The 120,986-nt window shown below is 54.0% G+C and overlaps 2 protein-coding genes across 4 annotated transcripts; one reads left to right on the top strand and one right to left on the bottom strand.

Moving 5' to 3' along the window:
* The first annotated feature begins 2,879 nt into the window (after positions 1 to 2,879).
* Positions 2,880 to 93,398, top strand: LOC101436851 (piezo-type mechanosensitive ion channel component 2-like). Its single transcript, XM_071211829.1, has 43 exons — positions 2,880 to 2,916; positions 3,468 to 3,662; positions 5,296 to 5,391; positions 6,281 to 6,382; positions 8,437 to 8,479; positions 9,320 to 9,684; positions 10,181 to 10,394; positions 11,214 to 11,376; positions 12,353 to 12,454; positions 15,920 to 16,046; positions 16,763 to 16,878; positions 18,093 to 18,356; positions 18,778 to 18,922; positions 19,565 to 19,746; positions 20,715 to 20,863; positions 21,692 to 21,865; positions 24,400 to 24,515; positions 25,712 to 25,875; positions 26,086 to 26,262; positions 27,803 to 27,937; positions 30,414 to 30,614; positions 33,435 to 33,639; positions 36,234 to 36,399; positions 38,913 to 39,156; positions 40,404 to 40,500; positions 41,770 to 41,932; positions 43,031 to 43,120; positions 44,191 to 44,321; positions 51,055 to 51,221; positions 51,774 to 51,940; positions 55,081 to 55,339; positions 66,355 to 66,543; positions 67,577 to 67,778; positions 68,244 to 68,355; positions 69,462 to 69,609; positions 70,666 to 70,877; positions 71,871 to 72,029; positions 72,246 to 72,393; positions 72,890 to 73,078; positions 73,440 to 73,532; positions 73,673 to 73,842; positions 92,154 to 92,675; positions 93,018 to 93,398. Exons 1-43 carry the CDS (start codon positions 2,880 to 2,882, stop codon positions 93,343 to 93,345), a joined length of 7,428 nt encoding a protein of 2,475 aa, XP_071067930.1. The 3' UTR covers positions 93,346 to 93,398.
* Positions 93,399 to 94,396: 998 nt separating this feature from the next.
* Positions 94,397 to 118,688, bottom strand: NPEPL1 (aminopeptidase like 1). 3 transcript variants are annotated; one of them, XM_058287265.2, is made up of 12 exons: positions 118,481 to 118,686; positions 117,524 to 117,709; positions 116,884 to 117,054; positions 114,648 to 114,737; positions 114,215 to 114,296; positions 112,429 to 112,571; positions 106,072 to 106,149; positions 100,965 to 101,065; positions 96,643 to 96,766; positions 96,092 to 96,268; positions 95,601 to 95,711; positions 94,397 to 95,037 (listed from the first exon to the last, which is right to left on the bottom strand). In XM_058287265.2, the coding sequence occupies exons 1-12, from the start codon at positions 118,628 to 118,630 to the stop codon at positions 94,879 to 94,881; spliced, it is 1,572 nt and encodes a 523-aa protein (XP_058143248.1). In that variant the 5' UTR covers positions 118,631 to 118,686; the 3' UTR covers positions 94,397 to 94,878. The 3 variants fall into 3 exon arrangements, with proteins under 3 accessions (XP_058143248.1, XP_058143249.1, XP_058143250.1); XM_058287266.2 differs by having other exon boundaries at positions 94,834 to 95,037; positions 95,601 to 95,767; positions 118,481 to 118,688; XM_058287267.2 differs by having other exon boundaries at positions 94,897 to 95,037; positions 95,601 to 95,727; positions 118,481 to 118,687.
* Positions 118,689 to 120,986: the final 2,298 nt, after the last annotated feature.

Raw genomic sequence — 120,986 nt, 5'->3', positions numbered from 1 at the left:
CCCATTTGTGGCAAGTGATACAGATTTTCCCATTCACTATGGTAAAATTTCTTTTACAAATCATTTGTTTAAACAAAGAAAGAGCAAAACAGTATTAAGGAAATAATAGTGCTCACTGAGCCCACAGATGTGCAAAAATCTCAGAGGGGCCCCCCTGGGGCTGAAGCCTGGGGTGCACAGCTTCCTGCGGCCCCCTCCCCTCTCCCCGCACACGCAATGTGCTCAAGAAAAGAGGAAAAGCCAGGTGTTGGCAGCGAGCTGTCAATTGCTCTGCCGCGCAGTGAGTCCAGGCGTCCTGTTCCAGGCAATCACGTGGGTGGGGAGACGGGCTCTCCAAAGTACGCCGTGCCCCTTTGGCTGATCTGTCCACCTCTGTGCAGCCAGCATGACCTTTGTTTTCCATTCCATTTTAGAACTCATTTTCCGTTCCATTTTAGAAGTATTGTCCATCCTGTGATGTCGATTATGCCTTAAGTGCTACCAATCCTGAGCTAGCAAAGGAGGCCTTAATGAGCTCAAGGTTTGGCTGGATCACCACTTGCCTGCAGCCCATTCTCAGGGCTATTCAGACAGCTAGTTCCCGAGAAGGATCCCAGGATGAGGCACCCCGTCAGAAGATCAAAGTTCTAAGAGCTGGTGAGCAGACCAGCTGGTGACGCTGTGTTTCAAGCACTTGTGGTGATGCAAGTGCTGTGCGACTTCAGTTGTGGAAATACACCGGGGGGAAGGGCCTTCTGGTGGAGAAGAGCATAATGCTTTCTCCTAACTGGGACAAAGAGAATTCCTACCGCACTGGCTGAGCGTGAGCTGGGTGGCCACTGCTGCAGAGAGATAGCCTCTCCCATTCCCTCCCAAACCTCCAAAGCACCTGTTGGTTGGAAGCTGGTTTCAGCAGGCTCTTTACCACCACCACTTTCGCTCCTTTTTTCCTGCTAGGAAGCCCAGTTCACCCTCCCTTCCAACTTCCCTTGAGGCTGTGGACCTCGAACCTGAGAAAGGCAAGCTCCTGGGGACTAGAGTCTCCAGCTGGTCTGGGGAGAAGTTTCTGGAAGACCAAGAGTCTGCCATCTTCTCGAGGCTTGGGGACAATCCTGAAAATGGTGCTGGAGACCACTAGAGGTAGAACAGACTTTGCTACAGCTTTCCTACGGACAATAAAAAACAGCCCAAATGGATTAACATGGCTTGCCTGCTGACTTCACTGAGACTGAGCAGCTATCATCTCCCTTGATCTTAGGAGGAAAGCGCTGGTGGGATCCCTATTGCAGGTAGTCAAGCGGAGGCCCCGAGAAGTTGGGTGACTCACCCAAGGTCCCATAGGCAGAGAGCATTAGGGGTGGGATTAAAATTCAGGCCGGGTGCCCCCATAGGGGCGTGATGGGGAGAGGGCCCAAACCAACGCAGGGACAGGAAACCACAGGGGAGGCACCCACAGTGTCCGCAGAACCCCAAACCGGCACATACCGCTCAGCCCAACGAGAGCATCTGCGGGGCAGGCTCATCTACTTTTTTTTTTTTTTTTAAGAAACTTTATTGTGGTAACACATCTATACCATAAAGTTTATTATTTTAAATATTTTTAAGTGTGCAGTGCAGTGGCATTAATTCCATTCACTGTGTCGTGCAACCACCACCATCATCCACTACCAGAATTTTTTCATCACCCCAAACAGAAACTCCGGAGCCTTTAAACAAGAACTCCCAATTTTCCCTGCCCCCATCCCCGGTAACCTGCAATCTATCTATTAATTTGCTTATTCCAGATATTTCTATAAGCAAGATTGTAAAATGTTTGCCTTTCTGTGGCTGGCTCATTTCACTGACCAGGAAGTCTTTCCAGGTTGTAGCGTGCATCAGCACTTCACTGCCTTCATGTCTGAACGATAGTCCATGGTACGTATGGGCCACGTTTTGTTTATCCATTTGTCTGTTGGACGCTTGGGTTGTTTCCATCTCTAGGCCTGGCGAATAACGCTGCTGCAGACACTGGCTCGCAAGTGTCTGTTCAAGTCCTTGTTTTCAGTTCTTGTGAGTATATACCTAGGAGGAGAATTGCCAGGTCAAATAGTAAATCTATGTTTAATTTTTTGAGGAAACGCCAAATGGTTTTCCTTAGTTTTTCACCATTTCACATTCCCACCAGCAACACACAAGGGTTCCAATTTCTTTACATCTGCACCAACACTTATTTTTTGTTTTTATAATTGTGGTCATCCTGATGGATGTCAAATGGTAGCTCATGGTGGTTTTGATTTGCATTTCCCTAATGGCTAATGATGTTGACCATCTTTTCATGGGCTTTTTGGCCATTTATATATCCTCTTTGGAGAAATGTCTAGTCAAGTCCTCTGCCCAATTTTTAACTGAGTCTTTTGCCTTTTTGTTATTGAGTTCTTTATATATTATGGATATTAGACTCTTATCAATACCTGATTTGTAACTACCTTTGGTGTTGTTGCTTTAGCATCCTCACTTTTGAGTCAGTAGCACCTCCCGTGCCACATCTGGCATCGCGGATCTGGTTGGAAAATGGTGGGTGCCTACTTCCACTCTGCTCCAGACAGGTCCACTACTCACCCTCTCATAGTAGAGTCAGCTATTGGGAATTTCATGTCTTTTCACCCTGCAGGTTCTATGGGGATGGGGCTTTCTTTTGTTCCCTGCTGAAGTCAAATAACTAGCATGGTGCCTGGCACACAGTAGGTGCTCGGTAAATGTGGACTGAATGGATAAACATAGCCACATCAGAGCCCAGCATACCAGCTCCCCAGGCCACCCCAGAGGAGCTAAACTGGGCTCATGACCTGGCAGACTCGACGGGTCCCGGTGCCTCCCGGGGCCTCGGGAACCCTCTCATGCATGTTTCCTCACACAAGACGATGGCCATGCTGACCCAGGCCCAAGTGCTGCTGCCTGGTGACTCTGAGGCCGTGGGGAGGGGCTGAAGGGAGGGGTCAGAGGCCAGCCTCCCCAGGCCCCTCCTGCATGTGCCCCGAAGACGAGGCCGGTGTCCGCGAGGCTGTGGCCCCGACGGTCCAGCGTGGGACGATGCCGTTCCCTACACTCGTCTTTAACGAAGGTTGCAGGTGAATGCAACTAATTAGAAAGTAATTATCCAGGCTCCCGATGCTGAGAGTTCTGTGCTAACCAACATGTGGCAAAGGGGAGGGGTGGCCGGAAGAAGTGGCCACTCTGGAGCTTTCCTGAACTTGGTCTTTCTGGTTCCAGAAAGTTCTCCGGTGCGGGCGATTCGAAGCCCGGCGCAGGACCTGCATCTCAGCCTGTCTTGGAAACTGCCCACACCCCACCCCTCCTTGAACCCTAAATGGAGACAGAGTGGAAAGAAGTGAACCCGGGATCAATGCTGGAGCCTCCGGGCTGAATTAGAGCAGGGCGATCTGGAAGGGATCGATTCTTTCCACCCATCAAGCACTTTAGGGTAAGGCTTGGATCCCCCCTTCTCCCAGAATCCCCTCCTGTGGCTGTTGAAAAGGGCTTGGTGGGGGAGGCCGTGAAGAGAAAGGGCAGGCAGGCGCCGCTGCGCAGCCCAGGGCCCGCCCCGCGCCGCCCGCGGGCTGTCGGGCTGGAGGACGGGGCCATGGCCGTGGAGGGCGCCGCCGGGACCCTCGTCTGGGTTCTGCTGCCGTGTGGCTTGCTCTCAGGTGAGGTCACCCCATTGTTTTCGGGAGAAGGGTCATCCTACCAGCCGACAGGGGCCCACCCAAGGCTTTCAACAGCCGCAACCCTTGAGTCGCCTTCTATTGTTTGCTGCGAACCGTGGTGGGTTTTGATAAGGCTGCAAGGGGAGATAAAGCCCATGTCTTGATAGGCTGTCATCGGTCCCTCCCGGGTCCCGGCCACCGCCCGGTTTCCTGGAGCCAGGACAGCCGTGGACCCCAAGAACCATCCGCCCCTGGTGGCCGCGCTCCCCCCGTCTCCAGGGACTGGGGGAGCAGCGAGATTGCAGGCGCAGGTTGTCTGACAGACCCCGTGTCCATTGCTCGTGCATCTAATTTGCGACTGAGCCTTTGCTGCGCAAGAGGAGGATCCATCTTCTCGTTGCTCACACTTAATTCCGGCCTTCGGGTTCAGCCCCGGGTCTACGAATTGCCCTTGGAAAGCAGCAGCAAAGTTGACTTGCCTACGTGAGGCTTTTCCTCTCACTGCGGCCAGGGCAGCAGGGGGCCTGGTCTGGGGGCCTGGCCTTGGGCGAAGCTCTGTTACAGGAGCCTGTACGAATGCAGGTTCCCAGGGGCTGCCCCAGACCTGCCCCAGGTTCTGAGGGGGCCAGGCATCTGTATTTTATTAACGCCTCTCCCCCCACCCCTCCAGCCAGCCTTGGAGACGCTGGTCTAGGGATAATTCCAAGTGGAATGATTCGGGCGAGTTGAGGTTGAGTGAGAGCAACAACCCGATTTGCATGGCGGGGAGAGGCGGCGGGGGAGGCTCACGCTAAGGTTCCCACTACCTTGAGACTGGTTCTCAAACAACTTGAGGCTGTAATTATACATGCAAAATGAAGCTAAAATTTCAGAGAATTATCTGGAGAATTCAAGTCAGAAAAAGCACGTTCCTCTGAAATACCTAGATAATTAAAGAAAAAAATATATTCATTGCATAAATTGCTCATTAATTCACTCCTCTGTGGGGGCGCAGAGCTTAAAAGCAGGCGGTTTGATTAATCCAAGCAATATTAAAGCCTCAAGATGCTTTTTTTTTTTTTTGCTCTGTGCCTGGAACTCTATATTTCCTTCCTCTAAAAAATCATAAATAAAGTTGTCCTTTTGCGAAAATGCATTGCAGATTTGACTTGGCAAAATGAGCCCTATAGTTGGTAGAATCAATTTGGGTGCGCTTTGCCTCTTTTAAGTACACATTTTGAAATCAGATGCATTCTTTCCAGTTCACTCGAAATACTAATTTTTCCCCCTCCACATCTCAAAGGTACATTGTGTGTGGCTGAACGAGTAACGCCAGCACAATAGCCCTTCAGGAAGACGGAGGAGGGACGGGATCCCAATCAGGGGCAAAGCCAGGGACATGGTTAATATCAAAGATGGGCAGATGATTGGGGAAAAGAATCTATAGAATTATTTATTTCCTTAAAAAAAAAACAACCTGAAAATTCAAAAACCGCTTGGAAAGAACAAGAGTCTAATCCTGCCAGGGTGATTTCCCGAGACCCCCTTGCTGACCTCGGGGCACACGGCCTTCCCCCCACTTCTGCTCCTTCCTTCATCCCCACTGTGGGTGCCCACCTGACCTTTGCCCAGCTCCCTTCTTTCCCTCCTTCAGCTGTTTTACTCAGGTACAGTGTGTTGTCAGCCGTCTACCTCGCCCTCCTGCTTCTCACTCCGCTCTTCTGCAGCCCTGCGGCCCGTTCCGTGGCAGGTAGGCAAGCCCACATGGGACGCCTCTTTCGGGTGGCCTGGGGCAGTGGGCAGAGGCAGGCCCCGGACTTGCCTTCTTACATCTGCTGGCTGGAACCGGAGAGCGTTTGCTTGGTATCTTCCCTGGGATGGCGATTAAACCCCTTCCAACGCCTTGTTTTACAAAGCCCGTGCGTGAGCATTAACATGCTGCTACACTGTTCTTACCCACTCATTTAAGGTCAAGTGTCCAGATTTGGGATTTTATAGACGAGTTAAAAAAAAAAGCTAGTGGGGGAGATGACCACTTTTTATTTCAGCAAGAAAGGTCATACAGAAAGCAGCCACCTTCTAAGTCCACATCTCTTTAAAGGAAATCTGGGAGCTCCCTGAGAGCAGCAGCGATAAGGCCCGAATTCCAGGGCGGAGCCCGGGGGGCGTGTCCTCCTGAGGGTTTGTCGGGTGCCTCCCCTGCCGCAGCCCACCTTCCAGGCACCGAGGGGGGAGCGAGCTCCGGGCCCCCGCCTCGAGGACCACCTGGTGGAGAGCTCCCTCTGCCGCCCCCACCGGACTCACCGCGGGGGGAGTGGGGCGGCTCCGTCAGCCGGTCTGGGCAAGCGAGGGGGCCCCGGCCACCAGGAGGTCTTGCTCTGCTTGGCCCCCCAGCTGAGAAGGCGCACGCGTTCCCCAGGCCACCACCGGCCACGCCATCGGGGCAGCCAGGCGTGGTTCTCCCGGAAGCAGACCGCTTGGGGACACATGCTGGAGGAAGCACAGCAGGTGGCCTGCTTCACCTCTCCCCCTGAAGACCCCCAGAGAGCCACCGGCCCCAGTGGTGACGCATCAGCCAGGACCGCGCGGGGGCCGAGGGCATGGAGCCTCTGATCATCCCCCCCGCACCTCTCTTCCAGGAAGCACCAGGCACTTCCTGCGAGTCGTGGGGTACACCGGGGTGCTCTTCCTCCTTCTGCAAGGGGCGCTTCAGCTCGCCTTCGGCTCCGTGCCGCCCGACGGTAAAGCCGGCTCCCCATGCGGGCCTCGGGTGGCCGAGGGCTGGCAGGTGGAGGACTGTGCCCGGGCAGCCCCCGTTCTCTGCACGGCGCTGCTGTCTTAGAGCCCTGGAGGCGCCCAGGCCTCCTGCGGATGCCACGGGCCACCCCTTCTCTTTAAAAGGATCGCCTGGGCTGTGGCGCTGATGGAGAGCGGGGAGCGCAGGGCAGTCATGGGGAGAGCCAGTGGGTGCCACCACCTTTCCCGGTGGCCGAGGCTTTGTAAAATGCTTGTGGACCAGGGCGGGAGCCCACGGCCCACGGCCGAGCCCGGCCTGCCAGCTAAGAAGAGAATTCACGTTTTTAAATGTTTGGGGAAAAATAATCGAAATGAGAACAATGCCTTTCTTCACACACGAAAATTATTTCGAAAAACTGAAATTTGAACTCCCCACAACGTCTTATTGGAACACAGTCGCACCCATTTATTTATGAATTACCTGTGGCTGCATTCATGCTACAGTGGCAGAGTTGAGTAGCTGTGACAGGGTCTGTGTGGCCACCAATATTTACTGTCCAGGGCTTTACAGGAACAGTGTTCTGATCCCTGGTCTAAACCCATGATGGGTTTTCAGAAAGTTCCGTGACTTCCTTGGAATTGTTTGCAAAATGGACACTGTGTCCTTTTTTTGCAGGGAGGTCTGCGGTTTCCTTCAGGTTCTCAGGGATACCCAGGTCCCCAGATCATAGGGCTGCCAGATTTAGGCAAATACAAAACACCCATTTGAACTTCAAATAGACAGCTAATAACTTTTTAGTGTAAGTATATCCCAAATATTTCACAGGACCCACTTACACTAAAAAAAAATCCATGGTTTATCTGAAATTTGAAGGTAGCCAGGTGTCCTGTATTTTATCCTCAATCTGATCACAAAAGTATGAACAACTGGCTCCTCAGTGTCTTCTTCTCGTGGCCCCCACCCACACCCCCCGAGCAGCCCTCGAAAGGGGCATGGCCCCCTCTCCCGCCCCCCAGTGTTTATTTCCCCACATGGGGCTCTAGCAAGGAGCACGAGGGACATGTGCTTGTCTTTACCTAAATTAATTTTAATTATTTTATGGCAGGGGCTCTTTTCTGACTACAGTGAAAACTCCTGTCATTATAAAGTATTAAATCCTGAGCCGATGCCTCTCTCTCTCTAACCGGATAATGTATGAAGAGGAGGTACTCTGTGATGCAGATCTGGCTGGGGGTACCGCAGGCTCCCCTGAGCCGCCTGCGATGGATTTGCCCAGTGTCCCTCCCCACCCAGGCCTCTGCTAACAAGTGATGTCATTCTAAGTACATTTGCTTTGCTCCTTTTTCCGTGAAATGATAGATGGTGGGCATCTTTCCACATCATACATTTAGCCTTCCCCCGTTCTTTTTAACTGCTGTCTGCTCTGCACTTGATGGATGAGCCGTCCTTAGGTATTGCCCGCGGTGGCCCTGACCGTAAGCCGGCGTGGCAGTCCCTTTCTCTGGACTCCCTCTGGTGAGATGAATGGAGGAAAGCTGATATTGTTTTAATTCCTTTTCTTTTTATCAACGTAATTCACGTGCATGTTTTGAAATGCCGAAGAGTTCTGAAAGTCCACGTTGAAAAGTGCCTGAGTCCCTCTCACCAGAGGCCCTGCCCTCCGCGCGTTCACCTGCGTGCTTCTACGGCTATTTCTTGGCCCATCCATTTTGGACCTTGGCCACCGAACCCCTTCCTGGTGACGATGATTTGGGCCCAGGTGCCCACTCCTCGCCGGGAGGCTCTTTGCCCCGTGTCCTCAGGGTCCCTTGGCACCCTTCTCTGTGGGCTCTGGCCCTGGCACCCAGCACAGTGCTGGCCCTGGGTGATCCCTTGGGGAAGCGGGCCAGGCAGAGGACGGGTGCTGGGGAGGCCTGGGAGGGGCAGGGGGCGGAGGGGGCTCCTTGCCCCACAGCTAACATCTCCCACCCCCCCTGCTCGCCCTCTACCACCTGCCCACTCCGCACTCGCGCCAGTAACCCCACGAGGGGCCCAGCTGAGCCACGGTCTCCCCCGCAGGTGCGGCCTGGGAGCAGGTGCTCGAGCATTTTGGGATCGTCAGGTAAGGGTGGCTCGGGGAGCCAGCTGTGCCGTGGACAGCGCGACCCTCGGTGGGTGGCCATGGGCTGAACTCAGACCTGTCGGTTCCTGCTCTGGGGAAGCTTCCGTGTGCCCAGACCCGAGCTGGGTGCTGCGGGGGCACGCAGCAGGACAAGACGGGATCCTCCCCGGTGGGGAGCTGATGCTGGCTAGGAAGCGGGCCCACACCTGCGGGGCACAGGGGACCAAGACAGCGGCTCAGCCCAGGGAGGCGTGGACTTGCCAGGTGGGCTCAGGAGAGGGGCTCACCTTGGGGACATGAATCAAGCAGCCGCTCTGCGCCCTCGCGGCCTCCACCCCCAACGCCCCACCTCCATCCCTCGGCCAGTCTCATCACAGCCTTCGAGACGAGGGAGAAGGATGGAGGAGACAGCTGTTAGCGGAGAGCCAGGGTTTCACCCCCCCGGCGCACCCCAGAAGCCACACTCTTAAGAGCGGGCTGTCGTTTCACTAGTTAGTGGAAAATGCTGGCTGTTGGTCATGCTGGTTTACCCGTGTCACCCCGCACACTGGAGGAGGGAGGCTCTCTCTTATCCCCACTTTACAGACGGGGAAACCGAGGCTCAGGGACAGCAGGTGGTGAGTGAATGCCTCCGTGCAGGTGTGACAGCAGGTGGGCCTTCTGGGAGATGGCGAGGACAGTGGAACGCAAAGGCAGCTGTTTTTGCACCAGAGCTGGACAGGGCGAACCAGTTTCCGGGAGGACACCCCAAACACGTGGGCAGCTGCTAGTTGCAGCGCGGGGGAGCGAGGGCTGGCCTCCTCCAGGAAGCCCACTGGCATTGCGTTGCCCTCCCCTCAGGTTCAGTCGGGTGGACGCTGGGAACATTGTGCGCCTGCTGGCTCCAGATGTTGGGGTGGCCCTTGTGGCCCTTGTCATCGCCAGGCGGAGTGACAGGCTGCTGCGGTCTCCTGGGACCGCAGCATCATCTTCTTCCAACATCGCAAGCCATGAGGAGCAGGAGGCGGATGGAGAGTGGGACTCTGAGGACTACATCCCCAGCTCCTGCTGGGAGGACAGTGCTGAGAAGGGCGAGGCGCCCAAGGGCCTGTTCCAGGACTTTGTTCTAAAAGCCACGGCCTTGGCTTGCGGCTGGAAAACCTCCCTGGAGCCTTTCTTCTCCAGCGCAGGGAAGGTTCTGGTGACGCTGCTCCTGGGCTTGGCAGGTACCGTGACGGGCCCGGTGGGGGGCCCAGGGGGCAGACAGACACGGCGCCAGGCTGGGGATCCTCAAGGGACAGAGGCTGGTGGCGGGGGGCGGCAGGGGGAGCCGGGGTTCCTGCTGAGGACGGGGCGGGGCACTCCCTGGAGCAGAAGCGCTGCGCTGGCTCGTGCAGAGGACTCTCCTGCTCCAGGGACAGAGCCCGGACGCCCTTTTCCACCAGATGGAAATTCGCTCTGTTGCTATCTGGAGGGAGGGGCCAGGAGCTCCTGGACAGGGCTGGGGTCACCCCAAGGAAAGCCACGTCCGCAGGGCCGCCCTGGCCCGGGTCCCAGGGCACGCTGCCTCCCTTGGGATACGGCTGTGCCCGGGGATCCGGGCCCCGGCGCAGTCCGCGCAGGCCACCTGCAGAGCCCGCTTTCGGGGGCTGGTCTCGGAGGGCACGGTCGTGGGGCCCGGGGCAGGCGGGGCCAGTGACGTGGACAGGGCCCTCTCCGCAGGGATGCTCTCCCCCTCTGTGACCTCGGCCGTGTACTTCGGGGCCTTCCTGGGCCTGGGCTCCTGGTGGGCGTGCCGACGGGCTCTCAGCGCCCTGGCCTTCAGCGCGCTCTGCGTCTTCATGGCCATCTTCACCGCCGGCCACCTGGGGAGCCTCTACCTCTACCAGCTTCCTTTCTTCCAGGACCTCGTGCCCCCCGACGACCTCTACGCCAGGTAACGGCCTCCACCACCTGTCCCCCCCACCCACGGACAGAAAGGAGGGCTCGGCCTCGCCTGGTGGGGACCTGCCCTTGCGGAGGCGGGTCTGCGTTACCCTCTCCCCAGAGAAGACTGGGTCAGGCCCGCAAGGCCGGCTCCTGCCCATGTCTGCTTTGACCGCCGGAGCGAGTTGGGGAGCTCCAGTCCTCCCCCAAACCGAGAGTCAGCCCAGGGCCAGCTCAGGAGGGGCCAGGGGTGGGCGGGAAGTGCAGCCCCCAAGTCTAGGGACTGTGCCTGTAACCACAGGCCCCTGCTTCTGTTTTTGACTACCTGCTTTCATTCATTCCTTCCTTCCTTCATTCATTCATTCACTCAGCAAACTCAGTAAATCCTCTCTGTGGCAGGCCCTGGCCCAGGACCGACCCAGCCTGGGACCTTGTTGGGGTTTTCCCCATACACATGGGCCCCTCAGAAGGGAAAGTGGGCACCAGTCGGGGCTTTGTTGTGTGCCGGGCCCTGGGGACACGACCATCCCCCAGCAAGAGGGGCTCGCGGTCAGATGGGGAGATGGCCAAGGAACTGGCCACGTGCCGAGAGCCTTAACAAGGGCAGCGCCCCGAGGCAGCCTGGGGGCGAGTTAGGGAAGCAGGGGGTGGCATGGGGGTGGGGAGCCCCCGGCGCGTCTGTGCCCTGTCCCCCGTAAGTCTAGCCATCCTCCTCCAGTCAAAGGGCTGGCTGGGGGCAGAGAAGGCTAAGGCGAAGCGCTGCCTGGAAGGGGCCTGGCCGCGGGCACCCGCACAGCGCCTGGTGACTCCCGGCCGGCCCTGCCCGCAGGCTGCTGGGGATGTCGGCGCTCGTCAGGACCACCCGCACGGAGCCCGGCAAGCTTCACCTGCACCCAGGCCTCAGCTGGCCCGAGATCGCCAGCCCTCTGGTTCTGCTCCTGTCCTACTACACGCTGGTCTTCCTGCTGCGCCAGGGGGCCCGGGAGCCTGCGGTAAGCTTTCCCCTGAGAACTGGCACTGCTTGTCCACCTGCCCCGTCTCCCCCAAGGAGGAAAGCAAGTTGATGGACAACTTCTCACTAAAGTGTGAGTGACTGATAGTTACTTGCTAGGTTTCTCCTCCCACGGTACTACACGGACTGGGTGTGCTGGGTTAGAGTGGGAGAGGAGGACATTAAGGAGATGTGATTGTCCCTTAGAATGACCGAAAGGTTGTAATGTGGTTGAGGGAGCCAACTTCTCTCCACTCAGTTCCAGGGAAGGAAGCCGGAAGGTGTAAGTTATTAACACAAAGAGGTGTGTTTCAGCTTAACGTGAGAAAGAACTCCAGAAAAACTACAGCTGCCATGATGGAGGCTGAGGTGACTGAGCACTCACCCCACGCCCAGCCCTGCGCACGCAGCACTCTAGTTTGTTACCCTGTGACATCTTCCCAAAAACGCGGCGGGGCTTTGCCAGCTCTGATTCACTGCGGGGCAGAAGCCCTGGGGCCAGGTGGGGCTGCCGGGCAGGCTGCTTGAAATGATATGAAATCTCCATCCAGATCAAGTATTTGCCTTGAAAATTTAGTGTCCAAATCGAGATACGCCACAGGCGCAGACAGAAGCCAGACTTTGAAGACTTGCCATGTAAAGGATGACAGTGATTTTAAAATATTGATTACATGATGAAAGAGTACTATTCTGGATGCTTTAAATACTCACACGTGGCTCATAGCTTGCCCCGATGATGGCGAATAGCCCCTCTCGGAAGGACCGAGCAGAGCTGTGATTTGGTGGAAGGAAGTCTACTCGATGGCCCAGCGACCTGGATTTTGAGGGCCAGGCGGCCTCCACTGAAAACATCCTGTGCTGTACTCCTTATAAATTAGTTCCTGACAGAAGGCGTCTTTGCTATCAAGCAGTCTCGTGGGCGGGGAGGGGGGGTCTCAGCAGAATGCTGAGGATTTGAAATCTGTGTTCTCCCCCAGAAATGGGAAGTGACGGAGGAGCTCCCTGGAAGGTTGCCAAGCAGAGGTGAAGAGCTGGAGCTGTGCTCTGTGCCTTGGGCCTCGGGCAGCGAGGAGGACCAAGTAAGAACCCCACCCGTGGGCGTGCGTGTCCACGGGGCACGGCAACCCACCCACTTCCTTTTAAAAATGACTCCACAGTAATAGCAACAAGAAGTATGTTTATCAAGAATTTTCTGTGTTAGCTCCAACGTTAAAGGCTTTACATTATCATCATCTTCATTTTATAGCTGAGGAAACTGAGGCAGGAGGGGAAGTCATCTGCTCAAGTTATACCAGTATCAAGTGGCGGGGGGGATTTTGGACCCAGGTGGTATGACATCAGAGCTTCTGCTCTTGGCAGCATCGTCTGGTGTCTCCTGCAAGCGGAAGGTGCAAAGGCCAAGGGGCCTGCTGTAAAAAGGTGTCCCAAAGTTGAGCTAAGACAAACCCCCGAGAAAATTCCAAGCTTGGCTAGGCGAGATGGCACCGGCGGGCAGCACACCCGGAGATCTGCACATGCCCAGCCTGCGCCTGCCCTCAGCCAGCCCTCAGAAACGTTTGCCTAATGAATGAGGCTTTCCCTGGGGAGCTGAGCCAGGAGCCAGCTTCTTGGCAGGGCAAAGTTGACACCGCGCATCATTCATTGTCTTGCCTAGCCAACGTCTGCTGGAATAGCGAAGTGGCAGGCATGGGGCCAGCTCACAAATGCACCCAAAGGACCAGCCAGTGGGCGTTACTCACTCTGCAGATGAGGGCTTGGGGTGCCGAGAAGCAACCAACTTGCCCAAGGTCACAAACTCAGCATGCCCGAGTTCCGGTCCATCTTGGAAAAAACAGTCTGTAAGAGGAACTGCCCAAACCACCGGCCCCAGGGTCATTACCACCAGCTGGACTTGGTCATGAAGCCCAGCCTCTGTGTTGAGTCTGCGTCTGTGCATAGCCCCATGGCAACCCCGAGTGTCCTGGTCCAAAGGAACCTGGGACGAATTTGTAATAAGTGAAAAAGGGATTCTAAACAGCCAGCTGTGTTCCCTAAGCGAGAGCAAGCTGCAAGCCCACCGCTTCTCGACACCGCCTTCCAGAGTTCATCTGCTCAGTCCACTGCCACGGACCTATCCGTGTGTGTCTCTGTAATAAGTTCTGAGCCACCCTGCAATCGTGGGCAAATACCTGGCATGCCGGCTTCCTCAATTCTTTAATCTCTCCCCACCATGTCCTGTCACGGTGCTCTGGACACAGGACGTACTGAGTACCCACTTGTTAACAGCTTGTTCAGTTTTTAATTGTGCAGATAGCTCTAGGAGGAGAGGAAACAGAAGGATGTAATTAATATACCGTAGATGAACTCTACTAATTTCTTCCCCCACGAGGCCTGGAGAGGATACAACTGCCTTAAACCTGTCTCGTAGTGCCGCCCAAGAACGAAAAAGTTCAAAAATAGAATCTGCTGGATTAGTTTACCAAAAAAAAAAAAGAGATACGCCTGGCTGTCCATGACTCGAATCCTCCTCCCAGATGTTTTCTTTCGGCATAGACGCCCCCTTACTTTCAAGGGTATCCAAGAGGACACGGACCAGGGCCCCTCCCCCGCACGATGGCCATCCTCCCCCAGCTGTGAGGCCTTTCGCATTTCATCCAGATAGGAGCCTTACTGTGTGATCCTCAGATGAGCCGTGCACCCTGCTTTCCTGTCCAGCTGGTTTAGGAGCCCCCTTCCGGCAGAGCCCCGAGGGTGATACATGGCCACACTTTATTTACCGGCAGGCAGGCAGGGCCCCTTGTTCCTCAGCCTGGTAACAACCCAGGTCGTTCATCACTGGCTCGCTCCTTTTTGAAATTCACTGAGCAGCAGGCGTCTCTTTAAACTCCTGCACGTAATGCATTTTAAAGAGCGTTCTCTGCACAGTTCCATTTGCCCGACCTCGGCTCCGAGCGCGAGATGGAATGGAGTTTCGACTTGCACCCCCGCAGCCTGTTTGGAATGTGACTGTGCACCAAGGGGGGCTGGGAAAGGAGGCTGTCATTCAACTCCGGGGTTGAGTGACGGTTCAGTGCAGCCTGTGAGCAGAGGCCGTGGAGGCTACAGGCAGGGTTCACGTCCTCCAGAAGGTCCCATCCGGGCACGGCGCTAAGACCTGTGTGGCAACAAGCAGAGGGCAGGGCAGTGAGAGGCAGAGCTGGACCCACTTGGTCTCAGAAGGTGGTCGCTGGGTGTCTCTGGGACCCCCTCTGCTGTTTCAATTAGAGCTGGCAGGCTTCTTGGAGGATGGGGCATTGGCATTTGGCTTGAAGGATGGGTTGGGACTCTGTAAGTGGAGGTGATGGTAGAAGGTGCTGCCCTGGCTGGGGAAATTGCCTGGGGAAAGTATACACTTGGTGTGACATAAATGGCTCTCGGCTTAGAAGGAGCACGGGGGGACCTGGGGGAATGAGCCTGGGTGTCCAGGGGCCCCTCACACCTCATGTGCCCCCAGCAGGTGAGTGGTCTCTGCCTCCACGAATGGCTTCTCCATCCACCCGAGTTTTGCCAGCAAGTGCTCTCCTTCCCCATCCGTCCATATCCAATTTCCCATAAGCACCTTTTGTGTTGTCAGCATCTCCGGAATCTTTGCTCCCGGCTGCCACCCGAGCGCTTGCTGTCCCCTCTCCCCTGGGACCTCTGCATTGCCCCCCACTGTCTGCCCAGGTACCCTTGTTTGCTTTGGTCTCTTCTCTCCAGAGCAGCTAGAGACAAGCTTTCCAGTAAATGGAACTGGTCCCTCTTCTGCCTTAAGCCTTCCATGGCTCCCCACTGCTCTTCCAGACCCCAGCCGGCCTCTCCCGTCGACCACCTGGTCATGCTGCTCCTTGACCTCCAGCCCCTCTGGCCTCCTTCCTCGAACCTTTCCTCTCAGGGCATCAACCTCACGGCCGACCTGTGCCCAGGCCCTTTCTTCCCCTCCTCTCTCAGTTGCGTTCGCCCCCATTTCCTCCCTTCAGCCCAGGCCTCTCTCCCCGCTGGAAGCCCCCCAGGTCGGCTGCCCCTTCCAGGCGCAGCGGGCGCCAAGCCCCTCTGTCACGGCTCGGGTCACAGCCGCCACGGCACACTTGGCTCTGCTCCCAGGCTCTGCAGAGCAGCGCCGGGGTCGCGTGCTCAGACCTGGTCTTGAAGGGGGGGCGCGCAAGACCTCGGGGTGGCCCGGGATTCCCAACACGGCCGCTGGGACGGAGGAGAAGCCCCGGGTGCAGCTGAGGGTGGGGTCGGTGGTGGTGGGGAAGGGACGGCAGGAGGCAGACATCCTCCACGATGCTTCTGGAACCACAGTGAAGAACCGGGGAGGCAGGGGTCCACAGAGTGGTCACCACGCCGTCGCTGCCAAGATCAAGTTCAAGGGGCACAGGCAGCCGAGGTCTGAAGCAGGCGTTTTCTGAACCACAACTCCGACAAAAGCCAGACCCCCACGTCCCTCAAAGCTTCAGGCGGCTTTCATATGGGTCGTCTCCAGGGGAGAGCAGGCGCCTGGGAAGGCGGCGAGGCCTGCTGAGCAGCCCCCCTTTCTTTGCCAGGGGACGCCCTTCTCAAGCGGGAGCTGGCAAGAGCTGCCCCTTCTGCACCGCCAGGAGCACCGGGGGCAGTGCTCAGGCGTGGACTCGCCTGCCTTTCCTGTGCCAGGAAAAAGAGAGACAGTCCCAGGTAAGAGCCCCGAGAGAGGGGCTGGCCCAGAGGAGTGACGGCAGCCCCCTTTCCCATCTCCCCATCCCCGGGCTGGGAATGAGGGGAGATTCCGTGCGGCAGGGACACACGCTCTCCCACGCTGCCTTATTTGGTGCGACAGCAGTTTCTGTGTATCGTCTCTCTCCGCTACATTCTAAGTTCTCAGAGGACCGAGCTCGCGCTCCATGTCTCTAACGGTCCTGCCATGCTGGGCATACAGAAGGCGCCTAATAATGGCTTCCAAAATGACTGCATTTCAGTGGACCGCTTAGAGGGAATTCCTAAACTTGCACTGTGCCCTTCAGCTGGGACTTCTGTCTTAGTTGTTTATTCTGGAAATATCTACTGAGAACCTACCAATTGCCAGCCCCTGTGCACGGCCCTAGACCATAGCCCCTCGCAGCCACCATAGCAGACAAATGCACCGGGGGGCCCAAACTAGACCCTCGGGCGAGACTCAGGGATACAAGTTTTGTTCCAAAGGTGAGGGTGAGGGGTGGCAGAGCTGAGTCTGGGTGAGGTTTCTCTTGTCAAGCCACGGCACGGTCTGCAGCTGCACTTGGGGAGCTGGCCCCTCCAAGTGCCCAGGACAGAGCCTTCTCGAGGTGCCAAGATGCCCATTTTCCTGCTGCAGTTGCCTGGGCGGGAGGAGCTGCGTGCTGGAGCTGCAATCTGACTGTGCACTTGGCTTGCAGGACCGGCCACCAGCCCCCCGGACTCAGGGGCCAACGGCTCGACGCCCAGCAGCGTCTCGGCCCTGGGCCACCTGGCCATGCGGCACAGCTACGTCCCGGCGCTGATTGCCATGATGGTGAGCCTCCTTCCCGGGCAGGTGCGGGGAGGGAGGACGTCCTCCTCAGAGGCCGGGCCGTGGGGAAGGGCTTCCCAGGAGAGGCCGGCTGTCGTGGAGGCAGGGGCATGGGGGGGCTCTAAGGGAGGCGGACTGGGAGGCTGGGGTGTCCCGGCACCTCAGAGCTCAGAGTCAGGGAAACCCCGCACGGCCTCGTTCGTCACCCACTGCCCCTCAGGCAGACGCTGAGCCCCGGGTGGCCTGGGCGGCCTCCCTGGCCTGCAGGGAAGGGCAGAGGCCCTTCCATTATGTGCCCGACTCGGGCCGAACTTGGGGTTCATCTTTTAAGGGGGGAGGAAGGAAGTTCTGGGGGGCAGCCTTGCTCAGACTCAAGCTTATTGAGGCTGCGAACGACAATAACAAAAAAGCAAGCAAGTTCGTGTTTATTGTACCAACTCCCAACTTCTCCCCTTCAGAGTGGACACCAGCCACTTTGAGGAGGGGGCTTGGGGCACAGCCTGCCTGGACCTTAGTCCCATGGCCCCGGGGAGCCCCCGGGCCTCTCGCGTAAGGAGCGAGTGCATTTTGGGCCCCACCACTCGGCAGGATGACCTTGAGGGGCGGGAGGCCTGCAGCCCTCTGATGGAAAGAACCCGCAGCTCCCCCTGCTTTCACGTCCGTCCGTCAGGGAGGGCCTGGCAGGGGCAGAGGGGAGGAGGGCCGGGCCAGAAGCCTGCGTGCCATCTTCCAAGAGGGCGTGCTCCGGAGCCAGCTGTGCCTTCTGCTCGTCTCGGCCGCTTTCATCTCCACAAGGGAGAAAAGGGCCCTTCGAGGGAGCGGGCCACTGGCCAGGTGACTCCGCAGGTGGTTGGGTCTTGGTGCCTGGGCTGTCACGTGCTGGGCCGTGACTCCTCACGTTGGCCTTTGAGATCGGGGAGAGGGGCCGGGACCCTCGGCTGCAAGGGCCACAAGCCGGAGCCCACCGGTGACCCTGCCCAGGGTGGCGACGTGGAGACCAAATGCTGTGCCCCCGAGCCCTTGACCCCCAAGTGGGTGGGGGTGGCCAGGCGGGTGTGGATGGTGCCCTGGCTGCCCTAGTTTCGGGGCCAGGGCTCCTGGGGGGGGCAGTGGCTGGGGGAAGTCAGCCAGGAGGCCAAACCGGAAATGCAGCCCTGGAGGGCCCCGGAGCGCCTGGTGCCCGGGTGGAGTGGGAGCCGGTGTGCTCTGTGCCGCAGGCCTGGAGTGTCACCCACGCCAGCTGGCTGAGCTTCGTGCTGCTGCTCTGGGCCTGTGTCGTCTGGATGGCCCGGGACTGCCGCCGCCTGGCCCTGCTCGGCGCGCCCTGCCTGGTCCTCTACGCCAACCTCCTGCTCCTGCTCGCCTTCGCCGCGGGGCTGCGCGCGTCCCGGGAGGAGCTGTTTCCGGGTGTCCCCGGCTGGCTCCTGGCCGACCTGGACCTCCGGCCCTACGCCCAGCCTTCTCTCCACCTGGGCGCCAAGGTGGGCCACGTCCGCCCGCGTTCTGAGCTGGGGTGGGCCCCGGAGGAGGGGGTGTCGGAAGGGAGGGGCCGGGGGCCAAGCGGGCGGGCGGAGGGGGGTTGTCCGTTCCAGCAAAGACACCGACGCGGGCTAGGGACGGGGGTGGAGCGCGGGAGCACGCCTTCGCTCAGGGCTCTCGTCCTCCTCTGCAAGACAGAGGGGTGGGGGGCCACTCCAACATCCGGGAAGGGTGTGAGGAGCAGGCCACCGGCGACACCCCTACCCGTGGAGCAGCCGGGCCTCATGCGCCAGACACTGGGGTCCTCTAAAGGAAACAAGCAGGCGCGCCACTTCCAGCCGCAGTGACAAGACGGAAACCGTGATTTATATCCCACCGGGGCTGCGGATAAGCAATAAAGTCATCGTTTGCTTTCCACTGCAGAGTTTTTATGCATTTTTCTTCTGGCTGCTGCTGCGGCAGCAGGTCACGGAGAGGCAGATGTCGGCAGAGGCGAAGGAAGAGGCTTGGGGAGGAGAAACGGGGGAGGCCAGCGACGAGGCCCCTGCTCTACCTGCCTCCAGTCCTGGTAGCCTCGTTGGCCCCTACGTTTCTGTTCTCTAGTTCACTCTTTGTCCCGGGAACCCCAGAATCTCAGAACGAGGTTCAGGAAGTGCCCCTGCGCCCAGGCCCCTGGCCTGCCTTCAGCTGAGCCCTCTGGTAGTTCTCAGAGGACGGGAAGCTCGGGCAGGGCCCCAGGACAGCCCCTCGCCCCGTGAGGTGCCCAGGGTGGAAGCAGGGACTCGCCTGGCCCGTGAGCCTGGCGTTCCCTGGCAAAGGGCAGGGTCTGCGCTGAAAGGAGAGCGGCCGGAGCCCAGGCGGCAGGGCTGTGGCAGGGGTCGTTGGAGGAGGCCTCCTGGCACCCCTCGGCTTTCGTCCACCTGCTCACTCACACGTTTCCTCCTAAATCCAATGTCCCTCCAGGGACCGCTCCTGGCCATTGGGTGGGGCCAAGAGGCGGCATTGAAAGAGGACGTCCCGGAGCCGCCACCTGGCTCCTCCAGTCTCCCTCGCTGTGGCTCCCGTCGGCTCCCCGGTGGCAGGGGAGCCCCTCCTAGCTGTCCCGCTCCCACCTGCGGGGCCTCGGCCCCTTTAGGAGCTAGAGAGGAGGTGGGGGGCACCAAGACCCGTCTGCGGGCAGCGAGCCGCGCTGACTCTCCTGTCCCCACAGGGCAGGCGAGGCCCGCTAGCGTCCTGGTGGACATCCTGGGCCCCTTCCTCAAGGGACTCCTGGTCAAGTACTGGATCTTCGTCTGTGGGGCCATGTTTTTTGTGGTCGCCTTCCATGGCAAGGTGGTGGTGTACAAGATCATCTACATCTTTCTCTTCCTGACCTGGGTGGCTTTGTACAAGGTACATCTCCTGCTGGCTGACCCCGCCCCTCCTGCTGGCTGGCCCCGCCCCTCCTGCTGGTTGGCCCCGCCCCTCCTGCTGGCTGGCCCCGCCCCTCCTGCTGATTGGCCCCGCCCCTCCTGCTGGCTGGCCCCACCCCACCGCCTGCACCTGGCCCCGCCCCCACCCCCGCAGGTGAGCCTCTGGCCCTGCCCCTGGCCTGGTGCTGGAGGAGGCCAGGTCGTCCCCGCCTGGAGGGGACCCGGCTCCTCACACGTACCGCTGCTCCGCTGAGCATCCGACCCCAAGTCAGGCAGAAGCCACGGGACCACGTCGGGCCCAGGGCACCCTTTGCTGACCACAGCCACCGAGCAAGGGTGGGGAAGGAGCATGCAGCTACAGCCCCCGGGCTGGGTCTTGATTTAACTCCCTGCAACCTTGGGCCCTCCGCCCGACCCACCCACTGTGATCAGACTGCCAGCCCCCCGTGTACATGCTTGGGAAAAGAGAGGAGTCCCCCGGATCTTGCTTTTCTGGCTAGCAGGGGAGCGGGCACCCAGGGACCCCAGCAGGAGTCCAGATAACCCAAAGCTGGCCCGCTGGGCTAGAGCAAATGGGGTGTGTGGGAACAGAGGGCAGATGGATTTCCGGGGTCCCTGGGATTGCTGGATGCACACACTTGGCCAGAGCCCGGCCATTTGTTGGCGTCCACCTGCTATGCTTCCCCAAGTAGCTTTTTGCAGACAACTTAGCTGAAGGCAAGGACCCCCGACCCATTCCAGTGTCTCATAAACACTGGCTTAGACTGCGGTTCAAACACAACCTCAGAGCTCCAGCTGACAAAGATTTCTATCAGAAAATAAGATTTTGCACCCGGGCGGTCTTACCTCTGAACTCTCAGTCGACCACTCTGAGTCATGCCAGCTTGGCCCTGGGCATTTCTTTCCTAAGCCAAGAACCAGTCATCAGGGGCCATGTCTGAATTGCAGCTACACTACACCGCGTGGAGAAGGACCCTGCGGTGTTTTTGGGTGGCCGTGGTCTTCTACTCCATGGTGGTTCTTACGGCTGTCTACACTTACCAGTTTCACACCATATCTGGATTTTTCAACCAAACGCTGGGACTGTCTAAAGAGGGGTAAGAACTTGTGGGTGTTAGCCGCTGTAGTTGAATTTTCTGTGAGAATTCATGGGCTGAAGCTGCACCAGGGCCGTGCATCCTGGGGGAAAGCTCGTAGAGGAAATCAAGCAGCCACTCACTGGGGCCTGGGTTTGCTGAAGGAGAACCTTACGTCTGCCCTGTATAACCTGGGGACCAGGAAGGCCCGTCTTCTTAGGCCAGGGGCGAGTGTGCTGGGAAGGGGCTCTTCTAGACGGTTCTGCCCACTTTCTGGGAGCCTCTGCCAAGTTTCCTGCTCTTCAAGGTCCACGGAAATGCCTCTTCCAGATACCACTGGTTTCAAGGTCAGAGCTGTAAAGTTCAAGGAAAGGGAAGTATGTCACGGGGACCTATCGAGACTTTGTTACGTATTGCCATTGCTCTGTTGGGGTCCCCGGAGCCCAGGGACCTCACACCCCACAGTGTTCTCACTCCCCACCCTGCCTTTGTCCTCCTCTCCCCCTGCCCCTCCAGCCCCCCATTTCAGCTGCAAGTCTGGAGTTTATACTGAAAGCGTACGTCTTAGGCGGCTACTCTCAATGGGAGGAACGGGTTCTTTGGGAATTCTGGGCTTTCTCAGGCCAGATGGGAACTCTGGGCCCAAAGGAGCTCTGTCTGAACCCATGGGATTTGCCTGTGGACCCGGCACCAGTGTCTCTTATGGTCTAGAGGCAGGAGCTCAGAGACCATTTGGTTAACTAGAGAAAGGATGATGGGGCCCCTTGGGGCAGGTGTCTTTGACAGGCGGGACCCAGGTGGGGGTCTGTTTCTCCACCTGAAAAGCTCTCTCTCCTTTCTCTGCTGAAGGTTACATGATATGGGCCTGGAGCAGTTTGATACGACAGAGTTGTTTGCTAAGGTTCTGCTGCCCGCCGCCTTTCTGCTGGCATGCATCCTTCAACTTCATTACTTTAATGAAGACTTTCTGAAGACCACCAGCCTGCATAATATTCCCATTAAACAGAAAGGCACAGCTGACAGGTACTGTCGTCCCCGGGGTGGCATTTGGAGATTCTGCTAATAGACTCCGAGATGGGCTCAGCTCAGGAGATTGGAATTAGATTTACTTTCCATTTGCTGAGTCATCCATTTGTTGGTGTTCTTTGGAAGTTGGTGGGGAAAGTTAGAGCTGTGCGCGTCTCTGCAGGGTTAGCGGATAGGAGAGGGACTTTTATTTCCTACCAGGTGCCTCCCTTTACAGAAATGTGTGCATGCTCTGTTGAGCTGGCACTTTGTTTTTGCTGGGAGTCTGTTTAATGATTGTCTCAAACGCAGAGCACTCATTTATTGGATGTCCTCTATGCCTAAGGATTTGTTTGATTTTAGCTTTTACCATTCTGTACTTTAACTAAATTAAGGAGCTGGCTGTGAAACTTGGCTTTTAAAGGTTTTTTAATTTTCAGACTGAGTCACTAATACGTTAGAGTATTTCGCAGAATTCTTATTTTAAAAGGTGATATTTTGCCAGAGCAATTCATTTTCTTACTAAGAAAAATTAAGCAGAAGGCGGCAGTCTCCTTAAAGCCCAAATCTGTTTTTCTGATCAAACTGTACAACCCTCTAAGCACTTGGCATGAAAAAGTACACAAAATACCACAGTTTGATTCTTTTTCTCCCTGGGGGCTGTAAGATACTCTTTCTTTCTTTTTCTTCTTTTTTTTCGGTCAGCATGGTGTGGGTTTGTGTTTGGATTTTACCCTGCCTTGTTTCTATCCAAGGGGAGGATACAAGTGTTCTTTTCTTTCGAATTTTTATTTAGTTCTTTTCTTTTCTTTTTTTGAATGTTCTTAAGAGAAGGGAGAAGGGCAGTGATGAGATCTGGGTCTCTGGGCGGTTGGGAAGCCACGCTGACGAGCGGGCGGTCTGAAATGACGTGCGCGGAAGCATCTAATGCAAGATGGGTCCCTGCTGTAGAGGAAGGAGAGAACTTGGGAGAAACATTCTCTTCTGAGCCACTGGGCCCTTGTGGGTCAACTTGGGTGGAGGGAACCGGTGATGGTTTTCGGAGGCACACCCCTGATCTTGACGGTGCCCAGTTGCCGCTGTGGCCTTAGGTGGACACCAGCGCCGGCTGTCTTTCCAGCGTAAATGCTCTGTGAACGTACCTCTGGGCAGCACGAGGCTGGAGACCTCTAGGCCTCTTCTGTCAGGCGGGGGGCCTCTCCCCGTCTTTAAGGTGCCTTCTGCAAGGAGGGTTTGCCTCCGGATGCCTCAGCCTGTGTTCCGTGTACAGAGTTGGCCTCCCCTGCTTGGGTACCGTGTCCCTGTGCATTCAGGAGTGCTAATCTCATTCTTTCCCACGCTCCGGCAAGAATGAATGGCCATTGCCACAAAGGATGGCGTGTCTCAGCAGCGTAATGCTATGTCACCGTTAAAAAGGGTGAGGCAGCTGGACATACACCAGTATGAATGAGCACTGAGCTAAATGGCCAAGTGAAAAAATAAAGAGGCAGAACACGTGGCCAGAATGGGCTACCATTTGTTTAAGAAAAAGGATATAGATGCATATAGGTACAAAGCATATCTCTGGATGACTGTGGAAGAAACCCGTACTGTACGGGAGACAGAGGTGGGAGCTGGGGAGGAGAGACACGTTTCACTGAGCACCCTTTTCTTCCTTTTGAATTATTTTTTCACTATGTGCAGGCATTATCTAGTCAATATGATAAATGAATAAAACATTTAAATATCTATTAAGGAGTTTGTTATTTAAAATAAATCTAATGGAAAATGAATACTTTATTAACAGAAGAGTTTCTTTTTTTCTCAGGCTTGAGGTTACACTTTGGAAACTTCGCAAGAGGTAAGAGCTAAATAGTGAAGAAAAATGCATTTTTCTGGTTGGATTTCTGGAGTCCATTGTGCCCTGAGAATACAAGAAAACTTAAGCAAAATTCCCAACACTGCTGATGGCCCAGATCACACTGTTTTTGTTTTTGTTTTTCTTTCTTTTTTTTTTTTTTTGTTTAAGATTTATTTATTTCTCTCCCCTCCTCCCCCAGTTGTCTGGACTCTGTGTCCATTCACTGTGTGTTGGCTTCTATCCTTACCAGCGGCACTGGGAATCTGTGTTTATTTTTGTTGAGTCATCTTGTTGTGTCAGCTCTCCCTGTGGGCAGCGCCATTCCTGTGCTTTCTTTAGCGCTGGGTGGCTCTCCTTACAGGGTGCACTCCTTGTGCATGGGGCTCCTCTACGCGGGGACACCCCTACAGTGGCACCACCCTCCTCGCGCGCATCAGCACTGTGCATGGGCCAGCTCCACACGGGTCAAGGAGGCCCGGGATTTGAACTGCGGACCTCCCATGTGGTAGACGGACGCCCTAACCACTGGGCCAAGTCTGCTTCCCTTGTTTTTGTTTTTCATGACACAGTCCATGGCTCTGGCTGCCCCTACCTGTAGTTACTAAGGGCTGGGACCCATTTCACACATGGGCTTTGATGCAAACAGGCCAGCAAGTTGATACTCCACTCCCTGTGTTCAAACTCCTAAGAGGACTCTGCCTTTGGATTTTAGTCTAGGACCCAACAGGGAAGAGGAGGCAACTCAGGACTCTGTGGACAAAGCAAGCAGTGTTGCAGAGGAGCCCTGGAAGCAGGAGGATGGGAAGCTGGGGTGGAAGACACCAGCAGGTCGGAGATGCCGCTTTCCCCAAGAAGTCCTGTTCGGGTGGTTGTTGTCTAGGGTTGTTCTCTAGCATTACCATAAATCCTGGGTGTTTAGGCAAACAGTTGACTCATTTTTTAAAAAGCCAAACAAAGACCATTTGAGATGGTTGAGCTGATTCAACACAACCTCAGCATGCTCTCCTCGCTTTTTATTTCAGGAGACATGCAAAGAAGGTTGTGAAGTGGCCGGGCTGCCTCATTCCCCGAGCTCCCTGGCTGCTCTCCCCTGAGCAGCCGTGCTTTTATTCCCTCGCCAGATGGGGTGCCAGTTCACGTTAGCTGGACCTAAGGATTCAGGGTCTCACCACACTTCTGATAGTGGCTGGGTTGACAGTTGCCACTGTGATTTCAATTACAACAGAGTTTGACAATTATGAGTGACAGAGACTTCTGGAGTCAGGCTGGCTTCCCTGGGGAGCCCACTGCTCATGCTAACAAGGGATCTGCAAGCCTCTCATTCGGCTTGTAGGTGACCTGGCATCTTCTGAGTCCTTAATACTGGATCATCTCTTGCATTTGACCAAATTATCTTCTTCTCAACAATTAAGAACAGCAAATGTAGAAAGACTTTTTTTGGTTGGTGGTTAAACTTCCCTCGGGCAGTTGGATTGCTTTTTGATTCACTTGTGCCTCCATGGTTGAGCATTTAGACAGTGTCTTTTAAGTGCCATGACTGCTAAGAATGGAGGAGATGAAGAGAAATCCTTTGTGTCTTTCCCTTCAAGGAGCTCCAAACTAGAGCAGGGTTGGCAAACCGCGTCCTCCGGGCCACGTCTGGTGCCCCTATTTGGTCCATTTAAGTGTTGTTTTGTGTTCCAATGGTAGAACCCACATGGCCCGCAAAGGCTAAAATACCGACTCTCTAACCCTGTACTCAAACAGCCTGCTGGCTGCTGGATTTCGGGGTGTGATGAGAACTTTATTTTGCCAGAGGACGATGCAGATGATGGAGCAGAGGGGTGGGACGGGAGGGACTTACTCTAGGCACTTAGTGCAATTGGGAAACAACGCTCTTAAAGAACAAATCAACCATTTCCGAGTCTTCTCTGTTTTGTCCTGATTTCCTAAATCCAGGGTTTTAAAATTTCATGTCATTTCAAATAAGAAACTAGACCCCGCATGGTTGCCAGGTGCAGTTGAAAACTTGCTTTTCCCCTCAGTGGAGGAAGTGAGCAGTTGGGATCTGGCCATCGACAGGCTGGCTGCTGGCTTTCTGAAGCTTCTAGGAATGGTTAACGGAACTCAAGCATTTCTGTGGCGCTTTCTGGAGATACACATCCTGAAAATTGTGTCCGCCGCCGTCGTTTGGCTCACACTGCAGGAGGTCAGTGGCCATTCAGGAGGGCCGTGCGCTGGCTCGTGGTGGAGACTTAGCCTCAGATTTGAGAATGTCTCCCCTTTCTTTTAGTGCCATGCTGGCCTCTTAGCAAAGGTCCAGCGTGTGCATTCTTAATTCCGATTCTCTGATTTTGAAATGCTCCCATCACAGGCAGCTGGGCTTTGCAATCCACAAACTTCCACGCTTGCCTTCCAGGTCTCCTTGATGAACGTGCTGTTTTACATCTCCTGGGTGGCCTCCCAGCCCTACTCTAGATTACGCCTGTGCACATCCCACCTCTCCACCGTGTGGGCGTGCGTGATAGTGATCTGCAAAATGCTGTACCAGCTCAGATGTGTCGTACCCTCTGCTTACTCTTCAAACTGCTCGGAGGTGAGTACTTCCAGGGGAAGCTTCTCCCCACAGCATGGGCTGCTCCCTGGGGGCACAGCGCTGTCTCCACCTCCCTCGCGCCTGCCTCGGGGGAGTCTCCTCAAACAAGAGTAGGCGCACGAGTCATTGCAACACACGTGGCCTGAAAGCACATGTGATCTGAAAATGGCAAGTGTGGTTCTTGCCATTTTTTAAAAAAGATTTATTTATTTTTATTTATTTATCTTCCCCTCCCCCCCACTGTCTGCTCTCTGTGTCCTTTCGCTGTGTGTTCTCCTGTGTCCACTTGGATTCTTGTCAGTGGCACCGGGAATCTGTGTCTCTTTTTTGTTGCGTCATCTTGCTGTATCAGCTCTCCAGGTGTGCAGCGCCACTCCTGGGTGGGTTGCACTTTCTTCTCACAGGGCAGCACTCCTTATGGGGCGTACTCCTTGCACATGGGGCTCCCCTGCGTGGCAGGGCTCTCCTTGAGCACTTCAGCACTGCGCGTGGGCCAGCTCACCACACAGGTCAGGAGGCCCCGGGTTTGAACCCTGGACCTCCCATGTGGTAGGCGGACTCTCTATCCATTGAGCCAAATCCGCTTCTCTCTTGCCGTTTTAAAGATGAGAAACTGAGGCACATAGAAAGGGGCAGGAAGGAAGGTCTATGATTCCACTTTGCACGGTACAGTGAGTTGTTCACTCGTTGTTCATCGAACAAACGTTCATGGAGGGCCTGCCCAGTGCAGGGGTGCAGGGAGACGAGCAGGCGAGATCCCATCCTCCTGGAGCTGATGTTCCGGAGGGACGGACAGACACGGGCAAGCCACCAGCCCCCTGCGATTGCAGCCGAGCGAGTGGAGCATCAGGGGGCGGCCAGGCAGGGGGCCTCTGTGAGGTCTCTGAGCAGGGTCACCGGTGCAGTAAGGGCCGGGCCCAGCTGCCCTGGATGGAGAGGGGCACCCTCCTGGGGCAGGCCCCACCCCGGGACAGAGCTGGGTGGGGGGGCTGGCGTTGAGCCTGAGCTCTCGGGGCCCCCCGCTAGCCTTTCTCGCCCATGGCCTCTTGACGTGCCTGCGAGGGAGCAGGGGGAAGATGGAGCCTTGGCTCGGGGGTGCAGGCAGGGGTTGGATGGGGATGCAGGGGACATAGGAAGCCCTTGGCTGGGGCCAGGCGTGGGCGCGGCACGTGCGTGGGGGGCGGGGACTCGGGTGGTGCCAGCGCAACGAGGGGCCGGGTTCTGGGAGGGGAGCAGGAGCCCCGGGCCCCTCTGCAGCTCCTGCCTACCCGGGTAATCTGAGGCCTGGTGAGCCCCAGGGGCCCCAGGACTGTAGGAGAGGGAGAGGCAGTTGCGTTTCTGAGAGGAGCACCCCGTACTGGGGGCTCTGCTTTCAGCCGGGGGCAGGAAACACACCAGCTTGGAAGAATCATGGAGCTAGAGGAAGCTTCTGATGCAGATGGGGAAACTGAGGCTGCGCAGGGCCTGGGGGCCTGACTGGGGCTCGGCTGTGGGATGGGGCCACCACCACGTACCCCGGCTCCTTCCTGCCCCCCTCAAGGTGCAGTCGAGAAACAGAACGCGTCCCCTGGCCACGCTCGCGCGAGAATCGGTCCTCTACCTCCGGCCCGTGGACCCGGCAGAGTGGCTCGGGTCACTGAGGAAGTGCGACGGCCAAGTGCTGCCCTGTCTCAAGGTAGGCGTGGAGGAATGGCCCGTGATTAGCGAGCGCAGACAAATGGGGGTGTCTGAGAAACGCAAACCGCCGGCATCCGTGCGCCAGGGAGGACTGAAGGAGATGAAGCGCCCGGCTCGGGGCCTGGCAGCGCCAGGCACCTGCTCAGCGAGCGCAGCACCCCTTCCCTTCCTGGGGAAGGTTGCATTAAGTAATTGCTTCAGTGGCCAAGTTATATATTACCGAGAATGAACCTGGCTCGAACTTATCATTCACTTTTACTGTTTTGCCTAGAGAGGTTTCCGCGGCAGCTTGGGAAGCCAGAAATGAATAAGGAGAGAGGTGACATTAAAGGCAGGCTGTTAGCGGAAGTGAAAATTAAACAACTCAGCCAAAATCGAAGGCCCGGAGTGCCTTGCCTGTGCGAGCGGGAGATTGATGGCTCCCTTCTGGAGCCCGCTCCACGGGGGGTGCAGGAGCTGCCTGCTGTGAGCCTCCCTCTTCTGCCCAGCTGTGTGGCTTATGGGGGTTCTCAGGCCTGTTTTCAGAGGGGAAAAGTGAGGTGCAGGACAGTGCAATTGCTTGGCCAAGGTCGCACAGAGAAGGACCAGCGGGGCGGGGAGGAGACCCCATCCCAGGCTCCCACGCGGCGCGTGGGACATCGCTCTCCCCAGGTCACACCTGGAGAGTGCGAGGCAGAAGAGAAGGCCCCAGCCCGGGGCCGGCAGGACAGGGGGTGGTGGCAGCCTGCGCCCAGCTCAGGTCAGTCAAGTGTCCCGGGCCTCAGGTCCAGAAGCAAATCAAAGGAGGCCCCAGCAGCCACTGACCAGTGTGAGGCGCAGAGGCCACCAGCCCGAAGTCTGGTGCGAGGGACTGGGTGGAGGATGACTCGAGCAGCTGGAGTCTGTGCCCAGGACCCGTTCCCCGCCTCCCCCACGGGGCCCACTGCCCGCTCACAAAGCCGCACTCCAGCCCCGGGGCGGGGGGCCTGCTGTGACCAGGACTCGGGTACGGGCCTCAGTCACTCGTCCTCGGGCCTCAGTCACTCGTCCACGGTCACGACAGTGCTGGCCCGGCGCTGTGGTCTGGGCTTGTGACAAGAACTGCGCAGACCGTGGGGCCGTCAGCCCGTGACCGCGTCGGCCGAGCCCTGGAAGGCCAGGTGAGAAATAAGCTGTGTTCCACGCGCGCGGCTAAGAGGGCGGAGGAGCAGAACCCGTCTTCCAGCAAGTTACCCGAGAAGATGGACACTTAGGTTTTGGGGCGCTGCACAGGGCAAAGTCTCTGCTCTCCTGTGTCAACATGGGCTGCTCTCCACCACTTATTTCCTTGGGGTTCTGGTGCTTGGGTGTTCCTGGGAGCTGTTTTATTTAAAGAAGTCTTGGGTGCCACTGCTTACTGCACAACTTCAGACCTTGCACCAAGAAGCTCATGGAAAAGGACGAGCCAGCCCCATCCTCCAACAGAAGTCCTATTCAGTCCGCGTCCCCTAATTTGCTGGGAAGATGCGCAGGAGGTCTTCACCCCGAGAACAGAGCCTCTCTGTGAGGCCTGCAAACGGCGGGGACAGTCCAAGGGCATCTGTGGAGGAGAGGGGCGGCACGGGCCGTCTGGGAGCAGCGCAGCCCTCCCTCTTCATCTCAGATAATTAGTGAGTCTCTTGCAAGTGCCCCCAGCTGAAGTGCACAAAGCATCCTTATGGCAGAATATGATCTAATAAGGTAATCCTTTTCACTTCCCTGTCATATAATCAATGGCGAAAGCACAGCATAGGGATAACCAACAATTAGGCTTTCGCTGCGTCTCCCCCCATCGCTCATCCGCAAACACCCTCGATCAACGCCACCCCCAAATCGGAGCCTGCACACTCCGTCAGTCAGGTCTCCCCAGGTGCACGTGGGACCTCGCTGCCCTGATGCCCTGAGGTCCTGGCATAAATACACCGCCCCCCTCCCCGAACACTAAGGGTGATTTTTAAATGCACACATCATGCAGCAAAATGGATGTGGGCATCAAGAGCTGGCGGCCGGGAAGCAGCCGTGGCCCCAGACCGTGTGTGCTGGCCCGGCCATCCTGCTAGGGACTCGGGTCGACCAGCCGACTCAGCGAACTCATTACGGGTGGCTTTTTATTCTCAGCTTGTCAAGAGTCATAACCACGTGAAGTGTTCTCCGCCTAGATCAATCGGGAAATCAATACCTTGGTATTTGGGGGACGTGTCTCTTATGGGAAGAAATGAGAGGAGCTGTGGGGGACGCTCTCAGGACGTTAGTCAGCCCCCCTGACAGCCGGAGTTTGGAGGCAGCTGCTCTTCTTCCCAAGAGCTGCTGCTGAAACAAGCACCTGCTGTTGGATCTGGCCGGCGGGCGGGGGTGGCAAATGGGTCTGAGCGCCCACCCCACAGTGTCGTTGGAGGATCAGGGAGGGAGAGCGAGGCCCTGGCCGGACGGGCCTTCCGCCCCCGCCGTGCCGACTCGAGGTTTGCTTTGTGCGGCAGAGCCAGCTCGTCATCTTGGCCCTCGTGACCTTGGAGGTGACTGTGCGCCGGCGCCAGACGTTCCACCGGCTCCAGAACGGGCTCCCGGAGCCCCCGGGGAGCAGCATCACGGCCGCCGTCACGCGGGGACACCTCGACGCCAGGCTGCTGAGCGCCCTGCAGTACTTCGTCAACTACGGGTTTTACAAATTTGGGCTTGAGGTGATGCCCCTGCACTCCCCTTCCCCTGCCCACTGTGGTCTCCAGTATGGGAATGTCAAGCAAATATTAATAGAAAATGAGAGAATGACATCCTAAGCCCTGGATAGCCCTCATCCAGCCTCCAAAATGACCAGTTCTTAGCCACTCTTTTTTCATCAATGTTCCCACCCACTCTCCTGCCAATGGGTTATCTTGAAGGATGGGTCAGAGATTGTGAATATGTCTTTATAGATCTCAAAAAGATACAGACTCTTCAAAAAGCACAAGACCCTACCCTCATCACACTTAAAAAATGAGCAGTTCTCCAATATCACATATCCCATCTGGGTTAGTTTTTTCTGACTGGCTCATAACTTAAAAAAAGAAAAGTGTTCAAAATTTGGAATCCAAATGAGGTCCCCACGTTGCAATTGGTTAATTTATTCTGAAGTCTCTTGGTTTCTCTCTTTTTTTTAAAAAAAATACTTATTTTATTTATTTCTCACCCACCCTTGTTTGCAATCACTGTGTCTGTTCATTGTGTGCTCTTGGGGTCTCCCATATGGGAGGGAGGCACCTAATCACTTGAGCCAACTCTGCTCCCTGCTTTGTTGTATCTCTCATCATGTTTTCCTCCTTGTGTCTCTTGTGTCATCTTGTTGTGTCAGCTTACCACACCAGCCTGTCACATCAGCTAGCTGTCTTGCTCATTTTCTTTAGGAGGCATTGGAAACCAAATCCAGGTCCTCCCATGTGGTAGGCAGGAGCTCAGTCACTTGAGCCACATCCACTTCCCCTGAAGTTTTATTTATTTATTTATTTATTTATTTATTTATTTATTTATTTATTTATTTATTTATTTCTACCCCCTCCCTCCATTGTCTGCTCTCTGTGTCCATTCGCTGTGTGTTCTTCTGTGTCTGCTTGTATTCTCATTAGATGGCTCCGGGAACCAATCCTGGGACCTTCCAGAGTGGGAGAGAGACAATCATTCTCTCGCACCGCCTCAGCTCCTTGGTGTGCTGTGTCTCTCATTATCTCTCCTCTGTGTCTCTTTTCGTTGCGCCGTCTTGCTGTGCCAGCTCTCTGCCTGGGCCAACACTCTTGTGTGGCGTAGCACTCCTGCACAGGGCAGCACTCCGTGTGGGCCAGCTTGCTTTCACCAAGAGACCACGTGGTATATGGGAGACCAATTGCCTGAGCCACTTCCACGTCCCTGAAGTCTCTTAAGCTATAGATCCTCTCCCTCTTCCTGCAATCTGTTGAAGGAATCCGATCAAGTGCTGTAGAATGTTGCCCAGTCTAGAGCTTGCTGGTTGCATCCCCATAGTGTCGTTTAAAGTGGTGATGTGCTGGTTCTTTCATTTCTTCTTTATTTATTAACTGAAAGACTTCTATAAAGGGAAACTTCCCCTATTGACTAGTCAATGCCTCAGAAACAAAGTTCTTTTATACCCTCACACAAGACGAGGTAAATGCTTGCTTTTTCTTCCCTTTATTTAACAGTTTTAAACATAGTGAGTTGGCTCCCTGGGGTGCTCCCAAGGTGGCCACTGAGTTTTCAGTTTCATTCAGGGGCGGCCATCACCCCATCGATGCGCAGACTGTCCCGTCTTTGGCCTGTGGGAGTCCCTGCCCATCACTGCCTGCGTCTTTTTTTTTTTTTCCAGCAATTTTAAAAATTGTCTTTTCTTTTTTTTAAAGGTAGATAGATCACACAAAATGTTACATTAAAAAATATGAGGTTCCCATATACCCCACTCCCCACCCCACGCCACTCCTTCCGCATCAACAACCTCTTTCATCAGTGTGGCACTGATGTATTTGATGAATACATCTTGGGGCATTGCTGCACTGCATGGATTATAGTTTACATTGTAGTTCACACTCCCCCCCCAGTCCATTCAGTGGGTTATGGGAGGAGATATAATGTCCAGCATCTGTCCCTGCAATATCATTCAGGACAACTCCAAGTCCCGAAAACGCCCCCACATCACATCTCTTCTTCCCACTCCCTGCCCTCAGCAACTCCAGTGGCCAGTGTCTCCACATCAATGATATAATTTCTTCCATTACTAGAGTCACAATAATTCTATAGTAGAATACCAGTAAGTCCACTCTAATCCATATTTTATTCCTCCATCCTGAGGACCCTGGATGGTGATGCCCATTCTACCTCTCAATTGAGAGGGGGCTTAGCTCCCCTCATCACTGCAATAGGTGTGGCCCTGTATGTACAGTAGCAAGGTAGTCTCCTCCATTCCTTCCTCAGTGTCTACATCCTTTTTTCTAAAAAAAAATTTATTATGTCTTCAGAAAAGGTTTAGGTCACAGGGAAGTCCCATACACAGCAGAGGGGACTCCCATCTCCCCACATCCAATCCCTTTCCCCCTTGCCTAGCCATGATCCCTTCACATGGGGATGCCGCACTTGCCGCAGCTGACGTACAGATCTTGAAACACAGCTAACTGCCTGGGTCTTTTTAACCAGCCTCTGCCCGTGCCTCCCTTTATTTTTAAATCTCAGATCAACCGAGATCTGAGGGCGCTACCACCCTCACCACAGAGCGCCACGCTGCTGACTCGAGATTGACAGATGCTAAATTGCATCTCGTTATTTATCCAACTTGCTAATACATCAAATGGCCGTAATGAAGGTCTGGTCTATGGACAACTTGGTAAAGGGGATTAAACAACAACATGCAAACACGCGCAACCCCCACACCCCCAAATCCCCACAGCCTTCTTGCCCCAGGGACCGAGATGCCATCCTCGGTCCCTGGTGGTTGCTCTGTGGAAGTTCACCGAGATTTGTCTGCCATCTTTCACCCTGCGTCTCAGCTCTGCTTCGTGGCTGCGCTCGCCACCATAGGGCAGCGGATGGATGTCTACTCCTTCATCCATGCCATCGGACTGATGTATCTGCTGAGTCTTCGGCGGAGAAAAGCAATTGCCGAGGTCTGGCCCAGATACTGTGGCTTTCTCGTCAGCCTTATGATCCTGCAGTATTTCCTGTGCCTCGGGCTCCCGCCTGCTTTCTGCAAAGGTAAGCCGAGCAACCTGCCCACCCACCTGTCTCTCCGAGGGAAATGCTGAGTTCCGGCAAATGCTGGCCTTGCTGTGGACGCGTGGGAGGTCCTTTGGCGAGGGAACAGGGTTCCTGTGTCTCAACTTCTTTACACAGGTCGTTCCTGCATGAAGCAATGCTAGGACCCCGGGAATGATTTGGTCCAACACCTGGGTCACCTTGTTTTGGGAATAATCAGCCCCTACAGACACACTTCGAATCCCCACCAAGCCAACCCAGGCTTGCCTTGAGAGGGAAAGTTGGCCCAACGCTGCTTTAAAATGAAAAAAGAGAGGAAGAGAGCAGGACAGAGAAGAGGGAGGCCACCGGCTCCTTGTGTGTGCTCTTGGCTTCACAAGCATTTCCCGTTTCTTCTCCTCGTAGGCTAAGCCAGGAATCAGCAGCCCCATTTCACAGATGAGGAAGCCGAGGCTGCCGAGGCCGGAGCAGCAGCTGTGTGCTCGGGCCTGGCCTTTTGCTAGCACTTGAGTGAGCTTAAGCAGCTCCCAGAGGTGCAGCCTCCAGCTTTCACCGCCGGCGTCGGGGCCTGGGGCTGTGGGGTCTCAGAGTACAGACTCAGTGGCCTCGCCCTGAGTGGACCTGTGTCCCAGTTGTAGGTGCTGTCGTCCCAGCACACACAGCCCTCCCACCTGCCGATGGCTTCCCCCAGCACAGCTCCACTGCTTCATGCACTCTCCCTGCCTTCTACCGTCCATTCCATGTTTTTCCTCTTTTGCCCCTGTCTCGTGCCTCCCGTTACCCTTCCCTCTTTCCTTTCTGTGCCTTCTTCCCCCATTACCCTTCCCTCTTTCTGTGCCCCCTCCCTCGGCACTCTTTCCAGGCCTCTTCCTTCTGCTTCTTTTCCTTTCCTCTTCCTTGTGTGCTTCTCTCTTTTCTCCTTGTTTCTCTCCTCTTACTTCCTTTCTCTTTCCTTCCTGTCTTCCCTTCCTTCTCTTTGGAGAACTCTTGGTGGGCAGGCCTCCCCCCTCCCCTCCCCTCCTCTCCCCAGGCTGATGCTGAAGCCTTTTGCCCCCTCCCCCCGTGGTCTCCCTCCTCCCTGCAGCCTCGCCCAGCCCCTGACTCCCTGCTCTTCCAGCTCACAAGGCCTAACAGACCCCCTCGTTGAGCTCTGGCCAGGGCAGTCCTCCCAGTGAGCCCCCCAAATGCCAGGAAGCAGGGACAATTATGGTTCCCAGATGAGCCAGTTGTCAGTATTTCGAGGCAGTTCCCTGCATCCTCTCAACTTGTTAAAAAAGTCCTTCTCTTGACCCTGAAATCATATCCGACATCTTAGTCATTCCATATAATTTGAAAGAAGCATTAATAGAACATAGACTCAATGATCTTTAGAAAAATAATGAAGACAAAAAGAAAATTGCTCCTTCCTTTACAGATTACCCATGGAGAACCACGAGTACAGAAATACATTCAAATCTCATTAAGTGGTTGTATCTCCCAGATTTTGCCAAGAAGCCGGATGCCAATTTGTTATTCTGTGAGTACTGAGGCTGTCTGAGTGCCTCTTCACTTCTGGAACCTTAGATTGGACCGGCCGCTGGGAACTCAGGACATGCCAAGTGGCATTTTAGTCTTCCTTCTTTGCCAGTTGTCTTTCTGCTATTTCTCCATTTCATCTTCTTGTAATCACCAGACGGTACTCAGCGAAGAAATATAGTTACCAGGTTCCAAGGTCTCCATCTAATTAAAAAACGCCTGTGTTGGAGAGAATTTTAATTCATAAGCATTATTCTGATTGGGAGTAGAGGTTAGGACTTTCAATAGATGATTTAAAATGCAGAGATTTAGCTAGTTGCCAAATAAAAAGTGGATGGCCAATTTACAAATGAGATTTCCAAATGTTGCCTCAAAAAACGGCCTTCCAAAACTTGGATTGTGAAAGTTAGCATTTCCCCATCCAAAAATGAGTGCTCTCTCTGTGTACTTTTAGGGGTTTATCCTTCTAGGTTATTTATAGAAAATATCCATTTTTCTTGAAAACAGGCTCATTTGTATCCAAGATGGTGTCACTGAGCTGTGGTCAAAATTCACATCCAGTTCTTACCTTTTCCCTGAATTCTTTTGCAAGCAAAATCCGTTTATTATTCATTCAGCAAAAGCTGGTGACCCCACTCTGTGTGCCCAGAGCCTGGCAACGTGGCGGTGGGAAGTTAGGCCACGTCCTGCCTTGTCGGGGTCCACGTCCCCCCCAGCGGAGGCTTTCACTCAGGTGGGAGAGGGAAGAGAACATCGCCTTAGAGCCAGGCTCCGTTCAGGTTCCATGTGGCTCTCGAGTCACACTCGGAGCAGGACGAGGGGTGCGGATGTAGCCCAGGTCCTTGGTGGCTCCTGGAAACTCCCAGGGGTGTCGCTGTACCCCATTCCTCCCCGAGGTGAGCGTGACAAGAGCTGTGTGAGGACGGGCAGGCGGCCTGCTCCTCACTGGTCCGAGAGCGCTGCCTTGCCTGGTGCACCCCATGGGGAAGGTGCCATGGGAGGCTGACGTCGGGGGTACCAGGGACGATGGGACGGGGAGGCCGTTGCCGAGAGCGGCGGCCCCTTCCTTGTCTTTGCAGACGACTTCCTGCTTCTCCTCGCGGCCTCCTTGCAGGGGCAAGTATTTGTCGACGAGAACAGCGCCTCGGTGAGAATGCGGGCGGGGGACAACCTGGAGATCAGCAGAGACCTGCGGCCGGAGGACCTGGCCCAGCTCAGCCCAGGCCCCGGCTTCATTTTCTGCCAGTAAGAACCGGGGTCCTGCTGTGGGGGCCGTGGGGCGGGAGGCCCTCATCCCCTCTCGTCGCTGTGCTTCTTTTGGAGAAGACATTTCTGTGACTTTCCTTTTTAACTTTCGCACATAGTTTTAAGTGGAGTTATGATTTACATGCCGTGAAATGTTCAGATCTTAATTGTCACATTCCATCCATTGTGATGGAATCTTTTCAAGACACAGAACATTTCCCTCACCCCAGAAATTTCCCTCGTTCCTCTTCTCTGTCTTTTCTTCCCCCAAGCAAGCACTTCCCCCAACTTCTATCATCGTAGGTCAGTTTTACCTATTTTAAAAATTTCTCTAAGTGGAATCATACAGTAGGTTAGTTTTTGGTGTCCAGCTTCTTGCACTTGGCATAACATTTTCGAGGTTCTTCCATTTTGTAGTATCAGTAGGTCATTCCTTTTTATTGCCCGAGTAGTATGCCGTAGTGTGAATATTGCACATTTTGATCATCCGTTTTGTGAATTGATGATCTTTTGGGTTGTTTCTCTTTAGAGCTAATTTGAATAAAACTGCCAGGATATTTTTGCACAGGGTTTCTGTGGACATATTTTTCATTCTCCTGTCTTCTTCCTAGGAGAGGAGTTACTGGGTTATGGGATAAAGGCATGTCTAGTATTTTAAGAAACCGCAAGACCGATTTCCAAAGTAGTTGTGCCATCTCCTGTGACTCCCCCAATGCCTCCCTCCCTAGCCATGTAGCATCTGTTGATTGGGCTCTGCCATATGCCAGTTACACCTTCATGCATTGAAAAATAGTTTTGAACATCTACTAGGTGCCGGGCTTTGTTCAAGGTGTTCAAAATTCAGTAGTAAAAAAAAAAAAAAAGGACAGAAACTCTTGCCCTTATCCCAACAGACTTTTTTTGTTTGGTAGAAATTGACAAACGAATGTGGAAATGTAAAAGACCTAGAATATACCAACCCATTTTGAAAAAGAACAAAGTTGGAGGACTCATATTACCTGGTTTCAAGATTTACTATAAAGTAATCATGATGGTATGTGGCATTGGTGAAAGGATAGACACCTAGATCAATGGAATGATACTTCAGAAAGGATACTCTTTTCAACAAATGGTGCTGGAACAGTTAACACACACACACACACACACAACCCCAAACTCCCAAACCCCACAAACCTTGATCCATGCCTCACACCATATACAAAAGTCAACTTGCTATAGGTTGTTGACCTTAACGTAAAACTTAAATCTTCTTTTAAAAAACACTGAAGAAACTCTTTGTGATCTTGAGTTAAAGAAAAATTCCTTAGGTAAGACACAAAAAGCACAAGCCATGAAAGGAAAGTGCTGAAACGCTGGAGTTCAAAATAAAAGCACTCTGATCTGTAAAAGACACTATTCAGTTTTTGAAAAGAAAAGACAGACTAGGAGAAAATATTTACAAATACATCCATTAAAAAGTAGATAAAGAACTTTCATAGCTCAATAAAAAGAAAACAAAAAAAAAGGAAAAAGATTTGAATAGATAATCAAAAAAGAGACATGGATGGCAAATAAGCAAGCACATTTCAAAAGATGCTCGACATCATGTAGTCACTAGGGAAATGCAAATTAAAGATGAAAATGATGTATGATGACATACCTATTAGAGTGCTAAAATTAAAGCCACCACGAAATCCTCCCAAGACCACGTTCTGGGAAACATGCAGAGCTACAGGAGCTCTCGTGCATTGCTGGTGGGAATGCAACACGGCAGAGTCACACTGGAAAAGAGTTTGGCAGTTTCTTCTGAAGTTCAGTGTACACTTGCCATATGAGTCAGCAATTCTCCTAGATATTCTCCTGAGTGAAATGGAAACTTAGGTTCACACAAAAACCTGTGCATGCAGCTTTATTCATAACCACCCAAAACTGGAAACAACCCAGATCTCTGTAAACTGGTGAATGGATAAATTATGGTGCACCCAAGCAATGGAATACGACTCATCAAGGAAAAGGTGGGGATTCCTGAGCGCTCTCAAAAGCGCTATGGTGAGTGATGACGCCAGAAGTGACAGGTGACATACTTCATGATTTCATTTATACAATATTTTAGAAAAGGCTAAACCAACCAAAGGGACAGAAGTCAGGCCAGGGGCTGCCTCATGGGTGGGGGAGGGAACTGGCTGCGGAGGGGCCCGGAGAACTCAGGGGCTGATGCAACATTCTTTATCTTGCTTGCGGTGGTGGTTACAGGACCAGGCATTTGTCGAAACCCCTAGAACAGCACACCTCAAAGCGGGGTGGGTTACTGTGGGTAAACGATGCCTCAGGAAACACGGCTTTAAAGAGAAAACCTGCCTCCTTGGAGCGTTCCGGCCGGCGGGCCTCATTCTGGGGGCCTCTGCTGACGCACTCCTCTGCTGGCCTCTGCGTTCTGTTTCTTTGTATTTTAAGATGGCCTGGGGGAGATAGTTTTGTGTCCATCTGTCCCGTGACCTGCTCCTTGCTTTGTACTTCCCTCTTCACTCTCCCAGGTCCTACCTGGACATGGCGAAAGTTGCTGTTTTTCGGTATCACTTCTGGCTTGTGCTTGGCCTGGTTTTCCTCGCGGGAACAGTGCGGATTCACGTCTTCGGGGCTGGGTACCTGGTGGCCTTCGGTTACTTCCTGGGGCGTGGACGCCGCCTCCTCTCCAAGCCCGTGAAGTTCGCCCTCCGCCCCTGGGACCGCCTGATCGCCTACTCGGTGTCGGTGGTTGCTCTGAAGACTCTCCTGTCGGTACGGCGCAGCCCTTCCCAGGCTGCTCTTTGTTTTTCTAGCCTGGCTGTCCTAATACCCTCAAAAAGGGACTGCCAAAACCAACAGGGATCCTAAGAGAGCTTTTTCAAAGGTGTGTTTACTTACTAACGTTGGAAAAATAGACCAGGAGCCTCAATCTGTCACGCGAGGCAGCCTGCTCTTTTTGGAGTAGCTTTTGATGTGGAAGAGCTCCGAATGTAAAGAAAATGGAGAGGAAAAGAGGAGGAAGTGTAGGAGAAAGAGTGCTTTATGGACTGGCTAATACCTAGTGACCAGCGCCCAGTCAAGCTGGGTCTGCTCGCTGCACTAGAACAAGCCCTGCTAGGGGCGGATTTCAGGGCACAGTCACGCTTGACTGATACAGATCGAGGTAGGTGAAGCCAGCAGTTTGAAGGTTAGAGAATTCATGGGTGGGAGAGCTGGAAGGGGCAGCAGGAGATCATTTGGTCCCTCTACTACCCCCCCCCCATGTGTCTTGGCAAGACACGTTACAAGTGAAGGCAGAGCCCAAGGAGCAGCAGCTGGTCTGGAGAACACCGACCCCCGGTGCTGGGCTGTGTCTGGGCCTCTGTGCCCCCCACCCCATCTTCCAACTCAGCTGCGCATTACATCTCCACTCAGCATGATGGAGCTGCTCTTTGGCGGTTCTCAAGTCTCGGGTCATCACTCAGAGAGCGTCCTTGTGGGGCTGAAACTGCCGAGTGATTGCCTGCCGGAGAGCTGGCTTTTCCTGGAATGGTGACATTCCCACGACTAATTTATCTTGCTGCATCTCCAAGGACCGAGGTGCCGCAGCACCCTTAGTGCAATACATCTTAGCACTTCATCCTCCTAATGGCCAGCAGGTCCTTCTTTAGAGAAAACACGGATTTGAGAAAGGGAAGGAGTCTTCGGAGATGACGCAGGCACTTGGCCGATGAGAGCATCGCGAAGGAGAGGAGCGCAATGACGCACTCTTGGCCACTCGATTTCTTCTACTTGGTCCTTATCAATGCAGCAGAGTCTTCCCATGGCCTCTTGGTTAAGGCCTCGTCATCTTCGCAGCAGAAACGTCATTAGACTCTTTTGGCCAAATACCCAAATGCTGCCCTTCTGGGTGGGAGTACACTTGAGGGTCCAATGAAAGGCACAAATGAAAGACGGCTGTGGCGAGGCTGAGCTGGGGGTGGGGGCACACTGCTGTCAGAGAGAATGGCGAGTCTTCCCAGCATCTCCTCTGCTCCTAGGTTGGTGCGTGTGTGTACCTGGGGACCCTGCTGGAGACCCACTGCTGGCTTGTCCACAGCTTTGGCATGTACTGCACAGTGGAAGGCTATCAGCTAGGTAAGCGCCACCCCCCCCCCCCCCCGCCCTGGGCTCCCATACACCACCGGTGGGGCCCCAGGGACACCGACACTCAGAAGGGTTGAAAGAGTAGTACAAAGGTCCCTAGCACAAGGCATGCCCCACGCTGGGTTAGCAGTTGTTTATTCTGCCATCTTGGCTTTATCTATATTTGTGTGTATATAATGGCTATGGACATAAGAATTTTTGCAAAATCGTTGGAAAGTTACAAACACCAAGGCATGCTCTTGTACGACCCCAAAATTATCAGCACACCTTAAAGAAGATGGACTCAAATTCCCTGATGTTACCTGATGCCTAGCTGACTTTCCAGTGGCCCCAGGTGTTCCAAAATTGCCAATGTTTTCTGAAACCAAGATCCAATCAGTGTTCATGGATTGCATTTGATTGTTTGGCCAGACCACTCTCTGAAAGGACATGGAGAAAAGCCAAAGTGGGGAGACATCCGTTCTCTCAGGGGAAAACAAAAAGGAGTGAGTGGGGATGACAGCAAAGGCTCTGCCTTCAGATCAAAGCTGTGTCGAGGGCGGCTGTGCCCGGCAGTCGGTGGCCTCTGGACTTTGGAGACATTCCCGCTCGGTGCCAAAGTGCCCCAGCAGGGTTTGCAAAACCCCGGCCACTGATACCCCGGGATTCTGGCCTATTTAGAGAGGGAGGTGCCCCGGTTCTGCCCGACCACAGCTGGAACTGGCTCCCTTTTGTGAATGAAGGCACCGGGAAGCCGTATGTCATTGAACTCCTGCCTCTGAGTGGCATCTTGGGCTCGGCCCCTCACTCTCTCTCTCTTAGTTTGTCAAGAAAACACGTGTCCAGACAGATCTCTCATCTTTCACAGACAAGCCAGGGTTGGGTCTAGTGCTGTGGCCGTGGGGACTGGGTCTCTGCACATCACAGCAGGCTGCGGAGGTGGGCACGCGGGTCACCTGCTCAGCCCGGGCAGTTTATCCCCGAGGGAGGCCTCGAGCTTTCTGCACGAGTCACCGCGGGGGCCCGGGAGGGGTGGGGAAGAGCTCCAGCGAGGGGGCCGCGCAGATGGAGGAGCAGAGGGAAGTAGGTACCCCCGCCCTGACCCCCCCGCCCCCCTACAAAATCCGCCATTTTGGTAGTATGGCGAGAGGGAGGAGGGATAAATGGAAGAGTCCAAAAGGAAGCAGAGCAGCCTGCCCAAACCAGACCTTCCCTTCTGCAGGGGGCCCTCCCAGGCTGGGTGACTGGCTCCCAGTCTCTGGTTTCTTGTCTTCCGTGCAGCCCTCCCCGAGGACGTGCCCTGTGAGCCCCCACAACACGAGGCAGGGATCCTCTGGGATGCCGTGTGCTTCACCTTTCTGCTAATCCAGCGGCGCATCTTCCTGAGCTATTACCACCTGTACGTGGTAGCTGATCTGAAGGCCACCGAAGCCTTGGCCTCCAGGTACTGGGACACCTAGGGATAAGGACATCCAAGTGTAGGGCTCAATTGGGCACAGGGAACCTTTAGTCAAAGGATCATAAGACTTCAGAAATCTCAAAAATCTCAGACCACCTCTTCCCTTGACAGAGGAGGAGCTGAGGCCCAGACTGGGCCACCTGCCTGGGGTTGCTCAGCTGACCAGAAGCAAGCAGGGTTGACTCAACTAGCCTCTCCTCTAAGTGCTCTTTTTGCCACATCCTACTTCCTCCCAAGTTGGGCTCTTGGCTCTGGTCAACTTCTTTGGGTCTCTAACTACACCAGGCTACCAAACCTTGGGAGATACTGACTTGTTAACACAGAGGAAGGGCAACGGGAGATGACTGGCTTCTCGTTTTGCCAGCCTTGGGCTACGGGTATCAGCCCACTGCAATGAGAGCCAAGGACAGCCCTGAGTCAACAGGGAAGCTAGTCAACTTCTATGTAGCGTCTGCAGGTCAACCCATGTCCCAGGGATTTGGGAACCTTTCTGAACAGTCCATTGAGCCCCAGGCTTTAAAATGTCTGCTTGACCAGTTTGCCTGACAGCCTCTTTGAGTGACAAATTCCTGTTCTGATACTAAAGTGATCGTCTAATGGCCCTGGGTTTGTTCTCTTTAACTGATGAGCAACTCCTTAGAGATCACGCAATGCAATGTAACACTGTGCCAAAGGGAAGGGACAGACACTATTTCAAAGGAATTACACCATCCATTTCAATAGTCCAGTCTTCAGATATACCTTTGATCCAAACAGTGGCCCCCGAACTCGATGGCTTCTCACCCAAAAACTTGCCTGAGGAGTCTTCAGGCAGACTGCAACAATGGAATCGTTTATTGCATGTCTGACCTTGATCTGTTGGACTAAACTTGGTCTCTATACTCTGAGGTTCATGCTCTTTGGAGGAAAAAAGGAGAAGGAGCCTTTGAGCAGCCAGGTAGACCTGTGCAGTTAGAGGAATGACTGATACAATTTTTCTCTGAATTTTAGCCCCCAAATTGGTAGTGACTTTTTATTAGCAGAATCCACGAAGATAGTACCTTGGCTAAAATAATTTTTAAAACTTATTTTTTGCACCAACAGGGGGGCTAAGTGGTTGGAGCTGTCTCTAAGCAAGGCATTGGAACACTGTGAAGAAGAGGAGAAAAAATCCAGGGTGTTCATCACGAGACAGTGAGTTGGCCGTTCCTTTCTTTTATTCCTGGAAGCGTATCCCTCCCCAAGGATCCATCACCTTCTATTTATGGATTCTTTCCTGGATAAGGCTTTCCCCCTTTTCTTTCTATGATTTTAAAATCTCACCTGGAGGAAGAGCCTGCCCCGGTCTTCAGAGTGTGGTGCATGGAGCTGTGAACGTGGATCAGGTGGTGGCTGCAGGTGGCAGCAACCGCAGGCTGGTTGTCTAACTGAGAGAACAAAGGCGGGCTCTGGGGTGCGATGGGAACACGGGGTCCCCCTGGCAGGAGCCATCACCCAGGGTGGTTCCTAGATGAAGGTGTAGTGTTTGAGGTCTTGACTGCTCAGATTCTCTGCTTTGGCCAAACCTGTTGTCACACATACAGGCCACATGCTTTCCTGGGTCTGGGGCTCAAGCTGTCCTTGCTTGGAGGGCCACCAGCATAGCCAAGGCCTTGGTCGCCCCTTCACTGGCCCGACCCCTGCAGGAGAGAACACACGCCCCCCCGTGGCACGCAGGAAGCTCTGAGTGTGCACGGGTGAACGTTTTTTAAGTTAATAGCTACGTTACTTTTTAAATGCACCTGAGGGGAAAATATCTAGAACGTGAGTGACTTCAAGAACGTCATTGCGTAAGATGAGGCTAAGTTTAAAGAGTGACTTGACTTACAACTCAACTTTAAAAATTAAACAATATTGGAGAACTTGCCGTGCGTGTGGTTGGCTGAAGTCGGTCAAATGCTGTTTTGTGGCCCGCGCGAGGCTGAGTTCACAACCCGCCTGAGCCTCACCTGCGCCTGTCCGCGGACGCCAGCGGGCCGCAGCTGCCGCGGCCGCCCTGCCTTCACCCTTGCGGCCCCGAGAACAGGACCTGGGCTGCTGGGAACAGGCTGTGGGTGAGACCCCTTAGAACGGAAACTTGGGAGCAGAAGTTTGGGCATCTCCCCCGCAACCTCGGTTCTAGGGACTTCAGCAAAGGCCCTGACGCGCCGAAGCCAACAAAACGGCGAAGGCGTTTTTGCTAGGGGAGGAGAAAATGGCTCTCTCCGTGTGTCTTCAATTGCCAGGATGGAGAAAATCAAAGCAAAGCAAAAGAAAATTGCCACTCTGCAGCCAGCCGGCAGGAGTGCCCAGGCCTTGGCCGCCAGCACCAGCCACCTGCCCGGAAGGGAAGCTGCGAGAGCGGCGGGTGTAAAAGGTGAGGCGGCAGGGCCACGGGCCCCAGGGGGTGGCCTGTCCCCAGGGGTCCTGAAACAGGGACATTAAACTGATCCCCGGGCCCCAGCCCCTCACCTCCACGTCACCCCAGGAGTCAGCAAGAAAACAGATTTCTCCCTTTGGCACTGGGAGGTACTGGAAGTGCCTTTTTGCCTGACGTGTCTGAAGAGTTCAGGTTTGGAATGGGGCTTTGGGCTGCAATTCCGAACGCAAACCAAAGTCTCTGAAAGGACCGTCCCCCATTTTTGCAAAATAAAAATACCCCTGGTCAGTAATTATTCGTTCTTCTCCGCCCTGGCTCTCTAGAAATTTGTAGTTGGCTTAAATGGCATGTTCTGCCTTTCTGCTTGGAGATTTTTTTTTATTTATTTATTTATTTATTTTTTAAAATTACATTATGAAAAATATGAGGTCCCATTCAACCCCACCGCCCCCGCCCCCCACTCCCCCCACAGCAACACTCTCTCCCATCATCATGACACATCCATTGCACCTGGTAAGTTCATCTCTGAGCATCACTGCACCCCATAGTCAATGGTCCACATCATAGCCCAGACTCTCTCACGTTCCATCCAGTGGGCCCTGGGGGGATCTATAATGTCCCGTAATTGTCCGTGAAGCACCACCCAGGACAACTCCACGTCCCGAAAACGCCTCCACATCTCATCTCTTCCTCCCGTTCCCCACACCCAGCAGCCACCATGGCTACCGTTCCCACACCCATTCCACATTTTCTCTGTGGACATTGGATTGGTTGTGTCCATTGCACATCTATGTCAAGTGAGGGCTTAGATTCCATATGGGTACTGGATGCACTCCTCCCGCTTCCAGTTGTAGATACTCTAGGCTCCATGTTGTGGTGGTTGACCTTCTTCAACTCCATGTTAGCTGAGTGGAGTAAGTCCAATAAATCAAAGTGTAGGAGCTGAAGTCTGTTGAGGCTCTGGGCCTGGGTGTTATATTATCAGTCCAGAGATTCGAATCCCCTACATATATCTTAAACCCAGCACCAACTACAATTCCAATAAAGTAGCATGCAAGTCTTGTGAAAAGAGATCCCCTCTGAGTCCAATTCCATCACGCAGAAACACCAGCTCCAAAGAAGGGCTATCTGTCATGGCAGTGAACCCCTTCTGCCATGAACATAGAACCCGTGGGTCTCTTTATCCCTCAAAAGAACCAATACCTGGGGTTGTATCTACCTTATCTGTCTCTTAGACTCTGTTCAGTTGTACATAGGGGTATTCCTTCTGACAACCTCCAGACTCTTTTTTAGAGACTCACAGCCTTATAATCTCATTTCTCCTTTCCATTTCCCCCTTACATTAGGTCAAACAGCTTCCCGAAGTCATGTCATTATATGTAGACAGGTATATTCTGCTGTTCCGCATTGAATCTTTAATTCAAGGTCATTTTCTAGTTGCTTCTTCAGCTGGTATGTGGTAGTGATCCCTCGGTGCCAGGGAGGCTCATCCCCGGGTGTCATGTCCCATGCTGGGGGGAATGCATTGCATCTACACGCTGAGTTTGGCTGTGAGAGTGGTGCTTGGAGATTTTTTAGGAAACATGACTTCTCCCCCAAAAGGCAGGTGGTTAAAGGAGAAAGGAGTTTCATTTCTTATTGGCCATGAAATAAAATCTCTTTTGAAAGTTGTTGCTTTTTAATGGGACTGGATTTTCTCTTTCCTTGAGTTGAACAAGTTGAAGAAAATGATGTCTTCCATTAGATATCAACCACTAAGATGGTGCCATCTTACCTGACAATTTCAGTGCAGGGTGAGATACATGGTTTAACCTCCCTAATTGGGGAGCAGGCTGTCAGAATTAGTGACAAGACTAAATTATGGTTCTGCTAAGAAAAGAGATTCCGTTGCTGTCCTTTCAAGCGCCCGAAACCCCTAGAACTGGTCTGCTGAGGTCCTGTGCTGTGCAGCCTCCTCGGGGCGTCTTCTTAAGGCCGAGAAACGACCAGCCCATCAGCCGAGGTGCTGACGTTCAAGCAGACTTGAACGCACTTGAAAACAGCATATTACTTTAAAGTGTCTGTGCATTTCCTTTTCAAATTTTATTTGCACTCTAATTCACCCAAACGAATTGCTGTCCAAGGTAGGGGGGATGGGGAGTTAATAAATGCCCAATTTCTCCAGCAGATGAGGCCAGGGAAAATTTTATTCAGCCTCTTTTTTCTGAAGGACCACAACCTTGTCCAGGGCGGCAGTGGCTGATGGATTTTGGGTTTTCTCTGTGTTCAGGTGACCTCAGCACAATGGAAAGTGAAGAAGAGAGAAAGTGGTGGCAGCCGTGGGTGAAGCACCCTTCCAGTAAGTGGGCTGTTGGAAGACTGTTCGCCCAGCTGCCTGGAGCAGCACCCTCCCGAAGCCCAAGTCCTGGGCCCACTTGGGCCAGGTGGCCGTCCTTGGGGTTCTCTGACATTGGCCCATTTGCTAGAAAACACCCAGCAAGGCCAGTGGCCAAGAGGCACACAGGTGGCCAAGAGGCACACAGGTGGCTCACACCCTCCCCACAGATCCACCCTGCCTCTTAGAAATGGAAAGCGGGTGCTTCGCTTTGTGTCGGCTGAGCAGGAGGGGCAACATGCTGTCATCACCATTACGATATGGGCACAGTGACCCTTAGCACCTGCAGCAGAGAGAGAGACCAAGGGCTAGAGATGCTGCGGCTGGCAAGGGGGTTGACAGTAAAGCAACACAATGGGAACCCACAGGGGTCTGATGTGAAATAGCAGTATGAAGGAGTAATTTATGCCTAGTTAGGAAAAAAGGGTAAGCCAGTTTTGACACTGCTCACTTCCGTTCTAGAACGTGCCAGATGGCAGGAAACCTCACGCACGTAATGACATGCCCGCTGGTTGGGCAATTCATGAAACATGTCTTGGGTGAGGCTTGGCTTGCTGTGAGCTCTCTGCAGAGGGGTACGTGCCCGTTTCATTTTGTGGATGTGTTTTCAAGTGATTACAGATGGCAGCTACAGCCTCTTCGAGACTGACAGTGAGGAAGAAGAGCCAAGAGAAGGAAATCCAGAAGAAATGGAAGACCATGGGCCAAAGCCCAAAACAGCTCTCCAGGTGACTTCTCTTGGAATGCCTGCAGCAGATGTGCATGGGGGGTTGTGTGGACACTAGGATTTGCCTTGGATGTTGCCAGGTCAGCAGAAAGAGGTGATGGTGGTGCCTTAGCCTGAGTGGACCCACACGCTGTAGGTCAGAATTTGTGGAACAAAAGACTTTAGCCAGGGTTTATTTGGAGGCTCCTGGGGGGCTTCTGAATATGAAGAGAACAACTGTTTTTTTACCAGACCCGCCATTGCAGGTGCTTGTGCTTGTTTCTGTGTGATCAGACTGTGACACTGTGACACTGACGTCCACCACCCTGCCAAGTATTCAGGAAAAGTGGTGGGATCACAGGAAGCCCTAATTTTGTCAACTCAAGGTGGTCAGCTAGTCTTCTTGGCATAAATTACTTCTATCACACACACACACACACAATGGAAAGCAGGGGGTACTTACCTGGATGTCTCTGTTGGGTATTTCAGGCAAAAGGAGTTTCAGGCATAAATTAGTTGAAGCAGCATTTTAGTCCCCTTCTCCACTGTGTGTGCCTCTTTCATTCTTATTATTTAGAGTTCTCCTTTTTTTTTTTTTTTAAGATTTATTTATCACCGCCCACCCCCATGCTTGCGCTCACTGTCTGCTCTCCGTGTCCATTCACTGTGTGTTGTTCTGTGTCTGCTTGTCTTCCCTTCTTGCCTCCTCTTTTGGAGGCACTGGGAATCAATCTTGGGACCTTCCGACATGGGAGAGAGGCACTCAATTGCTTGAGCCACCTCAGCTCCCTGGTTTGTTGTGTCTTTCACTGTCTCTCTTCTGTGTCTCTTTTTTGTTGCACCAGCTCTCTGCGCCACGTAGGTCAGCTCGCTTTTACCAGGAGGTCCCGGACACCGAACCCAGGACCCTCCATATGGTAGATGGGAACCCAATCACTTGAGCCACATCCACTTTCCTAGGGTTCTTCTTAAGTGTGTGTTTTAGTTGAAAGCAATTACTTGGCAAAATATTTAAGGAAAGAAAAGAACGCTTTATGTTAGCTACTATTGTCCACTCCTGTTTTGGGGGGGGTCCTATTTTTTTGTTTGTTTTTTCAGCAAAGCCATGACTACTTAAAACAGAGGCAAGAAAGGCTGTTGCCCCGTCTTAGCGTTTATACCAAGCAACACTGACTTTTCTGGGAATAAGTTGCGAGATCATCCAATGAAATTCTGTTTGGGTTTGACTTTGATGTTCTGATGTCTAGATGCAACTTTAAACATCTTTTAAATTCACCAACCACTCCTAAGAGCCTTTCTCTTCTAATAGGAAATTACTTGGAACAAATATGACATCGATTTTCCATCTCCCTTGATTAGTCTCATTTGGTCTGATTTTTATTATTTAAGGCTTACCGACAACGAGAATATACAGTTAGAGATGGTTCTAATTAGATCTGGTGACCTTTAAGAAAGAGAAGGAGGGTCTGGGCCCGACAATGTCTGAAACTGCCAAAGAACAGAGCAGGGATTTATGACTCCCTCCCCACAGCTCGTGTATGACGCCTGGACAAACAGCTCCAAGTCCGCCCTGAGGATGAGGAGGCAGGACGAAGGCTGGAAGGGGAGAGGCGCGCAGGAGGAAGACGGGGCACGGCGCCCCGGCGGAGGTACTGGCGAGGGCCGAGCGCAGTTTGAGTGGTAACTTCGATCAGCAGATGGTTGAAGCAGGAACGTTGGCCTCAGACGGTGCTGGCTCTTGACTCGGTCCATTAACAGCAAGTGGACTGTGTAGGAAAGATGAGGTCACGGGCACGCACAGGAAGCACGGGGCCGCTTTTATAAGCCCTCGTGAAGGGGGCGAAGTATGAAGGCGAGCCTCACGCGTCGACAATGGGCTAGCTGCTGAAGGGGCAACTTGTCAGTGGGCGCTGTTGGAGGGGTGCGCGCTTTCCCAGCCTGCTCTCCGGGACAGCTGTGGCTTTGGAAAGCCCCGGCCAGGCGCGGGGAGAGAGCAACACGCGGTCTGTCGCGGGTCCAATCTTCCCGGAGCGAGGCCTTCGCTGGAGCTCAGCCCTGGGCCCTGACAAATAGTAACCAGGAGCCAATACAAACTCGAAAGGCTTTACTCTTTAGACGGACCTGCTTTTCCTAGAGTCTGGAAAGAAGATCAGGTGATTCCACATTAATGCCTGTAGTGTACCAGGGACCCCAAAAATAGTGCCCACAAGCTTATGCAGGTTTGAGGTGGGCGGTGATTTCCACGCCCCGTCAACGCGCCGCCCTCAACGCACAGGCAGCCCTTTTGTGGTGGAGGGAACATTTATAGAAATGTACGTGGAAAACAGACAGAGCTTTCCAGTGGACGTCTACTTTATTTTTCTTTGGTGTGATTCAGGAGGCGAGAAGCTGGCAACGTGTGAGGCTGAAGTTGAGGCTGAAGCAGGGATTTCGGATGAGCTTGGTATGTAGGTGGTTCCTCCATATCTGAAACAGAAAAAAAAAAAACCCAAAAAACCTATAAAGGAGAAAATCTTATTGAATCAGAGCGGGTATTCTGACGAGCCACTCGGGGATGAAAACGGGGAGCTGTAGTTCAGGAGAAGACCCAGTTCTAAGTAAGACAAGGCTGGACTTTGTTTGGCATTCCTTCTAGAAGCAGAAGTTTTCAGGTGGGAGCCTAAAGCTCCAGGCCTCCTGGACCTGACATGGATTTTTCGTTTCTGGGAAGAGGTAGAGTTTAGGGCTCGGGTTGGCCCTGGTCCCATCAAAGGTCTCTCCCCCTCAAGCTCCATAGAGACTATCTATTCGGGCTTGGGGAAATGGGCACAGATCACACGTGCGGCAGTAACGACTCCCGGAGCTGGCATTTAGGAAGGGCTGACCGTGCAGTGCCAGGTGCAGTGGCCCTGACACCTGCAGCCCTTAAAGGTGGCGATGGGGACGTTAAGTAACTCGCCCGAGGTCCCTCAGCTGGAAGATGCCAAGCTGGGTTGTGAGCACGGCTGCCACGGCACCGAGCTGGTCCCAGGCCGGCTTCTCTTCCAGCTCTGCGGGGCATCCTTTCCCGGCAACTCCTTCACCTGTGACCTCAAATGATCATGGCTGCAGAGCCAGAGAGTGGAGGGTGGAGGGGGAGACCCACTGCCACCACCCCCTGGCTGCTGGGATTCGGAGCAGCTTGCTTAACCTGTCTGGACCCATTTCTCCACCCAAAAAAGTAGGATCGTGAATGAATGCAAATGAGAAGGCTGCTGGGAGGGTGAAGGAATCGGAACACCCCAGCACAGAGAGCAGAGAGCACACAAGGGGCTCCCGGGGCACTGGCCACCAAGCTCCCACCTCAGCGCCGTCACCCTCTCCTCATGTTGGGGACAACAGGGCCCTCCCAGTTCCACCCTGGTGTGCATCTGCCTGCCCCACAGTTCCCACTTCCACCAGGCACCATTGGACTGGGGGGATTTTTCTGAGCACAGAGCCTGCCCCCCAGCAGCCCTCAGTCCTTGTCTGATGGCACATGAACAGAGGCGCCGGCGGTTTCCGTGGCGGTTTCTCAGTTCTTGCTCGTTTGTCGCCCGGGCCAGTTTGGTTGAATCTCCAACGGTGGGAAAGGCCGCGAGGGCAGAGCGGGGGCCGCAGAGCCCAGGACTGCCCTTGCCCCCTCCCTGCAGAAAGCACCGCCCAGAGGCTCGTCACCATGGCCCGGCTCTCCTGGGTCTTGGGAGCCGTGCTGCTGGACGACGTCACCGAGGCCCTGGCGACGCTGAGCGGCGAGGCGGCCACCGTCGCAACGGCCCTGCGGGCTGAGCGGAGCGCGTGGTGGAGGGCCATCCGTCAGGCGAGTTTGGCACGCGGCCGCGATGGCTTTCTTTGATGCTAATGATTTCTTTTAATTATTCCATTCCCCCACCTTTGAAGGTCGCTCCACAAGCTGGCGGGCGATTTATGCCCGCGTTAGCTCCTGGCGACGGCCGGTGCGGGCCTCTGCCGCCCCCTCCCGTCTCCCGCCCCGCTGCCCTTCCCCGTCGGGTGTGCAGACCGGAGCCGCAGGGTCCCCTGGGCCCTGGCCTCCTGCGTCCCCGGCTCCCAGAGACCCCCCTTGGTGGCTCTCCCCTGCATCACCAGACGCAAATGGCAAAGGGTTGTGATCAGTCACTTTCCGGTCGTGGAAAGCAGACCTCGGAGTCTGGACCTCACCGGCTCGTTCCCCTCCTCATTGGCTTCCCTCCCTTCTCTCTCAATATCATGAAAATTCGAATATTCTCTGTAGGGGAGAGAGGCCAGCGCCAGGAGCATTCTGAGATCCTGCCGTTCCCCGCTGCGTGGCAGCCCCCAAGCACCCTCCGCCGAGGGGCCTCTGGCCAGCCCGGGGTCACCTGCGCCTCCGCAGCCAGTCCAGCGAGACGCCCGCCCGGCTGATGGAATGGACGAGGACAGGGCCACGGAGCCACAGAGTGGACACCCGCACGGCTCCAGCCCGGACTCCTGCAAGGGGGAGCGGGACGGCGTCCTGACAACTCAGCCCCAAGAAGCCCCTCTGCCCCCCGAGGGTCCCAGGTGAGGAGGGTACCCGGAAACCTCAGGCCGTCTTAAGGTCACAACAGCTCTGTGGGCCCAGGCCATCTGGAGGGCTGTAGAAGGGATCGCTTTGGCTAAAACCATGAAAATATCCTCCAAGTTGAATCTCAGTGGCCTCGGGCAGGGACAGAAAAACTTTTCTTCCACTGCAAAATCCAGCTTTTAGAGGAGATGGATGCGGTCTTGGCTGATGTTGATGGGGCCCCATTTTCCGTGTAATTTATGTGATTAGAACAGAAGCTGCAACTTTGTAAATGAGTCCCTCTAAGGAAGTCACCCCAGAGGGACAACAAAGCAGGTGCCCCTTGAATATCCGATGGGAGTGAGTGCGCAGGTGGGTACTGGGTGAGGAACCCAGGCCTGGAACCAGCCATCGCGTCACACGTGGCCGTCGTGCTTCTCAGGCAGTGCTGGTCCTACCCTGGGCACTGAGGGGCCCACGGCCTGGGGGACATGTGGGTACGGGTGGGCTCTTCCAATTGGGTGGGAACAATGGCATTCACTGAGCACCAACTCCCTGCTGGGCATGGTCTTGAGTGGGTTTGCATTCATTAACTCCTTAACCATCTCCATCGCCCTGGGAGGAAGGGAACCTTCTTATCCCGATTTCACCAAAGAGGAGGATAGACAGATGCGCTATGTCCCCTTGCCGCCATACTGCTGCCGAGTAGCTGTCATAGGCCCAGCCCCAAGCTAACCCTTCACCATCTGGCCGCGAGAGAAACTCTATCCGCCTGTCCGTTAGGCACCACTACAGAGTTCAAGTCTCAGAGTTGCTCTTTGCCTGGACCTGACCACTTCTTCTTGGCCATTCCTGAGGCTGCTGATCCAAGCTTGAGTCCTCTACCCTCAGCCTCCACTGCCCTACCACCCCATCCCAGCCCACGGCCTCATCTCTTCCAATCTAGAAGCCGCAGAGGATGGCAAACATCCCCATCGTTCCTTCTCCAAATCTGCCATCTTGACCCCTTCCTTCTGCCTCCAAGGGTTGGTGGTCTCCCACTTTGAAGTTTGACCCTCCTCTCCTGGTCTCAGCTCTCCCCTCTTCCCACTCCCCTCCCTGAGCTTTCGCCTTTCTGTGTAGGTTCTGTTTCCTAGCCACTTCCACCACCTCCATTCCTCCCATTGTCCCAGCAGGTTAGAGTCTTCCCCAGTCTCAGAAAGTCAGAGCTTCCTTCCCCTCTTTCCTACACCACCCAGCTTCTTGGAAGTGTGGAAGGACCATTTAAGTTTCAGGTCATTCCTTATTTCATCTGTCCCAGACTTTCATTGCAACTGTGCTGGTGAACAATGGCCAAGTACACTGTCCCCTTCAAATTTGATTCCGTTCAGCTCCTCTGCAAGCTTTCCAGCAGCTCCCTGCACCTGCCCGGATCTCTGCCCATCTCTACATCCCAAGCACCACCTTGTCTTGCTTCTTTCTTGGTTTGAACTTCAGGCCAGTATTTCTACCTGCTCAGGTGCTCTCTCTCACCTTGGGAAAACCAGCTCATGACAAGCCCTCACCTCATGAGCTGGCTCTCTTGTCTATTCCCAGCACTGTCTTTGCCAGGGAAGATTCTTGTTCCTAATCTTATTGGAAATCTTCACAGCCCATCCAGTTCCTGGTAGAGCATCCCTGGAGTTGTCATTAGCACCTTTCTTTTCCTTTCCCATCACATCCAGGTGAGTACTAGATCCTGTCGACATTATTTTGAAAAGGTCTCTGGATTCCATCTCCATCTCTCTGAGCCTGGGCCTGCTCCCATTGCCTTGGACCAGACCTTGGTTATTTCTCATCTGGTCTATCAGTAAATCCACTCTGCTGCCAGGCTCTCCTCAGTCTAATGCACTCTTTGCATTGGCTGCAATTTGTCCCAAACTTGCCCTTGCCACACCCCATCCCCAACCGCCCCCCTTCACCTGTCAATGGCTTTTCCGTCTTCTGCAGAATGAAATTCAAACCCTCAGCCTGGCTTGTGAAGCCCTTTGATGGGCTTTCTGTCCCCGAGCTCCGTGATCTTTAAATGCTCCGTGCCTTTGCATGACCAAGTTTGGGCCTGGAGCCCCCCATTCTCCAGCCTTCACTTCCTGGAGGAGCTTCCACTCATCCTTCAAGACCCACCGTTGGCTGGCTGCCCTCCTGTGGCTGTGAGCTCCGCGAGGGCAGGGGTCCTGCTTCACTCATGTGTCTCTCAGGTCTAGTTCAAGGTCTGGAGCATGGCAGGTTTGCAGTGTCCATTAGCAGACTTGTTAATGAATTCAGTCTTCACTGATGACGTAGGAATAAATCTCAGAGCATCCCAAGTGATTGCAAATTCCAGATGAGAGGAGTCTGGAGTCAGAATTCATGAAGATTTTTTTTTTTTAGAATGGCCTTTGATGCAAATGTGATCGATTGGTCGTCAGAGGCTTTAAGAAATAATGTCTTTGAGGTCTAGGGAGGTCACAGAGATAGGGTAGTGCATGGTTGCTGCAGGCCGACCAGGAGGGGAAAGGCATGCACGGGCAGATGAGAAGGCCCCACCCCGGGGTAGGCAGCTGCCCGGAGGCACCAGCCTGGCCAGTCCGATGGCCCCTGGCTAGGTGCCAATCCTCCTGTTACCTACCTCCCATTCAGAGAATTCAAAAGATCAGCAACCCCAGTAGAAAAGCTCCTTTCAAGATCTTGCCAGCTAGGGATCGGTACCTTAAAAGGCAAGAATTATCTGTACCCCACGTTAGGGGCCAACACATTTTTGTTGCCGTTGTTCAACATGGTAGCCCAAATTGCTCTACTTGAGTTAGCGAGCTAAGCTAGGAGGTGTTACGCTCAGTACTCTAAGAAGCAAAGCAATTGGTTCTTTGAATTGGATTACTTGTTTGAAAATACTTTACTCGATAGAGGAATTGTGAGCAATCAGACTTTTTTTTCCAAATCCCTTATACATTTTTAAATGCATCTGGGGAATGCCTGTTAAATAGAAAGCCTTGCGGCTGTGTGCTCCAGGAAAGTGAAAAATTGCTCCCTGGGTAGAGTTGGGAAACATAAAAAAACATTTTGCCTTTTGGATTTTCTTAAGGCAAGGGCCTCATTTGCTCCGTCTGGGAATGTGACCTGTGGTCCCCAGACTTACGGCTGGGCCCCTTCCTCCCTCCAGGATGCCCTGGGACGATGAGCTGCAGCAGTCAGACAGGTTTTACGGCAGCCTGCCGCGCCTGGTGAAGCTGACCCTTGCCTTGTACCAGCTGGCCGCGTCCAAGTCGGAGGTGCTGTGCTACTTTGTGATCGTTCTGAACCACACGCTCTCGGCGTCGGTCCTCTCCATGGTTCTCCCCATCCTGTCTTTCTTGTGGGCCATGCTTTCAGTCCCCAGACCCTCACGACGATTTTGGATGGCAGCGATCTACTACACGGAGGTAGGCACCAGGGGGAGGCCCCTCGCAGACCCCAGCTCCAGCCAACAGACTGCCCCAAGTGACATCGGCTCTGCCCACCACCAACCCAACCACCCCACGTGCTATGACAATATCGTAAGGACTGTCATTAAGGTACTGACGTGGGGGCCAGGCCCAGCCAGTGGAACCACTAGCACTTCCCCCCCCTGCACTGATGCCTGTCCAAGATGCATTAGCTTGCAAGAGTCAAAGGAAGTGATGAATGGGTTCTCCTAAACAAAACTGACCGTGTCTCACACACGGTAGATCGGTGGTAAAGATTTGTGGACTTAGCCCAGCGGACTTTGGCAATGAACGTTTCTATTTTTTAATTTCATCTTGGACATAATTCACTACTAGCTCATTCTCTCTAGTCCTCTTTCCGAGTCAGACTCAACATTTGTAGGCTTAGAGATGACCTGTACATGAAATTAATTAGAGCAAAAGTTAAAGATTGATCATCAGACTGTTTCTCCCCATCAAATCATTTTTATAAGCCTGTCTGAATGGACTCTTTTCAAAAAAAAAATTAGAGAAGTAGGTTTACAGAAAAATTATGAAGAAAATACAGTTTTCCCTTATACCTATACCTCACACCCCAAATTCCCTGTTCTTAACTCTTTGTATTAGTGTGGTATCTATGTTACAATTGATGAAACAATATTATTATAATTATAGTATTAACTGTTATCCATAGTTTACATGAGGATTCACTGTTTGTGTTGTATAGTCCTTAGGTTTTTTACAATTTTTATTCTAGTAACATATACAACCTAAAACTTCCCCTTTTAGCCACATTCAAATGTATAATTCATTTGTGTTAATTACATTCACAATGCTGTACTACCATCACCACCATCCATTATCAAAATTTTCCATCACCCCAAACGGAAACTGTATCAGTTACACATTAACTCCCCTCCTCATTCTTTACCCCCACCCCGTCCTCTGGTAACCTATATTCTAGGTTTTGACTCTATGAATTAGCTTATTCAAATTATTTCATATCAGGGACAGTATACAATATTTGTCCTTTTGCGCCTGGCTTATTTTAGTCAACACGATGTCCTCAAGGTTCATCCAAGTTGTCGCATATATCAGAACTTCATTCCTTTTTATGGCCAAAAAATATTCCATTGCATGTATGTGCTACAATTTGTTTATCCATTCATCTGCTGATGGACCCTTGGGTTGCTTCAACCTTTTGGCTATTGTAGGTAGAGCCACAGTGAATACTGATTGCAAATTCTGTTCCAGTAGCTGCTTTCAATTCTTTTGGGTCTGCCTGGTAGTGAGATTATCATGTCATATGTTAATTCTATACTTAAGTTCCTGAGAAAGTGCCAGACTCTTTTCCACAGTGGCGGCACCATTTTTCATTCCCACCACCAACAAACAAGTGTTCCTATTTCTCCAACCTTATTATTTTCATTTTTTAAAAATAGTAGCCATTCTAGTGGGTTTTAAATGGTATTTTATTGTGGTTTTGATTTAGCATTTTCCTAATGGCCAAAGATGCTGAATATCTTTTCACAAGCTTTGTGGCCATTTGTATATCTTCTGTAAAGAAACGTCTGTTCAAATCTTTTGCCCATTTTTAAACTGAGTTAAAGTTTGTCTTTTTGTTGTTGCATTGTAGGATTTCTTTGTATATTCCTGATATTAAACCCTTATTGGCTATGTGGTTTCCAAATATTTTCTCCTTTTCCGCAGGTTGTATTTTTACTTTCATGATGAAGTCCTTTGATGTGCAAAAGTTTTAAATTTTGGATGAAGTCCTATTTATCTATTTTTTCTTTTGTTGCTTATGTTTTAAATGTAAAATCTAAGAAATCATTGCCTAACTCAAGGTCCTGAAGATGTTTCCCTATGTTTTCTTCTAGGAGTGTTATAGCTTTGTTCATATATTTAGGTCTTTGATCCATTTTGAGGTCATTTTTGCTAATGGTGTGAGGTAGGGGTCCACCTTCATTCTTTCGCATATGGATATTCAGTTCTCCCAGCACCATTTGTTTTTGAAGAGACTATTCTTTCCCAATTGAGTGGCCTTGGCACCCTTGTCAAAAATCATCTGGCCACGGATCTGTGGGCTTAAGTCTGAGCTCTCAAGTCAATTCCATTTGTTTATATCTCTGTCCTTGTGCCAGTGCCAAGTTGTTTTGATTACTATAGTTTTGTAATAAGTTTTAAAATTGGGATGTGTGAGTCCTCCAACTTTGTTCTTCTTTTTCAAGATGTTTTTGGCTATTAGAGGCCCCTTACCCTCCCACATAAATTTGATGATTGACTTTTCCATTTCTGAAAGAACATTGTTGGAATTTTGATTGGGATTGTGTTGAATCTGTAAATCACTTTGAGTAGAACTGACATCTTAGCAATATTTAGTCTTCTAATGCATGAATACAGAATGTCCTTCCATTCATTTAGGTCTTCTTTTATTTCTTTCAGCAATGCTTTATAGTTTTCTGTGTAGAAGTCTTTTACATCTTCAGTTAACTTTATTCCTAGATAGTTGATTATTTCAATTGCTATTGCAAATTGAATTTTTTAAAATTTCCTCTTCAGATTGTGTATTACTACTGTATAGAAACCCTATTGATTTTTGCCTGTTGACTTATTTCCCCACTGCTATGCTGAATTTGTTTATTATCTCTAGTAGCTTTGTTGTGGATTTCTCAGGATTGTCTATATATAGGAGCATGTCATCTGCAACTAGGGAGCATTTTTCTTCTTCCTTTCCAATTTGCATGCCTTTTATTTCTTTACCTTACCTGTTTGCTCTGGGTAGAACTTCCAGCACAATGTTGAAGAACAGCGGTGACAGGGGGCATGCTTGTCTTGTTCCTGATCTTAGAGAGAAAGCTTGTAGTCTTTCACCATTGAGTATGAAGTTAGCTGTGGGTTTTTCACTTATGACCTTTTTCATGTTGAGGAAGTTTTTTTCTATTCCTCATTTTTAAAGTTTTTATAAAGAAGGGGTGCTGGATTTTGTCAGATGTTTTTTTCTGAGCCAAATGAGATGCAGGCAGCATGTGGATGGCTAATGTTTTTTAGATCCATTCTGTCAGCCTCTATCTTTTGATTGGGGAGTTTAATCCATTCACAGTCAATTATATTATTGTAAATGTATTATTTACTTCCACCATTTTATTATTTGGCTTTTGTATTTCATATCTTATTTTCATCTGTCTTTTTACTCTTTTGTTATCCTCTCTGCTTTTCTTGCCTTTTATACTTTCCTCCACCTCTTGCTCCTTTCTTTTTCTCTTGGGCTGTAAGGATCCCTTTAATACTTTCTGAAAAGGTGGATTATTTTTTACAAACTCTCTTACTTTATTGTTAATTATTTGTTAATACTTTAAACTCACCTTCATATGTTTTTTCTTTTTTTCTTTTTCTTTTTTTGTTTCACCTTCATATTTGAAGGATCATTTTGCCAGATAAAGAATTCTCAGTTGTCAATTTTTCTCTTTCAGTATCTTAATTATATCATACCACCGTCTTTTAACCTCCATGGTTTCTGATGAGAAAGTCTCGTTAAGTCTTTTTGGGCATACATTGTATGTGATGATTTGCTTGTCCCTTGCTGCTCTCAGAATTTTCCTTTTATCTTTGATGTATGGCATTCTGAGTAGTATTGTCTTGCAGTTGTTCTATTTGGACTTATTCTGTTTGGGGATGCTTCCTGGGCATGTAAATTAATTTATTTCATGAGAGTTTGGAAATTTTCAGCCATTATTTTCTCAAATACTCTTTCTACCTCTTTCCCCTTCCCTTCTCTTCTCCTCTGGAACTCCTATGATACATATGTTTTTGTGCTAATATTATTATTCAACTCCCTGAGCCCCTGCTCAATTGTTTTCTTCCTTTCCTCTCTCTCTTCAATTTCAGCTATTCTATCTTCTATATAACTTATTCTTTCTTTATCATAAGTCTGCTGTTGTATAAATCTAATGTGTTTATCTCATCTATTGTATCTTTAATTCCTATAAGCTCTATTATTTTTCTATTCAGTTTTTCAAATTCTTCTTTTTTGCTCACTCAATGTCTTGCTCTCTTTATCTCTTTGGCCACAGTGTCTTTCAAGTCATTAATTTGATTTTGGAAATTTGTATGAATCTCGTTGATTAGTTGTCTAAAATCCTGTGTCTCCTCTGGGGCTTTGATATATTCCTTTTCTTGGGCCATTTCTTCCATTTTCTTAGTATGGCCTGTAATTTTTTTTGACTGAAGTTTAGGCATCTGATTATGATGGTGAATTTATGCTGATGCTCAATTTCTCTCTTGCATAGGAATTTAGTGTGTTACTGCTATTCATTGATTCTTAGTTCAGCCTGTTCTAGGCCTTTAGTTGCTGTTAGTTGCTCAAATCTGGGCCATGGACTCAGCAATGGGTTGCAGACCTGCTTCCAAAGGCCCTGGAAGTGAGCCTGTAAAGGTTGGAAAAATCCTCTCATTTATTTTTAATTTCTCACATGCACTTTCTTGGTCTCCCAGCAGATGGTTTTCTTCAGCAAACCTCGGCCCAAGTGTGTTCACTGCAACACTGAATAAGCAATGTGACAGAGGATCCAGCTTCAAGACTATTCAGAGCCTTGCAGATCAAAATTTCTTAGAAGTTTTTCTCCAGTCTTTGCTGGCAGCCCCTTCTCTTTTCCTGGGCAGGAAATAATTCCACTCCCCTCTGTGTCTTCAATAATCAGTTCCAGTCAGTAGGGAGGATTAAGAGGGTTGAATTTTTAATCCTGTGCTGGCTCCCAAAGCAAACAATGGTGTAGTCCCACCTGTCCTGGAAGGGCTCCTGGGACACAGCAGACCAAATTTGTTGCCCAAGAGCTGAATCAGCCTTAGGCTACATCCCTCTCTCCCATTTCCTGGGGAGCTGGGTCCCTGTGGCCCCCTCTGTCTGTAGCCACCAGCCCAAGACCATAGAATTCAAAATTGTCAGTAGCAGGGGGGAGGAAGGGCACCGCAGCTGCAGTTGCAGTGTCTACCCACAGTTGTTCCGTTGAGATTCTTGCCCTGTGTGCTCTCTCTTCTGGGTGGTGTTCAGCCTTCCCCTGGTGTCCTAAACCCTAGAACATTTTTTCCCCAGGCTCTTTCTGCCTGTCTTCTAGCTATTTTTCTGGGAGAGAAGAGAGTCCTGTGTCTTTCTAATCTGCCATCTTCCCAGAAGTCCCTCTATTTTCTATATCTATCCTACTATTATTAATCACCAATTTCTCCCTTCAAATCTGTCAACATCTACTTCATATACTTTGGGGTTCTGCAAATAGATGCATAATATTTATAATTGTTGTCTTCTTGATGAATTGACACCTTAATCATCTTTGTGTCTCATAACTGTTTTTGACTTAAAATCTGTTTTATCTGATATTGGTATAGCTACCCCAGCTCACTTTTGGTTACAGTTTGCATGGTATATATTTTTCCATCCTTTCACTTTCAGCCTACTTATGTCTTTGAATTTAAGATAAATTGGGTCATGATTTTTAAAAAATCCCTTACGCCATTCTCTGTCTTTTGACTGGAGAGTTTAATCCATTTGCACTTAAAGTAACTACTGATAATGCAGAATTTTTTCTCCCATTTTGTTAGTTGGTCTTTGTAAGTCATACCATTTGCATCCCTCAAGTCTCCCATTAATGCCTACTTTCATATTTATTTGATTTTTTTTTGCAGTGTATCATTTTAAATCCCTTTTCATTTCCTTCTGTACATATTTTTCTGATTTTGTGTGGGTGTGGTTACCATAGGTCTTAAACTTATTCTAAATCTATCACAATCACATTCAATTTTTTGCCAACTTAACTTGAATAACATATATATACACTGTTCCTATATACCTCTTTCCCCCACCCTTTGTTTTACTTGTCACAAATTATATCTTTATAAATTGTCTAAAACCACAGATTTATCATTACTTTTTATGCATCTGCATTTTAGAAACTGTAAGAGTAAAAAGTGAGTTACATACTAAAACCTAAAATAAAATAAATAGTACTGCATTTCTTATTGCCCATATGGTTCCATTTACCATTTTACTGTTTTTTTATGTTTTTTTTTTTTCACTGCTTCCATCCACTCTTTAGTGTCCTTTCTTTTAGTCTTACAAACTTCTTTTATAATTACTTGTAGGGCTGGTCTAGTCATGATGAACTCCCTCAGTTTTTGTTTTTCTGAGAATGTCTTAATCTCTCATTTTTGAAAGACAGTCTTGCCAGATATAAAATTCTCGGTTGGTAGTTGTTTTAATTTAGCGTTTTAAATATTTCATAACACTGCCTTCTTGCCTCCAGGGTTTCTGATGAAAAGTCAGGACTTAGTCTTATTAGGACTCCCTTGTACATAGCATGTTGCTTTTCTCTTGCAGCTTTTAGAACTGTCTCCTTGTTCTTGTTCAACAGTTTGATTACTATGTGTCTGGGCATGGTTCTCTTCAAGTTTATTCTTTTTGAATTCACTGGATTCTTGAATGTGCATATTCATGTCTTTCATTAAATTTGGAACGTTTTCTGTCATTTCTTTAAATATTCCTTCTGCCCCTTCCTTTCTTTCTTCTCCTTTTGGGAGTCCCATAGTACATATATCGGTATACTTAATGATGTTCCACAGTTCTCTTAGGTTCTGTTCTTTTCCTTTTTCTTTTTTTCTTTCTGCTCCTCAGCCTAAATCATTCCAATTATCTTGTCTCTGATTCACTGAGTCTTTTTTCCTGCCAGTTCAAATCTGCTGTTGAAACCCTCCTGGGAATTTTTCATTTCCGTTATTGTGATCTTCAATTCCAGTATTTATGTTTTGTTCCTGTTTAAAATTTCTGTCTCTTTTTTGAGATTCTCATATTGTTCATTCATTGATATATTATTTTTTAAAAGATTTATTTCTCACCCCTTCCCCCTGTTGTCTGCTTTCTGTGTCCATTTGCTGTGTGTTCTTCTGTGTTCATTTGTTTTCTTGTCAGGTGGCCCCAGGAAACCGTGTCGCTTTTTCTGTTGTGTCATCTTGCTGCGTCAGCTCTCCATGTGTGTGGCGCCACTCCTGGGTGGGCTGCACTTTTTTTGCTCAGGGCGGCTCTCCTTGCAGGGTGCACTCCTTGCACATGGGGCACCCTTACTTAGGGGACACCCCTGTGTGGCACGGTACTCCTTGTGCATTGCAGCACTGCGTGTGGGCCAGCTTACCACATGGATCAGGAGGCCTGGGTACCAAACCTGGACCTCCTATATGGTAGGAAGATGCTCTATCAATTGAGTCACAACTGCTTCCCCATTTGTTTCTAATATCCCCTAGTTCTTTCTCTGTGTTTTCCTTTATTTCTTTGGGCATTTTGAGAGTATGTTCAAAGTCTGATTTTCTTCATCGATAGTTTCTGGATTTTACCTTATTCCTCTGAAGGGGCCATCATTTCCTGTTTCTTTGTTTGTTTTGTAATCCTTTGTTGCACACTGTACATTTTAACATTTCGATGTGTTAATTCTGGGATTCAGTTGCTGATCTGTCTGTTCCTTAAGTTTGTATCCAGCTAGTGACATGATAGCTATTTCCTTGAGTGCCAGGAGCTAACAAAAACAAAGAAACCAATGCACAAGAACACCTTTCACTGTCTTTGCAATTTGGTTCTGTGTAGGCTTGTGCTTCTTCAGAGTTTTAGCCCTCCTCTCAAGAAGATCAGCCCAAGGCAAGTATGAAGAGCAGGGTCTTTTCCTTCTTTTCGGAGCCTGGGTCTTGTCCTGGACTTGTGCTTGCTAATGACCAGGAACTGGCTTTAAGAATTCCCCTGTTTACAGAAACTCAAATGCCCCCTTGACTCCCAGTGAAATAGACTTTCTCCTCCTCTTGTGTGTTCTATTGTATGACTTAAGGCAAATAATCCTTTTCCCCAGGCTGCTTTTACTTAACTGGATCTTACACTGCTTTAGCTGTTCACAGCTGCTTTTGCCTACAGGGCAAGTTCTTAGAAAGGGAGCTAGAGACCAGTTTTCTGGTTTAGTCATTCAGGTTAACAAATAGATTGGCCTGAAATTCAGGCACCCCAGTGTTGCATAGAGGTCACTCTGTTCCCTCCAGACCAGGGCCTAAGATCCACAGTGAGGGCACAGGTTGGCTCCACACTGCACCAAGGAGGGGTGGACAAGAGGCCAGCGAGGGTCCCATGCGCTTCTACCACTCCCCTGCTCCCCAAATGGCTCCCTTGTCTGTTTGCTCCTTGTTTTTGCTCATTGCCTGCTCATTGTTTTTGTTCACTGTCTGCTCACTGTTTTTACTCATTGTCTGCTTGGTTTTTTTTTAGGAGGCACCAGAAACCAAACCTGGGACCTCCCATGTGGGAGGCAGGATTCAACAACTGCTTGAGACACATCCACTCCCTGCTCGTTTTGTTTTTGCTCATTGTCTGCAGTTGTTTGTCTTCTTTCGGAGGCACCAGAAACTGAACCCAGGACCTCCCATTTGGAGTTAGGTGCTCAGCTGCTTGAGCCACATCTGCTCCCCTTGCCTACCTTTTTTTAAAATCCTCCCCCCCGCCTTGGGCTTGCTTGCTTTCTGCTCTCTGTGTCCATTTGCTGTGTGTCTGTATTTTTATTATTATTTATCCCTCCCCTTGCAGGTTGCTCGTTGTCTGCTCCCTGTGTCCATTCACTGTGTGCTCTTCTGTGTTTTTACTTGTCTCCATTTTTGTTGCATCATCTTGCTGAGTTGGCTCTCCATGGCACTTGCAGGCTGGGGCGGCACTCCGCGGTGCTTGCGGGCTGGCTGCTGTCTGTGGCACTGGCAGGTGAGCCTGCCTTCATAAGGAGGCCCCGGGACACAAACCCAGGGCCCCCCATATGGTAGACGGAGCCCAACTGATTGAGCCACAGCTGCTTTCCTCTCCTACCATTTTTTAAAGCTGTATTTCCTTGATTTGGCCCTCGCCCAGTTACTACAGCCTTTTAACTGTTTTCTGGATTTTGAGTAGGAGGGCTGGTACAGTTCAGTTTTCACTGGTTGTACAAAGACTGCATGGGAACAATACCTTGGAGTACCTTATGCCTCCATCTTGGTCGGCCAGAAGCCAACCCTGCTCTCAAGAGTTCTGGCCAGGGGGAGAGTGAAGCCTTCTGGACTCAGCCTCCTCCTTCAGAATAAATGACAGTAGCCCTGGGGGATGAGCAGTTCCCCTTGGCCCTGTCCAGGCTCCTTTTAACTTCTGGGCCTGTCGTTGTATGAGCTGTGAAGAAAGGTAGTGTTAAACAAACCAATAAGCACAACTCTAATAAATATTTTAACTGTCTGAAAACTGTGCTACGTTTTTCTGTATATAAGTAGATCATCCTAATTATAAATGAAACTGGTCTAATTTGATTAGTGCTTATATCTGAGTCCAATAAATTTGGACCCCCTGGTGAGTATTCCAATAAATTTGACTTTTGGTTAATAGCAGCTCATGCGTGAAGGGTTGACCTGCATAGCACTCAAGCTTCCATTTCCTCGGACATCTTCTTCCCATCAGACTCACCACAGCTCTGAGCAGACCTGGAAACTGGGCCAGCCTGGAGTCCACAAGGTCACCTGCCTCCATAGTCATTGACATTTCCTCCATTCTCGGAAAGGAAAATACTCTTTCACAGACACGTGACCTTCTCCAGTGCCCCTGGCAGACATGATTAATCTACCAGATCCTCTTTCCACACGTCGGAGCGTTCTTGACTCCCACTGAATCTGAGTTAGTTCTCAGGATAAAGCTTACCTGTCTTCTAGCCAGGTCCTGTCCCCATGGGCAGTACAGTTGTCCAGCAGCATGCCACTTGTAGTGTGCGGTGCTGTACAGAGAGAATCACAGTTCCCTGTGTCTAACTTGTCACCATCAAGTGAATAGTTTGGGGTCACAAAGTCATCCTGGGCTTTCAGCCGTGCTGAGACGGTTGTGGCTTCTGCACCGGTAAACCTGGACCTAGAGGACTGTTCTCTTTCCTGTTCTGACTAGCAAAGTATGTTCTTCTGCTGAAAGAGTCACAGGGGCCATGTCGGAAGGTGCCTTAGAGGCCACCTGGTCCCTCCCTCTAATTTTACAGACAAGGAAACCGTGACATCTTGGGCCAGGGCAGAATTTAAGATGAGACTGAAGTCTGGTCTCTTCCACACGCAGCTGCAGGACTTCCCACCTGCCAGTTCTGAGTCAGACGCTGCCAGTATCCTTGGCATCTATGAGACCACCAGATGGGAGGTGGCTGCGTGCCGTCCATCGGGGGGCTGGAGGCTCCTCGCCCCCTCCTCCCCCCACGCAGGGCTTCCTCGATAAGGGGCCACCTCTTGCAAACAGAAGCCTCACCAGCTGGGCCCTCGCCTCCGGGCATGGGGCTGCTTCTCTGGCAGAGGAGCCTGCTCTTTCAGAAGTTTGAGAAACGGAGGCAGCTCTCTCTCTGCCTGCCTGACGTTACGTCGTCACTCACTTGTCTTGGGATCACCACTCCTCTCCCCGATGCCTGGTGATCTATCAGCGTTTAAAGGATGGGAACTTTGGGTGACCTTTTCCTTTTGCCAAAGGAAACAAAGCCATTTTTGAGCATTTTCAGCATAAAAAGACAATCTCTTAAAATCACTACCCTGATGACTGGCCCGTGAGAGGTGCTTGCGAGAGCCATCTTAATCTGCCTGCCATGCATCAAATTGATTTAGCAGGCAACAAATGTCAGGAGATATTAGAAAGGGAGTAATAGCTCAAAGAAATTAAAAAAGGCTGAACAGCCTTCAGCGGTGTCAGATGGGCCCGGCTTATGGATTCATGATGGTTTCTAGTTTTTTATTTCCTTGTCATCTCTAGCCTCTGCCAAGGGCCAGAATGGTCCCGTACATTTGTGAAGCGCATTAGCATATCCGAGGCACTTAGCTGGGCTTGTTTCAGGGGTGTGTGTGTGTGTGTGTATGTCTCGTGTACGTGCACGTGTGCCTATGGGGGGTGGGGCTTGTCAGGCTGTTTGCAATGACTTTACCTCTCTCTTTTTCTTTCCCTTCTTTAGGCAACTGTTGTGGTCAAATATTTTTCACAGTTTGGATTCTTTCCCTGGACCACAAAGCAATACGCTGGCATCAACAGGGAAAAGCCATTTTCTCTGCCAAACATACTTGGGATCGAAAAGAAGGATGACTTTGCCCTCTGCGACCTTGTCCAGCTGCTGGTGCTGCTCTTCCACCGCTCCACCATGGAGGTACCTCCTGCCCCAGATCAGGGGCCCGGGGAGCGCAGTGGCAGGCTCCTGGAGGCATCATTTTCTAGTTCTTGGCACCTGTAGTTAAAGCGAGAGGTGGACTGGCCGAGGCCAGGGTAAGCGGCCCATGTCCCAGGCGAGGACACAGGGCCGCGGTGTGGGGAGCTCTCCCTCCCGGAGGGGCACTTTCACTGGGCCCCCACTCCCAGGCGCTCTCACCCTGTTCCCTGTTTTCGAGTGTGTTCCACGTTAAGGGAGGTTTTACTCCATTTGGTTTGGGGCTTTTGGGGTCCCTGGTAAACTCTCCTGTGGTCTGAGGGACACTCACCCCCCGGGCTCCCTTCAGTGGGGTCCCCGCTGTGGCCGGCCCCCGGGGAGCCGCTTCGTCCTGGCTGCGCATCTCCAGCTGCCCCGACCAGCCTCAGGCGCTCCTCGTTTCCTTCCCCTCCTCGCCTCGTCCCGCGCTGCAGGAGCTTCTCCCCGCCACCCTGGCTCGTCCTCCTGGAATCCTTTCTCACCCACTTCCTGCCAAAACCTTTTTTTTCACTCCTTGCCTCGCTCTCCTCCTGCTTCCGCCACGGAAGCCGAGGGCCAGAGCCTGCGATGGCCTCTGCGCCTCCTGCTTTCCGGGAAGCGTCCCCTGGCTGCCGGGTTTTTCCTTCCTCCTGCTCTCACGTGGGTCCCACGCCTGCAGTGACATGAGGCGCGCGGCCCGCCCGTCCTCCCGGCCTTGCGCGTTCGGTTCTGGAGTGGCCCCTGACCAACAGTTTTTCAAAGAAAACTGCTAGCACCTTTGCCCACCACCAGAAGCACCCATGTTTGGCTCGAGGGGGAGGGGGCCTGAGAGGAGGAGGCCCCCAAGCTGAGGCCCCGTGGCCGCCCCTCAGCGGGGCGTCGGGGCCTCGCTCTCCCCTGGCCGGGCCCCCCGCCCTCCCCCGTGGCGGTGGGCAGGAGCGTGTGCAGGGGAGGCCGGGGCTGAGGGTGGGCGCTGCCTCCCGAGGTCACTCCTCGCCCCCCACCCACCCCCCTCCAGGGCTTGGGGCTGTGGGACCCGCCAACGTCCGGCCAGGCTCGTTGCAAGAAGAAGAGCAGGAAGCCGAGAGGAGGCGCAGGCAGAGGAACCCCGGGCAGCGGCCACCTCGGGGGCCAGGCGGAGCGGGGCCACCACTCCCAGCAGCCCCCACTGCAGCCGTCAGCCCACCGCCGGGCCTCTGGGAGGGGAGCAAGGGGCGGAGGTAGGCTGCACCCACTTGGCCTGGGCCCCGGGGTCCCAAGTCTGGCTTGAGGACGAGCCACCGTTAGTCTCAAATGAGCACAGAGTCTGGGAATGTGTGGGCTCCTGGGGTCCCCCAATCCCTAGGGCTGGGGGGCTCTTGGGCCACTGTTCCTAGACCTATGTCACATTTCCCTGTCCCCCTGGTCCCCAGGCTGCCCTGCCTGCACCCCCCGCCCTCCAGACTTTTCTTCCTCCAGCCTGGGGTCCAGGCCGGGGCCTCAGGATCAGGGAAGGGGGCCGAGCAAGCCCGGACTTTGGCGGAAACCACGGGGCGCCGGTTCCCTCCCTCCCCGTCGAGATGTTGGGGTGGGGGGTGTAACCAGCCTTTGGTGGGGAGGAGGGCAGCTAAAATCGCTTCTGGAAGACAAGGTCAAGGGGGACGGCCTGTGATATCGTGTCTCACCACGGGGCCCCCAAGACCCAGGATCCAGGAAGAGATGGCGCCTGTTCAGGAAATGCCACTTCAGCCAAAACCAACTCAGCAGAAGGACGCTGAAGAAACAGCTGGAAAAAGCCCGGAAGCTGGTCATTCAGAGGTAATCAAGAGCCCTCATCCAGAGGCCATGGGAGAGGGGAGTCGAGGGGAAGTGGAGGAGGAGCCTGTCCCCTGCCTCACAGAGAAACTCCTGCTGCAGGTAGCCCTGGCGTGGACAAGAGGGGCCCGTGGCCACCAAGGAGCCAGGTGCGCCTGGGGCAGAAGAACGGGGGCCATGTATCATGGGGACGGGTGGAGCTAGCTGTGGGGGGCAACCCACCCGGGAAGAGGAGGACCCTAGACTTAGGTGTCTGTGACCACGAGAGTAACTGCACCCCCACTTCCCCTCACGCCCATCTGCCCAGAGGCCCCCAGGGGCCCAGGTTCATTCTGGCCTGCCTCCAGGGCTTTGCCGCTTCAGACTGGCCCCTCTCCTTCTGTCCATCTGTCCAACCTTCCATCTACCTCCCTTTGCTTCTGCCCAACCAGTCTTCCACCTTTCCATCCTTCCATGACTTCCTTCTTCCATCCTCTTTTTCTCCCTTCCTTCCATCCATCCATTTCTTACTCCAACCACCCTCCACTCATCCACCTCCCTACTTGTCCATCCACTTGCTCATCTGTAGAATCAGACAGGTATGTGGTGCTTTTGCATGACCAGTGCTGCTTCACATCTACTCCAACTCTCTATCCCATGGCCACCCATCGGGGCAGGTAGGCCAGAGCTCACCTTCTCCACGTGGCAGGTGGGGAGCCTGAGGCTCAGAAACAGAGACTTGCTTAGCATCAAACGGTGCAGGCTGAAGCCTGGAGCTTGGTCTGCTGCACCGAGCTCTGTCCCAGTTCTCTGTCCCTGGCTTTGCCTTCCAAGGAGACCCTCGAGAGTGAATGGCGAGGCCGAAAGGATGAGATTTGACCCGGAATGGCCTGTCCTAGGAGTAAGCGTTGTAGGATTGGGGGAGAAGCAGGGCACTCACTGGGCAGCAGGGTAACAACCCTCAGGGCTCTGGGCAATTCAGGGTTTTGGAAAACAAGTGTGTGTTGTCTTCAGCTTCCCTGCCGGTCAAAGCAAGGGGTCAGTGACAACATCCTTCCGGAGACTTTCCGCTGGAGCTGAGGGGGGCCCAGGTGGGAGGGTGGCCCCTGGCATCACCCTTCCCCCTGCAGGACCCTGGAGACCTTCCACTCCATCCGCCAGTTCTTCTACAACGTCACCCACCCGGAGGCCAGCCTGGTGTGCGACGTGTACACGGCCATCTTCCTGGTGGAGACGCTCAACTTTGCCATCATCCTCTTCGGGTTCTGGGCCTTTGGGGTAAGCGAGCTGGTCCTCGGCCTACTCGGCCCCCCCGGGGCTGCCGAGCTCAGCACTTGGGCTTTCCTGGGAATGCTGCCCAGGACTCTCCGCGTTTGTGGAACTGCGATTTCCCTCTGCGGTTGGGGGTGGGGGGGTGGCCATCAGCTATCCTTAATAACTGCGCAGATGACAGGCTGGGATTGTCCTTGGCTTTCTTAACAGCAGAGAGTGGTCCCCCTCCCTCTCTCTCTAGAATAGCAATTCCACTGATTCCATTACCGAAATGGCTACTGCCTTCCGTGCCCTGTCCAAGTGTGCTGTGTCGTTATTTTATTGCTTCTGCGAAAAGCTCCTACTAATTAAGGTGAAAGCTGGGATACAACCCGCGCTGCGGCTGTAGTTCAGTGGGCAGGACCTTCAGCGAGCTGCGGGGCCAGGCTCCTTCCGGGCTTCCTGGAAGCTGCTGCCTGCTCTGTGGCCCGTGCTGCCAGCTTCCCTTAATCAAGAAAGGGGGCCATCGGCCAGCCAGGCAGAGCGGGAAGGGGGCGCCCGTCCCTCCACCTCACCACAGCACCCTCCGCTCTGGGTGCCCAGAGAGGAGGAGGGGCAGTGAGCGTGCAGCAGACAGGGCCCCCCAGCCGCAGATCTGGAGGACGTCCTGCTCTGCGCCTCGTGTCCAAGGCTGGCCCCAGCCCTCAAGGGACTGGGAGCACAAGGGAGAAACGGGTCACTGCGGTCCAGGCAGAGGACGCTGTGTCCTGGGGCCGTGGGGCCAGTTGGCGCCATGCTGGGGGCAGGGAGGGAGGGTCAGGAAGGTGCTGGAAGCGGGAGACATCGGATCTAGGCCTTGAAGGTCAAGTCAGAGAGAGAGAGAGGATGCGCCTGGGACCCCCAAGGGCGCCCAGGGCAGGAGCAGGCCGGGGAGGGCCCCGTGGCGGGGGCTGCATCGTGTGGTCAGCAGCGCTGGCCGCTCCAGGCTGAGGACCGCGGGACCTCCTGGAGCCGCTGGGTGCTTGGGAAGGGCAGCGGGGCGCGGGGGCGCCCCTGGCCTGAGCCGCCTCTCGGCCTTGGTAGAAGCACACGGCCGTGGACCTGGCGGAGTCGCTGTCCGAGGACAAGGTGCCCGAAACCTTCCTGGCGATGGTGCTGCTGCAGTTCGGCACGATGCTGGTGGACCGGGCCCTGTACCTGCGCAGGACCCTGCGGGGCAAGTGCGCGCTGCAGGTCGTGCTCGTCCTGGGCACCCACTGCTGGCTCTTGGTCGCCCTGCCCAAGGCCACGGACAGGTATGGCCGCCTGGTCTCGGGCTCCTTCCTCCTCCCCACCCCCCAAAGAGAGCGAGAAGGTGCCCCCTCGGGGAGCGCCCGGCAGTGCCCATGGAGGGCAGAGGGCCGGGCGGGCAGCTAGCGGGGCCACCCTGAGGCTCTGAACACCCGCCCGAGGAGTGTTTCTCAGGCTCGTAGACCCTCTCGGCGGGGCGCCGGCAGGGGCACCCTGGCCCGCTGCACCGGGGCTGGCTCCCCACGAGACGGGCAGCAGCCGGGCCTGCGCTCCGAGACGTGCAGGGCCCGGGGGAGAAGCGATGGGGGCACGCGGGGGCCTCGGCCTGCCGCCCCTCCCCTGGCGCTCCCGGCCCTGATTTAGGGCAGCAGGGACACAAAGCCCGCTCACCCCCAGGGCCACCGCGGGGCTCGCCCTCACCCTCCCGGGAGGGGACACTGGCCGCAGCCGCGGGGCAGGGGCTCGTTGCTCTGGCTCTGCCAGGAAGCGAGGGGGGAGCCTGCCGAGGCCCCTCTGATTAGATGGGCTCCGGTGGCCCCGTGAAGAAGATTTAGGGATTATCTTCATAATAAATCAGCAGTCAGGCAGCAGGCGGCCCGGAAAGGGTCGAGATTTTAGCACCTGCAGCTGCGCCTTGGCTCCTTTGTCCAGACGAGAGGAGGGAATAATAAAATCTCGCCTTTTTCAGGAAAGCAGAGGGAGTCCAGGTGCCCCAGAGGCCACCTGCGAGGCAAATCATTTGGGCAAATGACTCCCCTCCCTCCCCTTCCCCCCTTCCCTCCTTCTAGGCCCCGTCTCCCTTCCCCCCTTCTTCCCTCCCTCCACCAACTGACGATTCTTCCTGAGACAATAACCCCAGTTTCCAACTCGCCTTTGATGAGCTCAAGGGGCCGCGTGGGCTCCCGAGGGTCCCGGCAGCTGCGCCCAGCAGCCCCCCACGCCCCGCGGGGACGAGGAGGCTGGCGCTCGGGCAGATCCGCTTTCCTCCGCCCTCGCAGGAGGTTTAACCTCAACCCGGTGGCCCAGCTCTGGTACCTGGTCAAGTGCATCTACTTCGGCCTGTCTGCCTACCAGATCAAGTGCGGCTACCCCCAGCGCATCCACGGCAACTTCTTGACCAAGAACTTCAACCTGTGCAACCTCGTCTTATTCAAGGGGTGAGCGAGGCGCCCGCCCCAGCCGGGGCTGGCCGAGGCCGCCAGGCGCCTGGAGGGATGCGGTCACAGCACGGGGCCCCCGTCCGAGCGATGTCCTGGGGTCCGAGCGCCAGGCGAGGGTGGCTGAGCCTGGGGGAGGGCGCGGAAGGACGCACGGGGGGGCCGGGCGGGCGGGCCGGGGGTGCACCAGGGCCCTGTGGCCTCCCGCGGCCCCAGGTTCCGCTTCGTGCCGTTCCTCCTGGAGCTGAGGGCTGTCATCGACTGGGTGTGGACGGACACCGCCCTCAGCCTGTCCAACTGGGTCTGCCTGGAGGACCTGTACGCCAACATCTTCATCATGAAATGCAGGCAGGAGTCTGAGAAGGTGGGTGTGATGGCAGCCCCAGCCGCTCACGAGGCCTGGGGTTGGGCAGCTTTCCCAGTCCCAAATCCTGTCCCTCTAGAGCAGGGAGATTCTTGCCCGGTGGGCCAGGAGCTGACCCAGCACCCTGGCCCTGGTCCTGGGTCCCTCAATAAGGGGCGCCTACCGTGCATCAAGTACCAGCCCCCCACGCTGAGACCTGGACCCGGTCCCCTCGGGAGTCCTCCCAGCCACTCAGTGAAGCAGGGATGACTTTCATCCCCATTTACAGATGAGGAAACAGAGGCTCAGAGTGGCCGGGTACCCAAGTTGGTCTCCCTGACCCCAGTGTAACCCCCCAAATTGACCACCTTCCCCCAACTCCTAAAGGCCATTGGCCTGAGGTCCAGGGAGCTGCAAGGGCTCCTGAGGGCCCCAGACAGCTGGGCAAGCAGCCCCTCCCGAGCCCCCATCTGGGCGGCCAAGACCACGGCCCCGAGCCGCCCGCCCGTCTTTGCAGAGGTACCCGCAGCGCCCGGGACAGAGGAAGAAGAGGGCTGTGAAGTACAGCGTCGGCGGCGTCCTCACGCTCGCCCTGGTGTCCCTGATGTGGTTCCCGCTCGTTTTCATGGCCCTGCTGAAGACAGTGGGCGGAGTGACCAACCCGCCCCTGGACGTGTCCGTCAGGGTCGCCGTCGACGGTTACGAGGTGGCTGGAGAGGAGGGGAAGGGGGACGCCTGGCCCTGGCGCCGCATTTGGCGGGGTGGGGGTGCCAGTGCCCGCTTCCCAGCCTGAAAACTCCGCTCCTCCCGCTGGCACCCTAGGTGAGCATTCAGAGCTCAGACCAGCCTCTGAGACTTTGCTCATGCTGTTCCTTCTCCCAGACATGCCCTTCCCCCTGCCAGTTTTGAAACTCATCTCTGCCAGCGTGCGGGCTTCTTTCCAACTCATTGTGTCCCAGAGAGGCCGGAAGCTTCTCGAGGGCAGGAAGCCATCTCCTTCACCTCTGCTTCCCCGTCTCCAGCACGCACCCCGCTTTCTGAAACGCACCCGTCCCTCTCCGCCCCAGACCCTGTTTTCGATGCGATCCCAGCAGCGGAACCTGGCCTCCTTCTCGGACGCAGCCTACGACCAGCTGATACAGCAGTACGCCCTCCACCCGGTGAGCCCGCCAAGCCCCGCGCCCGCTCCGGGCTGCCCTCGTCCTTCTCCCGGGCCCCTGCCGGCTATCGCAGCGGCCACCGACGAGGACAGGAGCGCCCTGACAGTTTCCCTCTTGCTCTCGTCGGCGTCTGCCCTCAGTCCGCCATGCAGTTCCTGGCCAACTACAGACCAGAGGACGTTGTTCTCGCCAGGATCAAAAGCCACTCGAGTCAGCTGTGGGGCATCAGCCCCGCCGACCGGGCGGCCATGGTCGAGGAGCTGGCGAACGCCACCCGCATCTGCGTCACCGTCTCCTGGACCATCCAGAGGTAATCTTGGTCGTTCAAATCCCCCTCTTGGCTTTTTAAAATTTTTTATGTGTCTTTTTTTTTTTTAAAGATACATAGATCACAAAAGATGTTACATTAAAATATAAGAGGTTCCCATATACCCCACCCCTCACCTCCCCACTCCTCCCACATCAACAACCTCTTTCATCATCGTGGCACATTCATTGTATTTGTGACTACACGTTGGCGCACTGCTGCATTGCCTGGTTTATAATTTACATGGTAGTTTACGCTCTCCCCCGGTCCATTCCGTGGGTTATGGCAGGATATGTAATCTCCTGCATCTGTCCCTGCAAAATCATTCAGGACAACGCCAAGTCCCGAAATGCCCCCACATCCCATCTCTTCTTCCCTCTCCCTGCCCTCAGCAACTCCCGTGGCCGCTGTCTCCTCATCAATGATATAATTTCTTCTATTGCTAGAGTCACAATAGTTCTATAGGAGAATATCAATAAATCCACCCCAGTCTATATTGTATTCCTCCATCCTGTGGGCCCTGGGACTGCGAGGTCCATCTCCCCCACTGATGGGAGCTCACACGTTAGAAAGGACTGTTTCAAAAATAACCGGAAGCCTCCTCTTTAAGGAGGCCCAGGGAGGCGCCTGACCGTGTGGTCCCTTCCAGCCTTCCTCTTCCCTCCTCCAGCGCCTGCCCTCTCCTCCTCGCCCTTCCTCCCTACCCTCCTCTCCTCTTCTTGTCTTTCCATCCTTTGCCAATCTTCTACCAGAGTTATTTTTTTAGCATTAATGTGTTATTTTTTTAGTATTAATTTGTTTTTATTTTATTGAATAACTGAGGAACATTGAGAAAAGTACCCACATCCTAAGCACGCAGCTTGATGAACATTCACGAACTGAACACACACATGCAGCCAGCACGCAGATCAAGAAACAAGAAAAGGGGTGTGAGACCAGCCCCTCGGAAGCCGCCCTTGTTTCTCCCCTTAATAGCCACCCCTGTTCCTGGGGTCCTCACTTCTAACGGCATAAATTACCTTTGCCTGATTTTTTGTTTGTTTGTTTTCATCAGTCACTGTGCTTTGTTTTGAGACAGAATACCAGAGCAGTTGTTTTATCTCTAATTATACGGATAGAAGGGACATGTTTTAAAGATGATCTTTCTAAGAGAAAAACTCTGTCGCTCTTCCCCCAAATGTTTTGGCATTGTGTTAATAGACTTTGTTTATTATCTCTTTGCTTTATGATCTATTTTGTTTTGTGGACTTTTTTGAGGGACAAATTTAGAACATTAAGTGGGGCATATGAGAGTGTCATGAGGTTGACCAAAGGTTGAACAATAGGTATATCATGATATCTTTTTCACTGAGGCAAAATGTGCAGGCAGTGAAATTCACAGATACGGGTAATTTGATGGGCTTAGACAAATGCAAATACCCGTGGGAGCACCACCACAATCAAAACAAGTGACATTTCTCCACTCCCACCTGATGCTTGCAGTCCCCACTCCTGCCACCACTGCTCAGAGCCTGATCACCATACAGCAGCCTTCTCTGCTCTTGAACTTTGTATACATGTCATGGGAACACAAGCACTCGTGTGTACAACATAATGTTTTCCAGGTTCAATTACATTGCTGCATGTATCGGTTGTTTATCCGTTTTTATGTTGAGTAGTATCCCATTGTATGAATATGTACTACAATTTATTCATTCTTCTACTAATAGACATTTGGGTGGTTCCAGTTTTTGTAGACGTGTGTTCTCTTTTCTCTTGAGTGAGCACCTAGGAGTGGAATGGTTTAGTGGTGGGGTGGTGGTACATCTCCAACTCTATTGTTTGTTTTCAAAGTTGTTATGGCTAATCTAGGTCCTTTGCATTTCCGTTTAAGTTTTAGAAACAATTTGTCAATTTCTACCAAAAAATCCTGTTGATATTTGGATTGAAATTGTGGTGAAAGTGTGGAAATCTCTAGTTCAATTTGGGAAGAACTGGCATCTTAACAGCATTGACTTTTGCAAGCGATGCACTTTTAGTTAAGTCTTTGATTTCTTTCCTCAGCATTTTGTAATGTTCTGCATATAGATCTCCACATCGTTTGTTAAGTTTATCCTAAGTATTTAATTTTCTTTGGAACAATTGTAAATGGCATTGTATTTTTAATTTTGGTTTCCATATGTTCATTGTTGGCATATAGAAAGGTGATTGTTAGTTTTTGTGTTTTGACCTTGTATCCTGTGATCTGGCTGAACTCACTCATTACTTTTAGGAGTTATTTGTTTTTAAGATTCTTTTAGATTTTCTGTGTAGTTAATCATGTCATCTGCAAATAAAGACTATTTTATTTTTCCTTTCCAAACTATATATCTTTTATATTTTTTCTTGCCTTATTGCAGTGGCTAGAGCTCCAATACTATGTTGAATAAGAGCAGTGAGAACAGCATATTAATCTCAATCTTAAGGGAAAAGTATCAGTCTTTCACCATTATTTATGATGTTAGTGAAGATTTTTGTAGTTGCTAGTTATTAGGTTAAGGAAGTTCCCTTCTGTTTCTAGTTTGCTGAGAGTTTTTATTGTGAATGGATGTTGAATTTTGTCAAAGGCCTTTTCTGCACCTGGCAAGATGGTCAGATGGTTTTTCTCTTCTAGTTTGTAGATAGGATGAATTCCACTAACTGATTTTTCTAATATTAAACCAGTCTTGAATTTCCAGGATAAACCCCACTTGGTCAGGAGGTATTAACATTTAGAAATATATATATATATATTTAATGAAATTGGATTCAATTTGTAAGTTTGGTGAGGATTTTTGCCTCTATGTTCATGAGAGATATTGTTTCATAGTTTTCTGTTCTTGTAATTTCTGTTTATCTGGTTCTGATCGCAGGGTAATGCTGGCCTCATAAACTGAGTTCCAAAATGTACATTCCTCTTCTATTTTCTGGAAGGGTCTATATAGAATTGGTACTATTTCTTTCTGAAATGTTTGGTCGAATCACCAGCAAAGCTGTGAGAGGTTTTAAAGTACAAATTCCATTTCTTCAACAGTAACAGAGCTATTCAGATGATCTATTCCTTCTCAAGTGAGCTTCTGTAATTTGTGTCTTTTAAGGAATTTGTCCATTTTATAAGTAATTGAATTTATTGACAAAGAGTTGTTCATAATATTCCTATATTATCCTTTTTTCCCTTATTTTATTATTTTTTGTCTTTATTTTTCTTTAATGTTACATTAAAAAAAATATGAGGTCCCCATATACCCCCCACCTCCCTCACCCCACTCCTCCCATAACAACAACCTCCTCCATCATCATGGGACATTCATTGCATTGGTGAATACATCTCTGAGCACTGCTGCACCACATTATAATTTACACTCTCCCCCAGTCCACCCAGTGGGCCATGGGAAGACATAAAATTGTCCAGTAACTGTCCCTGCAGTACCACCCAGGACAACTGCAAGTCTTGAAAATGCCCCCACATCACATCTCTTCTTCCCACTCCCTATCCTCAGCAGCTACCATGGCCACTTTTTCCACATCAATGCTACATTTTCTTTGATTACTAATCACAATAGTTCCAGAATAGAATATCAGTAAGTCCACTCTAATCCATACTCTATTCCTCCATTCTGTGGGCCCTGGGATGGTTGTGTCCACTCCACCTCTATATTGAGAGGGAGCTTAGATTCCACATGGATGCTGGATGCAATTCTCCTGCTTGCAGTTGTAGGCACCCTTGGCTCCCTGGTGTGGTGGTTGACCATCTTCACCTCCACGTTAGCTAAGTGGGGTAAGTCCAATAAACCAGAGGGCAGGAGTTGCAAGTCTGTTGAGGCTCAGGGCCTGACTATCACACGGACAGTCCAGAGATTCAGGTCCCCTGAGTATACACTAAACCCCAGCACCAACCACAGGTCCGGTAAAAGTAACAGGAGAGGCTTGTGAACAAAGATCACATCTGAGTCCAACTCCATCACACTCAGGAACGCAAACTCCAAAGTAGGGCCAACTGACATGGTTGTGAACTCCAGAGCCATCTGCCATGACCATAGAACCTGGGGGTCTCTGTAACCCTCAGAAGAACCAATACCTGGGGTTGTATCTTCTTTACCTGTCTCTGGGACTCTGCTCAGGTGTGCGTAAGGGCAACCCCTCTGATGACCTCCCAGCTCTTTTTTGGAGATTCATAGCATATAAACTCATTTGTCCTTTCCATTTCCCCCTTTTATTCAAGATCAAAAAGCATTTTTAACTCCTCATATTACATGTAGGCTGAGATCCTATATTATCCTTTTGATGTCTATAAGAGTTATAGTGATATTCCCTCTCTAGTTTCTGATATTGGTCATTTGTTTTTTCTTTCTCCCCCCGCCCCCTTAACAATCTGGCTAAACATTTGTAAATTTTATTAATATTCCCAAAGAAAACTTCTGTTTTTATTGATTTTTCTATGTTCTTTTTCTGTTTCCTCATTTACTATGGGTTTAATTTACCCTTTTTCTAGTTTCTTAAGGTGTGTGTTTAGTTCTTTATAATTTTCAAATATAAACATTTAATGCTTGAAATTTCTCTCTAAGGTTTAGCTGCATTCCACAAATTTTGGTATGTCATGTTTTCATTTTTATTGAGGTCAAACATGCTCTCCTTTCTCTCAGGATTTCTTCCTTAGCCTATGGGTTATTTAAAAGTAGAATCTTTAGTTTCCAAATATTTGGGTTTTTTTTTGAGATATCTTTTTTGCTATTGATTTCTAATTTAATTCCATTGTGACCAGAGAATATTCGTCATGTGATTTCTGTCCTTTTAAATTTGCAGAGAATTCTTAATGGCTCAGAATATGATCTATCTTGATGAATATTTCATGTGCCCTTGAAAAGAATGTGTATTCTGCTGTTCAACATTGTATTCAACACTGTTGTTGGTGGTCTTTTTCTGTGTCTTCTTTATCTTTAAAGCAGAGGGGAAGTCTGGTCCTTCTTAGGCCAGCATGGCTAGAAGCAGAGAGACGCACCAGAGTTTTACCAGTTTTGTTAAAATTTTCACAGAGCCAACTTTTGACTTTGTTCATTTCATCTGTTCTTTATTTCATTGAGTTCTGCTTTTATCTTTATTTCCTTTATTCTCTTCCCTAAGCTTTATTTGCTCTTCTTTTTCTGGCTTTTTAAAGGGGTAACTAACATGATCAATTTTTAAACCTGTATCTCTTTTCCAATATAAATCTAGATCTACAAACATCCCTCCAAGCAGTGCTTCGACTACATCGCACAAAGTTTTGATATATTGACTTTTCGTTATCACTCAGTTTGAAATATTTGTACATTTTCTTTGTGACTTCATCTTTGATCCATGTGTAATTTATAAGTGTGTTGTTTAATTTCCAAATATTTGGGAGAACTCCTAGGTATCTTTTTATTATTATTATTATTATTATTATTGCTCTCTAATATAATTCCATTGTGTTCAGAGAAGGAAAAGCTCTGTAAATTTTCAATCTTTTGGTATTTATTGAGACATATTATGGCCCAGTTTATGGTCTATCTTAATGCATATTCCATGTGCACTTGAAAGAATGCATATGGATAGCTGCTAGGTGTGGTGTTCTGATAAATATCAATAAGCAAATTTGGTTGACAATGTTCAAATCTTTGCATTTTTATTGATCTTTTTATTTTTATTTTTTTTATTTTTTTAAAGATTTATTTATTATTTAACCCCCCGCCCCCGGTTGTCTGTTCTCTGTGTCTATTTGCTGCATCTTGTTTCTTTGTCCGCTTCTGTTGTTGTCAGTGGCACGGGAAGTGTGGGCGGCGCCATTCCTGGGCAGGTTGCACTTTCTTTCTTGCTGGGCGGCTCTCCTCACGGGCGCACTCCTTGCACGTGGGACTCCCCTACGTGGGGGACACCCCTGCGTGGCGCAGCATTCCTTGCACGCATCAGCACTGCGCATGGGCCAGCTCCACATGGGTCAAGGAGGCCCGGGGTTTGAACCGCGGACCTCCTATGTGGTAGACGGACGCCCTAACCACTGGGCCAAGTCTGTTTCCCCGATCTTTTTAAATCTAGTTTTATTATCAGTTGCTCAGAGAGAGGTGTTAAAACCCTTCACCCCCTCAGCAGTTGATAGCATATGATTGGAATTTTCTATCCCTTTGGTTCTGTCAGTTTTACTTCCTGCATTTTGAATCTTTGGTATTAAATACGTGTGCATTTATGGCTCTGTCGTCCTGCTGATTTGAACCTTGTGTAGTTATGAATTTTTCCTTTTTAATCTCTGGTAATATTCCTATTCTTGTAGTCTCCTTGGTATTTTTATAACCGTACCAACTTAATTATGCTTACTGTTTGCAGCGTACATCTCCTTTTACCTTTTGCTTTCAACCCGTATCTTTATTTTTCACTGTTTCTTATAGATTACATTTAGTTGGATTTAAAATCTAGTTTGGCAATTTTTGCCTCTTAATTGGACGGTCTAGTCCATTTATATCTATTTTTAATTGTCATGTCTTTATCGACGTAAAATTTGTATACCATAAGATTGACCCATTTTAAGTACACATTCAATGACTTAAGTAAATTTATACAGTTGTGCAGCCATCAGCACATCCAGTTTTAGAACTCTTCCAGGATTATTTGTAGTCAATCCCTACTCCTGCTCCCTGCCTCTGGCATCTTTCTATATGGTTTTGCCATTTCCAGGAATTTTACATAAATGGAACCATGCAGTATGTAGCCTTTTTCCTGTGGCTTCTCTCATTTAGTATGCTTTGAGCTCCATCCATGTTGTAGCGTGTATCAGTAGTTTGCTTGCTTTTTATTGATGAATAGTATATCCATTCTCTTGTCAGTCATCCCAATAGGGTGTTTTGTGTGGTTTTTTTTTTTCATTTTAATTTTCTACTGTGCTCACAAGAAAATATATATAGCATGAAAGTTTCCATTTTAAGTGTACGGTTCTGTGGCATTGATTACATTAACATTCACCAAGTTGTGCTACCATCACCACCATCCATTACAAAAACTTTTTCATCATCCTAAATAGAAACTCTGTACCCCCCTCCAGTCCTTGGTAACCCATAATCTACTTTCTATGTCTTTGCTTTTTCTAGATATTTCATGTAAGTAGAATCCTTTTCATTTTAGTGTTATAAAAATTTTATTCTAATAACATATATTCAACCTAAAATTTCCTCTTTTAACCCAAGTCAAATATATAACTCATTGGTGTTACTCACACTGACAATGTTTTTCTGCTGTCACCACCATCCATTACCAAGTTTTCTATCAGCCCAAACAGAAATTCTGTACCAATTAAGCTTTAGCTCCCTATCCCAAACCTCAGACACCTGTATCCTAGTTTCTGACTTTGTGAATTGGCTTTTCTATTATTTCATGTCAGTGAGATCATACAATATTTGTCCTACTGTGCCTGGTTTATTTTATACAACATCATGTCTTTAAGATTCACCCATGTTGTCACATGTATCAGAACTCCATTCCTTTTCATGACTAATATTCCGTTGTATGTACATATCATATTTTGTTTATCCATTCATCTGTTGATAACACTTGTGAATAATGCATAGATAGTTGGATTGGAATTATCAACAGTTTTGTAATTATTGTGTTTAGACCATTTATATTTAATGCAATTATGGACATGGTTTGAATTAGGTCTACTATTTTAATAATAAGTGTCCCCTTGCTAATTCTTTTGATATCTGTAGTGGTATACCCTCTTTCATTTCTGATATTGGTAATTTGGTAATTTTTTTTTTTATCAGTATGCCTAGAGAGTTATTGACTTATTGATCTTTTCAAATAACTTACTTTTGGTTTCATTTATCTTCTCTATTTTTTTATTTTAAATTATTTTAGTTTCTGCTCTTATCTTTATTATTTCCTTATTTCCTTTCTTTGGATTTAATTTACTCTCCTTCTTTTAGTTTCTTAAGGTGAAGCTTGGATTATTTGTTTGATACTTCTCCAGGGTATATTTAGAGATGTGTTGTCTAATTTCCAGATATCTGTGGATTTTTCAGATATTTTCTGTTATTATCAGAGAATACACATTCTATAATATCAATTCTTTTAAATTTGTCACATTTTTTATGACCCAGAATATAGTTTATTTTGGTGAATGTTCCATGTGTACTTGTAAGGAATAAGTATTCTCCTGCTGTTGGCTGAGTGATCCAGAAATGTCAACTAGGTCAAGTGATTATGTCTAGGTTTTCTATGTCATTGCTGATTTTTTGTCTATTTATTCTATTGATTACTAAGAAAAAGTGTTGAAATCCCCAAATATAATTGTGGATTTGTCTGTCTTCTTTTGGTTCTATCAGTTTTGGTCTCTTGTATTATTGTGCTCTGTCTTTAGAGGCATACACATTTAGGATTATTTATTCTTTGTGAATTGACTCTTTTGCCACTGTGTAATGGCCTTGATTATGCCTGACAATTTTCTTTGTCTTGAAGGCTACCTTGCCTGATATTAATATGGCCACTTGATTTATTTTTTTTTAAAGATTTATTTATTTCTCTCCCCTTCCACCCCCCACCCCCGCAGTTGTCTGTTCTCTGTGTCTATTTGCTGCGTCGTCTTCTTCGTCCGCTTCTGTTGTTGTCAGCGGCACAGGAATCTGTGTTTCTATTTTGTTGCATCATCTTGTTATGTCAGCTCTCTGTGTGCGCGGCACCATTCCTGGGCAGGCTGCACTTTCTTTCGCACTGCGCGGCTCTCCTTACGGGGCGCACTCCTTGCGTGTGGGGCTCCCCTATGCGCGGGACACCCCTGTGTGGCAGGGCACTCCTTGCGCACATCAACACTGCACATGGGCCAGCTCCACACGGGTCAAGGAGGCCGGGGGTTTGAACCGTGGACCTCCCATGTGGTAGACAGACGCTCTAACAACTGGGTCAAGTCCAACACCTGATTTATTTATTAAAAATTTTTTTTTTATTAGAGAAGTTGTGAGTTTGCAAAACAATCATATGTAACATACAGGATTCTCATTCATCACCCCACTATCAATACCTTGCATTGTTGTGGAATATTTGTAACAAATGATGAAATAATATCAAAATATTACTACTAACTATAGTCCATCTTTTACATTTGGTGCATTTTCCCCACAAACCATCCTATTATTAATGCCATGTATTAGTAATATAACTTCTGCTTTATTTTGATTAATGTTTGCTTTGTATGTTTTTCCCATTCTTTTACTTTTAATTTATCAATATTAAGGGTTGGCAAATGTTTCACATAAAAGGCCAGATAGTAAATAATTTAGGCTTTCTGGGCCATGTACAGTCTCTCTCTCCTCCTCCTCTTCTTTTTCACAACCCCCTAAAAACATAAAAGCTGTTCTTTAAAACAGACCACAGGCTGTGTATGGCTGTATAATTTTATTTAAAGTACATTTTGTTATCAGCAGTATCTAATTGAGTTCTATTTTTCTCTTTAATCCAATGTGGCAATTTCAGTTTTGTAATTGCTGTGTTTAGACCATTTACACTTAATGCAATTACTGACATGGTTTGAGTCAGGTCTACCGTTTTATGATGTGTATGTCCTTTTGACCCCCTGTTTCCTTTTCTGCCTTCTTTTGAATTATTTGAATATTTCTTAGTATTTCATTTATTTTATTTATTGGCTTTGGGGCTCTATCTTTTTGTATTCCTTTTACAGTTGCTGTTCTAAAGATTATATACAGAGTTAACTTTTTTGCAGCCTATGAATAGTTAATATTTTCTCTCTGAATGTAAGATATAGAAGCCTTATAACCAGAGTTAATTTTACCTTTCTTCTCTAGGTTACAGTTGTCACATGTCTCTCATCTACACACATTGGTTTCTTTTCCCTGGCAATGTTAGAATATTTGCTTTTGATAGTTATTCACATTTTAAAGTATTTAAAAGGACAAGAACAGTCAATTATATTTAGCCAGATATTTTACCTTTTCTGTTGTTTTTCCTTCATTCATGAAGTTCCAAGTTTTATTTGGTTTCATTTCCCTTTTGTCTGGAGAAGATCCTTTATTTCTCTGGAAGCAGGTCTGCTGGTAAGGAATCCTTAGTGTTTTCCTTCATCTATGTCTTTGTTTTGCCTTCATTCTTGAATGATATTTTTGCACAATATAGAAATTGAGTTCACAGCTCTTTTGTTTCATATCTTTTTTTCTTTTTAAAGGTTCATTTTATTTATTTATTCCTGTCCACCCCCTCGTTGTTTGTACTTGATGTGTCTGTTTGTTGTGTGCTTGTCTTCTTTTTTAGGAAGCACTGAGAACCCAACCCAGAACCTCCCATGTGGGAGGGAGGCACCTAATCACTTGAGCCACCTCTGCTCCCTGCTTTGCTGTTTCTTCCATAATGTTTCCCTCCTTGTGTCTCTTGTTGCATCATCTTGTTGCATCAGCTCGCTATGCCAGCCCATCACGTCAGCTCACTGTCTGGCTCATCTTTTTTTTTTTTTTAAGATTTATTTATTTATTCCCCCCTTCCCTCACCGTTGTCTGCTCTCTGTGTCCATTCACTGTGTGTTCTTCTGTGTCTGCTTGTATTCTCATCAGGCAGCACCAAGGATCTGTGTCCCTTTTCGTTGTGTCATCTTGCTGCATTAGCTCTCTGTGTGTGGCACCTCTCCTGGGCGGGTTGTGGTTTTGCACAGAGTGGCTCTCCTTGTGCGGGGGGCATCCCTGTGTGGGCCGGCACTCCTTGAGCACAGCAGCACTGCATGTGGGCTACCTCACCACATAAGCCAGGAGGCTCTGGGTATCAAACCCTTGGACCTCCTATATGGTAGGCAGATGCTCTGTGTGTTGAGCCACATCCATTTCCCAGGCTCTTCTTCTTTAAGAGGCACCAGGAACCGAACCTGGGACCTCCAATGTGGAAGAGAGGCGCTCAATCACCTAAGCCACCTCAGCTCCCTGGTTTGTTGGGTCTCCAATTGTTTTTCCTCTTTGCATCTCTCTTGTTGAATCATCTTGTTGTGTCAGCTTGCCATGCCTGCCTACCATGCCAGCTCACCTTCTCCAGGAGGCACCAGGAACCAATCCCAGGACCTCCCATGTGGTAAGCGGAAGCCCTATCGCTTGAGCCACATCCACTTCCTGAGTGTTAGACTTTTTGATGTTACCCTGCAAGTCCAGCAGGCTCTCAGGTCTTCATATTGGGGTGTTGCTATTGATCAATCTCCAAGTTTGTCCTCTTTCCAGAGTCATCTCTATTCTGCTATTGAGCCTATCCAGAGAAAATTTCCTTCGCATACCTTGTTTCTTAGGTCTAAACTTTGGATTTGATCCCTTTTTAAATAAGCCTTTTGTTTGGGGAATAATTTTACATTTATAGAAAGATGCAAATATAATTCAGAGAGCCTCCGAATGGCCCACGCCCAGTTCCCAGGGTTCGCAGCCTCTGTTACCCTGTTGCCCAGAACATCAGTACCTATTAACTAACTCCAGGCCATATGCAGATTTCGTCAGCGATTATGCTGATGTCCTTTCGTGTTGTTTCAGGATTTAATCCAGTATGCCACATTGCATTTAGTGATTCTTTTTCAGTTTCTCTTTACTCAAAACTTCTCTTTTTCCTTTCACATCAAGAGGGTTCATCTTTCCCTCATGAATGTTATAACAGCTGCTTTTAGGTGTTTGCCTGATGATCTCAAAGTCTCATCATCTCACAGCTGTCATCTTTGGTTGTCCTTTCCTTTGAGACTTTTCTGGTTCTTGGTATGTCAGGGAGGGTTGGGTTTTATCCTGCATGAGTTGATCGTTTTTTATGCTGGAAGACTGGATGGGTCCTGTTTAAAGTTCACTGGAGAATGCCTGTTGTTTAAGCAGACAGGCCCTTGGGCAGGTTCAAAACCCAGGAGCGTCTCGCCTTCTGTGGACGGTTCCCTGGTCGGCTCCGTTGCCAGGGCTTCTGCTGGGCTGCGTGCCACGTCCCGGGCGCTCTACTCTGGGCTGTCTAGGACTTGAGTGGTGGCTTTTATGGAAGTTCAGGTCCCAAAGCCTTTGCCATGCTCCTGCCCTTCTGGAACACGAACTAGACGCAGGCTCGTGGGAGCGTTAAGTGGCCCCTCTGCTGCTTCTGGAGGGTTCTTTCCTGCCCCCTCGGTAGTTTCCGCAGGTGTGTGCAGCAGCACTCTGCTGAGCACTCGGGGGACCCTCTGTGCGTCTGGGGATTTCTCTCCCCCCCGGCCGCTCTTTCCAGTTCTCCACCCTGTGGGTCCTGCCGCTCGGCGCCCTGAATCCTGAACCCTTCTCTTCAGCTCAGAAAGCCCCCAGGCTCTGCTGGCGCCCTCGCTCCCTGCTCTGTCTCTGCAGACCCCTGCAGTCGCGCTTCCTTTCAGGGGCTGCTGTCTTGTGCTGCCTGTTTTCTGTGGCTGAAAACACTGTTTTGTATTGGCTCATCAGGGCTTTTGATTCCATTAAGGCAGTAGGTAAACCTAGTCCCATTAGTCCGTCGTGATGATGGACGTTGGACAAAGCTTTAAGGAGTTTAAACACACCTTTGCTTCTTTTCCTGCAGGATTCCCACCACCACTATGATTTTTATCCACTCTGGCAGCCCTCAATTCCATTCTCCCACACTCAAGCCAAGACTGCAGCTTTCTATTTGAATTCCAACTTGAGAAAAAAGCCACGTAACTGTGGCTCTCCCTCAGCATGCTTCCTTTCTTTCAAGGCTTAAATCCCCTTCAGTTTCTCACTGCTTGTTGTCATGCTCCAGTATCTCCAAATTGTTGTTTTTTTAGGTTTGTTACAATAGTTCTCTATGCAAGAGTCTTCCATCACCACAGCCACTCTGTTCTGAGCCTTGCAATCTCCTGCAAGGTGGATAGTGGCACCATTTTCTCCATTTTACAGACAAGGACTCTGAAGCTTGGGGAAACTAAGTCACCGGGGTGAGGTCACAAGGCTAGGAGATGGCAGAGGCAGGACCCCAAAGCCATGTCTTACCACGCACTGCAGGGCAACGGAAAGGTGGTGGGAGTGCCTCGGGGGGACGCCTTGGGAATTTCCCTCTTAGGGCGGATGCCTGGGAATCGTCCTGACGTAGCCCCAGAGGTGTCTGCTCTGCTGGCCCTGTCTTAGGGCCTTGGGCACTCGCTGGAACTTGAATTTCTGTCACCTGCAGCGGAGGGTACCTTGAGGAAGGGGACAGGCATCTGGTGAGCCGCAGACAGGGGCTTTGTTAGGAGTGTCAGTTCCATTGCGTTTCTTGTCTGCTTAAAACTCTTCAATGGCTCCCGTAGCTCTTGGAATAAAAGCTCAAGTCTCCTGTGGCTTCCAAAGCCAAGCTTGCCTCCCCAGCCCCGTGTCGCTCCCTTACGCCACAGTGCCCTCCTTCTGTTCCTCTAGCTTGTCGTGGCCGTCCCCACCCCAGGGCCTCTGCTCACGCTCTTGCATCTGCCTGGAACAAGCTCTCCCACTGCACCCTTGCCCTCCCAGCTCAAACTTCACTTCCTCCAGGGCCGCGTTCCCCAACTGACCTCCTCCCGAAACGAAAGTGTCCTTGTTGCCCCATGCACCCCACTTCACGGTGGTTGTCACAGCTTGGAGATGTCGTGTGCAGTGACTTGGTGAGAGCCATCTCTGCTCTCCGTGGTTTCCCTGGCATCTGACACGGTGTCCAGCATACAGAAGGAGCCTGATAAATGTTTGTTGAATGAAAGTGAACATGCGAGTGGAGCGAGGGATGCCCACCGGCTGCTAGTGTCCAGAGGCCCGGGGAGAGCCCCAGCGGCTGCCTGCAGGCCCAGTCCTGCTTCTGCGTGCCCCCGGTCCTGCCCCTGTGCCGGCGACTGCGGCTGAGGCTGCATGTGTGTAGCACGTCTCCTCGCCAGGAGTCACGGAAGGACACGGGGCAGTGTGGCTTCCCCAGCTCGGGAGGCGAGAACCGGCGGGCAGGACCCTCAGGCCACCACTCCCGAGGCTCACAACTGCGCGGCATGGTGGCTCGAAACTCTTCTTTTAGAAAATGACTTTGCGGTGCCCTCAGAAGCTTCTAGAAACATGTTTACAGGACAGTGGGTGGAGAAAATAAGTGCATAGCATTCAGATTTCGTCACCGCTCCCTTGTCCATGGAGGATACAGAGGATGGCTCCCACCATGGCAGCTGCCTGCGGCCCACCAGGGTCCCTCTGCTGCCACCGCGGGCACCTGCTGGGCCATTCTGCCCACTGTGAGAGGCGGGCCAGGGAACTCCTGGGTCCAGATGCAATTTCCCTTCTTTTTTAAAAAAAATATTTAGTTTTTATTTATTTATCTCCCCTCCCCTCCCGCTGTTGTCTGCTCTCTATGTCCGTTCGCTGTGTGTTCTTCTGCGTCCACTTGCATTATCCGGCGGCACTGGGAAACCGCGTCTCTTTTTTGTTGCATCATCTTGCTGTGTCAGCTCTCCAGGTGGGCAGCGCCACTCCTGGACGGGCCGTGCTTTTTTGCACAGGGCGGCTCTCCTTACGGGGCGCACTCCTTGCGCATGGGGCTCCCCTATGCGGGGGACACCCCTGCATGGCACGGCACTCCTTGCGTGTGGCAGCACTGCATATGGGCCAGCTCACCACACAGGTCAGGAGGTCCTGGGGTTTGAACCCTGGACCCTCTGTGTGGTCAGCAGACGCCCTATCAGTTGAACCACATCCACTTCCCTAATTTCCCTTTTTCAAGGAAATGAAACTCATGTCCAGAGCACCTGCCGTGCCTCGGCCTGGGTGCTAGTTGACTTCCCCAGCTCCCTCCTTCTCTTCTCTCAGAAGAGGAGTCGAGGCTCGGCGGGCCGGTGGGAGCTGGGCTCGGTGCTCCCACCAAAGCCTGCTGACCTCGGGTGCCACGCCCACCTCTAGGACCCAGGCTGTGAGCAGGACCCTCAGAGGGGAGGGCCAGACGTGGGTGCGACACTGAGGCACACGTGGCCACACGCCCAAACCCTCAGCTGGCCTGGCCTCATGCCCTTCTCCTTTGAGAAGGACTCCCTGGCAACCCCTCGGCCTGCCGAGGCTGCGCTGGTGGTTGGCAGGCAGGTGTGTCTGTCCTCTTGGGGACATCACAGCAGGTGACATTCGGGGTTGAGGAGCCACGCCGGGGAGGGCTCCTCTGCGGGCCCTTTGCTCCTGGCTGCTCGGGCGGGGAGCCCCTGGCCTGCACGGGCCTGCACGGAAGCCCTGGCCATTTGGCTTTCTTTGGTGGTGGCGGGGGGGCCGGGGCAGGCTCGGGCAAGGACTGGGGAAGGAAGCTGGCCCCGCGGCCCCGCCTCCGGCTGCGCTGGCTTCTCAGGGTTCTGCTTTGCTCCCCTGCAGGAACGTATCTCTGGTGAAGAATGTGGAAGCCTCAGGCGAGCACGCGGTGTGTTACCCAGGGAAGGAGCCGCGCGGCCAGCTGCTCCAGATGCTGGCGCACGCCACGAAGGAGCCCGTGTAGGTGCCCCTCCCCTGGCAGCGGAAGGGCTGATGGGGTCTGTGGGAGGAAGAGCAAAGCCTCCTCCACCAGACCAGCACAAGACGACGTGCAGGGAAGGCGCTTCAGGCCTCGCAGCTCTGAAGCCGGCTGAGTCGGGATTTGAACCCAGTTCTGCAGCTCCAAAGCCTGTGCCCCGCACAGAGGAGGCCGGAGGAAGTGTGGGGGGCGGGGTGTGCAGACTCATCAGCTTTGCAGGTGGGGACACTGAGGCCTGAGCCAGGGGCCACCCTAGCTCCCTGGGCGTTTGGCTCGCCGCGGGCCCCGGGAACTGGCTGTGGGGCTGGGCCCTCCTCGGCCCTGTCCGTCATTGGCCGACCTCCCTCCTCCATGAACCCACACGGGCACACCTGCCCCGGGCAGGGGCTGAAGGACAGGACGCTAGAGGCCGAGGGCTCGGGGCGGAATCCCTCAGCCCTGCCTGGGCTGGGATCCCAGCCCGCCCTCCTGTGAGCTGTTTGGTCCTGGGCACAGAGTTAGCTTTATTGGGCCTCAGCCTCTGCGTTTGCTAGATGGGAATAAAGTTGCAGCACCCACGCTGCGGGGTTGCCCATACGGGGCCAATCGCTTATGAAACGTGGCTGCTGGCAGCACCCGATACATGGGGCAGGAAAGAGGGTTGAGGTGCAACTGCCAGAGCTTATAGGCACGTGTGCCTCGCTCGCCCCAGCCCCTTGGTGCTGGGAACATGTCTTGTGTCCCCCCTTCATGCTAGACAAAATTGTCTCCAGCAGGGGTTGCATACAGGTGGCGTTTAATAAACTGCTTAATGAGGCTTCAGGCATCACCGCGTGAGATGCCACAGAACTCGGTCCACCGAACACGTGCGCTCTCAGCCAGCCAGCCTCGATGGCCCCGGGCACCCCTAAATCGATTTAGAGGTCGGGGGAGGAGGCCAAGGTGACAGTGAGTTACTTTTCGCAGCCAGGACGCCCGGGTTTCGGCTCGGCCCCTTTGGGCCCCAACGGTGCCAGTGGTGACTGTGAACAAGGCACCGCGCCTTTTAATTTTGGGGTTTTGTTTCTGTTTTCCTGCTTGAAGAACGCTCCCTGGCCTGATACCCAAAGCCCTGAAGATGACGGCGGGGGCGCAGGCGAAAATGGCCCATCAGCTCACTGTGGGTGAGCCCCTTGCAGCCCCGGACGGGGAGCCGCTCCCCCAGATGTGCAGCACCCCTGCTCCAGCCCGGCCCCCTCACCCCGAGGTCGAGTGGGGTGCACTAGGCCCCTGGGTCAAGGAGGGGAGCAAACACGCCAGCCCTCAGCGCTCTGGGGGCAGCCGCGGCCCTTTCCAGCCCCTTCCACGGGCCAGGAGGACACACCCTGCCCTGCCCGGGGGCCCCAATGGCCTGGGGTGAAGGAGCCCAGCCCGTGCCTTCCATGACCTGGCAGGTGTGCGTGTGTGCGCGTGCGCGTGTGTGTGTGTGCGCGCATGCGTGTGTGTGTGCGCGCGCGTGTGTGTGTGGGGGAGGTGGTACTTTTCCAAGGGTTTTTTTTTTAAGATTTATTTTATTTCTCTCCCCTTTCCCCCACCCCCGTCAGTTGTCTGCTCTCTGTGTCCATTCGCTGTGTGTTCCTCTGTGTCTGCTTATCTTCTTGTCAGTGGCACCGGGAATCTGTGTCTCATTTTATTGCATCATCTTGTTGTGTCAGCTCTCCGTGTGTGCAGCGCCACCCTGGGCAGGCTGCACTTTTTTCGCGCTGGGTGGCTCTCCTTACGGGGCGCACTCCTTGAGCGTGGGGCTCCCCTATGCGGGGGACACCCCTGCGTGGCACGGCACTCCTTGCATGCATCAGCGCTGTGCATGGGCCAGCTCCACACGGGTCAGGAGGCCCTGGGTTTGAACCGTGGACCTTCCATGTGGTAGGCGGGCACTCTAGCCATTGAGCCAAGTCCACTTCCCTCCGAGGGCTTTTAATACATTATCTCTTTGGAGGCTCATTTGTGCATATAAACAACTAACTTACTGAGGCCCAAAAGGAGAGGACGTCAGATGCAGCGTGCTTGCTGTATCGCAAACCCAAACAGCCTTTTGTTAAGGGACAGACAGACAGGAATGCTGAGCATCGATCCCCAGGAGTGTGGTCTGAACCCAGGCTCTGGCAGAGGCTCCTGCAGCAAATTCAAGTTGAAAAAAGTTACGGGGACGGCTGGGCCACAGACCTGTGTGCTCACAAGGGTCCCCTCCGGAGATGATGGGCTGGGGGCTGGGCAGGAAGGAGGGGCGCGTTGGGGGAACAAGGCCTGCAGGCCCCAGCTGTACTGGGCTCGGCGGGAGCGCCAGCCCTGGCCCGAGACACACAGAGGGCAGGGGCGCGGGCGGGAGGGTGTTCTAAGACCACCGAACGGCCTGCGGGCAGTCCCCGAATTGAAACCCAATTTCCTGTTTGAATGTGCTCTTTGAAACGTCTACTTCCCCCATATCTTTGGTGGCACAGAAAGGTACAAGGACACCCCAGAAAGCTTGGTGGACCTGGGGCAGGAGGGCTGGGAAGGGGGCGGAGGGGTCACGTCCACACGCAGTGGCCCACGGGGTCACACGCCACGAGCCAAGGCACGGCTGTGTTCACGCACACCCCAAGGCCACGCCCCGTGGCCTGCAGCCCCCTCTGTCCTCGGGAGCCTGGCTGGCTGGACGGGGCAGCAGGAGCTAGCTGGCGAGACGTTCTCCCTCTTCTCCCCGGGCCGGGGGTGTAAGCAACAGCACGGTCTCCCCCAGCGGCTGGGGGCGAGCCCGGGGTCGGGCTCGGGGAGGGGGTGGGGCAAGCAGCTGCTCCAGGGCCCAGGGTCGGCACCCCCCCTCCCCCGACGTGTTCTGCCAGGGGCTGGGCCCGGGACCCGCGCCCCGCCCTTCTTTATAGCTCTCCTGAGTCAGGTGACAATCCAATTGATCAAGTCATCACTTCCCTAAGCATGCATCACCGGCCTGTCACAGGCGGCTCCCCCCTTGGTCACCTTTCTTCAGGTCAGCACCGAGGCAGGTCGTTTGCAAACATCCCTTGGGGGCTGACGCTTGCCTTTCTCTTGGCTTCTCCTTCTTGGCTGACACAGACAGACGTGCCCTTCAGGGAAGAGGCACTTCTCCCAGTGCCCAGGCCCCGGATTGGCATCCCTCTCCCCAGGTTCGCTGACACCCCCCCTTCTCTCCCAGTCCACTCCCAGAGACCCCAGGACGTGGACCGGCTGGCTTTCTTCCGCAACGCCACGGTGCGGCTGCAGCGGCTGGGACCCCCCGACGCGGGCAGCCCGCCAGCTGAGTGGTGGATGGTCCAGGAGTGGCGGCCGGACTGCGACCAGCACCGGGGCTGCAGCCGGGACCTGGAGCTCGTGGTCTACAGCGACAAAGTCAGCCCCCCCAGCCTGGGGTTCCTGGCAGGCTACGGGTGAGGCTGCCCCCCTGCCCCTGGGAACCCACAGCCCAGCCTCGCCTCGGTTTCTCGTCCCGGGGACACGCTGGAGGCGCCCGTCCTCCCGAGCTGCCAGGCCCCGTCTGCCTTGGCTCACATGCCTGGGGGGAGCAGCTGCGTCCGCTCGGTCCCGGGTTCCAGCAAGCGCCCACCGACCCTCTCACCCAGGGGGTGCCGGTACCCCAGGAGAGCCGCCGAGCCTGCGCTGGTGGAAACTGCTTGCCCAGCGCCCCGGGCTGGGGCTCCCCTGCAGGCTCTGGGGGCCAAGGCCGCTGCTCCCGGGGCAGGGCTCTGACGCCCCCCGCCCGCCTTCCCCAGCATCGTCGGACTCTACGTGTCGGTGGTGATGGTGGTGGCCAAGTTCATCCGGGAGCACTTTCTGGGCATCTCGCGCTCCATCATGTTCGACGAGCTGCCCAGCGTGGACCGCGTGCTGCGGCTCTGCAGTGACATCTTCCTGGTGCGCGAGCTGGGCGAGCTGGAGCTGGAGCAGCAGCTCTTCGCCAAGCTCGTCTTCCTGTACCGCTCGCCGGAAACCATGATCAAGTGGACCCGCCAGCGCCCGGCGGACCCTGCCGGCCGGCCGCCCCCTGACCCTGTTGCCGGGGCTCCGGCAGGGCTGGGGGAAGCAGCCGCCGCCTCCTAGAGCCCTCCGCCCCTGCGATGGCAAGGCCTCCTGCTCACCCCGCGGCCACCCTGACGCCGGCGCGGGCCGGGCAGAGCCGGCAGCTGGCCCCCAGCTGCTCCGGCCCTGAGGCTGCCTTTGTGCCCACACAAGGGGCCTCAGTTCCTGCCCGGCTCCCTGGCCCGCATCCTGCATCCCCGCAGATGCCACCCTCGGTGATCTCCGCCGCCTCTGGGCATCTCGGGGAAGTGGGTGAGCCCCCCCCCCTCCAGTGCCATTAAGCAGACTAATGACCTGTGAAGGCTCCTGGCCACCCCCCACCCGGCCTTGTGACCGCGGTTAGGGCTGTTCGACTTGCCGGGCAGGGAGACCCCGGGAGCCCGTTCTCATGCACAGAGCAGGCAATTAATAAATATTTGCTTGGCACCAAGCCAGGAAGAGTCCCCTTGGTTTCCAGGGCTCTGGAGGGGACGTGGCGCCTCGGGACCGCTGGGCTGGGATGAGGTGGCCATGGGGCCTGCGGGCAGCCCTGGGGACTTGTGCCTCCAGCCTCTGCAGCCAGTTCTTGGTCCCCGGCAGGTGTGGGTAGCTGGGACCCCAAGACCCAGCAAAGAGGGCAGCTGCCTCCTTCCTGATTGGGACCCCAGGCGAGCCCCCCTGGGCAGAGGACGAGGGGCGGGTGGTGGGGACAGAGGCTGCTCCCACAATGTCACCCAGGCTCCCGGGGGCGGTGGGCCTGCCTCGCCTGCCCCACCCGGGCTGGGCTTCTGGGAAACGGGGGCCTCCTCGCTGTCCCTCGGGGAGCGAAGCGCCTGCTGACGTGCGCAACACGTGTCACAATCTGCTTGGAGGCCACCTTGGCAAAGCCAGCCTGCTCCGGGCCTGGGGCCGTGGGGACGGGAGCCCGGGTCCTTAGCCCTCCCCTCCAGGCTCCACGCTGGGGGCCAAGCGGCAAGGTTGACGGGCTGTCTCAGGCCCTTCCAGCTGCAGCCGTGGTTTGGGGAAAGCAGGGGACGGCCCATCACCCAGTTTCTACAACGGGGCGCTGGGAAGGAAGACGCAGAGGTGAGGGTGCAGTGCTGGACGGCTGCGTTTAATTCCACCTTGGGGAGCTCTGAGGGGCAGGATACGATTTCTCTCGCTCTTTACACTTGGGTCCGCAGAAATATGTCACCGCTGCCCCCTCGCCGTTCTTGTGCCACGAGGGCGGGGGGCCGGGGGCTAGGAGCTGTGCGCCGTGCGTTCTCGGCCCCGCGGGCGTCTGCAGTGCCCAGGGCTGGCGCGCAGCCTGCAGAAGCTGGCAGGGGGGCCCCGTGGGCGCCTCCAATAGAGGCAAGTCCCAGCCCTCTCCCAAAGCCTCTGCCCGCCCGTGGCTCCCGCCGAGCCTAAGCTGGCGTGTGGGATGTAAGAACAAGCTGTTGCCATCGTCGTGACAGTGAACAACAAAACCCAAACCCAAACCCATACTGCAGGTCTAATTTGTCAATTGCTTGAAATGAATCAGTGCAACGTGAGGTAAAGGGGCTCGTGTCCGGGGCCGCGGCGGGCCAGCGCTCACACGAGCCTGCGTCGCTTGGAGTCCCTCTCGGTGTCCCCCTCCTGCACACCCGCCTCGCAGCCCAGCGGGGACACCAGGTTCAGCAGAGGGTCCTCGGAGGCCCGGCCGAACAGCGCGAGCAGGAGGGCCACGCCGAAGCCCGTGGCGCGCTCACCCTATGGGCAGAGGGCAGGTGGGCCACTGGGCGGGCCTCCCAGAGCAGGGCAAGGGTGTCCCCCCGTCCATGCCCCCACCAAGGAGGTCCTGGAGGGCCAAGCCAGAGCCTCGGGCCTCCCCATGGAGTTCTGCCACCCTCAGGGCCAGGGCATGGGGGGTGGGCAGTGGCCGGGCCCTGCGTGACCCCCATCCCCCACTCCCAGCCCTCCTTGGCGTGGGGAGGGGTGAGTCCAAGGGTGGTGGGCCTCCTCCTGAGGACAGGCTGGCTGGCCAAGGACCGTACCCAGCAGCCACCCCATTACCGTGGAGGATGACACCAGGGTCAGGGGGGACCACAGCTGGCTGGAGGCAGGCAGTGACCCACGCACTGAAAGTTTCTGATGGGCTCAGCCTGCAGCTCCAGAGCTAGGGGGGCTCCAGCCAGCCAGACGGCGCAAGGGTGGGGGCCAGGCCAGGCTGGTGAGGGGGTGACGGGGTAAGAAGCAGGGCCAGACCGCGGCCCAACAAAGCGTCCCGACAAAGAGGAGGGGCCCGGGGACGCGGCCCAGGGCCTGACACTCACGGCGTGTACAGGTGCGGCGATGTCCAGATGCACCCAGACCCCGGGCCAGTCGAAGCCGATGTGGGAGGCGATGAAGAGGCCGGCACAGGAGCTCGGGCTGTTGTCCCGGTCCTGGGCAGACGGGCCGCTGGACAGTGACCCACGAAGGGGGCCCGTCGGGGCTGCTTCTGAGACATCGGGGGCTGCCTCCGCCTGCGCCCCACCGTGGGGCCCCCAGTGCTGCCCTCCCCAGCCCGCCACCACTTCCCCCTGGGGTGGGTGGAAGGCAGCTGGACTGTACCCAGAGGTCCTCTGGCCGGGCCAGGGGCCTGCCTTCAGCCCAGGGCCAGGGAAGGAGCAGGGGGCCGCCAGGCCACGCCAGCCACAGAGGCCGGTGGAGGGCACGCGGCCCCCTTGGGAAGCACCCTCCCAAGGGCCCCCTCCTGACACCCTGCTTCGCAGCAGGCCGGACGGGGCCCCTTCCCGCACTGGCCTCCCTGGTCCCGACCTACCGCCACCGAGTTCTTCATGTCGGCCACGGCAGAGGCGAGCTCGCCGAAGTGCAGCTCGGGGCAGTACACGAGCGGGTGCACCAGGTCCCCGCACTTGCGTCCCGCCGTCACGCAGGCCGCCTCCCACTCAGCGCTGTTGGTGAGCACCGCGGCATGGTACTTCCCTGTGGCGATGCCCTGGGAGGGCGACGGGCCAGTGGGAGGCAGGGCGGGGAGTGGGGTGATGGCCGGGACCACACAGGGGTATCAGCGCGGGAAAGGCACGAGGCAGGGGCAGAGAGACAAAGGAGTGAGAAGGGGAAGAGAAGGAAGAAAGGAGGGAGACCCGGCGAGCATCATATATCCAAGGTGAAGGTGGCCTCCTGCCTGGCCTCCCCCAGGGGACTGAGCTGCTCCAGAGGCCACAGGCTCCTCTCCAGGCTGCCCAGGCTGTGGAGACTGAGGGGCAGCAGCTCCCCCACCCCCAGCACACAGCCCTGCTTCTCCACTGGGAGAAATCCTGGAGCAGGGGCGGGGGCTGGGGTTCTCCCCGGGCTGAGCAGGGGGCACACCTGCGCTCCGGTCAGCGTGGCCATGTCCAGGATGATGTCAGCACCCAGGTCCTTGCAGGCATAGGACACGCCATCTGCCAGGACCAGCCTGCCCTCGGCGTCGGTGTTGTTGATTTCCACAGTCCTGGAGCAGTGGCAGAGACCCCAGCTCAGGCGCAGGGCTCTCTGGGGCACTGGGAGCAAGTCCCTAGCTGGGGAGACTCCACTTAGAGCCCCTGTCCCTGCAGCTCCAGAGGACTTTTCACAAGAGCCTGGAGCCTGATCCTCGAATCCCAACCCAACCCCCACTGGGATGGAGGGGTGCCCTGCTCCCCCTGCACCTCATAGAGCCGTGGACAGAAGCCAAGGCCACCACGTCAAATCCCTGCCCAGCCACTCGTGAGCTGCAAGGCAGGGCAGGCTGTGGGGCCACCCCAGCTCGGTCTCCCCATCGGGTGGACTGCAGCAGGGATGGTATGGAATGGGCTGGGGCGATGCCCAGAGGAGGAGCAGGTGATGGGGCGGCCTTCCCAGAGTTGACCAGTTCACAGGCCCCAGCGTGGGATGGGGTGGCAGCAGGCAGAGTCTCCTTGTCCTGATCCTGGGATATCGTCTTTTCCCCACTCCTCTAGCTGCCATCCTCTCACTGCTAAGAAGGAACGGTCTGCAGCTAACATCATGCTAAGTGGTGAAAGTCTGAAAGCTTTCCCCCAAGATCAGGACAAGGGAAGGATATCCACTCACTACTGCTATTCTGGAAGTTTTAGCCAGAGCAATTACACAAGAAAAAGAAATTTCCATCCAAATTGGAAAGGAAAAAGTAAAACTATCCTTATTTGTAGATGACATGATCCTATATACAGATAATCCTGAAGAATCTATAAGAAAGGTACCAGAACTAACAAATGAATTAAGCAAAGTGATGGGGTACAAGATCAATACACACAAAAAGTCAGTGGTGTGTCTATGCACCAGCAATGAGCAATCTGAAAAGGAAATCCAGAAAACAATTCTATTTGTAAGAGCAACTAAAAGACTAAAATATCTAGGAATGAACAACCCCCAAAGAAAATCAAGAAAACCCTATTTACAATAGCAACTAAAAAAATAAATATAGCAATAAATTTAAACAATATTGTAAAGGACTTGTATACAGAAAACTAAAAATCATTACAGAAAGAAATGAAAAACCTAATTAAATGGAAAGATATCCCATGTTCATGGATTAGAAGACACTACTGTTAAGAGGTCAATACTACCTGAAATTATTTATAGATCCGATGCAATCTCAATTAAAATTCCAACAGCCTCCTTTGCAGAGATTGAAAACCCAATGGTCAAATTCACGTGGAAGGGCAAGGGGCCCTGGATAGCCAAGACCATCTTGAAAACTGGAATAAGAACCAAGTCAGAAGGCTCACACTCCCTAATTTTGAAACTTACTACAAAGCCACAGTGATCATAACCACGTGGTACTGGCACAAGGACTGCAATGGATTTGAGAACTCAGAATTGAACCCTCACATCTATGGCCATGGACTTGTGACAAGGGAGCTAAGTCCACTCAGTGGAAAAAGAATAGTCTCTTCAGTGAATGGTGCTGGGACAACTGGATATCCCAAAGCAAAAAAATAAAAGTGGGCCCCTATTTCTCACCATATACAGAAATTAACTCAAAATGGATCAAAGATCTAAATATAAGAACCAAAACTATCAAACTCCTAGAAAAAAACATAGAACATATCCAGGATTTTGTATTAGAAAATGGATTCTTAGGCTTTACACCAAAAGCACGAGAAACAAAAGAAAAAAATAGATAAAGCGGACTTTTTCAAAATTAAAAACCTTTTTGCATCAAAGGAGACTACCAAGAAAGTAAACAAGGGAACAGATGTAGCTCAAGTGGTTGAGCGCCTGCTTCCCATGTACGAGGCCCCATGTTCAAGCCCTGGTTCCTCCTAAAAAAGAAAAAAAAAAAAAAGAATAAAAAGAAAATGGATAACCTATAAAATGTAAGCAATTATCTGGAAACCATACATCTGATAAGGGTTTACTATCTAGAATATATACAGAAATGCTACAAACAACCAATTAAAAAATGGACAAAGGACTTCTTGAACTGACATTTCTCCAGAGAAGATATGCAAGTAACCAATAAGCACATGAAAAGATATTCAGTGTCATCTGCCATTAGGGAAATGAGAATCAAAATCACAATGAGATACTAGCTCACACCCACTAAAATAGCTATGACTTAAAAAGAACCATGGAAAATAATGTGCTGACAAGTATGTTGAAGATAAGAACCCTCATACACTGTTGGTGGGAATATAAAATGGTGTAGAAGCTGGGAAAGTAATCAAAAAGTTAAACAATTACCATACAAGCCAGCTCTCCACTTCTAAGTATATATGCCAAATAACTGAAAGCAGAGACTTGGACAGATACTTAATACCTATATTCATAGCAGCATAATTTACTATAGCAAAAAGATGGAAGCAACCCAAGTGTCCATCAACAGATGAAAGGATAAACAAAATGTGATACATGCACACAACGGAATACTATTTAGCTGTAAAAAAAATGAAGTTCTGATACATGCTACTACATGGATGAACCTTGATGACATCATTTGGAGTGAAACAAGCCAGACACAGAAGGACAGATATTGTATAATTTCATTTACATGAAATAATGAGAATATGCAAATTCATGGGGACAGAAAATAGAGTGTAGGTTATGGGGGGAGGGGGGAAGGACTGGGGAGTTAATGCATAATGGGTGCAGAGGTTCTTTTTGGGGTGCTGAATGGAAAGTTTTGGTATAGGATGATGGTGAAAGTGATTAACGTCACTAAATCACGTGTCGCGAGCAGTGGAGATGGCAAGGTTTTGATTATCTGTATGTTCTCGTTATTGAGGAGAGAGAGAGAACAACTGAGGAGACCAAGACCAATACAACACCTGGACTAGACCTACCGGAGAGGAGAAAGGCTCAAAAGGACATATTGGGACAGATGAAAAAATTAGAATATGGATCTAAGCTTTAGGTGGATGTTAAATTTCTTGAACTTGAAGCTCTACTTAAGGTGGTTCCCTAAGCTGGGTGACCTTGCTCTCAGGAAAAGTGTCAGTGGAGCACCATGTCTGCAACCTGCTCTCGAATGTTAAGACAGAGAGATGGATAAATAAAAAACGATAAAACAAATGTGGCAAAATGCTAACAGGTGGTAAATGTGGTTATCTTGGCGGGGGTATTTGGCATTCTATGTATTGTTTTTGTGTAAATTTTGCAACTTTTCTGCAAGTTTCAAGTTAAAATGTTAAAAGAAAGAGAATGGTCCAAGGACAGAATCTCAGGGCCAGGAGGGTTCCCAAAAAGGAATCTTTTTTATTTTGGGGGGAAGGGTTCATTTCTGAAAGTATTTTTTCAAGAATGGCCAATGTTGAGTATGACCCTATCAAACAGTAATGTGCTGTACTTTAAAAGTATTTGAGTAAGCAAAAAATTACTTGTACTTGATCAACTAAATCATTATTTAATGTAATTTATAAAGGTGCCTAACAGTTTACCTTCTGTAATCAATGACTCTTGTCCCATTAAAAATTAGCATCATAGGAAAGTTGCCGAGATTTTAAAACTTGAAATAATTTAAAAACATTGTATTTTCCCATGTTCCTAGACTTCTGTACATAGTATTCCACCAAGAATAAAAATTTGGTAAGTCCTCACGTCTTACATTTAATGGATCAAAATATTCTCTTTCAAAAAAGAATATGAGAAAATTAAATGTTGTACTTACGTAACCTAAATAATGACTTTATTTGCCTTATATTATATATCTTATGTATCTAAGATATTATATATCTTATATATCTAAGAAGGAAATGATACATAAATACCCCTTTTTCCATTACTTCTTCCTATATACCCTCCCTTTTCCCTCTGTGCCCCTCCCATAACCTCTCGTCTGCTTTCTCTTGCAAGAGCAAGAGCATTGTCTGGTGGGGAGCCCAGCAGCTCATCCAGGGGACGTGGGCCCCTTGACGTGGGGTCACCTCCTTACCAAAGTTCCCGCCCCCTCCGGCACCCTCCTAGACCAAGCACCTGCCGGCTGGGGGTTCTGGGGGCTGCCCAGGGAAACCTGTTGCAGGGTGTCCTTCCAGAATCTGCCTCTGGCCTGGAAACTCTTTCCCCTGGGGCTGGGAGGGCAGGGCTTGCAGGTGGGGTTGTGAGACCCCCCGCCCTGTGCTTGGCTCAGGTGGGGAGTGACACAGCCCTGGCCTCGGGAAGGCGGAGGCCAAGGGCGCGAAGGGCGGGGCAGCGAGGGGGCGCCACCTTACTTTCCCGAGTACAGCAGGTGGATGTCGTCAGGCCTCGTGGCGCTGGGCCCCACCGCGTTCTCCGCCAAGCAAAACACGGCGTGGAGGTTATCTTTGAAACCCTGGCAAGAAAGAGGACAGAGGTGGGGGTTGGGGGGAGAGCAAGCACTGGGAGCTTGCTGACCCGACAGAGGGCCCCAGATGGACAGACAGAGCTGGGGCCTGGAGAGCACAGGCTGGGGGCCGGGAGGGGGACCGCACTCCGGCCACAGTCCTGGCTGTGAGCTCTGAAGGCCGAGGCTCACGCCGCGGGGTTCCCAGCCACCCCACAGAACCTCCCAGGGCCTCAGTTCCTGGCCCGCGGTGGCCAGCGGCCTCGCCGCACCAATGCCGTGGGCCCTGCGGCGCGCAGAGGGCAGGTGGCTGTGTGCGTGGGCACGGGGTATCAGAAGGCAAGGGTGGCGGGGGTTTTCTGAGGCCAGGCCCGGATGGAGATGGCGGCTGAGAAATGAGCACTGGAGGCCGAGGCAGCTCCTGCCCCACCGGGTCAACCCCGGGGAGGCCTCGCCCTGCCGCGGTCAAGTGAGCTGAGCTCGCCCAGCCCTGCCCTGGGCCTCCCGGAAGCCTGGCCCTGGACACGAGCCCTTGACCAAGACACAGCTCCCCCGGCCTGAGGCGGCTGTGCCCCCAGGGCTCTCATAAACCCACTAGGGACCTTCCTCTGCTCCTGGAGCCACAAGTGCGCAGCCCCCATCCAAAGTCAACTTCCGACAGCAGAGTGGGGAGAGGCCAGTGGCAGGGGCCGGAGCCACGGGCAGCTGTGAGCCCCGCTGCCCACCCACACCCCAAGGCCTGGACAGACAGCCTCACAGATGGCCGTGATCCCCAATGTCCAGTGTAGGAGAACCCCGCTTCCCTCCTGCAGGGCCAGTCACCGGGGCCCCCTGTCAGCTCCACGAGGGGCCCAAGGCTCTGCTCGTGCCTGCAGGCCCGGCCTGCAATGGGGACAAGGAAGACCCTCAGCCTCCTCCTTTCCCAGGGACCCCTGGTCCCTGACACCCAGTCAGCAGGTCCGTGTCCAGCCTCCCTGCCCGAGGCCTCCAGCAGTTCACGGCCCTGTGGGATGGGTGGCTGAGTACAGGGGAATCAACGACTGCGTGGTCCCTGGGATAACGGGTGACCCCCAGGGGCTCCAGGCACCTGAGGCCACAAAGGAGAGAGCCCTGGAAAGTCCCCCAGAGAGGGGGACTTGAATCCAGGGCCCAAAGGGACAGGGGAGATGGCCGGAGAGGAGGCAGGACATCTACAAGAAGGACAATGGTCAGGGGCGGAGGGCTTAGGACAGGGGTCCCCAAACCCAACGCGGTCAGGGTCCCTCCACTCTCCGGGGCCCGATGCCCAGCCTCTGAGCTGCAGCTGTACCTGGAGACCACCCCTGGCACATGTGGCTCAGGGCCAGGGTGCAGCCCTTGGGCACAGCCCCGGGTCTGTGCTGCTGGGTAACGGGGTACAGAGGCCTGGCCGAGACACGTGTCGCAGAGCTGGGCCTATGAGTTGCAGGGAGGTGGGCTCCCAGGGGCATTCTCCAAGATCCTGGGGACCCACCACTCTCAGAAGAAGGGGAAGCCTGATGTGGGGGCCCGGACAGGGGCTTTGGGGACAGCCTGGGTCCCCAATGCCAGGCCGAGGATCAGGCAGGGTCCTGCGGCTGGGTGTGCAGGACCCCCCAGGGCCCGGGGACCCCTGACACGGCTTGTCCTCAGGGTCTTGGGATGCTGGGGACCCCTCCTTTTAAAAAACCTTTAAACGTTTCAGCATGAAAATTTCAAAGTTACCAAAAAATTGGCGATATTAGTTGCAATTTCCAGATAGCCTTTACCCAGATTCCTTAAATGTTAGCTTCTGGCACAACTGAAGTGCAATGGTCAGAATGCGAGTCACGGAAAGAACGCTCTGGCCCACGCAGGCCGCGCTTCACGCCACCAGCCCTCTCCCGGAGGCCTCGGTCCCGCGGGAGCCCACCCAGCATCACGGCTGCTCTCCGGAGGCTTCTTTGGTCTGAGCCTGGCCCGTCTCCGCCCCCCAGGATGCTCTGGGTGACCCCACGACCACGCAGGCTGGGGGAGGGGTGTCGGCAGGACCCCGTGGCAGAGGCGGGTGCCGGGTCCCCACGCGTCCTGTCGGGAGGTGCTGTGTCGAGACCTGGCTTGGGGGTGCCTGCTGGGACCCCCCCCGACTTAAAGCTTCTGCAGTGGCTTCGCGGGGTCCTGCCGACCCCCCGAATTCAGCCTCTGCCGACCACTCTCACCTGAAGCAGTGCTTACTCTGCTGATGGCCGAGTGGTGATTTCACGTTTCCGCCCTTCCCTCCGCAGTTACTAACTAGAATTCCACGTGGACGCACCTGGGTTCTCTTCCCTCCCCCCTCACTTATTCATCAATGATTCACCCCCTCCCCCGGCCTGGGGGGTGGGCCGCGGCTTTGTTCCACGGGCTCTAACCCACCGCCGTCATTATGTACTTTGCGGCTCAAGCTGTGGCCCATTCCTTCTGGAGCGGCCCACGAGGCTAAGCAGGAAATGGGGGGGGCCTCCAGGCTGGAGCTCTTGTGGCGGGTGGGGGAGAGCTTTGTCTGGTGGGGGCCCAACCCTTCAAATCACATGGCCCTGACACCCCTGGGGGTGGAGGAGTCCCGGGGAGCCTGGGACCCCCCCGCGGGCCGGCAGGAGGCATCGCCTGGCAGTGGAGCGGCTTCCAGGGCCGGGGAGTCGGGCCTGGGTAGCCTGTGCACCTGCTGGGGCCTTCCCAGCCCATGGGGCCCGGCTGCTGGGGACGCTGAGGCTTGGCTGGAGCAAAGAGGGGGAGCGGGGGAAGAGCGGCCCGCCCCGGGACCCCTCCAGAGCCACTCCCCCACGGCACCCCTGCGAGCAGCAGCTGCTGCCTTCAGAGAACCACGAGAGCGTGTGGGCCGCGCACCCACGCTGGCGTCCCCCACCCCCAGCTCACCCACCGAGGAAGCCAGAGGCCAGGAGGGGGCAGGAAGGCCAGCTGTGGGGCCGCTGGCCGGCAGCCGGGCCGACATGCCGTGTGTCCAGTGGCTCATGGGAGGCCGGGCAGGTCCCTCTTTAGTCCCCACCGGCGAGGCAGCAGGGTGCCGTGGCTCCTCCTCCAGCCTCCCCGCAAGGTGGGCAGCTGCTCCCGGAAGGCCTGGGGTCTCGGGCCGGTGTTCGGCCCCACCCGGGCTCGGCCAAGTGCTGGGAATGCGGGCACCACCCTGCCCCCTCGGCCCCGCCGGCCCTGCGAGAAGAGGCTCCTGCCTCCGCCAGCCCTCAGCTCCTGCACCGAGGGCCCAGGTGCAACCCAGGCTGCCCGCGTGCCCTGCTCCCCTGGATCCCTGCTGCCCGTGCCACAGGCCAGCAGTCGACCCCCTTCACGGAAGGGAGCCAGGCTGGACTTCTGGCGGGTCCGCATTAGAAACCACTTGCCGAGATATTTTGGGGTCCGCTTTGCGTTGTAGAGTCGGCCTGGGTTTCCCAAGCAGCGGCCCCTGGCGCTAACTCAGCCTGAACAAGCACTTGACTCCCAGCTGCCCAGTCTTGGCCGCGTGCTGCCCCTTCCCACCTCCAGAGCCGGTGGCCCCCCGTGGGTGCTGCCCTGCGCAAAGACCCTGGTGGGACCGGCGCGTGGCTGCCATCGGTTCTTGGGGACCGGGGCCTCGAGGCCTGGAGAATGCGTGGGGGCCCTGCGCTGCCACAGCCATCCCTCTAGGCACACGGGAGCCTCCGGCAGGTGCCCCAAGGAACCTGCCACCTCCTTGTGCACAGAAGGAAACACAGTCACAGTCAGCTGGTCCCTTACCAGGAGCCCCCCCAAAGTCAATACCTGTTACTCCCTTAACTTAGGACTCCCCCAGAGTCACTGCCTCTTAGTTCCTTCCCTGGGGCTCCCCCTTGCTCAGGAATCTGGCCACGAGGTGCCTTCCCTCCTAACACAAGCCACCAGGCTCATCTCCAGAAGGGGCTCCCTGAGCCCCAGCACAACCTGGGAAGGGGCCTGCTGCCCCGTCAGGGGGCTCAGCGGACGCTGGCGTGCCGGGCATGGGGGCCTGGCCCTCTTGTGCCCCTGGATGCCTCAGCTCGGGGTCCATGGGTGATCCCCGGGCAGCCAGCCCCGGGCTCCGCGATCTGCCGCGGCTCACGGACACCAGCCCCTCCTGGGCCACCACGGCGAACGCCACACCTGAGCGAGAGTGGCGGCCAGCTGGGGCGGGCCTGCCCTTGGGGCCCCCATTCCCTGGTGGCTTGGGAAACCCAGGGGGCCACGGAGCCCAGCACTCGGCCGCACGAGGCAGCTCCTGTGGGGGGGAGCCCGGCATCCAGCTGCTGCCCCAGCCCCCGATGCTAGCCGGAGCCCCAGCGCGCCAGCTCCCGGGGCCTGCACGAAGGACGCGGTCGGGCCACGCGCCCACCAGCCCCGGGAGGCGTCTCCACGCCGCGCATGGACAGGCAGTTCTGGCCGCCGGCAAGGACTGATGTTTGACGTAAGGTCCAAGGATGGACAGCTCTGCTGACCAAGGCTCGAGGTTCCATTGAGCACCAAATGACTCTACGTCCTCACAGCAGCCGTGCACCCAGGTCGTGTGCCCAGTTGTGCCCCGTCCTGCCCGCTGCCGTCCCCGCGCCAGGCCATTGGTTCCTGGGCCCTTGTGCACAGCTGCCCCCAAGCACGTCCCCCACCCAGGGCCCTGCTGGCAGGCAGCGTTGCTTCCCCAGGCCGGGTGCAGCCCACCCAGCCTGCGCGCCCGGGCGTCCGCTGTAGCAGGGGCCACGGGAGGCCCGGCTCACAAGCCACTTGAAAGAGAGAAACCTGGGGCTATGGGCTCGCTGACCGGACCAGGGCTCAGCCCGTGGGTGCCACCTGTGCGTGGCCTTGGCTGCTTCCTCGACCGAGTGGAAGGTGCCACGAAGTGGTCAAGGGGTGCTGGGGTTCCGGGAGAGACGTGGCCTCTGCGTAAACAGGCCTAGAAGGCAGGGCGCCCTGGGACCCCTGTGGGAGCCCGAGGAGGGGGGTGTGGGAAGGGAGGGTGCTCGTGGCCCAGTGACCCCGGGGCCCGCTCGGGCTCTGCTCACCTGCTTGATGGCGGCTCGGAAGGCTCCCAGGATGGCTGCGGCGCCGCCACAGTCCCGCTTCATCCCGGGCATGGTGGTCTGGAAGGGACAGAGGGGCCGGGAGAGGGGTGAGCTACGTGGACGCCAAGCCCGACCGCGCTGTCCCTCCAGCCCCCCTGCACCCCGCCCGTGTCCCCCAGACCCCCCAGTGCCCGCGGAGCTCGTGAACCTCGACCTGTGGGAAGGGGCGCTCGCCAGCAGCAAGCGGGCGCCACGGCCAGGGCAGCGTGGGCCCCGGGGCTCGGAAGAGCTTGGGGCGTGACGACGTGAGGACGCCGCGAGGGCAGAGCTGAGCAGGGGGCGGCTCCGGGCCCGGGCCCCCCAGCACCCTGCCAGCCCCTCCCGGAGCGGCTCGAAGGCAGTGCCGCGGCGGGCCTGCTGGAGGAAAGCCCGCGAGCAGGCGCAGGCTGCAGCTACCGGCTCCCGCCCCCGCCCTTCCCGGGCCAGCCCCCTGGGGGGCTCCTGTCCCCGCCCCATGGGCCCCGCCACCTCCACTCAGGACCCCTCGGCCGCCCCTGCCTCCCACCCCGCTGCCTCGCAGGCAGCCCCGTTGGCCCCTGGCGCCCACCTCTCCTGGGCCAAGCGCGCGACGCGTCCACGGCCTGCAGCCGTCCCCAGGGACCCGCGCCCTGCCCGGGGGCTCTGGGCGGCGCTGGGAGGACTTCCTGGCCCGCTGCCCGCTGCCCCCAGAGCCGAGCCCGGACTTGCCCCCAGAGCCCCGCCCAGCTCAGGCCCCGCGGCACTCCGTCCAGCCAGCGGCCTCCGCCCTCGCAGCCCCTGGCCCCTCCGGCTCGCAGGCCAGCCTTGAGCCCCGCGGCCCGCTCCCCCGGCGCCGCCCGGGGGTCCCCTCCCCGCGCCCTCCGGCTGCCTGGGCCGTGTCCTCTGACTCCCGCGTCCACTCTCACATCTCCAGGGGGCCCCTGGGCCCCTGGGTGTGCCCGGGTGTCTCCATCGCCAATGTCCTCCCCGCCACCCCCAAGCCGCCTTCTGCTGCCGCCTCCCCCCGCCTCCGGGAGCTCAACCCCTGCCTCTCCTGGCCACCCCCGTGTCCTGCCCTCTGAAAACTTTCCCGGGGGCTCGCCTCTCCGCACTCCAGCCTCCCAGGGCCCGTGGCCAGGCCCCGCCCAGAGGAGAGCCCCCAGGACACTTCCCGGCGCGGGCCGCCCCGCCCGCCCCCACGAAAGCTCCTTGCGCTGGCAGCTGACCGGCTCAGCCATCTATCTGGCCGGTGGGGACAGCCTCCGTTTGGGGTGATGAGAAAGTTTTCCAAACAGCCGTGAGGCTGCACAGCATCTAACGTGGCTTAGGCCACTGAGTTGTGCACTTCAAAACGGCAAAAGGGACAAATTCTACGCTCTACATATTTTGCCACCTTAAAAAAAAAATAGCCTTCCCCATCCGGCCTCCGCTACTCCTTTGGCCTCGGCCCATCTGCTCAGGTGACAAGAACTCCACCCGGCACCACTGCCATGCTACTGACCCTGCAGGAGGACACCGGTCACCCCTGGGCACTGGGAGGGGCACCGCCCCTGCCCTTCCCACGGTTATGACAGGTCTACCCACCCAAAAGAGCCATTTGGAGGGACGCTGCCCACGCGGGTGTCCATGCTATTTTACAGAGCCTCGTTGAATGTGGTTACACGCTCATTGCATTTGCTGGCTTCCCAACGCTAACAAGTATTTTAAATTAACAGCAGGTCATCAGACAGAAGGGCCAGGGTGTGAAGTTTATCGAGTGGTTTCTGAACCCTGACCTCAGGACATAAGCCTCTAATTTTAGGGGAAAGTACTTCTAGAGCTAAGCTGAGCTGCTTTTACAATTAAACCTAGAGTGAAAATTCATGCGGCACTACAGAAAATCAGCCACCTCTTCTGACCTAATCTGCGAGAAAGCCCAGATTGGTTAATGGAAAAACAGGGCTCAGCTCTGGAATCAAACCGTTCACAAAATGGCCCTTGTAGAGTACGACTCGGGCGGCGTCCACCTGCCGCGGGGCCTCGCCGAGATGGCTCATTTGATTGCAGGAGGTTTTGCAAACACCCGCACCTCGTCACTATTTTATAAAGGAAGCTGCCTTTGTAGTGACAGGAAGTCACTACGTGCCCTTTCCACTGGGCTGACAATGGCACTTTGGGCACAAGCCACGGCGGGTGGAAGGCAGGGCCACAGCAGTGACCCCCATCGCTGCTGGCCGCCACTGCCCTCTCCTCCACGTACCCTCCCGTGAAGTAAGACAGTGCCAGCTGCACGTGCTCCTCCTCCCCAGCCACGGAGTATTCCTTAGTTCAGGCCTCCAGCCTTGAGCACGCGGCTCTTCCCGCGCCCTGCGTGATGCGACACCGTCTACCGGAGCGTGATGCCGGAGGGATTCGGTTGTGAGCGGGATGCGTCGCTCTTCACAAAACGCTACTTTTACTTGGATGACTGGCAGACAAATGATGGTCACTCAGACTTAGGTGTTTGGCAGACACTCTCAAAAAGGAACAAAGTAAGCCTGTCACTTTCAGGAAAACCACGGACAGTCTTTGTTGCCAATGACAAAATTTGAGCTACCAAGCAAAAATCACAGCTTCGGGACACTCGTAACCCTGCTGTGACGGCGTGCTAACACTCAATGTCCATTCCGACGAGATGGTGCTGACTCTGGTGAGTGTGGGTGTCTGACGTTAGGTGACGACATGTGTCAAACCTGGAAGCTCTGCAGGACTCTGTGAACCAGTATTTTCCAAGGACCCAGGCGTCACCCATCCATAGTGCAAGGGAGACCAGTGGATTGTAATGCAAGAGTGCAAATAGCCCCTGATCTGGTTCAGAGTCCACATTGTAACTAACCTTCAGGAAATGCCACTTGTCGAGTTTTGGTGTAGTATCAAAGAATAACAGCCGCAGTTATCTGAAAACACTTCCCCCTTTTTCAACTACACACATGCATGACGCCAGATCTTCGTGGTGTATTTCAACTAAAACAGCCAATCACAAGAGACTAAATGCAGAAGCAGCTGTGAGAGCCCAGCTGCCCTCCGTGAAGACACCAAAGAGATTTGCAAAAATGTGAAACAATGCCACTGTCCTCACTAAACTGGTTTTAAAAATACATTTATTTTTTTCATTCAAGCTATGTTATGTTATATGCAACGTGTTTCTATTACTATTCGTAAACAAATGAATAAATACCTTTGAAGTTCTCGGTTTTAGTCTCTAACGTAGTAAACACCAATAGATGCTATCCACATAAACAAAACCCCTCTGGGATCAGTACTTCTTAAGAGCACAATGGGATCCCAAGATTAAAATGTTTGGGGACCACCAGTCCACTCTGGTCCTGACTTGCCTTTGAGATCTTTGGAAACGGAGCTGCAGTTGGTTTTGCAAACTTGGGGGCTTCTTTGTGCAGGCAGTGCTTCTCGCAGAGGGACCGTTTCTGCCCTGTGTGCTTCTGTGGCAGCCCCCGGGGAGAAAGCCAGCTGTGCTGATGTTTTGTGTGGGGCAGCCCTCACAGGGGGTCTGTGAGCATCTTCTGGCCAGGGTCTGGATCTTTCCTGCTGGTGCCCCAGTGCCCAGACAAGCACCAGCTCAGGGCTCGACACCCAGGAAGAGCTTGGTAAAAGCCGGCCGCCTCATCACAAACGGATGTAGAGCATCTCCCAGTGCGGGGTGGGTGGGCTGGTGTAAGAGGTGAAGGCAGTGCAGTGCTGCCCTTGCCACGGCGCTGGGGCATTCCCGTATGCCGCGGGGTCTGCGGGCCGGTGTGTGCCCAGGAGGGGCCGAGGCGGCTGTCTCATTCTCAGAAGGTGACCCAGAGTCCAGGAAGATGCCCTACCCTGGGGCCAAGATGCACCCTCCTGCCCAGGTGCCCCTGCGGCCCGGCAAGAGGCGAACAGGCTGGCCCATGCCTCCCCCAGAGGCCTGGCACTGTGCCACCAGCAAAGGGGCTGACCCCCAGGAATCTCTGCTGCTCTCCCTGGCCCTCCAACTAGCCGAGGTCAGAAACAAGCCCCTGACCAAGGAGAGAATCCACGAATCTGCTGGTCAGAGCTCAGCAGCCTGCAGGGCGGCGGTGGGCATCAGGGCGGGACGGGGATCCTGCCAGCACGAGGTGCAGGTGATCGGGGCGCTGTCTGCAGAGAACATAAACCCAGTAATAAACCGACTAAAGGTCAGTCTGCTCTTCACCACCACGATGGGCCCGCATCTCTAAACAAGGTCAGCAGCGAAATGCAAAACACCTATTGTTGGTCGAAGTTTAAATAATTGCTGTGGCTCCTGCCGAGGTTTAAAATCCATCCATTTTTATTCCTTATCCTTGAAGGAGCACTGCTCTACAGGGATGGAAAGAACCACCAGTTACGCCGTTGGCCCACACACACGCAGACTCATCTGAGAACTAGCTCGTACAGTTGGGAATCGACGGGCTGTTTCCACAGGTCTGCGTGGACACGGTAGCCTCGGGTCAGACCAATGTCCGGCAGCTGTAAAGCTCAGCCCCGATCCTGAGTCCTTCGGTTCTGCCAAACGCTAGGACGATGTGGTGTCACGTTGAATTTCATTTTTACTCCAGAGACATTCGAAAGCCACAAAAACCGATCCCAAGGAACTACGGACATGGCCAGTACTATAATTTCTGGAATTTACCGTGAAATGGGGTTTTTATGAATCTCTGCCAAATGATCCTATTTTTGTATCTGTTGCTTCCTGTGAAAGAAGCTTTAACATTAAGATAAATTGATAGCACTCTTGGACCAACTCTGAGTGAGGACAGACTGACAAATCAGGCTCTTCAGTCTGTCTATTGGACATAAATATGTAAAGAAGGTAAATTTTGATGAAATTATACAAACTTGCAAAAGACTCGAAAACAGAAACATGCTACCATCTGGTACCACATCCAATACCAATATGGGTGCATAAGTTTTTTCCATTAAAAAAAATTACACTTATGTTATTTAGAAGTGAATGCATTAATAAGTTTTCCTTCTTTATACAGTAATATTTATTTTCTTTTTAATTTTTTTACAGGCATGATATATATATATATTGAATTCAATAAAAGAGAATTCACTATCTGTGTGTATGTGTTTTAACCATTACTATTATCAGTTTCATTTCCTGATCAGTCATGAAAAATTTCTATTTAGAGGAAAGAGGATGTTAAATCAATGATCATCCACTCCAGGTATCAAATATCCTAGTTACTCTGGAAGTACAAAAAGAGGCAGCATAATCCCCATTCTAAATAGCAAAGGAAACTCAGCTCAATGTCAGAGAGGCAAGAGGGAGCGGTGGGGCCTGTGGCCAACTGGAAAACACAGGTCATGCCCCTGGGGCAGCCTCCACTCAGATTCAGCCAAATGTTGCCAGATGGGATCGCAGGACCAATGTTACCAGATCTTCTGAGTTTACAGAAGGCCAGAAATCCAGTCTTTTATGAGAATTCTTCCTGTTTTCAAATGCCGGTAACTAATTCAAAAAAATTTTTAAAGCACCATTTGGGCCAAGAGGACACATCCGTGAGCCACCCGGGCTGCAAGTTTTCGACGTCTGCTCTGAATGCGCTTAGCTGCTCCCTCCCTTCTAAGGCCTTCTTTCTCTCTGGGATGGTGGACTGTCCTCTTCCAGATCTCCTGGAACATAAATTTCATACCTTTGGTCCTTCCCAGGGCCTCCCAGTCCTGCCCGGTCTTTGTCCCTTAGAGCCCAGCACAGGGCCTGGTGTACAGGAGCCGCTCCGTGGGGTGCCGGGAACGGAGGGAAGCTTTCCACAGCCTGGCCCCCTCCCCACGCCCTGCAGCCAGCACAGCCCTCGCCCAGAGCAGCCCCAGACCCTGCCCCCGAGTGTGCAGGACAGCAGGCTTCTCGGGGGCCGGCGGACGCACGCACAAGGGGCACGAGTGACCTGCCCTCCTGGGAAGGCTGGACCCCAGGACGGCCCCGGGACCATGTCTCAGCAAGGCTCCGTGGCAGCCGCACCCCCCCCCCCCCCCCGAAGCCGAGGCCGCCTCCTTCGGCGCGGGCTGGGGTGGACAAGACCTACGCGGGCTCTGGGCGGAAGCTCGCCCAGGCTGGGGGGCTGTGTGCGCCCCCTCGCCCTCGTCTCCTCCAGACAAACCCCCTTCCGCGAGCCTCCCTGGGCGCCTGGACTTTCTGTTTCCAGACTCCTGTGTCAAGCGTGGGCGCAGGAACCCGCGGCCGGCCCCAACTCACCTGCCTCCCAGGGGGGACGCGGCCTCCTCGACTCTTCCCGAACCCGCCTCCCCCGAGCCCCCGACCCGGACTCCCAGGAGCCCCGGGAGAAGCGGGCGGCCGGCGCGGCCCCTCACCTTCCCTTTGATGCTGAGACCCCCGGTGTCGTAGACGATGCCTTTGCCGACCCACGCGATGGTCTGGGTGGCGCCCTCGGGGGTGTGGCTGAGGACGGCCAGGGCGGGCGGGTGCAGCGCGGCTTTGCCCACGCCGTAGATCCCTAGGGCGAGAAGGACAGACGGGCCGGTTAGGCGAGGACGGGGAGGAGCGGGGACTCCCCGCAGTGCCCGGTGATTCTCCTGCAGAGGGGGGCTGGCTCCGCCTGGAGCTCTCGGCCGCTTGGGAGGGGAGAATGCCCGTTAGCCCCAGTGCTGCAACAGCGAACGAATTCTCTGCAAAGAAAACCCTCTGGGAGGGGAGAGAAAAAGTGCGAGTTTGCAGGAAGATCAGAACAGGATTGTGGAATGAAATGGTTTGGGGAAAAGACTTCAAGGCGGCCCCAGCCCACGCTGAGCCCCCTTTCCCTGCTCTCTTTGAACTCAGAAACTGCTCCATCCTTTTTCAAGCTTCTCCTACTTCTGAATCTCCATTGTCTCACTATTCGGTGTACATGTCCCATCTTTGTGAGAAAACCGTGACCTTTATGGGCCAAGACCGTGCCTCCAGCTCCCCAAGTAATTGAGCTGACAAATAATGGCAACCCCCCCCATAACAAGAGCCAGTAACACAGCCTGACAAACTCCTACTCATCCTGCAAAACCCACTGCCAATGTCACCGCCTGATGGACATGGCCTCTTCCTCCACTTGTAACTGGCTTATGTGTCTGCAGTGGGCAGCCTCTAAGTTGGCCCCCAAAGACCCCCACTTCTGTATATTCACATCCTTATGTAGCCCCCTCCCCTCGAGTGTGGTCAGGCTTGGTGACTCAGTTTTAACCCACAGAATATGGAAAAGGTGATGGGATGTCACTTCTGAGACTAGGTTTCAAAAAGGCCTGTGGCTTCTCCCGCTTGTTCATTCGCCCTCGTTCTCTCGCTCTGGTTCAGAGTCCTGGTTCTGCGGGCACCCAGGTGCCAGGGGGAGAGTGGCTTGCAGGGCGAGGAACCCGATGTCTCCAGCCCATGGCCAGCGAGGACCTGAGGCCCACCAGGCACCCCGCAAGTGAGCCTTCCCAGACACCGACTCTTGGGGTGACTGCAGCCTCGTGAGAGACCCCGAGCCCGAGGACCCAGCTGTGCTGCGCCTGGTTACTCACCCGCAGGCAGCATAAAATAACCGTGTGTGTGGCTTCCAGCCCCTGTGTCATGGCAGCCACAGAGGCCTGTCCCAGGGGCCCTCCCCGGCCAGTCTGAAAGTGCCTCGAGGAGGCCAAGGCACAGCGCCCATGGAGCAGGGGTGGGGGCAGTGGAGCTGGACAATCAGGGAAAGCCTCCCTGGGGAGGTGCCACTTGAGCCCAGACCTGCAGGAGAAGGCGGTGCTCACCCCGAGACTATCTTAGAGGCAAGGACTCCGGAGAGACCAACCCAGACGTGCCAAGGCCCCGAGGCAGGCCTGAACCTGCCTGAGAGGGACAGAAAGGCCCCGCTGAGCCTGGGCCCGGCATGTGCGGGGGCTACAGAGGCAGTAAGCGGGGAAGGACATGGATCCGGGGGCTTCGGGAATCGGAGCCACTGCCGTGCTTCTCCCCGAGATGGCCCACTTCGCAGGGGCTGGCCTGGGCTTGGACGGGCCGGTTCCTTTTCAGTCACAGGCAGGACACGTTTGGGACAAGGCCACGAAGCCCACGTCACGTCCCCGGCCCCCAACGCGCCCCCGATCACGCCTGGTGGCCCAGGCCTGCGGGACGTAGCCCCCAACCCACCTCCAAATCCTCGGGTCTTCAGCTCCTCGTCCCGGATGATGGTCGGGGCGATCCCCACGTCTTTCCCGACGTTCTTAATCTCCTGGGCGTTTCATGGAAAACACAACAGCACAAGGACGCGTGAGGACGGCCTAAACCGAGGCAGCGCCTCTCCAGGGGGGCCGGCTCCGGGCAGGGGGCCGCCGGTGCCGCGGGTGGGAGAGGAGGCGTGAGCCCGGGCTGCGCTGGGCTCGGCGGAGCTGGGAAGAGGCCTGCCCCACCCGTGCCTGTGCGGAGGCCTGCGGGTGGACCGCGGGACGTGCCCGTAGGCAGCCGCAGGCCCCGGGGCCGAGCGAGCAGCGTGGGGCTCAGGCTGCCCGTGCAATTCCCCCGGCTGTGTTTGGGGCCAGTGATGCCCTCCCCGGCCCCAGGTGGGCACGATGGGGCCACAGACCTCGAGGAAGGCATCTGTGTCCATCTCGTTGCAGGGCGTGTCCACGATCCGGGCTGCCAGCCGCACGCCTTCTGCGGCGTTGGTCAAGCACTGGAAAAGAGCAGAGAGCCACCGCTGGGCCCGGTGGAGGCACACGCTGCCCGGGGAGGGGGCCGGCAGGTGGGGGGGAGGGGGAGCAAGGCCCAGTAGCCCGCGTCCCACCAGGGCCCCAGTGCACGGGAACCTTGCAGCCGGCCACCGAGGACGCAGGGGCTGGGCCCGCCTGCCCGTGCCGGCCTCATCGCCCGGCTGCTGTCGCAGGCAGAAGGCCCTGGAGCCTGCCTCTGGGCACACGCCTGCCCTCTCCCCTCAGCCCCTCCCTTCCCTGCCCACCAAGATCCCAAGGGCCCTAAGAGGGGCTTCTCAAAGGCCAGAAAGTTCCAGAAGCTGTTCTAGATCCTCGCACCTGAGCAAAAGCCCCCCAAGCCTGGGGAGCCCCCTGGCATCCTCAGCCCATGGCGGGGGGGGGGTGTTTCTCGGTGGGGGACGGTGGCTGCCCCTGCCCCCTGCCCTTTGATGTCACACTGTTCTGGGAGCTCAGAGACCCTGGCTTCCTGGAGCTGGCCAGAGCGAGCGGGGGCCTGGTGAGGCCCCGCGCAGCACCCAGGGGGCCACTTCAGGGGCGGGCGCCGGCACGAGCGCGGATGTCACACCTCGCCCCTGAAACACTGCCCCGCACCCCCGCGGTTCTGCAAAGAACTCGGCCCGACTCCAGCCTGCCCCGGCCGCTCTTGGCCAGTCCACCGCCGCTGCCGCGTTCCTGCCCGTGACGCCTGGCTCCCAGCCGGCCCTGGTGGCAGCCCCCCCGGCCCACCTCGTCTTCCCGCCACCCACCCCCAAGCCTCAAGAAGGCCCGGGCGGGCCGCCTTCCCCAGCTCCCAGGCCAAAGGCGACCTTAGAGGAGAGAAGCAGCACGGGCTTGCGGGGCTGGTGGACAGCTTCACGTTTATCAGCGCTTTTCCCAGCTTCAGAATAGCAGGGAGGGCAGGCTCTGGGTCGATACCCGCCGGCCTCCGAACCCCTGCTCCGCGCCCCAGAGCCTCTGCCCGTCCCGAGTCATTAAACCCACGAGCCGCAAAGGAAGGGCGCCGGGGCCTGACAGCTCGGCGACGGGAGGTGCCCGTGGCCTCGTCACCTGTCGGCTGGCTCCCTCCAGGGCTGAGGGTCCCCACCTGGGCCAGCGCAGCGGGGCGCTGCTCCCACCACCGGCCCAGCCCGGGTGAGGGGCACAGAGGCCCACCGCGCCCTCCGTCTGGGAAGCACCGCGGTGCCTTCAGGGTTGTCTCCACCGAGGCCAAGAAGCTTCCCTGAGCAGGCTCGGGGGGCACACAACTCTCGCCTCCATCGAGGTGTTGAGAGAGCAGGAGGCCCCAGAGAAGGCAGGGGCCCCAAGCACCCCTCGGCCACACCAAGGTGACACGACGCAGGGAAGCGGGTTTGCCAGATCACACCTCGCTTCACCTATCGCAGAGAGACTCAGTCACTCGTTCCAGTGCCCACTGTGCACTGGGCACCGGGACACAGGCCAGGACGCCAGCAGTGGCCACCGGATTGCACCCGTGGTTCCACTCACAGGGAGAGGCGGGCACGGCGGGGTCCCAGGAGAGGGCAAGGCAGGGACGTCAAGACCTGGCTCGGGAGCCAAGAGGAGGGGCCGAGTGGGCAGAAAGAGCCCTGGGGGCAGAGGAGACAAATACAGGTCTCCCCAGGGGCATGGCAAAAGGCAATTACAGGACAGGAGGCTGCAGGCTAGGGCAGGGGGCTGTCCTGGGACCCAAGGAGTTCTCCCTGCGGCCAAGGGGCTTGGAGGGCGGAGAGAAGGAGCACCAGGCCCGGTTCTGCTCAAGTGGGGTCTGGAGGGGGGTGGGATGAGGCCACAGCCGGGGCAGGGGCCGCCCCAGGACGTCTACGCTGGAAACCACCTGCAGCCTCGCCCGCTCTGTGGGGGGGCTCTGGGGATCAAATGAAGCAGACGCGGAGCTGGTGAAGGGGAAGGCGTGCGAGCTTGCCTGGAGGAAAGGGGGGGCCAGCAGGAAAGGCCCAGACGAGCGGAGGTGACTTCTGGACTCAGGACCCCCGAGGGGGGGGGGCGGCAAAGGACAAGAGCCCTCAGGTCCCCCAGGGGAAGAGGGGGGGCGGCTCCCCAGACAGCCCTGCTGCTGCCCCGAGGGCATGGGTGTGACTTGCGGGCACCCACTTGCAAGGTGGACACTTCCACCGGCCCGTTGTCTTGTCCCATGAGGAAGAACTCCACGGCGACCGTCTTCTTCTCCGCGCACCGCCAAGCCCCGGAGCGGTGGGTGAAGAGCGGGAAGGCGCGGGCCAGCGCGCAGGCCGAGGCGAAGATGTCGGACCGCTCACAGACCATCTGCAGCACAGGGAGGGAAAGGCTGACGGGGCAAGAGGGGGAGACGGGGTGCGCCCCTCTGCCAGGCCTGGGAGCCCCCAGCTGGGTCAGAGGCCAAACGCTCACCCCCCACAGTGGCCAACACGGGACACAGGGGCACCTGGCCAAAGACCACCAGGGGCCTAAGACGGCCCACTAACCGGGAAGGAAAACGTGGCCCTTACGGGGCAGGAAGGATGGGCCCAGGAAATCGGGGTTTGGGTCTCCGATTCGCACCCAAACTGATCTTGGTCTCTCTGGACCTCGGTTTCCCTGCCTGTAAAGCAGAGGTGACATGTCTGTGGCCAGAGAGGTGCCATCCACCTCTGAGCTAAAATGGGCAACGGCGCCCTGCGGGAGGGCTTGGCGCTAGAGGGGACGGGCTCACTGCCCCCACTGCTGTCGGCACGACGGCCCTGGGGCGCAGAGGCCCCCAGGGCACGGCACTCACCAGTATGCACCGATGGGTCCCCGGGGGCAGGCAGGTCCGCACGAGCCGGGTGATGAAGGGCGCGGCCGAGGGGCTGTTGTGGCGGCTCACGCGGGAGGGCAGGGCAGCCACAGTGGCACAGTTCAGGTAGAGGGGACAGCTGTCCGTGGGGTTGGGGCTGAGTGTGGCCAGCGCGGCCTGCCAGAGCTGGGGGAGGAGGGAGAGACAGCGTGCCAGCACCTGCCTTCCCCCCAGGGCTGCGGCTTCCCCGCCGCACCCACTCGTGGTAATTCAGCGGTGCCCATCTTGCCAGGGCCGAGGGGCATCTCGGCTGGCACTCTTCCGCCTTTGTGGGGTTAGGCGGTGCGGGCCGGAAAGGTCGACTGGGGGGGCCTCTTTGCTTCCAGCACTTGGAAAACTCAACTCCACGGGACTTGGCCAGCTTCCAGGAAGGAGGCGGGGCCAGGTGTCCCTTAAGGAAAGGCAGGTCGCAAACCCACCGGAATTTCCAAAGGGCAGGGAGGAGGGCACAGCGGGGCAGACCTTGAGAGCCTGGGCCCCGTCTCCCCCAGGGCCCTCCACGTGGGAGGAGGCCTGCGCAGAGGCCGGCGGGCGTGCAGGCTCGGCGGGCCTCGCGGGAGGGGTGCGGGGGGGCCCTGCACGCGGCCTGCGGCCCCCGCCGGCCTTGCCGGCTTTTAGAAAGGAGGCGGCGGGCGCGGGGCGGGAGACGGCGGCGGGGTCAGCCCGGGGGTGGCAGGCGGGGCGGGCGCTCTGGGCCCGACCCCGGCCGCCCCTCGGGGTGTGCGGGCGCCGGCTGCGGGGCGCCCGGCTGCCCGGCGGGCCCGGGGCCGCGGGCGGGGCCTGCGCGGGCCGCCCGGGCCTCCCCGCCGCCGGGGCCGCGCCCGGGCCTCGGCCGCACGGGCCTCCTCTTCCGCCGGCGCGGGGAGGCGCATGGCGGCGGCGGGGCGGCCCGCTCACCTCCTCGGTGACCCGGGGCTGCAGCTTCCCGCGGACGTGGCTCCAGGGCACGCGGTGCAGGTGGTGCAGCTGCCCGAGCAGCAGGAGCGGCCGGCTCTGCGGGTCCGAGTCCCCGGCGCTCGCCAGGAACTGCAGCCCCACGTTCGCCATCTTCGCCGCCCCGGCCCCGCCGCTCCCGCTCCGGCTCCCGCTCCGGCCCGGGCTCGGCGCCGCCCCGGCCCTACCCGGCCGCCCGCGGCCCCGCCTCCCCCGCCGCTCCGGGCCGCTCCGGGCCGCTCGCGAGACGTGCAGGGCCCGCCCGGGGCGCGAGGGGGCGCGAGGGGGCGCCGGGGCCGGGAGGGCCGAGGGCCCGGGGCAGGCCCCGAGCAGGCCCGCGCCCCAACGGGCCGCCGCCCCCTCCGAGCAGGCCCCGCGCCCGCCCCGGCGCGCAGGAGCCTGCCCAGGCCCTTGGCAGACCCGAGTGGCCCCTGGCCTCTGTCCCGCCCCAGCAGGCCCGAAGCCGCTTCTGGCCCCACCCCAGTCGGCCTCTGAGAGGTCTCCCAGCCCTCGCCGCGCCCCAGGAGTGGGGCTTTCGGGTCCCTGGTCGTTCTTGAATCAGTGCCAGCTGCTGAATCCCACCAGGGCCAGGAGCTGGTCCCCAGGCCGCGGCGAGCACAGTGTCCGCAGTCCCTTCCGACCCCCTTCGGGGGTTCCTAGACGCTCATCAGGCCCCTGGATTCCAGAGGCCACAGGAATGGCGTTTTCCGGCCAGGTTACAGCTTCTGGGGCAGCCAATTGGAAATCCAGGCGCCCCCTTGTTGAGTGGCCCTTTTAACAACAGTCACCTGGCAGCAGTCCAAACAAGCTGCCCTCCCAGCCCCCCACTCCACCCACGAGGAGCTGAGAGAGTTGTGGGGTGCTTTTCGAGGCAGCCTTATTCGCCTTTGTCCCACCGTAGAGGGGACAGAAGGCCAGTTGGAGAGGGAGGCCTGGAGGGTGGAAGGGACCCCTGACCCGTGGAGGAGTGCCTCGTTGGTGGCTGGGGCACCTGGCAGGGTGGGGGGGATGGTGGAGCCACCTGGCCAGTGGGGGGTGGGGGAGGGGAGCACCTACCAGGGTCAGGGGATGTGGGGGGCCATGAACAGCCTAGAGCAGGAGCCAGGTGGCTGCTGCTAAGGATGTGTGCTGAGAGTCCGGCCTTCTGCTGAGATACAAGGTTGGGGACCAATGACCGAGATGGGCAGCTCTACCCAGGGGTCATTTAAATAAAAAAATCTGTTACCCCAAATTCCCCACATGCTGCCTGGTCGAGGGCCTTTGGCCAGAACTCCTCTCTCAGTTACCTCCAGCTAGTTCCGTTCGCCACTCCTCATTTTGAGTTTCCTCCTTGTTAACAACCTTAAAAAAAACCACCAGTAAGGACAAAGCCAGCCCCTAGCCTCCGGGCTGACTTCCTGGCCTGCCGTCCTCTCCCCTGGCTCGCTGCCCACCCACAGGCCATCTCTCAGCCTCCCGCCCCCCCCCCCCCCCACTGTCTCCCCATCACCTTGGTCCCTGGAACACTGCTCTAGATTCGCCCTGGCCAGCAAGCTGAGGGCGGGCCTTTTGTCTGTTTTCCTCCAGTGCCTGGCAAAGAGCAGTTGCTCCAAAAGTACTTGTTGAATAAGTGAAAGGAATTCCTTCCAAACGCTCAGCTTTCCTGACATAAAAGTCAACGCTAATTGGATCTTATTTTCTTCAAAAGATTTTACAACAGCTGAATGTTTTCACACATTTGTAAAGGGTACTGTTTCTGTTTGCAAATACATGGCAAAGCGGTGGTGCCTGGCAGTCTAGCTGAGGACTGCGACAGCCGGGCTGTCCTTTCTAGAGGGCCAGTGACTCAAGCCGTGCCCTGAAAGATGAGATAGGATGGGAAGGCATTCCAGGTGTGGAGAAGCACAGTCAAGAGTTAGTCCCGGGAGCTCTCAAACCAATGCGCTTAGAACGGGGGGGCCCGGGAGAACAGGGGAGAGGGGTGGCAGGACTGGGGAGCCTTGGGTTTAGGCTGTGGGCTTCTGTGAACTGCGGAGTGGGGAGCCCTTCTAGTTAGAATTCTTCTCTGTTTCAGAATTGACTGTATAACCACGGCAGCCCCCAGGAAATGATGAACAAGCTGATTGAACTCAACCACCATTTATTGAGCATTTATTATACACAAAGGAAGAGAAAATGTCAGAGGCTTGTTAGAAGCAGATATTCACAATTCTGGTTTCAAGCCACCCTTCAACTGAAGAATTCCAAACTAAACAGAACACTAAAGAATTATTCCACTTCGAATGACTGCCAATTTCCTCAAGATGGAGCTTGTGACAGATACAAATATATTCCAGGAAAGTACTTTTCCCTTCTCACTGCAGACTTTACAGACTTCAACATAAATAAGACAAGCAGCACTTTGTTTAGACAGATTTTTAGGAAGGCATTAACCCCCAGCTTAGTATATATTTCACTGTCAATGGAAAAGCCACCTCTAGTTAATTTTCTT

The sequence above is a fragment of the Dasypus novemcinctus genome, chromosome 24 (genome assembly GCF_030445035.2).
Source record: "Dasypus novemcinctus isolate mDasNov1 chromosome 24, mDasNov1.1.hap2, whole genome shotgun sequence".
Lineage (NCBI taxonomy): Eukaryota > Metazoa > Chordata > Mammalia > Cingulata > Dasypodidae > Dasypus > Dasypus novemcinctus.
This window is presented reverse-complemented; position numbering and strand designations above follow the sequence as displayed.

Coding starts and splice junctions, on each gene's coding strand:
- LOC101436851 (XM_071211829.1), top strand. CDS start 2,880: ATGGCCATGCTGACCCAGGCCCAAGTGCTGCTGCCTG. Junction 36,400..38,912: donor CCCGGCTTCATTTTCTGCCA/GTAAGAACCGGG, acceptor TCACTCTCCCAG/GTCCTACCTGGACATGGCGA. Junction 92,676..93,017: donor GGGTTCCTGGCAGGCTACGG/GTGAGGCTGCCC, acceptor CGCCTTCCCCAG/CATCGTCGGACTCTACGTGT.
- NPEPL1 (XM_058287265.2), bottom strand. CDS start 118,630: ATGGCGAACGTGGGGCTGCAGTTCCTGGCGAGCGCCGGGGACTCGGAC. Junction 106,150..112,428: donor GTCTCAGCATCAAAGGGAAG/GTGAGGGGCCGC, acceptor TGTCCCTTCCAG/ACCACCATGCCCGGGATGAA. Junction 96,269..96,642: donor CCACGCTGACCGGAGCGCAG/GTGTGCCCCCTG, acceptor TCGCCCTCCCAG/GGCATCGCCACAGGGAAGTA.